This window comes from Rattus norvegicus, chromosome 14 (assembly GCF_036323735.1).
Source record: "Rattus norvegicus strain BN/NHsdMcwi chromosome 14, GRCr8, whole genome shotgun sequence".
NCBI classification, from domain to species: Eukaryota; Metazoa; Chordata; class Mammalia; order Rodentia; family Muridae; genus Rattus; species Rattus norvegicus.
Window position 1 is genome coordinate 20656808 of NC_086032.1, and position 133963 is coordinate 20790770.

The 133963-nt window shown below is 37.5% G+C and overlaps 4 protein-coding genes and 1 long non-coding RNA gene across 11 annotated transcripts; 3 read left to right on the forward strand and 2 right to left on the reverse strand.

Moving 5' to 3' along the window:
- Nucleotides 1-4266: 4266 nt before the first annotated feature.
- Nucleotides 4267-4608, reverse strand: Rpl30-ps7 (ribosomal protein L30, pseudogene 7). The gene has a single exon (XM_063273819.1). It carries the CDS (start codon nucleotides 4606-4608, stop codon nucleotides 4267-4269), a length of 342 nt encoding a protein of 113 aa, XP_063129889.1.
- An 11407-nt stretch (nucleotides 4609-16015) lies between these two features.
- Nucleotides 16016-39152, reverse strand: LOC120096585 (uncharacterized). 4 transcript variants are annotated; one of them, XR_010057683.1, is made up of 7 exons: nucleotides 36597-39152; nucleotides 32704-36252; nucleotides 28772-28988; nucleotides 28133-28255; nucleotides 26679-26826; nucleotides 24829-25013; nucleotides 16016-20460 (listed from the first exon to the last, which is right to left on the reverse strand). It is a non-coding gene; the product is annotated as an uncharacterized LOC120096585 (long non-coding RNA). The 4 variants fall into 4 exon arrangements; XR_010057681.1 differs by having other exon boundaries at nucleotides 24829-24973; nucleotides 32704-39152; XR_005493200.2 differs by having other exon boundaries at nucleotides 32704-39152.
- A 4484-nt stretch (nucleotides 39153-43636) lies between these two features.
- On the forward strand, nucleotides 43637-61912 carry Sult1e1 (sulfotransferase family 1E member 1). 2 transcript variants are annotated; one of them, XM_063273309.1, is made up of 9 exons: nucleotides 43637-43808; nucleotides 44701-44774; nucleotides 46024-46184; nucleotides 51054-51179; nucleotides 52556-52653; nucleotides 56204-56330; nucleotides 58102-58196; nucleotides 59950-60130; nucleotides 61514-61912. In XM_063273309.1, the coding sequence occupies exons 3-9, from the start codon at nucleotides 46037-46039 to the stop codon at nucleotides 61624-61626; spliced, it is 888 nt and encodes a 295-aa protein (XP_063129379.1). In that variant the 5' UTR covers nucleotides 43637-43808; nucleotides 44701-44774; nucleotides 46024-46036; the 3' UTR covers nucleotides 61627-61912. The 2 variants fall into 2 exon arrangements, with proteins under 2 accessions (XP_063129379.1, NP_037015.2); NM_012883.2 differs by lacking the exon at nucleotides 43637-43808 and having other exon boundaries at nucleotides 44673-44774.
- Nucleotides 61913-63622: 1710 nt separating this feature from the next.
- Sult1d1 (sulfotransferase family 1D, member 1) lies at nucleotides 63623-98688 on the forward strand. Of its 2 annotated transcripts, none has more exons than XM_039092368.2 (8): nucleotides 63623-64483; nucleotides 80062-80224; nucleotides 81446-81571; nucleotides 82344-82441; nucleotides 86313-86439; nucleotides 92688-92782; nucleotides 95105-95285; nucleotides 97286-98688. In XM_039092368.2, exons 2-8 carry the CDS (start codon nucleotides 80077-80079, stop codon nucleotides 97396-97398), a joined length of 888 nt encoding a protein of 295 aa, XP_038948296.1. In that variant the 5' UTR covers nucleotides 63623-64483; nucleotides 80062-80076; the 3' UTR covers nucleotides 97399-98688. The 2 variants fall into 2 exon arrangements, with proteins under 2 accessions (XP_038948296.1, NP_068537.2); NM_021769.2 differs by having other exon boundaries at nucleotides 64272-64735.
- Nucleotides 98689-115109: 16421 nt separating this feature from the next.
- Nucleotides 115110-127858, forward strand: Sult1b1 (sulfotransferase family 1B member 1). Of its 2 annotated transcripts, none has more exon segments than NM_022513.2 (7): nucleotides 115110-115344; nucleotides 115719-115847; nucleotides 119172-119269; nucleotides 120168-120294; nucleotides 120880-120974; nucleotides 124530-124710; nucleotides 127485-127858. In NM_022513.2, coding segments are annotated over 7 exon segments (900 nt in total). In that variant the 5' UTR covers nucleotides 115110-115196; the 3' UTR covers nucleotides 127607-127858.
- Nucleotides 127859-133963: the final 6105 nt, after the last annotated feature.

Genomic DNA, 133963 nt, shown 5'->3' on the forward strand with positions numbered 1-133963 from the left:
TTCTTTCTCCTTGTATTTCTTCCTGTGAGTATTTTGCTACCCCTTCTAAGAAGGACTGAAGCATCCCTATTTTAGTCTTGGCTCTTCTTGAGATTCATATGTCTGTGAATTGTATCTTGGGTATTCCAAACTTTTGGGCTAATATCCATTTATCAGTGAGTGCATATCGTATGTCTTCTTTTGTGACTGGGTTACCTCACTCAGGATGATATTTTCTAGTTCCATGTATTTGCCTAAGAATTCTATGAAATCATTGTTTTTAATTGCTAAGAAGTAAGTACTCCGTTGTGTAGATGTACCACATTTTCTGTATCCATTTCTCTCTTGAAGGACATCTGGGTTCTTTCCAGCTTCTGCTTATACTATATGAGGCTGCCATGAACATACTGAAGCATGTGTCCTTGTTATATGTTGGAACATTTTTGGATATACTCCCAGAAGTGGTATTGCTGAGTCCTTGGTAGCACTATTTCCACTTTTCTAGGAACCACGAGACTGGTTTTCAGAGTGGTTGTCCCAGCTTATAGTTCCACCAACAATGGAGGAGTGTTCCTGTTTCTTCACATCCTTGCCAGCATCTGCTGTCACCTGAGTTCTTGATCTTAGCCATTCTAACTGGTGTGCGGTAATCTCAGATGGTTCTGATTTGCATTTCCCTGATGACTAATCCTTTAGGTTTCAGCCATTCCATATTCCTCAGTCGAGAATTCTGTTTAGCGTTGTATCCCATTTTTAATAGGGTTATTTGGTTCTCTGGGGGTTAAATTCTTGAGTTCTTTATATATATTGGATATTAGCCATTTATTGGATATAAATTGGTAAAGATCTTTACCCAGTCTGTTGGTTCCCGCTACTGACAGTGTCCTTTGTCTTACAGAAGCTATGCAATTTTATGAGGTCCCATTTCTCAATTGTTGATGTTAGAGCCCAGTGCCCACATGTTTGAGGCTCTTCCCTACTTTCTCTTTTATTAGTTTCTGTGTATCTGGTTTTATGTGGAGATCATTGATCCACTTGGACCTGAGCTTCGAACAAGGAGATAAGAATGGTTCAATTTGCATTCTTCTACATGCTGACTTCCAGTTGAACCAGCACCATTTTTTGAAAATGCTATCTTTTTTTTCCACTGGATGTCTTTAGCACCTTTGTCAATGAACAAGTGATTATAGGAGTGTGGGTTTATTTCTGGGTCTTCAATTCTATTCCCCTGATCTACCTGCCTGTCTCTGTACCAATACCATATAGTTTTTATCACTATTGCTTTGTAATACAGCTTGATGTCAGGGATGGCAATTCCCCAAGAAGTTCTTTTATAGTTGAGGATAGTTATGGCTAACCTGGGTTTTTTGATATTCTAAATGAATTTGCAAATTGCTCTGTCTAACTCTATGAAGAATTGAGTTGGAATTTTGATGGGAATTGCATTGAATCCATGGATTGCTTTTGGTAAGATGGCCAATTTTACATATTAAACTTTCCAATCCATGAGCATGGAAGATCACTCCATCTTCTGAGGTCTTCTTCAATTTTTTTCTTCAGAGACTTAACCTTCTTGTTATACAGATCTTTTGCTTGGTTGGTTAGAGTCACACTGGGGTATTTTATGTTTATCTGGGACTATTGTGGAGGGTGTCATTTCCCTAATTTCTTTCTCAGCCTATTTATCTTTTTAGTAGAGAAAGGCTACTGATTTGTTTGAGTTAGTTTTATATCCAGTCACTATACCGAAGTTGTTTATAAGGCTTAGGAGTTCTCTGGTGGAATTTTGGCATCATTCAAGTATACTTTCATATCATCTTCAAATAGTGATATTTTGATTTCTTCCTTTCCAATTTGTATTGCATTGACTTCCTCTTGTTGTCTAATTGCTCTGGCTAAGATTTCAAGTAATATATTGAATAAGTGGGGAGAGAGGAGTCAGTCTTGTCTAGTCTCTGATTTTAGTGGAATTGCTTCAAGTTTCTCTCCATTTAGTTTGATGTTGGCTACTGGTTTGCTGTACATTGCTTTTAAAATGTTTAGGCATGGCCTTTGAATTTTGATCTTTCTAAGGCTTTTATCATGAATGGGTATTGTATTTTGTCAAGTGATTTCTCAGCATCTGATGAGATGATTATGTGTTTTTTTATGAGTATGTTTATATAGTGGATTATATTGAACCATCCCTGCATGTCTGGGATAATACCTACTTGATTAAGTTGAATAATCATTGTAATGTATTCTTAGATTAGGTTTGTGAGAATTTTATTAAGTATTTTTGCATCAACATTCATAAGTGAAATTGGTCTGAAGATCTCTTTCTTTGTTGTGTCTTTGTTTGGTTTTGGTATCATCATAACTATGACTACAAAGAATGAATTGGGTACTGTTATTCCTGTTTCTGCTTTGTGGAACAGTTTGAAGAGTATTAATGTTAGGTCTTCTTTCAAAGTCTGATAGAATTCTGTACTAAAGCCATCTGGTCCTGGGCTTTTTTGGTTGCGAGACTTTTAATGACTGCTTCTATTTCTTTAAGAGTTATGGGACTGTTTAAATGATTTATCTGATCCTTATTTAACTATGGTGTGAGGTATTTCTAGAAAATTGTATATTTCCTCCAGATTTTCCAGTTTTGTTGAGTATATGCTTTTGTAGTGGGATCTGATGATTTTTTTGAATTTTCTCATTTCCTGTTGTAATGTCCCACTTTTTTTTTTTGATTTTGTTAATTTGGATACTGTCTCTGTGCCCTCTGGTTAGTCTGGCTAAAGGTTTATCTGTCTTGTTGATTTTCTCCAAGAACCAGGTTCTGCTTTTCTTGATTCTTTATATACTTCTTTTTGTTTGTACTTGGTTAATTTCGGCTCTGAGTTTGATTTATTTCCTGCTGTCTATTCTTCTTAGGTGTATTTGCTTCTTTTCGTTCTAGAGCCTTCTGGTGTGCTGTCAAGCTGTTAGTGTATGCTCTCTCCAGTTTCTTCTTAAACACACTTAGAGCTATGAGTTTTCCTCTTAGCACTGCTTTCATTGTGTCCCATGGGTTTGGGTGTGTTGTGCCTTCATTTTCGTTAAATTCTAAAATGTCTTTAATTTCTTTCTTGACCAAGTTATCATTGAGTAGAGCATTGTTCTACTTCCTTGTGTATGTGAGCTTTCTTTTGTTTTTGTTGTTATTGAAGACCAGCCTTTTTCCTTGGTGATATGATAGGATGCATGGGATTATTTCAATCTTCTTGTATCTGTTGGGTGGGGCCTGTTTTGTGACTGATTATATATGGTCAGTTTTGGAGAAGGTAGTATGAGGTGCCAAGAAGAAGTTATATTCTTTTGTTTTAGGTTGAAATGTTCTATAGAAATCTGTTAAATCCATTTGGTTCAAAACTCCTGTTAATTTCAGTGTATCTCTGTTTAGTTTCTGTTTCCATGATCTGTCCATTGACAAGAGTGAGGAGGTGATGTCTCCCACTATTATTGCATGAGTTGCAATGTGTGCTTTGAGTTTTAGTAAAGTTTCTTTTATGAATGTGGGAGCATTGATGTTCAGACAGAATTGAGAGTTCATCCTGGTGGATTTTTCCTTTGATGAATGTAAAGTATCCTTCCTTAATCTTTTTTCATAACTTTTGGTTGAAGTTGATTTTATTCAATATTAGAATCACTACTCCAACTTTTTACTTGGGACTATTTGCTGGCATAAATTTTTCAGCCTTCTTCTCTGAGATAGTGTCTGGATTTGTCACTGAAGTGCATTTCATGTATGCAGCAAAATGCTGGGTCCTGTTTACATATCCAGTCTGTCAGTTTATGTCTTTTTATTGGGGAACTGAGTCCATTGATATCACGAAATTTTAAGGAATAGTGACTGTTGTTTCCTGTTATTTTGTTGTTAGAGGTGTTAGAGGTGGAATTTTGTGTGGCTATCTTCATTTGGGTTTGTTGCTAGAAGATTACTTTCTTCCTTTTCTAGTTTCCCTACTCATGTTGGAGTTTTCTATCTATTATCCTTTGCGGGGCTGGATTTGTGGAAAGATATTGTGTAAATTTGGTTTTATCATGGAATATCTTTGCTTCTCTATTTATGGTAATTGAGAATTTGCTGGAGCTGGCATTTGTGTTCTCTTTGTGCCTGAATGACATCTGCCCAGGATCTTCTAGCTTTCACAGTCTCTGGTGAGAAGTCTGGTGTAATTCTGATAGGCCTGCCTTTATATGTTACCTGAGCTTTTTCCCTTACTGCCTTTTTAAAAGGAGCTCTGGCAAAGTTTTATTAAAGGAAACCTTTCTTGTTTACTTCTCACCAGTCTGTTCTGGCATGCTTCTAATATCAGAATCACCTGGGTCAATGATAACAAGTGTGCATACTTTGCAGTATTTTCCACATGCTGTGCCCAATGCAATATTATTGCCACTGTAGTGATGGTCACTAGTTTTAGCCAACATGGAATAATATTCTATTTCAGATTTCCTCAAAGCTGGGCAGTTGTCGAGGATAACCAACTTTGCTTTGCCTTGTCTAATCATCTTCAGAGTCTGTTTGTTCCCCTTCATGTACTTTCCAGTTTTCATAACAAGTTGGAGCCTAAAGTTGATCAACTCCAGAGACTTTTTCATCTTCTTTGCAGCCACCATCTTCTTGCCTTAGGTGTGGGACAACTCCCAACCAAGATCAGGTACAAGATGGCCAGGGAGTGAAAAAGGAAGGAGCTCCCACAATGCAAAGTTCTTCTAGGTGGACAGAGGATTATCCCCCTTACTGCTTTTAATATTCTTTCTTTGTTTTGAGCATTTGGTATTTAGACTATTATGTGATGGGAGGAATTTTTCTTCTAGTCCAATCTATTTGGAGTTCTGTAGGCTTCTTGTATGTTTATGGGCATCTCTTTCTTCAGGTTAGGGATGCTTTTTTCTATAATTTTGTTGAAGATATTTACTGGCCCTTTAATTTGGGAATCTTTACTCTCTTCTATACCTACTATTCTTAGGTTTGATCTTCTCATTGTGTCCTGGATTTCCTGGATATTTTGGACTAGGAGCTTTTTGCATTTTACACTATCTTCAATGGTTGTGTTGATGTTTTCTATGGTATCTTCTGACCCTGAGATTCTCTCTTCTATGTCTTGTATTCCGTTGGTGATGCTTGCATCTATAACTCCTGATAGCTTCCCTAGGTTTTCTGTCTCCAGAGTTGTCTCCCTTTGTGCTTTCTTTATTGTTTCTCTTTCCATTTTTAGATCTTTGATGATTTTGTTCAACTCCTTCACCTGATTGTTTTTGTTTTCCTTTAATTCTTTCATGGATTTTTGTGCTTCCTCTTTAAGAGCTTTTCCTTGCTTACTTGTGTTGTCCGGTATTTCTTTAAGGGAGTTATTTGTCTCCTTCTTAAAGTCCTCCATCATTATCATAAAATGTGATTTTAAATCTAAATCTTGATTTTCGTGTGTGATGGGGTAGCCAGAACTTGCTGTGGTGATAGAACTGAGTCCTGATGATACCAAATAGCCTTGGTGTCTGTTGCTTAGGTTCTTGTGCTTGCCTCTTCCCATCTGATTATCTCTGGTGTTAGTTGGTCTTGTTGTCTCTGATTGGATCTTTTTCCTCATGTTGGTTTGTGAACCTGGGATCTTAGGAGTTAGAGCACTGCTGGGTGGTCAGCACTCTCTGGGATGGGGGGTTCGGATTTGGGTTTGGATGGCTGTGGAACAGTCATAGGTCTGGGCACAGATGGAGACCAGAAGGATCCTTTCCCAGGCTTCTTTGTGGTGGTACCTGTGCACAGTGTGCTCCTGGCAGGTCCCTCTTTGGACAGTTATTGGAGAGAAAGTGGGGTCTCATATGTGGGTTTAGGAGTGAGAGTATTCCAGGGAGAATTCCTCTCTCCAGGCAGAATTTGGGTACCCAGATACCATTTTCAACGTTATTCAAAACCAGAATTAAATGTTTTTCTTTTAAATACTTATTTTATTATTTCTTTATATTTCCATACAAGAATAGTCTATTTACATCATTCCAACCCCATTATTTCTCTCATCTCGTTCTTCCTATGTCTTCCCAACACCCCTCAAATTCATGTCTGTCTGTCTATCTGCCTATCTATCTATCTATCTATCTATCTATCTATCTATCTATCTATCTATCATCTACTGCTGAGCCTTTTACTGCTTGTCATATGCATATTTGTGTAGGACTGAGCACTGGAGACTAAATAGCTTTCCAAGGCCCCATTCCTGGTGAAGATTCTTCTCCTATCAGCCATTAAGGGCCCATAGACAGAATCTCATGAGACTTTCTCTGTCCATCTTGGCCTGCCAACTGGTGCTTGCTCAGGTGGTATTCACAAGACTTTCCTGGTGGGCAGAATTTTATGCCATGGATAGATCTGGGGACTGCAAGGGGGAATGACAACTAGATAGGTTTCAGGGTAGTCAGCAGACTAGGTTGGTTCATAGTTTGTGTGACTAGGGATTGACCTGGTAATTAGGGAGGGTGCCAGCTAGACAGGGTTCAGGATACACACCAAACCAGCCTGCACAGGAGTTCGGAGCTTTAATAGTTTTATCAATACTCAATAGTTATTTCCTTTTACAAACATTTTGATATAATGTTATTTTGTAAATAAATTGCTCATAATATTTCTTTTCAGGCCACAGTGCTTTATTAATTAAAAATAATAAATAATAAATTATTTAATAATTTATTAACACTTATAATAATAGTATTCATACCAGAGCCATATTTGCCATAATCATTTTGGTTAGCGTACCTTCTGCTTCACTCTCAGAATTTACCTAGAAGGAGATTCTGCACTTCCAGAGTCTTTTAAGGTTTGGGTAGCCACCTGGACCTACCTTCTGTTAACTAAGTATATCACAGCTGCCACGGGCACATCATTCTTCCACCTTTTGCTTCGTGTAAACTGGAGCTTCTTCTGGGTTCCTCTGTGATCAGTCATCACATGTGAAGACAGATGCATGTCTATGATTAAAATCCTCCTTCCCCAACACAATCCAGCAGCATCTGCTCTGTGCATCATCATTCGCCAAATTTGATTGATTTTGTGACCTTCAGATTGGTAGAAAGAAGGAGAATGAGTGAATGAGAAAAATGTTTATTTGGACTCCATTATTAATAGGGGTGCGAAAATAAGTAAAGACATGCACTAAGTTATCCTATTTACTACACATTTTTATATTTAACATTTACAATTCAGAACATTAAATGTATAAAATTGAAAGAATGATTTTTATTTTGCATAAATTATAGTCCAGATTATTATGTTCTTTACACATATCACTTATAAACTGGACCTATGTAAGACTGAGACAAAGTAATAATAATAATGTGTTATTAAAGTGTTTCTCTTTATTTATTTATTTATTTTTTATTTTTTATTTATTTATTTATTTTTTTATTAACTTGAGTATTTCTTATATACATTTCGAGTGTTATTCCCTTTCCCGGTTTCTGGGCAAACATCCCCCTAATCCCTCCCCCTCCCCTTCGTTATGGGTGTTCCCCTCCCCATCCTTCCCTCATTGCCGCCCTCCCCCCAACAATCTAGTTCACTGGGGGTTCAGTCTTAGCAGGACCCAGGGCTTCCCCTTCCACTGGTGCTCTTACTAGGATATTCATTGCTACCTATGAGGTCAGAGTCCAGGGTCAGTCCATGTATATTCTTTAGGTAGTGGCTTAGTCCCTGGAAGCTCTGGTTGCTTGGCATTGTTGAACATATGGGGTCTCGAGCCCCTTCAAGCTCTTCCAGTTCTTTCTCTGATTCCTTCAACGGGGGTCCTATTCTCAGTTCAGTGGTTTGCTGCTGGCATTTGCCTCTGTATTTGCTGTATTCTGGCGGTGTCTCTCAGGAGTGATCTACATCCTGCTCCTGTCGGTCTGCACTTCTTTGCTTCATCCATCTTGTCTAATTGGGTGGCTGTATATGTATGGGCCACATGTGGGGCAAGCTCTGAATGGGTGTTCCTTCTGTTTCTGTTTTAATCTTTGCCTCTCTATTCCCTGCCACGGGTATTCTTTTTCCCCCTTTAAAGAACGAGTGAAGCATTCACATTTTGATCATCCATCTTGAGTTTCATTTGTTCTAGGAATCTAGGGTAATTCAAGCATTTGGGCTAATAGCCACTTATCAATGAGTGCATACCATTTGTGTTTTTCTGTGATTGGGTTACCTCACTTAGGGTGATATTTTCCAGTTCTAACCATTTGCCTCTTTAGGTAATCTGTGGTGATACATCATTATGAACATAACTCTTACTTGCTATAAAAATATTTCTTATATTCAGAGAGATAGTTGGGGTTTTTGCTGAAACTGAAATTCCAGTTAATAACACACACATCTTAAGGTGACTTAAGTCCAACTTTCTATTGTAGACTGTGCAGCTCACCAGTGTGAAGCAAGGTTTGTGATCGAAGCACACAGTGCAATGGGCTGTGGAGTGTGGCAGTGAACATGGGTGGTACTTATATACACAGCAGACAAAGGTTTGAATGGGAAATCACCACACTGTAGAGTTTGTGTAGTCTGTTGGGGCACAGGTCGACAGTCTGGGAGGGCAGGGGATTCTGTGTTGACATTCTAGATCTTTTTTTCATTGAAGCAGCCAAGTAAGCCTCTAATCCCAAAGGACACAGAATTCGGGCACACATCAGCATCCTTTCCTGTTTTTCCAATGTTCAGCTCAGAACTCCGGTCCTGAATAAGAACCATGACAGAAGAACATTAGGAGTATAGAAACTGTTTGTGGTGATCAGTATTCATGTGCATGGCCGTTTGATCAGCACAGCACATTAAGCAGAGGAACAATCTTAAAACGAGAAAGCTAATAAATGACTATCTTTCCTTTCCACCAGATCTAACAGGTTTTAATGAAGGACTAGTATTGATAACATGGAGGATGAAACTCTTCTACCAAGAAGGAGACAATTGTTCTTCCTTTCTGTATTGTATTTGTAGTTTGCCTTGCGCTCTGTGGGGCATGCTGGAGTCCTGTTACTGCAGGCAGTTAATAAGTTGTAAATTCTTTTATTCAACAATGTATATCTTATAATGTGAAAACGTTTGGAACTTACTTGTGAAACCAATGTCCCTGAGTTGGTTTTGTTATGGTCATGCATCATTGAATTTAGACACTTATTTTAGTTGTATAAGACTGAAATAGAATAATTCCGTTTTATTGAATGCAACACTATGCAAATAAAAACCAATATAACAAAACTATAACTATTTCTGGTGTCTACTGTGTTTCAGTCTAGGTAAAGGAAAATAAAGTGACTGAACAACCCAGCTGAGAAGGCTAATCTTGACCAGCAGAGGGCAGCTGCATCTTACATGGCCAGTTCAGAGGATCATCATGTGGCATTCTCCACACTGCTTAACCATTTTACTTCTTTGCATTAAACACCGTTAACTTTTCTCAAACTCTTTCTACTTAGAGACTTAAATAAGATCCTTATTCAAAGTTTAAAAGCACTTTCGTTTACTAATTTGTACGTTTTCTTATTCTACAATATATTTAATATGATCCTTAAAAATACCTTGGCATTGAGGGAGAGAGGGAGAGAGAGAGACAGAGACAGAGACAGAGAGACAGAGACAGAGAGACAGAGACAGAGACAGAGGGGGGCTGGATACTTGATTCTACTTTGCATATTAACAGCAAATGAATTTTTTACATCATTATGTACATATCTAATAATTGAGGTGTAATATGGAAAAATATCTAAGAAGTTTGTTGTTACTGTTTCTGCATCCATTGAGAAGTGAAGAGGTGTTGAGAGAGAACTGGCCACTGAACTGGCTGTCTGGAGTTCCTGGTTGGACAGGATCTCTGTAGAATGCAACTCTCCACGCAATGGTTTCTACATAGAAATCTCATTACACTCTAAAGCAGACAAGGGGGCAAAACAAGTTGGTGGAAAAGCAATGCTGGTCAAATGATATGGACAGGACCAGAGGTCCAACACCGTTCCCTACACTGCTGAAATAATGCACACGAAGTCAAGAAACCCACAGCAAGTGAAATCAAGGGATAAGCAACTGCAGAAGTCTATGACTTTCCATGAGCATATACAAGCTGAGGGAGTTTAAGAGATGACTCTAAAATAAGTAGTTAAAAGCTGAAATCAATAACATAAAATTGTACTTTAGATTTAATGAGAGATGCCGGTTCTAAGAAGAAAGCTAAGAATAAGAATTACAGTACACACACTGGACAAAGTTGGTAGAGCCTTCAAAAGGCCCACCCCTATCAATAAACCTTCTCCACTCAGCCCTGGTCTTCTGTAGGCTGCTAAAACATACCGCCACACTCTAAGAAACAATTTTCCAAACTGCAGGGAACATTCAGGTAGAGATTTCTAAAATATTTGACAGAATACAAAGACGCTATAGCAGTGATTATTTGCCACTGATAATGTCTGACTGTAATATGTCCTCAGTTCATTTTATCTATGGTCACTGCTATTAACGTATGCTTATTTTGCATATGGGTCTGAAGAGAACATTCCAGACCCAAAATACAGTACAAATAATAACATTGGTTTGATGAGACCAAATACATCTATAAAACAGTAATGGATGCCCAATAAGTAGAATGATAAGTACTATAACAAAAGAAAGATTTCATTGCCTCATTTTGATACCCAAATACTGATTTTCTATGCTGTTGGAGATACACATAAATGACCTAAACACTTTCAATATGTGTGTAGTGAAACAACATATATTCCCCATAATATGTATGCATGTATGTATGTATGTATGTATGATTCATTGGTGCACAGAAATATTTACAGTATTTTTTATTCAGCGATATGGGTGATAGTATGTTAACATGTTAAAGGAAAATTCATTTGTGTCTCCTCCCCCCACATGTATGTATATACTCAGTATATTTAGGCTCCACAGAGCAATAGGAGTGCATTTTATTGATTTCATGAACATAATTAGCAACTTTCTACTTTAATATAGTTACATTAAATCAAATCAGTATAAAATGAATCACTATCATTAATAATGAGTAATATATATTATAAGTGATATAAATTGAAAGTTTAGTTCTTCACTTTGTGCCATAAATCCATGACAATTTTAGTTTTATTGAAAAATCCCTAATTTCAACATAATATCACATTCTATTTACATTGGATACACTGTGATACAGTTTTCAGTTTTCTACATTAAAATAATAGGAAAATAAAAATAATTTAATTTGGTGCAATAGAAACGCACAACTTTAGAACTAAGCATACATGTCTCCCATGACGAAACTCTTGTATGTGATAGTGCAGCTCTGGAAGGAACTGGAAGGTCAAGAAAAGCTGTGTGAGGCACATTCTCACCTGGATGCCTTTTTCTTCTGGTTCTGACTTCTTGGTTCAGTGACAGCACAGTTTGTCTACTGTGGTGCTCAGTTTTCTTCATGTTCAAGAAACAAATCTGAATGAACTACGACCATTCTACAGACTTTCCATTTAGCTGGCTAGGCCTGAATTGGGGAATATCGGCTTCTTCCTCGATTGTGTGTAGGCAAATGGAAATATCACTTTATAAACATATTGGGATCTTAATGCTGGAAAGTTCAAAGTGCACTTTTAGCTAAGAATTCTTAAAGAGCTTTGGTCCTTAAAGAGTTGTATTTCCCATTTTCAAATACACAATTTCATTCAATCTTCCAGAAATTCCATGAAAAAATTACAGTATAAAACCTATTTGTAGCTCAAAATGTTGTAGGCCACAGTGTTTAAATGTCAGGACCATAATTCAAATACAAGTTTGCCTGAAAACTTGAGTGTGATTCTGAGCCAGTCCACCATGTCCTTGGGAGATGATTCTGTGGATGTTACTTGACTAAAGATAAATTAGCTGAATCTACTTCAGCAGATCTCTCACTAGCCTAACAGTGTTGTGTTGCCTTAAGTATCTTAAAAATGCAAGTTGACCCCAGTTAAATTTACTCCCCTCAAAAGAGCTTCTGTCTATATTTTTTATTCCAAGTAGATTTTTCTAAAAAAAATTAGTACTGACAGAGGAGGATTAGAAGTATTTCTATGGGTTGTAAACCCATAAGAAGAGTAATATCAACTAACCACACACATACCCCCAATCCCCAGAGCTCCCAGGGAGTAAAAAGTAGACCTGGAGGGACCCACGGCTCCAGCCACAGAGGATATCAGTGGGAGGAGAAGCCCTTGGCCCTGGGAAGACTTGATGTCCCAGTGTAGGGGAATGCTAGATCCATGACGCAGGAGTGGTAGGGGAGCACCCTCATAGAAGCAGGGAGAGGGATGATGGGATAATGGGTTTCTGGAGGGGAAACCTGGAATCAGATAACATTTGAAATGTAAATAAATAAAAATATCCATTTTTTAAAAGGAAGGAAGGAAATGAAGGAAGAAAGAAAGAAAGAAAGAAAGAAAGAAAGAAAGAGAGGAAGGAAAGAAGGAAGGAAGGAAGGGTGAAAGAAAGAAAGAAAGAAAGAAAGAAAGAAAGAAAGAAAGAAAGAAAGGAAGGAAGGAAGAAAGAAAGAAAAAAGGTCTGGCAAGTTCCAACTTCTTGTCTGAGAATTTGCTCAAGTTCTTCCCTACTTGAGCCAGATTTGGGGTATGCACTGGGCATGGGAGGCAGTATGTTCTTCTTAGGCAACAGAGGGAGAGCACAGAGCACTTCCTGTCTCTTCAGACTTCAACACTTAATTGTTCAGCCAATGTTCCTCTTTCCCATATTGAAATATCATGTGTGGTTTCTCTTTTCCAAAGCAAACTTAAAATCATTTTAATATTTGAACTGTTTGATAAGTGAGATGAGGTAATTCTATTGCCTTTTATAAAAGACAAATTGGGACATTAAGATAAATATTATCTCAAATGATTACAGTTTATCACTCTGATCAGAATAAGCAGATAGTTAAGGCTGTCAGTTCAACAATTACTCATGTCTTGGGTTGTGTTGTACTCTCTGTAGGCCACAGAAAGTTCACAAGCAGCAGAAAACCCAAAGCTCATTCCTGGTCTCAATATGTTTCCAACTTTTTGACATTTATGATTAAACTTGAATGCTCTCTAACCCTTAGACTTCTGTTTCTCTCTATACATTAGCTTAAAATTTTCAGATGGCTTCTATTGACCTGTGATGTAAACTATGAGTTTACCTCAATGAAAATGCAGTGCTTCGCTAAATTTTTGTCAGATTCTGTCCTAACAGAGATTAGCATTCTCAGTTCTTCTAGCCCCATTGGCTGCCATTCCTCCTACTTATTCAGACACAGTTCCTTTGTGCACTCCCTTTCTGTCTTGTTAATCTTCTGTGAATGGGGTGGGAGGGGAGCCATAAAACATCTTTCTACTGAATACTTAACAAAGTTGTTCAACTTATGGTTATAGCACTCTGACCATTGAAATGTCTTCTCCCAACCTCCAGGTTATTCTGGTTGAAATAAACTTGCAAATAAATTCCTCAAGTCTACATTGTTTCTCAGGTTAACATAATATCATAACAATTTAGAACTTCTCTATATCTCTTCCAGAGAAATTCTTCTTATCTTTAAAACATAATATCATTTTTTAATTCTATTTGAAAGTCTGGATAGGCATGTCACAGTTTTTATAAATAAAACTAACCCTAAACTTTGCACATTTCTTCCATAATTATTGAAATAAGATAAATGTTTGCTATGTATGGAATCTTCACTTTTGGTAAATATGTTATAGGCACTAGAGTTACTTGAGAATCTCTTAAAGCCAACTTCCCTCACTTGTACTAATCCATAGAAAATATATCATGACCTCTGTTCATGGTATCATTTTATAAAACTGAAACCAAGGACTTCGGAAATTCTTTAAATCAAATGTTCTATACAAGAGATTTCAATGAGTTATGATTTTGATATTTGCATGCACACACACACACACACACACACACACACACACACACACACACAAACACATGTGCTACCTGGCAAAGAATAACCTCAAATCTGAGCTCAGTGCTTCATGAAACATTCATGGGACGTAGGCTGCGAGATTTGCATAGGGCAAAGTATAAATGTGTGTTCAAAATCAAGGCTACATTCAAAGTTACCAAGTGTCAAAAAATGGAGATGCGGTAAGTCAATAAGGCCCCATGGGTTGATGTTCATAGGATTAGGAGATATAGACAATTCTATTATTTTCTTAAAAAAAAAAAAAGAAAGCATTGGATAGGCAAAGTCTCCGGTGTAGGGCTGGGGTTCCTTCAAATTTTTTGACCCAGAATTGTTCCTGACTAAAAGAAACGCAGGGACAAAAAAGGAGCAGTTCTTGAAGAAAGGTCATCCAGTGACTGGCCCACCTTGGGAGCAATCCAAAGGGTGGGCACCAAACCCTGTTACTGATGCCTTGTTGTACACAGGGCCTGAGCGTAGCTGTCCTCTGGGACAGATATATATACATACAGCCAACAATTGAACTGAAGTCAGGAACCTTTGTGGAAGAGTTAGGGAAGAATTGAAGGTGCTGAAGGGGTTATCTCATAGAGAGACCAACATTATCAAGTACCCCAACACCTGGGAACTCACAGAGACTAAGTTGACTCACTCGACAACTAAGGAACATACATGGTCTGGTGCAAAGGCCCCTGAAACAAATGTCGCAGAGGACTGCTTTGTCTGACCTCCGTGGGAGAGGATGTTCCTAATTCTGTAGAGACTTGGTGATTCGAGATGTGTTGCCCCAGAGAAGGGGGATGCTGGGGTGGTGAGGTGGGAGTGTGGTAGGCAGGTGAGGGGTGGGTGGGGGTTGGGGGAACATCCTCAAAGGGAAAGAGAATGGGGGATGGTATGAAAAACTCTGGGTGTGGACTAGGAAGAATTTCTAAAAGGACTGTGTTTTATTTCTTGCAAACTATGGTATTTAAGGAAGAATACTGACTGTCACACAGAGGTGAGTTTGTAATAACTAGACTTTTTAAAATCTAGAAATAAAAATGCAGACACATTCTTCTTATCTGGATTGAACCTGCCAGAGCCAGAACTACCTGCCAGTGGCTGTGACATAGACTCTTAAACATATGGAAGCTGTTTCTTTTACAGCACAAACACCACCAAAAATATCAGTGTACATACTGCTTGAAGTATTAGACTGGCTTTTATCTTTTAAAAGGTTTAAATACCAAAAGCAAAAAGAAAAAAGGATAACACTGTATGAAGACAGATGAGGCAGCACACCTGTGACATTTGTGGGTCTTTTTAAATCTAAGTAAAGGTAAGCCTTAGGCAAGGAATCTTCACTCTGATCTTATTACCAAATTATGTGAAGAATGGGGAAGTCTTCACTTCAGAGTTCCAGATTTCCTGTCTGAAACAACTCTAAAAGCACCTATCCTAAAGGTCAAAGAACTCAGTCATGCTTTAGGGTTTCCTCTTAGTTGATGCAAAACTTAACACTTCAGAGTAGGAAGTTGTGGCGAGCGGGTGTGGCGGCAGTCCCAAGATGGCCCCAGCGAACTGCAGCTAAGTCTCATCACTAGCACCTGACTTCCTCACACACCAGAAACTAGCCACGTCCATTGTGAGAGCTGTGTAGGCACACAAGGACGCAAGATCAGGTTATGTGACATGGACCTATGAACTGAGATTACGCAGACTGGACTGAAGAGGCAGAGTTGAGGGAGGATATAAGGGAGTGTGCTTGGGGGCTAAAGGGGGAGAGAGAAGAAAAGAAAAGAAAGATTCCTGCTTGCATGCTGTAAGGTTCCTGAGTAAACTGCTTTGAGAAGAACTCTGTGTCATTGCTCTTTTCTGCGAGTTGGAGACAAAAGGAACAGAAGTGTAGAAGTGTACAAGTATTCCATTACTCATGGTGAACCAGACAGATGCATCACTGTGTAAAATCCCTTGCAGCTAAGACTGACAAACTAGGGAGCACCCTAGGCCCACATGATGAAAGGAGAGAATTAGCTAAGTTAGTACACACAGATAATTAAGTGTAATATAATTTATAAGTAAATAATTTGTGTTTTTCTTTCATGAGTATAGTACATGTTTCTCTCTTTTTTTTTTTTTTTTTGTAAGCTCAGTGAGACCAACTTGTGTTACTGAAATACATTTAGGTGTTGGCCAACTGAAAGAGTGTGATAACTCCTTAACTAGGGGGTTGGACTTCATGTCCACTTTCACCTAAATCTTTACATGTCTGGCTTGGACTTGCACAAGTTTTGTGCATATTGTCACAGCAGCTGCAATTTAACATATGCAATTTCTTGTTTAGTCAGAAAAACATTTGTATCCTTGGATTCATCCACTGCTTCTGGCTCTTATCATCTTATTGACTGCATTTCCTCAATAAACCCCAAGTCTTGGGGGCAGAGGTATGATCAAAATGTGCCACTCTCCAGCTTCTTGTTTTCTGCAGCTTAATCAGTTGTTGGCCTCTGGGTTAGTCATTATCTACTGCCAGAAGAAGCTTCTCTGAAGAGGGATGAGAGATTCACTAATACATGGACATAGCACTAACTCAGTAGGAATCTAGTTAATAAGCCATTGGTAGTAGGGTCTCCAATGACCTATCTAGTCTCAAGTTCTTGGGCCCACTGACAGTTAGGCTTGCATTTCATTTATAGAATAGAACTTAAATCTGATCAGCACATAGATGGTTGCTCCCCTAACATTTGTTCTATTACTGTGCCAATAGACATTTTTTTTCAAAGCCAGTTGTTATTGTAGTTTTCGGTCTTCTCTGCTAGGTAATATTGATGATCACCTTTCTCCTGTGGTTTTTTGCATGGCTTCTCCAGAGTTATGGAAGGTAACATGTAGGGAGGAAGTTTCCATGTCAATATCACCTTGATTCTTCCTGCTCTATGACTCAACTATGCAGGTTTACAGCAACAAGGTCTTACCATTGCTTTCCGGAGGACACTGAATGGCAATGTCAAAGCCTATAATGTTTGTCTATGAGACCCTTGTGATAATAGTTCTAGAGTGAATATCCCAGTCCTAATACAGTTTTCTTCCTTCTCTCTCTCTCTCTCTCTCTCTCTCTCTCTCTCTCTCTCTCTCCCTCTCTCTTTATTTATTTCTCATCCTTCCTTACTTACTTACTTTTTTCTTCCTTCCTTCCTTCCTTCCTTCCTTCCTTCCTTTCTTTCTTTCTTTCTTTCTTTCTTTCTTTCTTTCTTTCTTTCTTTCTTTCTTTCTTTCTGTCTTTCTTCTTGATGTGTATTACGCTGTGCAGGCATGGTACCGCCTTATAGTGTTACTACATTCAAGTTTTTGTACACACACACACACACACACACACACACACACACACGGCCTTTAGAATTTTTTATCCCTCCCCATTCTTCCTCCTTTGCCCTGCCTTTCTACCATCTAACTCCTCTAACAATTCCAGATCCATTATTTTTGTTTACTCTAATGTATCTAATATACCTCTGAATTCTATCTCCTTTTCCTTTAGCTCCTTCACTAATATGGGCCTTTATTGGCTTCTTTTTTCTTTTTGTCTTTTTTTTTACAAGTGTCTCTATGAGAGAAAACATGTGGCATTTTCTTTTTGGATCTGGTATATCTCATGTGGTATACCAGATATTTTTCAACTCAATTCATTTATCCTAATTTCATAATTACATACATAATTACATTCTTCTTGACAGAAATCACTTTTTTCCATTGTGAAAATATACCCCATTATTATTATCTATCCCTTAGTAAGTGGTCATTTAAGCTATGTCCATTCCTGGATATTGTGACTAGAACAGCGATAATATTGCTGAGCTTCTCTCTTTAGTAAGGTATAAGATTCTTGGAGTAGATATTCAGGAATTATATAGCTAGACCAAGTGGTATATATATTTTTTTACTTCTTTGAGGAATCCTCATACTGATTTCAATAGTGGTGGCTGCATGGGTCCTTTCCATCAGCACTGAATAATTATGCCTCTTTCCCCATATACACATATACCAACATGTTTCCCTTCCTCCTCTCTTATCCATTCTGGTTGAAGTAAGATTAAATTTTAAAGTGTTGATTTGTATTCCCATGATTGATAAGTGTTGAAAAAATTAAAAACTGTTAGCAATTTTAGTAAATATTTTGAAAACTCTCAATTTAGTCCCTTGCCACAATTTTTAAAGTAATATTTATTAATTATCTTTTAATTTTATACAATATATTCTGATCAATTTTAATTTAATTTTTTGAGATTATAATATATCATTTTCCTGTTTCCTTTCCTGCTTCCACACCCAACTGTATAATCTTCCTCCTTTTTCTACAAATATAGGCTCTTCTTCTGTCAATAATTACACACAAACACACACACACACACACACACATACACACACTTGCATGCACACATACAGACATACACACATACACAACACACAGAAAAACACGCCCAATGAGACAGAGAGAGATCATAAATACATAAATGCAACCAACCAAGTCTGTATGTGCTTGTATGAATGTGTTCATGTTTTCAGGGATGGCTCTATGTTATTGAATAACCAGTTTCTAACTGGGTTTTTTTAATGATTTTTTTGTATTCTTTCTATATTCCAGATGTCTACCCTCTGTCAGATGTACCGCTGGTAAAGATGTTGCCCATGCCTCTTCATTCTCACGATGGGGTCCTTTGCTATACAGCCTTTACTGTTTTATGCGGTCCCATTTTATGTGACCCCCACTCTGTTCTCAACTCTTCTGTGGCTCCCATTGGTGCCTGGATGTCCAAGAGTCTGAGAACTCCATGGCCCTGGCCTTGTGGCAGAGCCCTGAACAAGCTCTGGCTTCCCCAAATCTCGGACAGCACTTTTTTTACCCTGGAGCGGTCCAGCCCGGAGAGGGTGGGATAAAGTCAATAAAACTGCCCATGTTCCACCTCCCCAAGAGGCCATGCCCAGATTCTAATTGGATACAGACCCACAATATCTGTATCTCTTATAATATTTCTGATAACATGTTTTAAAAATTTCACTGAACCTTAGATGTGAGTTGTTTTGTACATGTATCTATTGTGCCTGTGGTCCATAATTCTGTACTTTGGTTGGTCGTGGTTTTTGGTAATGATTATCCATCTATGGCAAAGGGCAGTTTTCTTGATAAAGTATTGGGACTACATGTATCTGTTGATATAAGTTCAAGTGTTTAGAATACATTTAAGGATTATGCAGTTTTAGTATAGTGACTGTAGCTACTCCTCTGAGATCCATGAGTTTACTATCCCTGGTTAGTTGGTTGGCTAGGATTCCAATACCAGTTGCAGTTTCCCTCCTGTTGCGGAAGCCTTAAACCCAATTAAAGAGGTTTGGTGACCACCAAGACATACATATTAATGCTGCACCCTCAAGGTTATCATGTCTAGCTGTTGGTTGTGCTTCATAGTGTCCTAGCTTTGCAAGCTCATCTGGAAGCACCTTGAGGTATCATAAAATCCAGTCCTCAGAGAGGAGGCATTCTTGTCAGATCAAGCTAAAGAATGCTGAGAGAGGAGAAATATTCTTTCCCAGGGAAATATCCTATGGATTATACAACACAAAGAGATCACCCTGGAAAACACAAAGAAACATTGTGAATTAAACAGTTGTATTTAAACATTTAGGAATCCATCACACACACACACACACACACACACACACACACACACACATATGAAATTATAGAATGAATGACTGATTATTTCTAGAGTAGAACATATCTTTATTTTGAACATTATGTATTAAAAATAACATATGTGTTTTCCATGAATTTGTAAAATAACTATATATGTGTGTATATGTAGCATTACATGTACGTATTAGTCTTAAATTTTTAATATAGAGGTAATAATTTAGTTTGTTTTTACCATTACTTTACTATTTGAGATTGGACAAATCTGACAATAAGAAGATGAAGAGAGTTGAAAGTTTTGTGGGTGTTTGGTGCTTCCACTGTTTCAGTGGGTTCCTACAGGAGGTAGCCTCTTCAAGTTCCATATCCCCCAATGAAAGGAATTACAGGTAAGATATCCTCCTTTGATTCTTGGGTGCCTTTCTTATCCCAGGTCTCTGTCTCATCCTGGAGATGCCCCCACACACCACCTCACCTTCGTCAGTTGTAGATTTCCATTCATTTTCATGGCTATCTGGCCATCTGTCTTGTCCTTCCCCACACCTGATCCTGAACCCACCCATTCTCCTCTCCATTCTTTTCCCTCCCAGGTCCCTCCTTCCATCTGCCCCTTATGACTATTTATCCTCCCCAAATTTATCCTATTTATAAGAACTGTGGGCTTGGGGGATGGAGCAAAGACCGGAAGCTGTCAACTAAAATCCAGCCTATCTTGAGACCCATCCCATGGGCAGGCACCAATTCCCAACATTATTAAAAATAGTATGTTATATTTGCAGATAGAAGAAAATGTTGTCCTCAGAGAGGTTCAACCCATCTTAGGATGTGATGGAAAGGAGGATTTGTGTGGAGATTCAAGTTCAGGATAAGCCAGATCTCAGAGTCCTAGGAGAAGAAAGATGTAAAACAAAGTTCATTCTTGAACTGTATTCTTACTGACCGTTGGAAGAGACCATCAAGCCAATCATTTATTAGGCAAAGAAATGCAATTTGGCAGGGTAGAATGAGCTTGTCACAGGTATTAAGCACAGTACTACCCAAGCTTTACAAAGCAGTGTCCTTTTATTCTGTGCCATGTTCAGGAATACATAAAGGTGAAGAAATATTTTTTCATGTTTTTTGTTTGCACGATTACATGTATTAGGTCACATTCCACATACTCCATAGTGTAACAGAATTTTCAACATATTGATATGAGGAAGAAAATATTTGTTATCTTTATCAGTTGCTTTGGAAGTTTACAGTGTTCTTTGGTACGTATAAAACATTGTGCCTTTTCTATGCTGAGGCCAGAGACTGTCTTCCCTTCTACTCACTTAAAGGGAAATTTGGCTATTGTGATTCTGACTTACTTCAAATGTTCAAGAAAGTGAACAAAAATAATCTGTAATGACTGTACACAAATTCCTCCTTATAACTGGTTAAAGCTGCCTGATGGAATGTCTACTTCCTTAGTCATGTGTCAGTGGAAACAGTCACTTTTTGAGATGTGTTCCTAAGGCTAGAAATCCTCACCAACAGTGTTAGATAAAAAAAGATGAAATTTCTAAAAGGTGTTTGTTTATTTCTTAAACAACTGTGATAGCTTATTTGACTATGGGACATTGTGCAATGGTTGCTTTATACATTCAATAAACAACTTGAAACTTTTAAAGAGATTATTCCAAGTCTCCATGAATTAAAGTTCTCTTCCAGGTAGAGTTGAAAATCTAAACCATTCCATTATGCTTTGTGAGAAGATGCAGTGTTTCCACAGCTCTAACTTCATAGCTCAGTTCCATGGTAATCATATTAAATATTTAGAGAAAGAAGTCAAATGAACTCCCTAAATAACCCTGTATAAATATTTCCTTATCATGTATTTTGAAAAATATGTGTCTAAGGGAATTAATTCAAAGTTATATGCCTCTGTCATGTTCAAAGTTGTCCAAGAACTTGCTCAAGTTCTTCCATACTTGAGCCAAATTTGGGGGTTAGCACTGGGCAGGGGAGGCAGTATGTGCTCACTAGGGACTAGAGGGAACACGAAGCACTTCCCAGTTCCTCATACCTCAATGCTCACTTCTTCAGCCAATGTTTCTCTTACAAATGTTGAAATAGCATATGTGATTTCTCTATTGACAAGAAAACTTAGAAATATATAAATATTTGTAATATTCTGCTATATACAACATAAGGGTATTACTAATATAATTAGCTAATATAATTATACCATGTCACTCAGCTGAAGATATGCAGACTGACAAGATCATTAGTCAGCAATCAATAATTTTCCCTTTTTGTTTTGCACGTACCAAAGAACACTGTAAACTTCCAACGCAACGGATGAAGATAACGAATATTTTCTTCCTCATATCAATATGTTGAAAATTCTGTTACACTATGGACAATATTGAATGTGGCCTAATACATGTAATTCTGCAAACAAAACACAAAAAATATTTCTTCACCTTTGTGTATTCCCCGAACATGGCACAGAATAAAAGGACACTGCATTGTAAAGCTTGGGTAATACTGTGTTTAATACCTATGACAAGCTCATTCTACCCTGCCAAATTGCATTTCTTTGCCTAGTAAATGATTGGCTTGATGGTCTGTTCCAATGGTCAGTATGAATAGAGTTCAAGAATGAACTTTGTTTTACTTCTTTCTTCTCCCAGGACTCTGAGGTCTGGCTCATTCTCAACTTGAATCTCTGCACAAATCCTCCTTTGCATCATATTCTAAGAAGAAGCCTTATGGTGTACCATCCTAGGCCTATTAACCCAGTAGGCAACCTTCCCCATGATTTCCCCAGATATGCTTCCTTGTTTATGCCTCTGTACAATGGGAACAAGAAAGCTATACAGCACCTTTCTACACATCTCTTAAGGTACTTAACTTTCACTTAGAATATTTTTTGTTTTGAAAAGTTATACTTCCTTTTATTTAAATATTCTCAACTCAGGTTCTTTCAATGGGTATTTATTTACATACATACCCCTTCTTATGACATGCCTTCTTTATTCTAAAGATTTCACTCTACATATTACAACTAGTAGTAACATTCAACACATCATTCCCAGAAATGTTACCTATATCCTTTGATATAATATCCAGCCTTCCTATGCCCATTCCTGAAACTTCAAGGAAGTATTTACTAATTCCTATGTACAATACTTGTTTTAATTAATCTTCCCATTAATGCAATACCATACTCTGGAAAAAGAACCATAAGGAAGCAGTGGCTTTGATTTATAGTTTTAAAGGACACATGGGTCACATTATAACAGAAAAATACTTTTGTTATTCTTACTGTCCTATGGAATTATCTTTTTTCTTTATGGGTGCAAAGAGACATAGTTTATTGTTTGAACATGCCCTGGTTTTAATTTTTCTACTTTTATCAACCCATAGAACATATGTCACTACATGTGCTTTTAAATTGTCTAAAACTATATTTTATGTATAGCAATACACCATTCATATTAACTAAAACCATTGTTTGTTTTAAATGCAAGGAAATAGTGAAAACTTTAACTGTTTTAGCTCCTGAGCAACTGTCGCAGACACATGGTATTTTTTGTTAATAAGCTGCAAGCCTAAACTGGGCACGTTCTGAGCTATTCTAACTTTCTAAGCTATCTACATCCCAAACTATAGGTCCCCAAGTTTTTTTGCAGTTTGAGTCTCCCCGTGGCTTGCTCTGCTTCCTGTGTATCCTCATGTAAGTCACTTGGTGACCAGTTCCGCCTGAGTCCTCCTGGACCCTCTGCCTCATAGCCATTTCTTCTTTTCACTCCTCATAGTTGTCATCTTTATTTCATTGAAGATAATCCTGTTCCTGCTCCCTGCCCTCCTCCTCTTCTTCCTCCTCCTCTTCCTACTCCTCTTCCTCTTCTTCTTCCTCCTCCTCCTCCTTCTTCACCAACTCCCTCTCTCCTTTTTTCTCTCTTTCTCTCCCCCCTCATCTCCCCAGGATTCTCCAACTCCAACTAGAAAGACCCACCTATTTTCTTATGCTCAGTCAATTGGCTGATCAGATCTTTATTAACCAATTGGGAGGTGATGGTTGGTAATATGTACAAATGTTTACAAACCATTAGAAAAAATGTTACACCAATACAGTTGATGCTTCATAAAAATAACAATTTCTAAGTCTAGCCTGTCTTTGCCAGTCAACTCTTTGCTGGTATAGAAATCAGCATTTGATAAAGACAACCATCTTCACACAGGGCAAAAAAGATTATCCTTATACACTCCCTCCAAAAGAGCATTTTTTCATGTAAGTTACATCCCATATTTAAGTTTTCTACAGAAAAAAATACAAAAACACCACCATTAAATAATAGGAATGTCACTAGTACTCTGCCCCCAAGAGGCAATCCCTTGAAAACGTTTATGCAACTAGAATCATTTATTTTGCACTGTCCTGTTATCTGCAACAACACCCAGGATCCCCTGATGTCATACTACTGAGGACCTCTCCATTAACTGAATGCCATCTTTAATGTGCTGCTGTATCATTGGAGTAAGGAACATTTTATAGCTAAAATGGCTATCCAGTATAAAATACAGAACCTTCAAAGTCTCTACACTGTATAAATAATTAAAAAAAACAACAAAGATGTGTTTTCACAAAATGGTTTCAAGTTGGAAGCTGTTCACATCAAGAGAGTCCTCCATATAGCTGAACCCAAGAAAATCATTATCTACTGCCATATGATACAGCGCTTGGTGAAGGATCCTTCCTTTATCTCTATGCTTGAAGATTCTTCTTACAGTGCTTTTGCCTTCCCTCAGAAAGGCTTCATTCTCTCCACTCTTACTGAAGACATGGGGGACATTGTCCCTGAGATAGTACCGTGCTCCTCTGAAGGCACTGTATAGGTTTTGTCCCAAACACTCTCAGTTAAACTAAAGAAATTTTTAAACAAATCACCAGCTGAAATATACTGGATTACAATTTTGGAAAACTTTTCTCTGAGGATAAGCTTATACACCTCTCAAACCTAAAGATTTCTGGGTCACTTCTCTCCTCTCCTCTGCTATACAGTATCTCAGTTCCTTGATATTCTACTTTTTTGGTCCACACTTGGTGGCTGGTTGCTTTCCTCACATGCCTTTGTGTGATTTCATCAAATACCTGACCTCTCATCTTCCTGAGGATCAATAGTACCTTCAGGGTTATCAATCCCAACTGATCTGTGCAAGGATATCATTTTACAAAAAAAAAATTCTCATTAATTTCTTTTCGCTCTAAAGTATACTTACTTGTATGGGATTACAAATTTTCACAAAGATGCAAATACTCTGGATTTTTGTTATTGGTGGTGATGTTGTTCATGTACTTTTTTGTTTGGTTCCTTATTTTTGAGATTGTCTGTGCTTCTTAAGTTAACAGTGCAGTCATCTTTTTCTGGATATTCAAATAAAAAATTTCCAAGTCAGTATTTCTCCTGTAAGAGGTAGGAATGTACCTGGTAAGTTTCCTGGATGATCAGGATCAAAGAATGGTTTGTGAACTCTCTGTATCTTATGATTTGCAGTTCTAGAAACTTTATTTACTTAGTGAATTGAAAAACTAATATTTTTGCTTAAAACCTCCCTAGCCTGCAACATCACTTAAGCTATTCTGCATGTGTGGCTTACAAGGAAGACAATAAAGAGACAATGGACTATAAAGTCATCGTTTTGTTCTTTCTGTAGCATTGCTGAGTCTTGTCTATCAAGAAGGTGGGTTTTCTGCATTCCCAATTGGCACTATTAGTGAAACTCTGTATTAAATGGTAGAGATCATAGACCCCTTCCTTCTTTCATAGTCACTTGTCTGAAATTAATTTTGGACATTTGGTGGAGTAACAGATTCCTATGTGATCACTAATATCTAGAGTTGTTTCTTCAGATTTCCAAATTAAAAAGTCTGCCTTCCTTTGCCAGTAGCACTCTGTTAGGCACTAGTCCATTGGCAGCCCAGATACCTGTCTCTGCGTAACTCTTTGGACTTCAGATTACACATTGTTAAAATTTATGGAAACCAACAACCTACCAAAATGAAGAGTTGTGGAGCCGAGACCTAACCGATACATCTACAGCAGACCTCTACTACCCAAGGCTTAGGAAATATGCTTAAGAGGTTCAGAAGGATTGTTAAGAGCCAGAGGATCCGGAGATTGCTGTGAGAAAATGTCTCCTAGGGATGTTAGGCTACCCCATAAAGACTCATCAACAAAATTGTATAAACATAAACTTAATAATAAAGACATGGATAGACATGCAAATGCTGAACCTCAGAGGGTTTAACCCTTTTGTGAGGAACAATAGGCTTTCTTTCTTCTTGAGCTTCATGTAATCTGTGAGTTGTATCATGGGTATTCTGAGCTACCTGCCTAATAGCCACTTATAAGTGAGTGCATATCATGTGTATTCTTTGGGACTGAGTTACCTTGCTCAGGATGATATTTTCTAGTTCCTTCCATTTGCCTGGAAATTTCATGAAGTCTTTGTTTTTAATTGCTGAGTAGCATACCACTGTGTAGATGTACCACATTTTCTGTATCCATTCCTCTTTTGAGGGATATTTGGGTTGTTTTCAACTTCTGGCTATTATAAATAAGGCTGCTATGAACATAGTGGAGCATGTGCCCTTGTTATATGTTAGAGCATATTTTGTATTATATGCCAAGGAGTGGTATCACTAGGTGCTCAGGTAGTAAATACTATGTCCAATTTTCCAGGGAACCACCAGATTGATTAGAGTGGTTGTATATCAGCTTACAGGCCCATCAGCGATGGAGGAATGTTCCTCTTTCTCCCTATTCTCGCCAATATCTGCTGTAACCTGAGTTTTAATCTTAGCCATTCTGACTGGTATGAGGTGGAATCTCAGGGTCATTTCGATTTAATTTCCCTGATGACTAAGGATGTTGAACATTTCTTTAGGTACTTCTCAGCCATTACATATTCCTTAGTTGATAATTCTTTATTTAGATCTGTACCCCATTTTATAATAAGATTATTTAGAGTCTAGCTTCTCTAGTTCTTTGTATATGTTGGAAATTAGCCCTCTATTGGATGTAGGCTAAAGATCTTTTCCAAATCTTTTGACTGACAGTATTCTTTACCTTATATAAGCTTTGCAATTTTATGAAGTCCCATTTGTCCATGTTGATCTTTGAGCATAAACCATTGGTATTGATTTCAGGAAATTTTCTGCTGTGTCCATGTGTTTAAGGCTCTCCCTGACTTTCTGATCTCTTAGATTCAGTGTATCTGGAAATAATCAGAGGAGAGAAAAGATGGAAGGGTCTTGGGCGAAAGAGAGGGGAAGGATTAGTTATGGGAAGAATGGGTGTGATATCCCGAGGGTTAGGAAATTGAACAGAGATATGGAGCAATGGGAGATGGGGAACTGGGGATAGCCACCAGAAAGTCCCAGATGCCAGGAAAATAAGGAGCTTCCAGGACCCAACTGGGATGAGATTAGCTGAAATACCCAACAAAGGGGAGGCAGAACCTGGAGAGACCATATCCAGAGGTTAGGCAAAGCCCCCAATGGAAGGATGGGGCCACCCACTCATCTCCAAAGTTTTAACACAGACTTGTACCTGTCTAAAAGATATAAGGAGACAAACTGTGGAGCACAAACTAAAGGAAAGGCCATTCAGAGACTATTTCAGATGCCAAAAAGTGCTTGTTGATAGCAGCCTGATATAGCTGACACCTGAGAGGCTCTGCTAGAGCCTGACAAATACAAATGTAGATGCTCACAGCAAACAATTGGACTGAGCATGGGAACTCCAAAGGAAGAGTTAGGAAAAGGACTGAAGGAGCTGACCTTCAGACCTCCAGAGCTCCCAGGAAATAAACCACCATCCAAAGAAAACACATGGAGGGACCCATGGCTCCAGCTACAGATGTAGCAGACGATGGTCTTATCTGGAATCAATGGGAGGGGAGGCCCTTGGTCCCAGTGTAAGGGGATGTCACGGCAGGGAGTAAGGAGGGTGTGTGTGGATGGGTTGGGGAACACCATCATAGAAGAAAGGGAAAGGGTGACAGATAGGGGGTTTTGGGACATGAAACCAGGAAAGGGGACAACATTTGAAATATAAATAAATACAATATCCAATAAAAATTATTTAAAAATGAACTATAGGCAGCTAAGGAATGCTGAGACTGGGAGAAATAGGCTTCTCCAGAGAAGAGAGCAGTAATTAGTTATCTAATATAAAATAGTTGGCACTGAAAAATCACATATAGGTAGCATACAGACTGTGCAGGTTGTATTTGCATATTTAGGAACACAAACAGAAATAGGAATATATGCAAATATCTATTCAACAACAATTAATGATAAAGTGGCCATGAATTTGGAAAAATATGGGCCATACATTTTAGTGTTTGAAGGGAGGAAGGGGAAGGAAGAAATGATGCAATTTTATTAAAATGTTAAAGCAATTTTAAAAAGTGCTACAGAAGCCAGCTAGCCAGAAAAATGTGGTGATTCATGTCTGTGATCTCTGTACACACACAGGATGAGGTAGGAGTTTTGAAACTTAAGGTTCATCTGGTCTACCCAGTAAGATAGTTGCAGCTTATCTCCATCATGTCTCCCAGATGCCTGGCTGCTGTCTTACTGAGCTGCAGTGCCTTCGGGCTGTGAAGCCTTGGGGGCTGTCTGCACCCAAGGATGCAGACCCTGGAAAACAACAACATTCAGGGTACATCAGCTGTGGAGCCTTGCTAAACTAGGGAAGAGTTGAAAATTTAACAAAACAGTTTTACATTCTTTTCCATTATGATTTGTCACATTTGATATATTATGTGTTCTTCATCAGCTTTACCCAAGCTAATACTTTCATGATAGCATTCCTTATTCGGTGTCCATTATTAACAATGCAGTAACTGTCACTGCTTAAATGGTGTTTACATATTAACTCTTTTTTCATGGATGTAGCGAAAGTTATCAATGGTATTCAAGAGAGTAGGGCTCCCTAAGCACCCCCCCCCATTATTTTTAGGATCTAGGATGGAAACTGTGAGGGAGATGCTCAGTATTGGGGGCCAAATTGGGACAGGGACTCCTCAGCAGCTGAGGGCCTCTCTCTTGCTCGTGTCATTGATGGGTAGGTGGAACAAGGCTTCTTATTCCTTGGAGGCCATGTTTGCCATGAGGTCTACCACCTGGTTGCTGTAGCCATATTCATTGTCATACCTGGAAATGAGCTTTATAAAGTTGTCATTGAGAGAAATGCCAGTCATCAAAGGTGGAAGAGTAGGAGTCACTGTTGAAGTCACAGTAGACAATCTGGTCCTCAGTGTAGCACAGGATGCCCTTCAGTGAACCCCCAGATTCCTGTTTCACCACATTCTCGATGTCATCATACTTGGCAGGTTCCTCCAGGCGGCATGTCAGATCCACAGTGGATACACTGCGGTCAGGAACACAGAAATCAGTACCAGTGAACTTTTGTTCAGCTCCAGGATGACCTTGCCCACAGCCTTGGCAGCAGCAATGGATTCAGGGATAATGTTCCGGGCTGCCCCATGGCCATCATACACACCTTTCCAGAGGGGGCATCTATAGAAGATATTAACTCTTTTAGTCTATTTTTGGTTCACCACAGGTATATTAAAATATAAAATACATAACAAAGCAAAAGTTTAATATAGATTTACAACTAGAAATATAGATTTAAAGTTTATAATAGATTATAAAGAAATTTACCACAAAGCAATTTATTGCTATACACATAAATTTTCCATGTATTAGAAATGAAAGGAAATTTGTGAAGTAAGGAAAGCACTATGCCTGTTTGTTTTTAGAAGTAAATTAAATGTTGCTTGGATATTTGAAACATTTTTAGATTATAATTAATTTTTTCCCTACTCCCTCTGTCTCTCCAACATCTCCCATTTATTTCATTCCTATTTTATCTTAAGTTCATGGGTTCTTCAAAAATAATGTTACACATCTATGTATGTACAAATACAGAAGAACAGCCTACATAAGTCTCCATGATATTACTTGTGTGTAAATATTTTCAGAGCTGGTTGCTTGGTATTAGATAACCAGTTGTTGTGCTCTTCCCCAGAGAAGATGATTTCTCCCAATCTCAGCATTCCTTAGTTGTAGATCTTTGTATAAGTTTGAGGTCTCCTAACCTTCCCTACTCCACGATAACATGTCTATTGGTGCCTTTCTTTTTCAGGTCATATATAGATAGCTATATTGGTGAGACTTTATGAATAGTCTATCTGACATTTCTGGGAGACATGGTCATCCAGCAAACACCCTGTTCATTTGATGTTTCTAACCCTTCTTTCACAATGGCCCTTGATCCAAAGTTCAAAATTTGTGTTACTATTGTATTGGGGTCAATGGCCTCCACAACTCTGCACTTTGATCAAATTTGGCTTCCTTTAATGGTTCCAATCTGTTGCAAAGACAAGTTTACCCAATGAAGGGTGAGCACTACACTTACCTGTAGGTATAAGGGCAAATATTTAGAACATAGTTTAGGTGTTATACTGGTTTAGTAAGATGGCAGTTGTGGGTTCTCCACCAAGATCTGTAAGGTGGGTATCCAGCAACAAGCATATTCTTGTTGGTTGAGCCTTAACTTGAACTAAGAAGCTGTTTGTTGGTTAACCACAAAATATGTGTACCACTATTGTACTCTTATGGTTATTGCACCCTGCTGGTCATTGTTGCTATTTATAGGTATCATATCAGTGTGCGATTATTCTTGATTTTCTCCTTTGGAAAGAACCTTGTATGGTACCTTCTAGTACCATGAAAAAAATTGTCAGAGAATTCTATACTGCGTAAAGTAGAGCACATTTATCATTTTTCAGAACTGAAAGATTTTATTTTGTTCTCATAACTATTGTCATCATAGGTAGAAAAAAAGCAAGTGATTATGCAAGATGGCAAAGATGAATTCATTATGAAAAATACAGCAGTTAAATAACTTGTTAAGATGGTGACATATGCCTTCAGGTCTCCATCTGCACCCTGGAGTTAAAAATCTATGGTAAAATTCTCCATACCCAAAGCCTGCCTGGAGAGAGCTGGTCTCTAAGGAGTACTGTCACTCCTAAGTTTACAAGTGAGACCAACACTTTTGCTCCAATAACTGACCAAAGAGGCACCCATAGGAAGAACATCAATATCAACCAACCAGACCTCCCAAAGCTCCCAGGAACTAAACTACCATTAAAAAATACACATGGAGGTACCCATGGATCCAGTCACATATGCAGTAGCAGATGGCCTTTTAGACATCAATGGGAGGATAGGCCCTTTGTCCTGTGAAGGCTAGATTACCCAGTGTAGGGGAACTCCAGGGCGGAATTGTAGAAGTGAGTAGGTTGGTAGGGGAGCACTTCATAGATGCAGGTGTAGGAGGGATTGGATAGGGGCTTTCAGGAGAGGAAACTGGAGGGGAAACAGGGAAAAGGTATAGCATTTGAAATGTAAATAAATAAAATAGCCAATTAAATAAAAGATGGTAGCATAATAAAGTTCCTACATTTCGTGTTGTGGCTAAGTAATGAGGGAAGCCAGGACCCAAAACCTCTAATTTCATTGGAATTTATTCTCTCAACCTCATCTTTCTTTGCTTCCTTTATTCCTTCCTTCTTTCCCTTCCTTCATTTTTCTTTCTTTCTTTTCCTCCCTCCCTTCTCCTTCTGTCTTTCTTTCTTTCTTTCTTTCTTTCTTTCTTTCTTTCTTTCTTCCTTCCTTCTTTCCTTCCTTTCAACAGAGTGTATTTCCTGCCAAGATCACAGATATAGGACTGACTATACAGACCTTCAACACATTTGTTAGATATGCTGTTTACATTTCCTTCATACCTGAGACATTTATATACCTGAGATAATGTCTAGAAGAGACCTTTGCTAGAGGTTAGAAGAGAGGAATTTTAAGGTGAATTCTGACTTCATTCTTTACAGACCCTACTGTCTGCATTTTTGAATGCCTCTTTGCTTATATTATTTTGGCTACAGGGCCAATCCCTGTTGGGGAAAGATTTGAAAGTCTGGAGTTGCATTTTAAAGGTCAATGTTAAAGAGTAAGGACATTATAGAAGTATAGTTTGATAGAACAAAAGGCCAAAAATGAATTCTATTTTGTTTTTGAGTCTTAAGAATAAAAAGTCCTAGTATTTGACATGCCAAATATTTGAAAATCCTTTCTGTTTGTGCCAACAACACAAAACCAAGCACAAAACTTTGACTTTGGGGAGAAAAGAAAAGTGGAAAATAATGTAACTATATAAAAAATAAAAGACCTAGAAATAAATCAATATAGTTTCCAAAAATATACCTTTGCTAAGACCCTGCAGTGTTATTAAATTTAGGAAGGAAATGAGAGTATTTACAATTAATTATAATTAAGAATTCCAGGACAAAGTTCAGATCTCCTGACATGGCAATAGAATATGCAAGACATTTTTTATTTGCCTTTTCTAGGAGAGACCAAGAAAAAAATAATAGTAGATCATAAGTATTTCTTGGAAATACCTTACTAAATTCCTTCTTGTGAGTGTTGTTAATCTATAACACAGAGAGAAAGGAGAAATGAGAACTGTTTGGCAAGTATACCTCACTCCTGACCTTGCTATTTATTAATAAATTCCCTTGGAAAGACTTCAGTTCCTTGACAAGGTCTGTGGATGCTCTCATCCACAAGTGTCTAACATTACCCAACTCCAGCCTTACTCAGAGATATTGAGTCCTGATTTGATGTCTGACTAACCTAAGAGGGTGATTTCTGCCTTAGAATTAGAAAAAACAAAACAAACAAAAACAAAGACAAATCAAACAAACAAAACATCATTTTTTTTAAATACAGGAGCAAAATTCTATGGTTATATTGTCTCTTACCATTACTAAGAAAATGAAGTTTTGAACTCAGGAAACAAATCTGAAAATTTCTTATCTGTAATATATATAAAATTATGTCTTTCTTTTCTACAGATGACATTTTATGTTATAAATTTCAAACTAATAAGTTCATATGGTATGGATGGGAGGAGACTTCTTATCTTATAGGGATTAGATTGTATTAACTAGACTTTTATTTTACACAAAAACAAAATTTGGGATCAAGTTCCAAGGACTATGTAGTGAGGTTCTTACAATTAGAAACATCCGAACAATTCCCAGTGGTTGTGGAATAACAACGGAAAAGTCATTGTAGTAGTTTTCCTTGCCTGGATCTGGTGACAAAGTGAATTACAGATTTTTAAATAAGATTTATTCCGTTGCATGGCTCAGTAACATTGCATTTATTTAGCTCCTTTTCCTAATGTTTGAAATGGTGTTAACTGAATAACCAAGTTAAAACTTAAAGACTATAATTATACTATAATAATGAAAATATACTAAAACTTAAATAATGATTATATTATATTGTTTGGGTAAAAATGTCAAAAAAATAAATCTATTTCAGTATAGGTACTAGCCTTTCAGGCCTAATAAGGTTTTTCATAACAGTATATTCTCTAATAAGGAATGCTAGAGGGATCCTAGGTGTTACTGTGGTATGGGAGGCTAATATAACTTATACACACATTATTCCATTCATGTGCAATTCAGTTTAGTAGTCAGTACACAAAATATTTGCTTTTGTTTTTGTGAACTTCGTAAAGTTTTGAAAAGGTCTTGAGTCACTCTGAGAATGGTTGAGACAAATTTGTGTTTTGTTACTTTGCAGCTGCAGGACTTTAACAACTGACCTAAGGCAACCAGACTTTTCTGAAAATTGCTTTAATCTAACAACTGTATAGTGTGCCACTCAATAAACCAAGCTTGTGAGGAAGACAGCATTCTAGCATCACCTGTGTCGGGTTCATTAAAGGATATTTTGGAATTTTTTGAAGGATTCTCTAATAGTATATGGTGGTTTGAATGGACCCCATTACATTTATATATGTGAATTCTCGATCACGATAAAATAGACTACTTGAGAGGCATTCCAAGGTGTGACCTTTGGGGACTATATGTGGCCTTTTAGAAGGAAATGTCCTAGGGATGTAGTTTGGAGATTAAAAAACCAGAAACTAGGCCCAATGTCTTTTGTCTGAGGATCTGGAGGTAGAAGTTTCATCTACTTCTCCATCCCCATGTCTGTCTGCATGCTGGCATGCTTTCTTGCATAACAACAATGGATGTAACCTCTGAAACTCTAAGTCAGTCCCACTTAAATGCTTTCCTTTATAACAGTTGCCATGGTCATGGTCTCTTTCCAGCAATAGAACATAGGACATAGTTTGGGACATATGATTAGGACATAGTTTTAATGTGTAAATTAAAGCAAGATTGTAGAGGCATAGTCTAATTTTTATAAATCTTGTCTTTTTTTAACACTTAATAAAATAATAAGGAATTTTGCTGGCTGTGACTTACACTCTTTGTTCATACCATTATGTGTATAATTTCATAGGTTTTAGTGTCCAGTACCAGGCATGCCTGTATAGAACTCTTAAGGTTACCATACAATTAAAGACTTTAACAAGAGATATTCACTTACTAAATGATAGTAAAATATAATAGAAAATGGAGTTCCTCTAAAAAGTAGAAATCACTACATAGTTGTATAGTCATAGAGGACCAGAATTTAGATTAGCTACGTATAAGGTTTCTGATCTTCAGAGTTTACTTCTGAGCCCCAGAGCCTAGACACTGTAGGCTCTAAGATCTGGGGGAGTAATTAGATATGGGAATCATACCTGAGTCTCAGTACTTGGAGATAGAAACACTAAAAGGATTAGAATGATACTACAAATTTGTCTTATTGCCTTTGGTTTCCTTTTGGTTGCATGATCTCAGGACAGTCAGAATTGGTGGAAACCAAGGATTTCCCGAGGCCCTGATGTTTGGAGAAGGAACTAGTTCCTTGTTTAAAACCAGGATATGCTTAATGTGGCCAGCCATGGCCTGGGGCTCAGGCCTTGAGGGAGCTTCAGTTTGGAATCCTGAGATCTAGGCTCCCCACCCAAAGGGCTATGGTTAGCAGTTCGCAGGCTACCCAGTGTGAGCAGGCTATGACACATATGAAATGATGCAAATGAGATATCCTGTGTTCCCTTTCTGCAACATTTCTTAACTTGCTTCTTAGAACTATTTACAGGAAGCAAAGAGCAAAGTGATGTTTTATAGTACTTTGGGCATTTTTTCATGTTAGGAATACAACAAGATCAATTTCTTCTAACATCAGTGGACAAAGTTATAAGAGCAAAAAGCAGTTGGTAAAAGTTCAGGATCAAACATGACAACCAAGAGTTTCTCCTAGTACCAAAAAGTCTAAAGTTTTTTAGTTATAGGACAGTCATTGCTAAAGTTCAATCATAAGGCTAATTTGACTAGTGTCTGCACAATTTTTTTTGATAGCTCATGACTAGAAGCCTCACCATTTAATTAAATTGAAGAAATTAAATTAGAAAAAAAATTGTATTTTATTCAGATGAAGAAAGGAAATTGACCATTTTCAAATAAATACAGTGTTTTAAAACAAACAGCTGCCAAATAAAAGAAAATATGTTCTGGCATTTTATCTGACTTCAGAGAGTATAAATAATCTAATATTGGCCCTTTGTTCCTTGTGCTGAGGTGGGGCTGTGAATCACAAGTGAATGCCACATACTATTACAGAATTATATAAAGAAAGAACTGATCATAGGAACATTCATGTACTTTTTCCTCTTCATATATCCAGTTCACAGTAAAATATGTCTTGTCTGATTATTGAAATATATTATTATTTCATAATAATGAATCATCCAGTTTCCAAAAGGAAATGAACAATTAATTTGAGTTAGTTAACTAACTCCTCAATGGAGGAAAGTTACATATGATTTGACTCAAATTAAAGAACATTTTGAAAGAAGTAAATCTACAGAGAATCTAAGTATCATTGCCTCTAGGCATGCAGGAGAGGGTAGGCAGTCTTTGTGGGTTGAGGGAAAGGAATTTTTACAATGCTGAAACCATTGTGGTAACTTCTATAATAGTGGATTTGTGACATTGTGGATTTGTTATTATCCATAAAATTTAACATCAATTAGAAGTCTTTCAATTTTCAATTTTCCTTTCATTCCCCTCTTCTTCTACTAAGTAATTCTAATTTTAGAATTTTGATATCAAGTCTCCTATTTGGTCTCACCAGTTGTCCTAACTGACTGGTACTGTTGTATCAGAACCATCAACCACACAGCGCCCACTCAATTTTTAACAAAAGCAATTAACCTGTTTGTCACGCAGGGTCCAAAAACTAAAACCAAGAAAATTATTAGTAATGGCCCAGCCATATAGCAGAGAGTAGGGTAGTCATCCAGGGAGACCGAGTGAACCTAGACTCAAACCAACCTTGTTAAGTGTCTCTATCTTTTTGTGTGAGTCAAGCCTATTCCCACACCTATCCCGATTGGAACCCAGGGCAAACATGCTGAGTGTCCCTCTAGGTCCCAGCTCTCAGCCTCAACAGCTAGTTGAGGCTGGTGAGGCCTGAGAATTGACGGCTGTCAGGGTGGTCAGCAGCACCAGGTATGGTCCTTTCCAGTGAGGCTCGAGTATCTGGGTTCGGTGCCATCATATGTAGCCGAGTCTCCGACCTGGAACTGATGAGATGTCTCAGGGGTCCCCAGCTGTGAGCAGATTTCTTTCTGTATCACCTGTAGGTCTTTTAGCCTGGCATATAAATCATTATTACTATGACATGTTGGTTCAGTAACATCATCTAATACAGTCAGAGAGCTGAGGCCCCATGTAACACCTCAAAGGGGGTTAGGCTGAATCTGGAAGTGGTTTTTCTTGCTCTGAAGAGAGCAAGAGGGAAGGAGTACCACCCAGTCTTCGCCAGTCTCCATGGTCAATTTGGTCAGGGTCTCTTTTAGAGTTTTATCTATTTACTCTACCTGTCCTGAACTTTGAGGTCTGTAGATACAATGTAATTTCCAATCGACCTCTAAATACTTGGCCACACCCTGGCTTACCTTGGTAACGAAAGTAGGGCCATTTTCTGACCAGATTACCTTGGGAACTCCAGTCCTGGGGAAGATTTCTTCCAGTATCTTCTTGATGACTACTGAGGCCGTCTCTTGCTTGGTGAGGAAAGCTTCTATCTATTCCTGAAAAGGTATCTACAAGCACTAGGAGATACTTGTGATCATATTTTCCTGGCTTTATCTCAGTGAAGTTCACTTCGACTTTTCACTAAACTCTCTAGGTCTCTTTGCCCTGTTTGCTTGCTAAGCATTCACTTACTGACATACCTTATATTTTTTACTGCCTCTCTGGCTAGAATCTTAAAGTCTATTATATATACCTTAACTACTTGGACAAACTTTTTATGTCCTAAATGTGTCCCTTTCTGTATTTGGCAAAGTGAGTCTTTTCTTTGTTCTCTGGGGAGTATAGCTTTCCCCTCAAATGTGCCATTGTCTTTTTATCTTTTAAGCAATTTGGGCCTTTCCTTCTATTGTATTTTCTAAGTGGGGCCATCCCTTTAGTCCGATCCCAGTTCCCCATGGCTGTCTCTTGTAGGCCAGTAACCAGAATAGACTCCTGTATAGCCATTTTATAAGCCACTTAATCTGCTTTGTTACTGCCCCATGTCACTGAATCTCTTTCTTCCTGATATCCTGGGCAATGAATAGTACTCACAGTTGGTGGCTTCATCAGGGCATCCAAGAGATGGCAAAGACATCTGCGGCGCTGACATGCTGGGGGGTTAGGGTTTAGCCATTCCAGATGACATTGTGTTGTCCTCCACGGCAGCACCCACTTATCTCTGACCTTCATGAAGAGAACTGTTCCCGTCTGTGGACAAGGTCCTCGGCTTTCAGCAGGGGTCAATCAGCCATTCTCAGAGGTCTTTTCTCCACCCAATGGCTTCTGCCAGTGCTTGACACTCATGTTGCAGTGGCTCCAGGTCAGGATTGGGCAGCAAGGTGACCAGATTGTCCCCAACTAGTGGAGAATCTAGTCCATGGCAGCTGACCAGTGGTCCCATTTTTGGGACGTTCTATTCAAAGGCAAAACATCAGCCACTCTATCACAGTTTAAATCCTGGATTGGGTGATAATTGTCAGTGCCCGGCAGGCAGGAATGGTGTGTTCCAGGCAGATCGGCACTAAGCCACACATCTCCCAGCATCAGGTACTGGTGCACTGAGACAGGTCTTAAGCTCCACATACACAGTCTGCAGATATGCATACACATAGTAGCACCCAGCCATTTCAGTCCACACAAGCCATTTTGGAGAGCAAATTTCTCATGAGCAAGGGATAGGAGCAGTCAGGGATGACCATGAACTATTGGGTTACCTGGCCCACGCCAAGGTCCACTGTTCTTCGGGCAGTCCATAAGTATTGTTTGTTGCCAGTACCCCCCTGTACCCAAGGTCTTTGGATATTGGCCCACTGGGGCATAGGAGCACAGAGCAATGGGTCCCTGTATCCACAAAACAACTGAGCGGGCTTCCCTTCTATCTCTGCTCATAGCCAGCACTCTAGGACCAAGAAACTCTCCAGTGGCCACTCTTGTTCTTTCTGGGGCATTTTTTTTTTTTTTTTGCATTAGGCACACCAATCTTTAGCCAGGAATTCTCTCCTGTTGCCAGGTACTGTCTTCCTAGGTTCCCTAACTACTGTGGCCAGTATATGTTCCTCTTTTGTCTTTTATCTCTCTTTAGCTCTCTAACTTCCTCTTCTTTTTGTCTCTTCTTCCCTAGCTTCCTGCTCTTTTTACCTCTTTTTTTTTCTTTCAACCTTATTTTCTCTGTAACTTATACTAACTCTCAGCAACTTAGCTTAACCCTTTAAATTTCTGTAACTTTCTATTCATATCCTTTCCTTATCTTAACCAGATTGGTGGGGGATTTTCCAGCCCCTCGGAGACCCACCCTTGGAGCCTGGGGGCAGACCCGGAGCACTCCCTACCTTCAGGGGTATTGAAGTCAAACTTCAGGAGTGAGGGCCTTCCATCCATGTCTGGAACATTCTTTCTGGCCTCTAGTAGGATTCTGTCTTTCCTCAGTGGTAAAGAAGACCTGTAACAGTTACTAACAAGCATCTCATGTGGGATAGTGAGAAAACAAGAAGGGAATCTAGAGAATAGAGGTCCACTGAAGAGGACAAATAGCATTTCGTCACACAGCTAAACCAGGAGGCCTTTTTTGGACAAAAAGGCCATTGTAAAAATAAGCACAAGCTTTGTCTATGAAACAGCAAGGCGAGCGGAGGGGCAGCCTATCTGTTACGGGCTGTCTCTCTGGACTTAGATTTTCCCTTAAGGAGTACCTCTCTTCAGTGTCAGCTTGGTGGCTTTGCCTCTCAAGAGAACCAGCCTCCAAATGACACTAGGCTTCTAGTAACAACTAATAACAAAAGGATGGAGAGATGGTTAGAACCTGGGTGCTAGATACTAAGCAGCTGACAAAAGAATTGTAACCAGTTCACCTGGGGCTTCCTGTCTCTTACATCTAATAAAGAGATTGTTAATACTATAGTGCCAAACTTTAAAAAAAAAAAAAAAACTATAGCTCTCTCCGTGTCTCTGAATATCAGGACTGCAGTAGTAGTCCTTCACCAAGCTGTCTCACTGGGCTAAAGGCCCATGGAAAAGAAAACATTAATCCTGACCTTGGCCACAGCCAAAGCCTGAATTCTAAATTTTGGCTGGCAAAACAAAGTTCTTCACAGTTTGTTGTAGATTCTTTTTGAAACTATTTTAGGGGCTTCTCTGCCCCCCAACCTGGGGCATCTCTCCTTGGGGAGGAGGCTCTAGAGAGAAAGTTAAAACTCCCCGGCAGAAAACAATTTTTCTCAAGAAAATTATTTTTAAAATTATTTTTAACTTTTAACTTAAGCACCAAGGGATCCAAGTAAAACTCTTTGACGAACAAAGCAAACAGTTTCATGATTTCAAACACAGTCGTCAGTCCAAGATTTCAACCACAGTTGTCTGTCCAAAAATGAAACAAAAGCCAAAAAGACACTCGACAATACCACAGAAAACAAACCAGACAAACAAGATCAAGACAAAGTATCCTATAACCAATTTCCACAGATGCCTGGTGAAAGACCCCAGCTTAGCAGCAGTAACGCCATTTTGCAAGGCTGTACTTAAGATGACTGGTTCAGAAAGGTTAGAACACTGAGTACAAAGCGGCTGCCAAGCAGGATGTGTTTGGTTGAAGGCCTGGCAACAGGACGACTGCGGTTGAGCACCTGACAATGAGAAAAGCCCCGGGAGAGGTCCCACACCCTGGTGGGGGTCTGAGTCAGCTGTTATGTTCCAAGAAGGTAGCTAGGAAACTTGCCCCCGGGCTGAACCCTTGGGGGGCCGAGTCAGTCGTTATGTTTCAAGAAGGTAGCTAAGAAACTTGCCCCCGGGTTAAACCCTTGCCATATTAGAATCCACCAATTATATCCCTGTAACCATGCATCTGCTTCTGTATGCCCAAAATCCTATAAAAAGCCCATCCTTAGTTCCGTGGGGCGCGCCAGTCCCCCGAGTGACTGAAGCGCCCGCAGGTGCCTGTGCCTGTGTATCCCGACAATAAACCAAATCCTCTTGCTGATTGCATCCTGTGGTGTCTCGGTCTGGTCTTTGGAGTTGGAGGGTCTCCATCCCGAGGGAAAGTTCTCCCTGAGAGCTTTTCACTGGTACCTTCAGTACCTGGCCCAAACTGCAGCTTAACCTTAGCTGCCTCTGGGATGAGACGGACCATCTGATTCTACCTCCCAACAGGATTCCAGAGTGTCCTCTTGCTCTCACGTCTGTCCGATGGTCCACCGTCAAAGACAAAGGGGTTGTCACCGTCTGCCCCATGGCAAAGAAAAAGAACACCAAACACAGAAACAGAACACAGATAATAGACACTAACATGTTTAGATACTCTAGCCCACGTTTGGACTTATACAGCAAGCCAAACGCTACCTCAGATGGGGTGGGATTCAGCGTCCACTCCCTCCTGGGTAGAAGGAGCCCTCCGTATCCTTGGTTCCAGAAAACCACAGTTAGGTCCTCCTGACTGCCCACAGTCGGGCTCTCCCGACCGCTCTCCGCCCGTGGAACGTCTTCCACGGCCGCAACTTGCGGGACTGGGGCGTCCCCCCTTCCGCGGCCAGAGGATCCTCACGGACTGCAAAAGCAGCTGCACAAAGTGGGATTCCACTTCCACTGTCTAAGTACTGACCAGAGTGAGACTCCACGTCCACTCTCTAAGCACTGACCAGAGTGAGATTCCACTTCCACTCTCTAAGCACTGACCATAGTGAGATTCCACTTCCACTCTCTAAGCGCTGACCAGAGTGAGATTCCAGACCGGTACCAACACACATATACGCACACATACACAGGGCGGAACCAAAACAGAGACAGACACAGACTGACAAATGCGGCACCGCTCACACAGAAACACTCAGACAAACATCCAACTCATCTCCAAGGGGTCTTCGGAGTCTGGGGTGGTCGCGAAGATCCCGGGCGAGCCCCCAAATGAAAGAACCTAGCTCGAGTCTCAGGATGGTGCGCCCCAGGAAACTCCGATCCCGGACGAGCCCCCAAATGAAAGATCCCCGAAGAGAGACCCTTACTCAAGTCTTGGGAAATCGTGGACCCCAGACACAGAGAGACCATTTTGGATGTAATAAGCAAAGGCGAGGTTTATTACGGAGATCTATTACGGGGGATCTCCGGGTCAACAAGTATCCCACGCAGGAGACAGAGGTGTCGACCCCGAAGCTCAAAAGTCAGGGGTTTGTATAGGGAAGGCTAGGGGGTTTGGCACGGTTACACACAATTGGCTAATTTCTGGCGTGGCTATAAGTGATTGGCTCATTAAAACATGGCAGTGAGATTACAGCACAGCAGGAGAGTATGTGTTGACTGGAACATACAGGATTTTAGAAGCTAGGGGCGTATCAGGGTTTGAAGGACATCTGGTTAAGGTGTGACTCTGAGTAAGCTGGGGGAGGTGCCCTTCTGCCAGATGGTTTGAGTCAGTCCTGATAACTTGGGTTGGTTCCTGAATTCCTTTTCTTTATCTTTATGGTCTGTTAGTCCTAGTGGCAGGGCGGGGCTGCCTGGACTTGCTTTTCACAGTGTTTAGCCCTGAGTCTGTGAATTTTGAAACTTATTCTTTTAATTTTATATTTTTAAACCTTAAATCTGTATAATTTTCCTTTCAACTCCTCCTTCCCAACCAGAATCTTCCCATTGTCAAAGTCACAAGTAACACAAAACAAAGACCTAAGACACACAGACAAAGACCACTCTGGAAATACAGTCAGCTGGAAAGGCTGGTCTTTTCTCCAATCCATGAGAATCAATGAATCCTCACCAGCACATAGACGGGAATCTCCCACTTGTCCCTGGGGTCCCTTCTCACCTCCTGGGATGTCTCCCAGGGCAGCACAATCGGTGAGCCCCTGGTACATCTACCCTCACATTCGCGTCTCCCATGAGACATGAGCCTCCCTCTCAGCCCGAAATGGGAGCAACTGCAAAACCAGAACTCCAGAACTCACGAGCAAATAGAGACCCAGAGTAGCAAATACAGACCCAGAGTTTAGCCGGCACAAAACACAAAGACACAAAGACACAGACACTATTTCCTGAATTGGAACCACCTCGGATCCTTTTTCTTACAATAAGTCATTTCAACACTTTCCAACCTTGTCCCAAGTATAGGAGCTAAGTTCTGGTCCTTCAATAATAATCCCAGGACAAGTTTCTGACACAAAGACAAAAAAATTTTAACGAGATCCTTTTTCTTAACTCTTACTCCCCTTTCCCTGAGAGAAGCCTTAAGGTCTTTGATTAAGACTGCTTCCTTAGACATTTTTTGCCCATTCTCAATTAGACAGAAACCTCTTACCTGCTACGTCTTTCTCTCATGAGCGGTGAGAGCACACAGCCAATGAACACCAGATCGATGCAGCTACATTCACGTTATCTGCATCGGTTACTGGACAAATACCCCGGGTCCTCAACTTCTTTTTTTGTCCGGTGAGAGTCCATACCTCAGGCCCCAGGTTGGGCGCCACTTGCCCCCACCAGTGGGGACCCAGTTATTTGTGAGGGTCGAGGGGGACCCATACCTGCGGGAGAACGGGCAAGAAAGAGGAGCGAGACCAAGCAGTGTCCTTATCAAGTTCTCTTTATTGAGAGGAATGTATACCATTTAAAGCTCTGAAGCAGGAATTGAAGCAGGAACTGAAACTTAGGGCCTGGAGAATACTGGGAAGTGCCCAAGGACATAAGGTGAATCTCTAAACCACAATATTCTCCTTAGACAAGGAGGCAACAGTCATCTTGGGACAAGTTCTTTGAAAAGGTAAAGCCCTTCTCAGGAATCTGCTCAGGGCAGGGTTCTAGCTTTGCTTAGTTCAGACGTCCGGTCCTTGACAATTTTAAATGTAAGTAAAGAATTATATCTAATAATGTTTTTTTTTTGGTTCTTTTTTTCGGAGCTGGAGACTGAACCCAGGGCCTTGCGCTTCCTAGGCAAGCGCTCTACCACTGAGCTAAATCCCCAACACCATAAAGTTTTTTTTTAAAAAAAAAAAACTAAAAAAAAATTAAAATGCAACTTCAAGGCAACCTTTCCTACTGCTTTATTGATTTTATTGCAGGGAATCAAGTTTTTCAGAAATCACTCTATTTACTGTGTCGATGTTATTTACTTGCAGGTAGATTTTTTTCCAGCGACCTTTTAAAAGTAAACCAGGCACTTTCTAGGTAGAATTACTTACCCAGTGCTTAGCCTACTGGATGCCATGTAGTGTCTAACCTCAGACTATGACCCTGCTGTTGAGTTAGGTGTGGTTTAATAATTAAGCTTAATGTGACATAGTAGAAAAAATTTCTAGCTCAAAGTAAATATAAAATATAAAGCCACTTGAGAGATACTTAAGCTTTCAAGATCCAGTGTCTCTCAGAAGAAGGCCACTTAATTTAACATTAGAAACAGATGAGGTAACAAAAATGAAAATGCATTTATTATGAGGTGCTGATAGACCTGGAGACCTTTCAATGACCTGCAGTCTTGTTCCCTGTAGTCAAAGCAGATGCTTACAAGGCTGGAGCACTATTTCATCCACAGGCCCTGGGTACATTTCCCACCCTGTTTAATGACAGCAATGGGAATGATTTCTATCTGACAACTTACTGCTATAAAACTTGCATACTTGTATTTGGAAGAGAGTGGAGCAAGTTTTCTCAAGAGTTATCCCAATGTGAGTACTGTGTATCAGATCTACTTTTGACATGCATTCTTTTATATTCATGGCTGTTTTGGAATTATAGGCAACCCTTTGTAGGGATTATAATCTAATTATAACTTTCTCCCTTCCCTTTGCTCCCAACAAACACTACCATATATAACCACCCCTCTCAAATTCATAGCTTCTTAGTTCACTAACACACACACACATATATATATATATATATATATATATATATATATATATATATATATATATATATATACATATATATACATATGTGTGTGTGTGTGTGTGTGTGTGTGTGTGTGTATAAATGGATATATATTCTTTTTCATCTATATAGTGCTTCTTATATGTACATTATCAGGGATGATTGGCCCAGAACAACCACAGTTTTAAATAGATACAGTTAAGTGCTGGGAAGCCTTCTTTTGCTGTGCCCTTGGTCTATGTTCCTAACTACATTAGGTTTTTCCTATCACTTCTTTAAGCTATTGTTTGCAACATCATTCTTATCCTCATCATTATTTATCAGGGAATGAGAGGTTTTCTCAATACACGTTGGGTCCTGTTTTCTTCCTGGCCTCCTCTTATCTCCTTGTCCATTTCTTCTTACTCTGTTATGAATGGGCAATTTAATGAATGATATAATGAATGGGCTGTTTAAGGCTGACATATTACCTAAAGGGGAGAAACAGGAGTAGAGACCATCTATATCTCTGACTGAGTGTACTTGACCTTATGACTAAATACAACTGCAGGTATCTGGTCTCATCCATTACATCATAGCCCATCCCTACAAGTTAGTCCCTGCCTCCTTCTCCAGCTGTGAGAATAAAAGCTCACAAGAAACTTTCCAATGTACAACCAGTTCTCTAGCTCTCTCTCTTTTTTTTTACAGCTTAACATTTGTGGTGCAATTTGAAGTGAACTGAACCGGGTGATTTCACTTCTCTCACAGGAGCATCTGGACAGGTTGTAATTTTCAAATGTTCATAATATTAGATTTTAAACATAGATTTTTAAATAAAAATTTATGTCAGTAAATTATTGAAAATAAAAGGAAAATAAACTGTGTGTTGATAGTATGCCTAATTGATAATGTATATCATTTAAAAAACTTCCTAAATCTCTTGTCACAAAAATTATTTTTAGATATGCATTAATGCTTAAAAATCTTGAAGGTAGGATTTAAGTGATACAGAAAACTATTGAATGCAATTGCTATAAAATATATTTGAAAATACTGTTACTATCTTTTTATGTAAATAACTTAATATGTAACAATTTAGATTAACTGAGAAATCATTCATGTGTATTTCAGTTACCGAAAACACATTTTTTAATGGAAACACAGTGGAAGCTAGTCAACTAAAAATATAGCTTGATACTGAGAGTAGCAAATGTTTCACAGAATCTCCTTTGTGTCACAGTGATGTGGACTGGCAGAAACGTGTATAAGAAGACAACTTATGCTTTCAGCCATTTTGCTCTAATCCAGACTAAAACTGGAAACCTAAGGACCCAATAAAACTTTTTGGTATTTGTCTTAGAATGGAGGAAAGGCAACTGAATGTGAAGGGAGCTGGCCAAAGTTCAGATAAGGAGCTAGGAGAGGAATTGATTTAAAGAATGGAAAAACATCATTTCTGAATGCACTAACTGTATGGCTTGCATTTTAAGCAGTTTGTGCTGTTCTTTCTATACATCTGACACCTCATCACCTCCTTATGAAATAGTATTAGCAATATCTCACTGAAATATACATTTTAGGGAAACCACCCAAGTTTGAGGAAATATAGAAAAAAATTGTGGGAGGAAAGAGGCTGTTTGATGTCAGCACTTTTACTCTGAGACAGCTTGACTGTGAAGTGACAGCTTGGTGTCAGGCTACTACTTAATCCGTAGGTTAACCCAGTTGATTGAAAGCCAATTCTTAGAATTGTGGCTCAATTCATACAATATAATTGACCTGAAAAAGTAATTTAATAAGGCAAATGGTGACTATTGTGGTTGTCAATAGAATGGACACTTATTTCTTGTAAATTTTCACATACAATATATCCTGACTATAGTTTCCCCCCCTCTGATAATATTAAGGATGCTTTTACCCTGTGTAGCAGGTCAGCAGCAGCATCTAACCAGTCTTTATATACATAGTTATTGCTCTTATGAAAATATTGCAAAGTGAATACAAAATTTAAAACATGTTTTCTTTTCCCAGTACACCACTTGAAATGGAGACTTCTATGCCTGAATACTATGAAGTTTTTGGTGATTTCCATGGAGTTTTAATGGATAAACTGTTCACCAAATATTGGGAAGATGTTGAAACATTCTCAGCAAGGCCAGATGACCTTCTCGTTGTTACTTATCCTAAATCTGGTAATTGTCTTTGCTCTGACAGGATGTTGCTTTTAGACAACTAGGAAGTATAAATCTATGCTAGACAATCAGCAGTAATCTGTTTACCTGATTCATTCTCATTTCCCATTAAAAAGACAGTTGAATCAATTTTAATGTCAAAATATTGGTAAACTGCACATTATCAACTCTGTTCCACAATCTCAAACTTCCAGAACACGATTAGCAACCTCATTAAGTCATGGATAAACTGAAAGTGTTGATCACACAATTATATTATTCAATACAGATGAGTCACTATTATGCATTATATAATCAGTGTTTAAAACTACTGTATTTTACATATTTGTTGAGTACTTGCAGAAAGATATCAGGAAATTGAAATACAGCAATGAAATGAATTCTTGCAATTCATTTTAGGGAAAAAATAGAATATTTGTCACTTAAATATATCAAATGTATTTTTCTCCCTATGATACAAGCTCATTTTGTTCTTTTAGAAAACTTTTCAAAGATAATCAATAACTCTTTTTCAGAAAATTACTTTCTCTTCCTCAGATGTACTCACAAACATTAATTCCATTACACATATTCATATATTGCAATTCTTTATCGAGATTGAATCCACAATTATAAATGGCTTCAGAGTCTGAAAACTCTTCTCTTAGGTTCTTTTTTTTTTAAATTTTCATTTGTTTGTTTATGATTACACTGTAGCTGTCTTCAGACACACCAGAAGAAGGCATCGGATCCCAGTACAGATGGTTGTGAGCCACCATGTGGTTGCTGGGATTTGAACTCATGACCTCTGGAAGAGCAGTCAGTGCTCTTAACTGCTAAGTCATCTTTTCCGCCACCAAAACTATATTCTGTCGAAACTGGAGAAGTGTAATCTTATATTCTCTGTCAGTTTATTAAGAGTTGACGCTTAAAATATATCAGTTATCTACTTCTAAAAGTGTGATCGTATGATTCTAAGTCTTAGGAGAAAAGACAATCATGACTTTGAGACAAACCCCCTATCCCCCAAACCACACCACACACACACACACACACACACACACACACACACACACACCACACACACACACACCACACACACACACACACACACACACACACACACACACACACACACAAACACACGCGCGAACATTAGAGAGAACTACAATGTCTTTGGCAAGTCTTCCCTAAAACCATTCCACTGTTTCTCTTCTTGGCTCAGTTCCATGGCTACACGAGTCTGTCATCTGAAGAGAGCACAGATTGATAATATAACTATTAGCATTTCAACCTCTGTTCATATTTATCCACAGCTGTCGATATGGATGCTTAACTTACTTGTTCTGATAACTAGGTCTCATGGTTGCCATCTTACTTGTTAACTCATCTTCTTTAAACCAGTACATTTATTTTCCGGTAGCATATTTATTTAGAAACACATCTTCGTGATCTTTCTGAGTAATTTTGGTACTCCCTAATTAGAATATCAAGAGTTTCTAGCCTACCATCAACTTACTTCTTTAATTTTACCCAATTTATCTCTTCAAGCAAGTTCTCTGTTTTTTTGTTTGTTTGTTTTTTGTTTTTGTTTTTTCTTTTTCTTTTTTTTTTTATTAAATTGAGTATTTCTTATATACATTTCCAGTGTTATTCCCTTTCCCGGTTTCCGGGCAAAAATCCCCCTCCCTCCTCCCCCCTCCCCTTCCTGATGGGTATTCCCCTCCCAACCCTCCCCCCATTGCCGCCCTCCCCCCAACAGTCTAGTTCACTGGGGGTTCAGTCTTAGCAGGACCCAGGGCTTCCCCTTCCACTGGTGCTCTTACTAAGATGTTCATTGCTACCTATGTGGTCAGAGTCCAGGGTCAGTCCATGTATAGTCTTTAGGTATTGGCTTAGTCCCTGGAAGCTCTGGTTGCTTGGCATTTTTGTACATATGGGGTATCGAGCCCCTTCAAGCTCTTCCAGTTCTTTCTCTGATCCCTTCAACGGGGGTTCTATTCTCAGTTCAGGGGTTTGCTGCTGGCATTCGCCTCTGTATTTGCTGTATTCTGGCTGTGTTCTCAGGAGCGATCTACATCCGGCTCCTGTCAGTCTGCACTTCTTTGCTTCATCCATCTTGTCTAATTGGGTGGCTGTATATGTATGGGCCACATGTGGGGCAGGCTCTGAATGGGTGTTCCTTCAATCTCTGTTTTAATCTTTGCCTCTCTCTTCCCTGCCAAGGGTATTCTTGTTCCCCTTTTAAAGAAGGCGTGAAACATTCACATTTTGATCATCCATCTTGAGTTTCATTTGTTCTAGGCATCTAGGGTAATTCAAGCATTTGGGCTAATAGCCACTTATCAATGAATGCATACCATGTTTGTCTTTCTGGGATTGGGTTAGCTCACTCAGAATGATATTTTCCAGTTCCAACCGTTTGCCTACGAATTTCATAAAGCCGTTGTTTTTGATAGCTGAGTAATATTCCATTGTGTAGATGTACCACATTTTCTGTATCCATTCCTCTGTTGAAGGGCCTCTGGGTTCTTTCCAGCTTCTGGCTATTATAAATAAGGCTGTGATGAACATAGTGGAGCACGTGTCTTTTTTATATGTTGGGGCATCTTTTGGGTATATGCCCAAAAGAGGTATAGCTGGATCCTCAGGCAGTTCAATGTCCAATTTTCTGAGGAACCTCCAGACTGATTTCCAGAATGGTTGTACCAGTCTGCAATCCCACCAACAATGGAGGAGTGTTCCTCTTTCTCCGCATCCTCGCCAGCATCTGCTGTCACCTGAGTTTTTGATCTTAGCCATTCTCACTGGTGTGAGGTGAAATCTCAGGGTTGTTTTGACTTGCATTTCCTTTATGACTAAAGATGTTGAACATTTCTTTAGGTGTTTCTCAGCCATTCGGCATTCCTCAGCTGTGAATTGTTTGTTTAGCTCTGAACCCCATTTTTTAATAGGGTTATTTGTCTCCCTGCGGTCTAACTTCTTGAGTTCTTTGTATATTTTGGATATAAGGCCTCTATCTGTTATAGGATTGGTAAAGATCTTTTCCCAATCTGTTGGTTGCCGTTTTGTCCTAACCTCAGTGTCCTTTGCCTTACAGAAGCTTTGCAGTTTTATGAGATCCCATTTGTTGATTCTTGATCTTAGAGCATAAGACATTGGTGTTTTGTTCAGGAAATTTTTTCCAGTGCCCATGTTTTTTCTTTTTTTTTCGGAGCTGGGGACCGAACCCAGGGCCTTGCGCTTCCTAGGCAAGCGCTCTACCACTGAGCTAAATCCCCAACCCCAAGTTCTCTGTTTTAACCTGTGTAGCCCTTGCCTAATATTTTTTTCTCAGCACTACACGATTCTTAGATGTCCCCTGCTGAAAATAACATCTCATGCTGCTGCCTCTTAGGGCTCTTCCCTATCCCATATGAGTGGTTACATCACACTGGCAATTTATTACAGCTAGGCTCAAACTGTTGTCTCCTCATAAGAGAACTTCATTGTTCATAAGACTCATTATTTTTATTTTATACAGATGCATTGTTTTTCTGCCTGTGCGTGTGCGCACTGCATGCATGCTTAGCGGCCACAGAGAAAGCACTTTGTGTAGAACTAAAGTAATAGATTCTTTGAGCTGCTATTTTGGCGATGGCACCCCAAAATCAGGTCCTCTGGTTGGGCAACAAGCCATCTTAGGTGGCAGGCTGCATGTTCTCCTCACCACCAGGCCTGGAGCACAGCAGGCCACAGCTCAGGAGTCTGTGTTTTCCCAGGTGGGAAAGTCTGGGAAGACTGTTCTAGTTCCCAGTCTGGTATGTACCCAGCCAAGGCTGGTTTACTGCAAGGATTTGAGGGGGAAAAAAGGATTCCCCTCAGGGATTTGGTGGAGCTGGGAGAGAAAAAGCCTTCTGGAGATTAAGGCTCTTTAGGTCAAAGGCTGCCACAGTGATCATTGATGAAGAGACAGTCATTGCTTGTTCAAACTGTTTTATTTGACGGTAGGTGTGAATATACATACAACTTATTTGGGGTGACCCAGAGATTAAATATATTTGCAGGAAGGAATGCATAGGAAGGGAAGCTCATTGGCGAAAGTCTAAATACCTATCTAGATACCTAATTAGCATAGCTAACTCCATGTTTTTATGTGACTTTCCTCAGGCAAAGGCTAGTGATGGGGCTTAGAATGCTTGGACAAGATCAGAGAAGGAGAAAACCTGTTAACAAGGGAGTCTCTCCCATTTTGCACCATGCCCAGAGGCTAACTAGCCATGGCAGACTACACCTCAATTAGCAGTGTGGTGTAGCAAAGCCACACTTAGGTGCTGAGTCATTGTTTCAGCTTCCTGGGGAACTTTTTAACATCATTGGTGCAGTAGCAGAGTCAGCAGCAGCCCATGGTATATAAGCTTTCTTTGTACACCTTCAAGCTTTGTATTCTTATCTGTGTAACAACATCTTGGGAAAGAAAAGTATATTTTGTCATTACTGATCTTCTTTTTAATTTTTTTGATTATCATTAAAGGTCAGATACTCAATTCATACTTTTCTATCTCCTGTGATCTAGGCATTGGTTTAGGCACAAAAACTACTACCACTAAAGTCTATAGCTGGGAAATATGTTTGTATGTGTCACCCAAGCGTCCCATTTCATTCAGATTTCCTCACTTCTTTTCATAAGAGTGTTATTCTTATAATGTCACAATTTATCATAGGAGGCCCAGACACGTGGGCCAGTTGTTATTCATGACACAATGCATTCATATATGTTGAAGTTATTTTGGGTGTATTTAAGTATTCAAGAAAATATTATTTGAGTTTGGATGATATTAAACATGATAGAAATAGACTGTTGTCAGCCATACGAGTTCATTGGAGATCAAGTATATTTAATTTTTACAGGCAGCACATGGATTGGTGAAATTGTGGATATGATCTATAAAGAAGGTGATGTGGAAAAATGCAAGGAGGATGCAATTTTTAACAGAATACCTTACCTGGAGTGCAGAAATGAAGATCTAATAAATGGTAATTTTTAAATCAATTTTAAAAGATGTATATGTATGTTTTCCGATATACCTATGTTTATGATAGATGTTTATGATAGATAAGGTTATGTTGTAATAAGAGCAAAGAGATTTTATGTAAAACAAGCATTTAATATTCAGTCACCTCTATATGAGAGTCTAAAACTAAATCCAGAGTAGTCTCATAGCATGGCATATACCTGGAACAGTGAATGGTCCTAACCAATTTTTCAGGAAGAGTCTTATAATATGTCAGCATTTATTTCTCAGTTTCTAGGAGTTGAAAGTATTATAAGTACTAGAAAAGTATTCATTGAATAGTAAGGATAGTTAAAACTGTATTCATGAGTTTGCTTACCAACATGTAAAAAATTACGTTCATTGATGAAAAATTATTTGACCTCATCCTGAATGAGGTAACCCAATCACAGAAAAACACATGGTTTGCACTTACTGATAAGTGGGCACGAGCCCCAAAGCTCGAATTACCCAAGATGCAGTCCACAGACCACATGAAGCTCAAGAAGAAGGGCAACCAATGTGCGGATGCATCACTCCTCCTTAAAAGAGGGAACAAAAATATTCATAGGAGGGGCTATGGAGACAAAGTTTGTAATAGAGACTGAAGGAATGGCCATTTAGAGCCTTCCTTACCTGGGTATACAGCCCATATATGTCACCAAAACTAGACAATATTGATGAAGCCAAGAAGTGCATGCTGACAGGAGCCTGATCTCGCTGCCTCCTGAGATTCAGCCAGAGAGTGACAAAAACAAAGGCAAATTCTAGCAGCAAACCATGTAACTGAGAATTGGAAGAGTTAGAGAAAGAATTGAAGGATCTAAAGGTGTTTGCAACCCCATAAGAACAATAATACCAACCAACCAGAACTCCCAGGGACTAAACCACTGCCCAAGGAGTTCACATGGACAGACCCATGACTTCAGCTGCATATGTAGCAGAAGATGGCCATGTTGGACACCAATGGGAGGAGAAACCCTTGATCCTGTCAAGGGTGGACCCCCCAGTGTAGGGGAATATCAGAGTGGGGAGGCAGGAAGAGGGGAGGTTGGGGAGGGGGAAACACCCTTATAGAAGGTGAGGGGAATGGGATCGGGAGTTATGGACAGGAAACTCGGAAAGGGAATAACATTGGAGATGTAAATAAAAAAATCCAATTAAAAAATGCCAAAATTACCAAAAAAAAAAGAAAAATATTTGACCTTTACAATTTAATAATTAGTAATTAATATTTTTTACAGTGAGATTGTATTATTATTTTAAGGTCAAATCTAGAATCTTAAATAATCTCTTTTAAAATACTCATTCAAATTCATATGAACATTTTTCACATTATCTGTTTATTTTTAAAACCAGGAATAAAACAACTAAAGGAAAAGGAATCGCCTAGAATAGTGAAAACTCACCTGCCAGCTAAGCTCCTTCCAGCATCATTTTGGGAAAAGAATTGCAAGGTAACCAGAATTAGATTTGCTTAGATTTGCATGAAATCTTGGCACTTTGTAGGTCACAAAGCACCTAAAAGACATCTTATACTCTTATACATACTTTATCACTCCTTTCTTTTAATATATAGACATTTCCACAAAGGTGAATTATTTTTAGTATGACTCAAGTCTAGATTATATTCACAAATTTTATTTTCTTAAGATGATCTGAATACTAGTTAAACTTTAAGCCTTTGTTTGTTTGTGCATAAAAGAAGGGTAATACTTGTCACTTAATGAACCAAGTACAATTTTCTTTGAAACATCAAGGCTAGTGCCTAACACATTGTAAGCACTGGATGAATCACAGTGGATTGAATGTCGTTATTTTACAAAATATTATGTGTGACATTGAGAGATTCAAATGAATCACAATAGGATATCCAGACAAGTGTCCTCTAATAAGTATTTACCCAGTGAATGAAAATGACTGTTACCATCTAGTCCACTGGCTAATAATATACCACACATTTGAAAAACCATACAGTAGGAGATTATATTTTGGTTTGTGCTTCTGAATCAGGGTCAAGATGTAGTACTCACTGACGGCCTTCTTGCTGACCAAGTTTCAAGGTAACCTATGAGTCAGTGGACACACACATATTTATATCTCTAATTCTCTTGAATGTTTCTTTAATGCCACCAGTACTCAAAAATTAACTACTATGATGACATTTTCTAACCCTTGACACCTCCAAAAGGCCCAAACTCTAAATTCAAAAGTAAGATTGTATCATTCTACAGGCACAGAAACTTCATCGTGAACATTGAAATTGAATGTAAATTTTTCAGGGTACAAACCATATTCAAAGTTACATTTTCATAAGGCTAATATCTTACATAAAACCACAACTTATAGTAAAGAAATAACTAAGCAGACTCTACTGGTAGTACTTGGGTAATGGAAGAGAAGACTTTAATTCAAGACTCATGGTTTAAAAAGATGAGGAGTCTATTTACATCCAGAGACAGCTCCAGGAGATATCTAAAAGCACTTTAACTTGCCTGGAAAGTTAAGTGTCTGTGCTAGGTAGGAGACTGAAAGAAGACTTATCACAGGAAAGTTGGGTGCCTTGTTAGGAAACTTAGATTTTGCTTGCATTATACTAAGATTGGGCTACTTTGGAAAGAAAGGGTCATACAAGCAAAGGTTGGGCACAAGTGAATGTCCTACATTCCACTACTTGTGTTTCCTGAAATACTTGACACTTTCAAAGTATCTAAGCCTCTAAACCTCAAAGGTTCAAATGCTTTTTTTATTTTCAACTGAAGAATCATTAAATATGCGTCTTCCCGTATGATTTCCTGCAGAGAAGCTCTGTCATGGTTATGTAGATATTTTAGATGTCCCATCACCATCATTGGTAAGAGTTCTGATAGATCCATTTCTTTCCCCATGAGAAGTGCTGTAGGATGTTACTGCTCCACTGTAATTCATAGACAGCTTTCATTACATAATTTTTATGCTTAGAGGTCATCAAAGAAACCAACATAAGTGAATGGATTTGCCTTTGGATTATTTCCAGATTGATTTATTGATCTTTCAGAGGAGAGGTAGTAAAGACTACTTTGTAAAAGTATTTTTGGAGTAGTGGATTAGAAAGAATAATTTTCAAGGTTAAGAAAGTGATTTTTTTAAAAGAGCATGATAATGGATAAGAAATTATTCAAGGACAATGAGTTTGCATTTATGGCGTGGTTTGTAGGGAGGCCTATGGAGTAATGAGGAACAAGGAGGAGCAGATCTTTAATGGAGAAAAACACTGTGACACAGAATAGGCTTCCAGAGTGAAACATTTAGTGAGATGGCAAAATGCAAGACTTGGTGAGAGAAGTTGTAGGCTGAATTAAAAAAAGAACTAATCATGAATGAGTGCAATAATTTTGTAAATTAGATGAATAGCGAATGTAGATAATAAAAATGCATAGCGGATGAAAAGAGTTAGCAATGGAAGGGTTAGCAATGGAGGGCTGGTGCTCCAATTTCTAGTTGAACCAAGTGAATGAGTAAACTCTCAAAAATAAAGCCATCAGAAGGAGAAGCATGGGCTAGGGAGTAGCCTACTCTCAAGGGTAGAAAGTGGTAACTGTATTTAATTGCTCATGTACTAGGAAATCTAGTGACAGTTTCATTAAAAGTAGGAACACCAAAAGACATAGATGATCTTTGAAGGCATAGAAAAGTATGTTCAGTGAAACATATGGATATTTAATAATATCTACCAAAGTGAGCTCATAGAAATTAGAAGTTAAAAATAAGAGCTCACACTGTCTCCATGAGAGGGAAGAGAACTAGTCTCAATCTGAAATAAAGACAACATTTTAGATTCAAGGAACGCTCCTGAAACACAATAATGGTGTGGGTCAAGGATGAAAAGTGAGAAGTAAATTTATGGTAACAATGGTGTGTCTGTTTCCATTCAATTAGCAATAAGAAGTTTTAAAAGTGCACTGTGTTTAATAACAACTTTGGTGCAAAATAACACCTTTTGAAAGTTTTTTTTTTTTTAAAGTCCTTAAGCATGAGAATGACTCTTCAACAAATAAGCAGAAATATTTTTCAAAAAACCTGTTTGTAAGTGGATAAACCTGCTGGTGAGTTTAACCTTAGCCTCTTAGTTGTAGAGTGAGAAGGGCAGAGCTCCTTGATATCACCGATTAAGGGCTTGAAAGCTGAAGGAAAGAATACAAACAGACTGTCAGACTTCTGGAAATCTCACCCGTGACCTTGACTATCAGACCTGCAGGAGGCTACATGCTTTTTCTCACTTCTTAAGAGCAGAGAAAAATCTGAGTAGAAAAAGACTGGGCTTTTGCAGGATGGAACTCTACAGTGCTAATTCTAGACATAGCAGCTTTGTGATTTGCTGATCCACTGATGCTTATCTACCGCATAGAAGCACAGGAAACTTCCTTGGGGGAAGGAGTAGTCATTTTATTATCAAACAACGTAAGGGGGTCCTTAGGAGGACCTAGATAAAAAATAGAAAACTTTGAGACATGGATTTTAAGACAACTATGCAAATATGATGTTTTTCTAACTGTAAGCTAGGATACTACAGGGCATTTTTGCCTTAGTGTCCAATTTGTAATACAGTCCAAAGAACAGAAAAGCGTACTCTGGACTGAGTGATCTGTCAACTTGGTGTTTGCATTGATTTACTCTAGGTTCTGCTATATACTTGAATCAACTTCAATTTCACTATTCTACTCCTAAAATTGGGGAAGATCTGGTTAACTCAATTTTTGTTGTCAGTAAAAATGTCATGATGCTGTCATCTCAGGCTATTTAATAGGTTTCCTAGAAGGATCAGACTAAAGGCCAGCAGGACCCTGAGCAAATGCTGTTTCAACTTAAGATATTAAAGTACTGTTTTTCTCTATAATGTTTATAATTTTATATTTTTCCATAGTGCATTTATATTATGTTAGTTGTTGGAAACATGAATATTTGAAACCTGATGACAGCATGGTAGTTCATCCAGTCAATGATTTAACAACTTATTTCATCTTCTAGATAATCTATCTTTGCCGAAATGCCAAAGATGTCGTCGTTTCTTATTACTACTTTTTCCTGATCATAAAAAGTTATCCAAATCCTAAATCTTTTTCTGAATTTGTGGAGAAATTTATGGAAGGGCAAGGTGAGAACACCTTAAATTCTTTGGATCTTTTTTTCATTGAAGAAGAAAAATACAAATCCTACTTCATGCAAACAAAAATAAATGAGTCGATAAAAACAGAGATAATATAAAATAAGTACAATATATATAAACAGAAATATATAATAAAATATAATATAAACTTATACAGACAGAGAGATAAAATAAATCTATAAATATGTACAACAGATTAATATATGTAAACAGAAATATATAATTAAAAGATGGTATAAATATATATATGTATATATATAAACAAGTGTAAACAGATGTAGAATATAAGGTTTCTAAGGAATATAATATTATACAAACCTAAAACAGTGACACTTAGGTTGATAGTAGGGCTTCTGTATGTGAGGATGATGGAAAATTAAGACTCTAGGCATTACATTATAATGCCAAGAAGTGAAAGCATTGACTTACACGTGACATCAGGGGTGGCAATTTCTGCTCCATAAGTCTGAGACATAGTATCTCCCTTCTCGAACATACATTTTCATATGTTAAAAAAATGTTTTAGAACATGCTGTTGCAACAGGATTGAACCAAAAATTAGATGAGGTATAAAATCATCGTTCATTCATTTCCAAGTAAAACACCAAGGCATTAAATGAAGTCACATGTAGGGATTTACAATCATTCTGAATACCTGCAGAACTCCTGCTTATTCTTCTAGGCATGTAGACTGAGCATTTTAATTTTGATTTCACTGAACAGTAAAGGGTTTCTTGAGCAATTATTATAAAAACTCTACCATTTCATTAAAATTGTGACTAAAACAACTGAGTCTTTATGTTTTAATTGAAATGGGCAAAGAATATTTTGAGTTTCATTCAATTTGTCACGTGAATTGTATAAATAAGGATAGTTGAAGAAAGAAAAAATTATAACCATAGAAGATAATATTACTCATTATCCCTTGTGGCTTGTTGCATCATGAAGAAAGTATATGCCTCAATATCATCAGATTATCTTAAAATTACAGAAAAAAATAACTTGTATGCTTTAAAAGGCCAATGGAACCTTTTCGAAAGTATCTTCGTTTCTAGTATCAAGGCACAGAGAAAGGTCAATGTCAAGTCTACTGGTGACACACCATGCTTGTACTGTTCTGTTGGCCTTAGATTTGATAAAGCTGTTGTGTAAGGCTAAAAGAAGAAACAGTAACAGCATTTGTTACATCACCTTTTGTCCAAAATAAATTGTCCATATGAGAACACCTTTCACATTCTAAATTGCTAGTGCTTTAGTAAATGTTCCATCAATTACTAATCTCTCCCTCTCTCTCACTCTCCCTCTCCCCCCCTCTCCTTTTCTCCCTCTTTCCCTCTGTCTCCCTCTGACTCCTTGTCTCTGTCTCACACAAACAGAAACACAGAGATACATACAAACAGAGACTCACACAGACATAAATGCACAGACACAGAGCTACACACACACACACACACACACACACACACACACACTCACATGTGTGCATGCTCTCATTATTCTAAACTGAGTTGGTTTCTTATCTTTTCTTAGTATTCTATCTACTACAGGTCATGATGATAAAACTAAAAATAATGTTTCTGAGGAGGAAATTATGCAACAATTTTTATGTAATTGCTACACAGAACTCTTAAATAAGTGCAACTGACCTATAAATTCTAATTCTATGACCATTTCAGACTTTTATTAACAATTTGAATACTTACGTTAAGCTTGCAAAATGATAACATGATATGTTTACACTTATGCCTTCTAATTTCAGTTCCGTATGGTTCCTGGTATGATCATGTAAAATCTTGGTGGGAAAAGAGTAAGAATTCACGTGTTTTGTTTATGTTCTATGAGGATATGAAAGAGGTAAGAAATGGAATGCATAATGAACATTCTAGTAATTCTTAAGACGATCTTAGCATCTGACAACTCACTGAATACAAAATTATCACTGGAAACCAGTTGCTGACCAGAAAAAGGAAAGACACAATAACCCAGTTTGATTAAGTCAGACTTGAGTTTAGTAAATAAAAGTGTTTGAGGAACAAATCCATGCTAAATCCTAGTGTTAAAACTTCTCTAAAGATAAAATTGCAAAAAGAACCTTGAATTCATGAAAAGTAAGAAACAAAATAATAACATCACATATGCTCACCACACTTGATCTTTCCCTGCGCACTGCCTTCTGGAAACACAGAAACGAAACAATTAGAAAGAACAATTTTACTAGGATCAAACTTAACAATTTTATATGTTTTATACATGAAATTCATTCTGCACATATCATGTTTGCACAACACTAGGCAGGGTAGCCTATTCCTCTAATTTTTAGCACTTATGAGACAGGTAATTGGGAGTGCAAGCTATATTTGAGCAGAATAGCAAGTCACGCCTCAAAATGAATGAAAAATAAATAAGAACAGGCCAAGGAGATATGTTCGTGGATAAAGTCAAGCTATGCTAACTTGAGGATGCAGATTGGATCCCCAGCATTCAAGTTAAACCAGGAAAGGATGGGAACCTGCCTTTAATTCTGTGCTCTGGAGGCAGGGAATGCCAGGGGCAAACTCACATGGTAACCTAGTACAACTGTTAGCTCTGGGTTGAGTGAGACACCTGCCTCAGTAGTGGAGAGTGATAGTCCAAGTTACACTGGTACACATTTCTGGCTTTCACACACTTGAATACAAGGGCATACACACTTACCTGCATGTATGTTCATATACATGCAAGCTTGAACACACACACACACACACACACACACACACACACACACACACACACACACATACCCAAATGTCTGGAAAAATAAAGACACGAAACAATTAGAAAGAACCATTTTACTAGGTATAAAATTTAACAACTCATTTCATTTAAGCCTCAGAGCTTCTGAAGTGTCCCCTGCATCAATTGGTGGATGAGGAAGGATTGAAAATGGTTTGTTTTCTTCATGTTATATTTAATTCTAATATGATCAAATACAGAATAATGTTCTCTACTTGTAGCCTAATAACTACTCACTAACATTTGTCACTTTGGTTTTTGTTTTATTTTATTTTTTCATCTTTATTAACTTGGGTATTTCTTATTTACATTTCAACTGTTATTCTCTTTAGCCCCTCCCCTTCCCCTTCTCTATCGGTGTTCCCCTCCCCATCCTTCCCCCATTACGGCCCTCCCCCCAACAATCATGTTAACTGGGGATTCAGTCTTGGCAGGACCAAGGGCTTCCCCTTCCACTGGTGCTCTTACTAGGCTATTCATTGCTACCTATGAGATTGGAGCCCATGTATAGTCTTTGGGTAGTGGCTTAGTCCCTGGGAGCTCTGGTTGGTTGGCATTGTTGTTCATATGGGGCCTCAAGCCCCTTCAAGCTCTTTTAGTCCTTTGTAAGATTCCTTCAATGGGGTTCTCATTCTCAGTTCAGTTGTTTAATGATGGCATTCGCCTATATATTTGCTGTATTCTGGCTGTGTCTCTCAGGAGAGATCTACATCTGGTTCCTGTCTGCCTGCACTTCTTAGCTTCATCCATCTTGTCTAGTTTGGTGGCTGTATATATATGGGCCATATGTGGGGCAGGCTCACTTTGGTTTTTAAATCTCTTTGTTTCTCCACAGGATATCCGAAGAGAAGTTGTGAAGCTGATAGAGTTCCTGGAGAGAGACCCATTAGCAGAGCTAGTAGACAAAATCATTCAACATACGTCATTCCAGGAGATGAAGAACAATCCATGCACCAATTATTCAATGCTGCCAGAGACCATGATAGATCTAAAAGTATCGCCTTTCATGAGAAAGGGTGAGAAGACAGAGTCATGTGACTTTCCATTTAAAGGTCTAAGCTGCCATGACTTAGGCAAAAATCTACCCAAGATTATTCACCCTGCACAAACAGCATGTGTTTTCTTTACAGCTGTTTTTTCCTTGAATACTCATTGAATTATCAATTATGCAGAGGCATTAAACACTATTTATTAATACACTCAGGACCATATATACTAATAATAACCTTCTGTTTCTTGTTTATTCAGTTTGAGAAGCATATCATGTAAAGCATAATGTTTGACACTTTAGTCTAAGCTTCAGCAATGTTCCCATAGTACACTGTTACCCAGTAGGTCTTTGTGTCCTGGGCGTGTACCATATGACTCATACATACTATCTCCATATTATGATTTCTGCCTTAGTCAGGGTTCTATTCCTGCACAAACATCATGACAAGGAAGCAAGTTGGGAGGAGAAGGGCTTATTCAGCTTACACATTCACATTGCTGTTCATCACCAAAGAAGTCAGGCCTAGAACTCACACAGGGCAGGAAGCAGGAGCTGAGAGGTCATGAAGAGATGTTACTGGCTTGCTTCCTCTGGCTTGCTCAGCTTGCTTTCTTCAGCTTGAGGACCCACAATGGGCTGGGTTCTTGCCACTTGATCATTAGTTGAGAAAATGCCTTACAGCTGGCATTGGAGCATTTCCTCAAGTAAGGCTCTTTTCTCTGTGGTAACTTCAGCTTGTGTCAAGTTGACACACAAAACCAACCAATACAATTTCTGACTAGGAAGATAGATTTACTATCTCATTCTGAGGTGAAGAAACAAAACCTAAAAAGTCAGTCATATTTTCTCTATACGAATGAATGAAAGTTTTGAATACTAAGTGACTAAAGTAAGAATTCAAACATAATTATAATCACTAATAATATCAAGACATAATGAAAACAAATTTTATTTACATAGAAGCAGTTCTTGATCAGCAATAGTAAATTTGTATACCTGACATTTGGGGAATATATATATATCATCCACGTAGCAATGCTAGGTAAGTAATTGGATATAAAGGCATAAGCCTGGATTTGAAAATTTATCAGCAAAAATATGATATTAAGTAATTTGACAGTCATTGCCCCATGAGTCTCATCAGAGAAGGCCTGATTTATGAGAGAAAATAAAAGAAGAAAGGTCACATGAAGTAGTGTAGGAAGAAAAGGATGAGTCAATAGAAGTTTCTTCAAGAAAAAAATTATCTTTGTAAAAATCAAACAACATGATACTTAAATATTTTATTCAGGTATTAAATATTAGGAGAATTTTTCACATTATTAATGAAAGAGATGCAGGATAGAGGGATCTTACAATTTCTGGCTTTAGGAGTTAACACTTCTGATTACTGCCTGTTTCGTTGCAGGAATTGTAGGAGACTGGAGGAACCACTTCCCTGAAGCCCTGAGGGAGAGATTTGAGGAGCACTACCAGCGGCATATGAAGGACTGCCCTGTGAAGTTTAGAGCAGAGCTCTGAGACACTTCCTTGTGTCTGAAATTGGAGTAGTCTCCAATTTATCCTTCAGTTTTTCTTGTTTTGAATTCAGTAGAAGTAGAAGTCTTTTGAAGACTGATGGTTTAAATTCATTCTGTTTTTTTAATCTAACTTTTATATCAATCTAGTTTCTGAATGTTTTGTTGGCAAAATAACATTTTTCATATATATATATATATATATATATATATATATATATATATATCACAAGCATTGTCCTCTAATAGTGTTCAAAGATTTCTAATAAAAATAATTTGATGTCTGCATACTACATTTGTTCATTTTCATTCATTACTACATATGTATATATATTATATATATAAAATATATATTGTTATACACAAATCAACAAACAAGGTGCTTTGGAACTGGCAAGTAGGTAACCTTGTGATTGTATTTGAAGCCAAATATATGCAAAATTATATGAAAAAACTAAAACAGCATCAAGAATTATGAGGTCAGGTGGCTCTGTGGCGCAATGGATAGCGCATTGGACTTCTAGTGATGAAGAAAGAATTATGAGGTCACTTCAAGATAATATCTAAAGATGCATCTGCAAAAACATGGCTTTTTAATAAATATAACAATTTATATATTTATTTTATATATTATATATAAAAACATTATAATATAAATCAGCATATTCATAATATATTATAAGATGTTATATTAATATATTAATATATTAGTGTATTAATATAAGTTAACATAATTATACATTTGTGTATTATATATTTATATGATAATGTATGAGTATGTATATATTCATATATAATACATTATATTTATGGTTAAGAATATGTATTTATCTATAAATGAATATATAAATATTCACATATAAATAACATCTGGTTATTCCATGTGAATGGTACTTTGTGAAGTCACTTGATTCCAGGCTTGTTGTGACAGAAATATTCAGTAACATTTACAATCTCAACTCCTGTGTCTGTTCCTACTGCTCTGTAGGCATTCGTATATGAAGCATTGGCTTTGTTTGATGCCCTGCAAGGATAACTAGGCTCTCAAAGGTTCTAGTGCTTCTCAATGCCCCTCTTAACCTTCTGCTATACCTAATCCCCTGTCTTTTTCTTCTTTCGTTCACTTCCTATAGAAATACTGAATTTATCTTGTGAGTGTTCACAGAAAAGTCTTTAACCTTTATTAGGTTTGACTTACTTATGATGCCTGTGCAAGGCAAAAACAAAATTCACCCCTTAATATTGCAAATATATACAATGTGTAAGAGAAGAAATGGGGGAATTTATTCTTTCTCTTTAGGTCTAGTATTGCCAGAGCACGTGTAAGACTGATAAACTCCTGCCCCAAACACATAGGTTTTTTTGTGCCATGTATAATAAATATCATGTGTTTTTTTCTGCTTTTGTCTGAATAGTGATGTTGTTCATGTGTTACAAATGTGTTTACATATGCACAACCTAGATATAGATTCTTGTCCCTGGGAGCTATTAACTGTACATTTATGTCCATAAAACATTTTATATGATTTTTAATCCGTCAAATTGGCAATAGCTTAAAACAAGAATGTGATTAGTCAAAGAAAGTAGCAGCTCTGAAAATCCTCTAAATGTGCTGCGTTCCCCCCCACCCCACCCCACAATCCCCATCCCCCACCCTACAACCCCCACCCTCCCACCCCCCACCCCCCACCCCCCACCCCCCAACCCCAACCCCAACCCCGCCGTGTATTCATGTAAGACTCCTTTTCTCCACGTTGCAGCTTTGTCTGGGAAGATGTTTATGGTTTGCATCCCAGTATCCTGGTGCCTTCAGTTTCTACTAGGCAGGGCAGCGGAGGTGTCAGAGGGAGGAATGAAAGTGAAGTCAAAGTGATGGTTGTTGACTTTCCTGATTCATTCTGAGACCAAACTAATTGGGGTTTGCACCTCGGTGAAATGAACCGGATAGGACTTATTTGTGAATTTCCTTGGCTCTCTAATGATAGATTTGTTTCAGCTTTATCCTATGACTATAAGCAGTAGGTTCATAATCCAATTTTACTGGAAGGTAAATCTTCAGGATCCTGCAGGAGGGAAACATGGGAGCCTGCTAAAAGGAGGCACTCTAGGAATATATTTTTCTTGTTTTTTTCTTTTTCATCGATTTTAAAAAATATTTAACTGCCTTCAGGTGCTTTGCTCTGCTGTGGCCTTGTAGAAATACGCTGTTTGGGCTGTACTAGGCTTCTTGCCTGAAGCAGACTGAAAAGAACAAGAAAAAGAAAAAGAAAAAGAAAAGGAAAAAGAAAAAGAAAAAGAAATAGAAAAAGAAAAAGAAAGAGAAAGAAAAAGAGAAAGAGAAAGAGAAAAAGAAAAAGAAAACTGCTTTCACCTGTAACAAATAGTATGAATGCTTGTGATATTTATAAAGGAGAATAGCAAAAATTAGTCATAATCTCATATATAACAAAAATGGGAGGCTTTAATTTCAACTTATTTAGTTTCAGCAGTAATCAGACATGAAACCTGGGTACAGAAATCAGGAAGCACATGACCAGTCGTATTTTGGTCATGCGGAAAATTAAAAGACTCTCTGGCTACAATTATTTGGTAATAGATGTAATTACACTTGCGGGGAATTCGGTGGTAGTAGATATGCCAACTTGTCTTGCGATGATATAGCACCAAATAAGGAGTAGAATTTGTTCCGTGTTTTCCTGGCTGCCCTTCCTTTCCCCTGTCTTCTTCACAGCAAGTTCGCTCTTGCCTTTGCAGTGAGTGGTGAAACAGCACCGTCTTCTGCTTTTCTTTTCTAGTTGAAGCCAGGAGCTCCCAGAGGGAAGACAAAGGGCTTCCTTGTCGATCACAACTATTTCAGAGCAGTAAGTTCAGAACAGATGTACTCTTTTATTCATTTTGTTCTACCTACTATTAGAGCAAACATCCACTGCACCCTCTCCTGAGTCTTTCAAACTTAAAACAGCAACCGGCTTTGTACAGCTCAGTAAACAACTGTAAGCCAGTCATTAGTGTTCAGGCTTCACTGCTCAAAACAACTCAGAGAACCGGGCTTCCATTAATTAGCTGCTGTAGAAACACAGTTTAACCCTCCAGCTCTTATTAAGAAGTGCTCGGTAAGTAATTTACGATGTCTGTTGTTTAAATGGCACAACATTCAACTGAGAAACAAGAGACTAAAACCTGAAATGTTCTTGTACTGTTTTTTACTACAAGATAAGTAAACATTTGGAATCCTAACTCTAGATTTTCTCTCTGTAAAGACGAAAGATTAATTTTAATATTTAAAGGTCTGTTGAAGTAGTCTTGTCTACTAAACTTTAGGTTTATAGAATAAAGTTATATTGAAGTGTATTAGTTTTCATCTTTTCAGTATTTCTGTTCATCCCAGGGGAATATTCATATGTAGGATACTACTACGCTGAATCCTATGAGCTGTGGTTAGAAACAGGAAAAGAAGGGCTAGGCCGGAGTAATCAAAACAAGCTGCCTTCTGTATTGTTCTCAGAACTCTCTACCATGGAAAAACGGTGCCAATAGTAGTCAAGTGCATTTGCCACTGAGAGCTAGTCCATGTTACTTTCTAGAATATTTTGGCTATTTGATATATTTTACATACATGGGTTTTTTTTTCCTGTCACAGAGTAAAAAAAAGATTACTATGGTAATTATCCTTGACTTTCAGGAGATTTCTTATTTTCTAAAAGATACTCATACAGGAATTTTTTAAGTGCCCCTCCCTGTCACTGTCTCTGTAAGGATTCTTTATTCACTATTCTTTCTATTCATTTCTTTCTCCTTGGATTCACTTTAATACCAAAGCACCATGGTACCAAGGTTACACAGAGCACAGCTCTCTGGCAGCTCAAGGGATGTGTGCTGCCCTACTAACTGCAGCCATGGGAATGTTTTAAATGCAAGAGTTTAGATGTATTCTCAAGCAAAAATTTGACAGAGTAAAACACGTGGACACTTTTGGTTAAGAATCATGAATTTTGTCTGTGGGTAAATGCTGCAAAATTACTATTTTTCAGATAAGGGTACAACTGTTTTTCTCAGCCATATGAAAGTTTGTATAGTTAAAAATTTGAAGCCAGTCTTCTAATAATGGTCTGAAATTACAATTTTATCATTAACGAAATGTAATATGTCAGCGATCAGGATTTATCAACTATCATGAAGTTAAAAATCACTGCATCTCCAATGTAACATCAAGCTGGGATACTCTTTAACGTCACTTAGTACTGTCATGTAATATCTACATTCCTAATACCAAAGAGGTTTCATGTAATTTAAAAGGCTCAGTTCTGTTTTGATTTTCATAAGGCTTTTCCCACTTTATGAGAGCGCACGGTAAGTGAAGGGGTCTGAAGGTACCTGGAAGAGAATGGGGGACAAGAGACACAAAGAAGGGCGTCAAAACAAGAGTCTGATCAAGGCGACAACTTTATTTTTCCCCAAGGCTGAATTTATACCATAACATGGGTAACAGAGGGAGGGGGGAAGTAAGAAACATTTACACAGGCCAAGGATACAATATTTGTGTGGTCAGGGAGTAGGCTGATGTTGACAGGTTGTCAGAAAAATCACAGGTTTGTCATATCTACTAGTCAGCAGGATGTTGGTCTTTCAGAAAGGTTACAGATCATCACATTCTTGACGTCAGATGTATTTCTCAGCAAGGTCACAGCTTTATCACATTTTTATTTATTTTGACCACCAGATTTGTATTAGTCTTCTGCAGCTGGCTGGGGATTTTCTAAGAACCCAGTCATACTTAGTTCTAACCATAATTATAACATTAATAATGGAGGGCTTCAAGGGCATCAATCCCAACAGCCTACTATATGTGAATTATACATGTCATTCACTTATTTAATGTATATAGTGATATTTTGTGTGTGTATATCTGATACCAAGTGTGTACCTGATGCCAGAGAAGTCAGAAGAGAGCACTGGGTCCCTAAGAATAGTAGTTACAGAATTTTGTGAGCTGTGACATGGGTACTGGGTGGTGACCGTGAGTCCTGTGCAAAAGCAACAGGTTTCTGTTTGGTTGGTTTTTGTTTGATTTGTTTGGTTTTTAGACCACTAAGCCACCTCCCTAGACCCATTATTCCAGGGATGTTAGTAAATTTGTGTATTTATTCTTTGAAACTAAGAGCAATTTAGTCTTGTTTTCTGAAAAATGACATCCATGATTCTGAATGAGCTTTTGCAACTAACTTCAAATGCTACTTCTAAGTTGCTTTCAAAAGCCTTTAGCAAGATGTCAAGGTCTTGTTACCCTTCAAAATCTTCGTATTTCAGACTGTCAAACACATGTTTCCACAAGGCAATTCTCTGTTTCTCTGAGAAATCTAATACTAGGCTTCTTCTTCTTTTTTTTTTTTCCATCTTTATTAACTTGAGTATTTCTTATTTACATTTCGATTGTTATTCCCATTCCCGGTGGTTTCTGGGCCAACATACCCCAATCCCTCCCCATCCCCTTTTCTATGGGTGTTCTCTTCCCCATCCTCCCCCCATTACCGCCCTCCCCCCCAACAATCCTTTTCACTGGGGGTTCAGTCTTGGCAGGACCAAGGGCTTTCCCTTCCACTGGTGCACTTACTAGGCTATTCATTGATACCTATGAGGTTGGAGCCCATGTATAGTCTTTGGGTAGTGCTTTAGTCGCTGGAAGCTCTGGTTGGTTGGCATTGTTGTTCATATGGGGTCTCAAGCCCCTTCAAGCTCTTTCAGTCTTTTCTAAGATTCCTTCAAAGGAGATCCCATTCTCAGTTCATTGGTTTAATGATGGCATTCGCCTATGTATTTGCTGTATTCTGGCTGTGTCTCTCAGGAGAGATCTACATCAGGTTCCTGTTGGCCTGCACTTCTTTGCTTCATCCATCTTATCTAGATTGGTGGCTGTATAAATATGGGCCACATGTGGCACAGGCTCTGAATGGGTGTTCCTTCTGCCTCTGTTCTAAACTTTGTCTCCCTATTCCCTCCCAAAGGTATTCTTGTTCCCCTTTTAAAGAAGGAGTGAAGCTTTCGCATTTTGGTCATTCTTGAATTTCATGTGTTCTGTGCATCTAGGGCAATTCAAGCATTTGCGCTAATAGCCACTTATCAATGAGTGCATACCATGTGTGTTTTTCTGTGATTGGGTAACCTCACTCAGGATAATATTTTCCAGTTCCATCCATTTGCCTATGAATTTCATAAAGCCATTGTTTTTGATAGCTGAGTAATATTCCATTGTGTAGATGTTCCACATTTTCTGTATCCATTCCTCTGTTGAAGGGCATCTGGGTTCTTTCTACCTTCTGGCTATTATAAATAAGGCTGCTATGAACACAGTGGAACATGTGTCTTTGTTATATGTTGGGGCGTCTTTTGGGTATATGCCCAAGAGAGGTATAGCTGGATCCTCAGGTAGTTCAATGTCCAATTTTCTGAGGAACCTCTAAACTGATTTCCAGAATGGTTGTACCAGTCTGCAATCCCACCAACAATAGAGGAGTGTTCCTCTTTCTACACATCCTTGCCAGCATTTGCTGTCACCTGAGTTTTTGATCTTAACCATTCTCAGTGGTGTGAGGTGAAATCTCAGGGTTGTTTTGATTTGCTTTCCCCTTATGACTAAAGATGTTGAACATTTCTTTAGGTGTTTCTCAGCCATATGGCATTCCTCAGCTGTGAATTCTTTGTTTAGCTCTGAACTCCATTTTTTGATAGGATTATTTGTCTCTCTGCAGTCTAACTTCTTCAGTTCCTTTGTAGAGTGCATGCATTTTATCTTAAGTGGATTCTGAGCCAAGAGTTAAATGCACAACAATTAGACTGATATAGATACCAGACAGAGGAGGCTGGGTCATTTGGCATTTCCAGAATTTTCAATCTGGATAATTCTCAAGTGAGAATAAATAAATAAATAAATAAATAAATAAATAAATAACTGACATCCTAACTTTTATGAATATATACCATGGAAATACCAATTACATTTACTTAGTAATCACTTAGTTATTAAACATCAGTTAAAGGACTATAAGATTTTACCTAGATATGAAAACCTAAACTGTGTTTCCCTGATATAGCTAAGAAAGAAAATTGAAATGAGATTGAAAGTAACTCTGTTTATGTTTCATATTTTGGGCATAGTTTTTGCTCGCAAGTGTGGTAAGATGTTTACCATGCCCTTGAAAGTAGGCATGAACAAGTGGACCACTTGAAACTGTCCATACAAAGAAGACACCACTCTACTGGTTGTTTTTGTTTGTTTGTTTGTTTGTTGTTTTTTTTGCTATTGTTCTTGTCATTCTGTCATCACAACAAAGCAGCTTTACCTGTGAAGAGGAACCCCTCTTAGGAAAACAGCCCCCACTGTCTAGTGGCGCAACCTGGGGTGCCCTTTGCTTGATGACAACTACTTGTAGGTTGGGCACCTTTGGGCTGATGGTCCATAGTGCTTTAAGGAAGCAGCCTGTCCAAGGCAGAGGAAGTCAATAAGTAGTACTTTTTCAGATGCTCGGCATCAGTTGCTGTCTCTAGGTTCCTGCCTTGAGTTCCTGTCCTGACTTTGTTGGGTGATACACTACAAGTTCTAAGAAAAAAATAAATCCTTTTCTCCCTAAGATGCCTTTGGTCCTTGTGCCTTATCACAGCAATATCAACTCTGAGAAATTCACTGAGAGGCTCCTTAAAGTATAGACACATAAATGAAAGTATCTGTCAACATGCCATAAACTGGAAAGGCAAACTACAAATATGGGAATTATCTCAAATGTTAGCATTTGGCAGAAAAAAAGTAAATGGAAAAAAGATATATTCAGACTGTGTGGTTACATTAAAAAAAAGAATAATACTTCCTATCTAGTGCTTGCCTTGATATATATTGGTGTTTTATACTAATCACCTCTGAGAACATTTTTTAATTATTGGTTCATTATTAATGAAATATGTACTGATTATAGTAATAAAGTGAAGTGGGCTATTTAGATATCTGCATGGTTTGTGCCCTGGTTCAATGCAGAGACAACATGTTCTCTCTTATTATTCTTTGGGGATTTTAGGTCTTTATTTTTAATAAATTATTCAACAATACTCTGGAGTAGAGGTTCATTGGGGTGCGGAACAACTGGACTTAGTTCTGTGTGTCAATACCTGTTATGTAAATGTTTACTGCTTAATAACTATGAGCCTTCTAATCTCCATGTACACTCATTTTATATTCAAGTCACTTCAGTTTTATTCATTTTCTACAACTGATAGAATTTTATTATTTTGTAAAGTTGAATAATATTTCACTGTACATATGCATGCATATATACACAATTTGTTTTGTTAAATTCTGTTGAACATCTAGGTTGATTTTGTATTTCATCTCTACTACCAATAAACCTCTATCAAACACATCTAGCTTTTATTTTAAGAATGTACTTTATACAAAATAACCAGTACATATGTAAATAAATCTACCAATCTCCAAAGATTAAAAAAGCTTTTTAAGAAGTTCTTTCAAAAAACTATCGAACAAACAGTATTCAAACTACTATTGAAGTAATTGTCGCCCTCTGTGAAACAGCAGAGACCCAGCAGACCATGACAAATATATTCAATATAAAAATAAATACCATCCCCTCTTTTCTAACACTGGCCAGAACGGTTCATAGGGCATTCTCTTCCATAGCAAGAGACCAACATCCAATGGCATATACTGTGTATAGATTGATAATTCTGGGCTCAGGCCCTGAAAAACTGCCCACAAGCAAATGAGATAAGTCTCCTCTGCCTAGATAAATAAAGGGGCCACAGAGGCTACAGAATGAGGTGGATGGAGGCAGCATCTCAATAAATTATTCACTATCCATACAGCTATCCTCAATGACCCCCAAGGTGAACAATGGAGTGGGAGCAGTTAACCTAGACCAAGCTAGTAGAAAGCTTGTCCCACCTTACCTAGAGAGTATGTTTAACCCAACACTGACAGAGAGCAATCCAGAGCTTAGCACCAAGACTAAGCTTGTATCAGCCTACAGTGACTGGGCATGCAACCCATCTATTTAAAGGGAAGGTCTATGTCAGGTCCTAAGACTCTACGGAGTTCAGTGTCCTCAAACAGGAAAAGGTAGTCAGTGCCTTTCACCAGCATGTATCAATCATATTTGTCCCATACATTCTTCGGGGTTTGTTTGCTATTTTAATGGGAGGTCTCACTATTTAAGCTTTGGCCTGAAGCTAGACCAAGCAGGCCTTTAACATGCTACTCTTCCTCCTTGGAATACATATTTATGTATATCCTGGACATGTATCTGTTGTTTTCCATACTGACTATATTATTTATATTCCCCATATACTACAATTATATGAATGCAGTTTTTTCTCTATATCATCTCTTGCATTATTTTTTAAGTTTGTGAAAATAGGCAAAATAAGCAGGAGGTTGGTATCCCACAGTATTTCATAACTACACTTTTCTGATGAAAATTTAGTGTAGTAGTAGGAAACATGGCTCTTTTCCTACATATAAAAACAATTATCAAAGCAGTGTAATTGAAGCATTTTGTTACAGAGATGAAGTGCTAAAGGTTACATAAGTCAAGGTAATGACTGTCTTACTTTAAATTTACATGAACTAACGTTCACAAATGCTATCTCAAACTTTTATAACTTAGCTAACATTTTAATTAATTACATTCTGACAAAATGTTCTAGAAATATAAGAATATCCTGATCAAGTGTTCATTATTTTCTTGTTTCTAACTCTGTGGTTTATTAAAGTATGTAATCTGTTCTTCAAAGCACATTAGCTTTACTAAAAGCATAACATTAGAAACAAAACAAACTCAAGTGATCATTTTTAATATTTCCTTTTTGACAAATAATATAGATCAAAAATATGAAAAATAAAACTCTGGATAATACAATTGGTTTATGGAAGAACCTAACACATCTGCCTCCTCAGGACTTCCAATGTCACTCTCAGAAAGATTTAGACATCCTATCTCATCATTATTTTAGGTTAAATATTAGTAACATGCAAAAGATTTATGTAGTACCAAGATAGTACTGTATAGAGAATAATGTATTGATTGTCATGAGTTTGATATTCACTTTGATGTCTATGGCACAAAATATCTTTAGTTTTAGCATAGTCCAACAGTAGATAAGAAAAACCATAAGCCACTGGTCAGTTAATAATTGACTAAGAGTAACTGTTAACAATGCGCAAAACCTGGAGATGTTTCTAAGGTCTTATGATTATCCCCCTGAGGAGTTTATACTCATAGGACATCTTTCAAATAGGTAAACAGGGGAGTGACCTTTGGGAAATGAACACTGCTCAACATTTCCTGAGCTTACAACAACTTAATCTCTTTCTCACATTAAGTTGTGGACTACCCCGGGGCATCATTCTTTTAAGGATTTTCTTTTTTAGCCCTTATTCTTCATTTGAGCAAATTCATTTAAAGCTCCTAGGATTTAAAGGTAAGATAAACTTGATTGTATTTCTTCCATAAATATTTTGGCTGAGAGTTTTTAAGGTGTAGATACTGTAAATATGGAATTTAAATTTATATATAATATTTGAAAGTTCCAAGAATTATAAAACACACTCCTGTGATCTAAGTACCTTATTCTGTGTTCTGTGATCCTCAGATACTGAATCAAAGCACAGATATTCTACAAGGTCTATAGAATAATACCGAAACTATCTTATGGTATTTCAATATTTACTCAGAAATGACTCTAGATTAAATCTTACTTTTAATATAATTTAGTAGACTCTATGGGTATTAACAGAACAAAGATCATACTTTAAGAAATCATTAGTAAGGTAGCCTTATACTTTCTAAATCATTCCATAGACTCTTTAATATACTGTATTCAATACAAATATGTGAAGCTCATTATTATGGAATGGAATGAGGAAAACCAACCTCTTTGAGATAGCATATTCTTCCCCAGATTCTTATCAGAAAACCATGCCACTTCACCTTTATTATTCGTTTGCCAAGAACCTTGGCATAACTTGGAGTTTCTCTTGTAACACTTTGTAATATTTGGTGGTCCAAGTCTTAAACTACAAATTTAAAATAGTTAACACTACAGGACCTACACTGTCTTGTTCTAAGTCAAGTTCTGCCATTTGTTGATAGCAAGTTCTTGGGGGAGGTTTTTCAAAGGGTACTTAATTTTCTCACCTTTCCCCTCCTTACGTAAAATGGGATAGTTGGAATTGACACATAAGAACCTTGTATGAGGGGGTTGGGGATTTAGCTCAGTGGTAGAGCGCTTGCCTAGCAAGCGCGAGGCCCTGGGTTCGGTCCCCAGCTCCTAAAAAAAAAAAAAAGAAAAAAAAAAGAAAAAAGAAAAAAGAACCTTATAAGAACTGAATAATATACTTATTGTGCATGTTTATGACCTAAGTCCTCTGCATGTTCTGTCACGGTTATATAGCTTGGTATTCTTATTGGACTCCTAACAGTTGGAGTAGGATTGTCTCTTAATTTTTTGTCTGCTTTTGGGTCCTCTTTTCTCCTACTGGATCGTTTTCTCCAGCCTGAATTTTCAGGGAGGTTGCTAGTCTTATTGCAATGTGATGTGCCATGGTTAGTAGATATCCCAGGGAGGCCTATCCTTTTCAGAAGTGAAATGGAGAGGATCTGGGATGAGAACTAGGACTAGGGTGGGACTGGGAGGGGAGGAGGAAGGAGAAACTGCAGTTGGGATGCTATGTATGATCGAAGAGTACAAGCTAAAAAACCAAAAACCCTATCAGGAGCTACTACTGAGACTATTGGCGTAATTCTGTGTTGTATGGAGATAGCTGAATCCTATATGGCCAAAAAATCATAGGTAGGTACATCATGTCTTCTGCTGCAAAACTGCAATATTTCATACAATTCCTTGTTTCCTAAGAGTTACATTGTCCCCCATGCAGAGGAAATCTTTTCAAACTCCTTCCTGCCCTGGTATTCCCCTATCCTGGGGTATCAAACCTTCACAGGACCAAGGGCCTCTCCTCCCACTGATACCCGACAAAGTCATCCTCTACTACATATGCAGATGGAGACATGGGTCGCTCCATGTGTACTCTTTGGTTGGTGGTTTATTCCCTGAGAGCTCTGGAGGGGAGGGGTCTTGTTGTTTGATATTGTTTTTCTACCGATGGAGTTGCAGACTCTCTCAGCTACCTCAGTCCTTTTTTTCTAACTCCTCCAGGGGACCCCATTCTCAGTCCAATGGTTGGCTGCAAGCATATGTCTCTCTATTACTCAGGTTCTGATAGAACCTCTCAGGAGACAGCTATATTAGGTTCCTGTCAGCATGCACCTCTTGGCATCCCCATAGTGTTGGGTTTGGTGACTGCATCTGAGATGGATCCCCTCTCAATGTCCTTTCCTTCAGTCTCTGCTCCACATTTTGTCTCCATATTTCCTCCTGTTAGTATTTTTCTCCCCCTTTTAAGAGGTACTGCAACATCCACACTTTGGTCTTTCTTCTTCTTGAGCTTTGTAAATTATATCTTGGGTATTCTGAACTTATCGGCTAATACCACTTACCAGTGAGGGTATATCATGTGTTTTTTTTGGTGATTGGGTTACCTCACTCAGGATGATATTTCCTAGTTCCATCCATTTGCCTAAGAATTTCATGAAGTCATTGTTTTTAATAGCTGAGTACTACTCCATTGTGTAATTGTACCACATTTTCAGTATCCATTCCTCTGTTGAAGGACATCTGGGTTCTTTCCAGCTTCTGGCTATTATAAATAAGGCTGCTATGAACATAGTGGAGCATGTGTCTTTGTTATATGTTGGGGCATCTTTTGGGTATATGCCCAGGAGTGGTAGAGCTGAGTCCTCAGGTAGGTCAATGTCCAATTTCCTGAGAAACTGCCAGACTGATTTCCAGAGGGAGTTGTACCAGTTGGCAATCCTACCAATAATGGAGGAGTGTTCCTCTTTCTCCACATCCTCGCCAGCATCTGTTATCACCCGAGTTTTTGATCTTAGTCATTCTGACTAGTCTAAGGTGGAATTTCAGGGCTGATTTCATTTGCATTTCCCTGATGATTAAAGATGTTGAACTTCTGTAGGTGCTTTACAGCCATTCGATATTCCTCATTTGAGAATTCTTTGTTTAACTCTGTAACCCATTTTTAATAAGGTTATTTGATTTTCTGGAGTCTAACTTCTTAAGTTCTTTGTATATATTGGCTATTATCTCTCTATCAGATGCAGGATTGTTAAAGATCTTGTTGCAATCTGTTGGACGCTGTTTTGTTCTACTGACAGTGTTCTTTACCTTACAGAAGTTTTGCAATTTTATGAGGTTTCCTTTGTCTATTGTTGATCTTAGAACATAAGCCATTGATGTTCTGGTCAGGAAGTTTTCCCCTGTGCTCATGTGTTCAATGCACTTCCCCATTTTCTCTTCTATTAGTTTCAGTGTATCTGGTTTTATGTGGATTTCCTTGATCCACTTGGACTTGAGCTTTGTACAAGGAGATAATAATGGAATGATCAATTTGCATTCTTCTACATGCTGGCTTTCAGTTGTACCAGCCCTATTTGTTTAAAAATGCTGTCTTTTTTTCCTACTGGATGATGTTTTGCTCCTTTGTCAAAGATCAAGTGACTATAGGTGTGTCAGTTCATTGTCTATCATGATCAAGTAGGCTTCATCCCAGGGATGCAGGGGTGGTTCAATATACTGAAATCCATGAATGTAATCCACTATATAAACAAACTCAAAAAACCACACGATCATCTCATTAGATGCTGAATAAGCATTTGACAAATTTCAACACCTCTTCATATTAAAAGTCTTTGAAATATCAGGAATTCAAGGCTCATACCTAAACACAGTAAAAGCAATATACAGTAAACCAGTAGCCAACATCAAACTAAATGGAGAAAAACTTGAAACAATCCCACTAAAATCAGGGACTAGACAAGCCTGACATTCTGTCCTTACCTATTCAGTGTAGTACTCCAAGTCCTAGCTTGAACAATCAGACCACAAAAGGAGATCAAAGGGATACAAATTGCAAATGAAGACGTCAGCATATCACTATTTGTAGATGATATAATAGTATACTTAAGTGACCCTAAAAATTCCACCAGAGAACTCCTAAACCTAATAAACAACTTCAGCAAAGTGGCTGGACACAAAATTATCTCAAACAAACCAATAGTCTTCCTCTACTCAAAGGATAAACAGGTTAAGAAAGAAATGACACCCTCCACAAGAGTCACAAATAATATGGAATGCCTTGGTGTGACTCTAACCAAGCAATTGAAAGATCTGTATGACAAGAACTTCAAGTCTCTGAAGAAAGAAATCAAAGATCTTAGAAAATAGAAAACTTCCCATGCTCATGGATTGGCGGGATTAATATAGTAAATTCCTGAAAGCAATCTAATGCAATGCAATCCTCATCAAAATTCAAACTCAATTCTTCATAGAGTTAGAAAGAGCAATTTACAAATTCATTTGGAATAATAAAAAACTCAGGATAGCTAAAACTATTCTCAACAATAAAAGAACTTCCTGCAATAAAATCACCATCCCTAACCTCCAGCTGTATTACAGAGCAATAGTGATAAAAACTATATGGTACTGGTACAGAGAGAGGCAAAAAGAATTAACTTTTCAAAACAGTATTGCTATGTTTTCCTGTGTGATTGCAATTCCAAATCAATTCTTATTTGTTGGTGGGGAGAGAAGATATTGTTGCTTGGGAAACACAAAAGTCTCCAGATGCCAACACATAAATTTATATTTTTGTGTTAATACTTTGAGTTCTTTTATGTAACTTTGAATCTTTTATAAAATATCATAGTATACATATTTAATTTGCAATTAATTATTCAAAAACTTTGTACCACACATTTTGAAAAATGTATCCTACTTATGTCTGTTAAGGATGGTTTGAAGGGAATTTGAAGGCTTAAGGGGATAAAATAATGGTAGTGAAACACAATTTCAGTTAAAGTCTCTTAATATCGAAAATGAATTGGTTCCAAGACCTCAAGACTCAAAATCGTCAGGTGTTTTGGTTCTTTGTATAATGTCTAATAGTTGCATATATCTTAGTGCATCCTTTTGAAAGGTTGAATCATGTCTACTACTGACAATGCCTACCATGTATATATTATGCAGATAGTTGCTATATCATATTGGTGATGAATTAATGGAAGGAAAATATCTGTAAACAATCTAATGCATAGGTGACTGAATGTGTTTAATAGAATCCACAGGTGAAGATGGCTAGCTATTTTATCTACAGACTTCAGAATTCTGACTTTGAATTCTTCTGCTAAGTACTTCTCTTCAGGTTTCCATTGCCGAGAAGAGATACCATGACCAAGTCAATTTTTATAAGAGACAACATTTAACTGAGGCTGGCTTATAAGTTCGGAGGTTCAGTCCATTATCATTTTGGCAGGAATCATGGCATCCATCATCCAGACAGACACAATGCTGGAGAAGATGAGAGTTCTACATTTGGTTGTGATGTCAAACAGGAGAAAACTGGCTTCCAGAAAGCTATCAGGACGGAGAGTCTCAAAAGTCTACCCCTATCGTGACACACTCCCTTCAATAAGGTCACACCTACTCAAACAAGGCCGCATTATTCCTAATAGGGCCACTTACTTCATGGGTCAAGCATATTCAAACTGCCACATTCCACTCCCTGACAACTATAAATTTGCTCAAACACATGAATCTGTGGAGGCCACACCTAGTCATAGTATAACAAAAACATGTTTAGTCCAACTTCAAAAGTTCCCATAGTCTATAGCAGTCTCAACAGCGTTAAGTGTCAAAAGTTCAAAATCTCTTCTGAGATTCATCCAAACACTTAACTGTAGTCCTCTATAAAATCAAAACAAAAAGCTGATCACATACTCTCAATAGCACAGGATATATATTAACATTCCAAAACTTTATAGTGAGGAATCACTGGACTAAAGTAAAGACCATGAACCAGCTAGGCAAAGTCCAAATTCTGCATCTCCATGTCTTATGTAAAAGTGATCTTTGTGTCTCCGGCTGCATCCATCTTTGCTGACTGCAATAAACTTCATTCCCTTCGGCAGGTTCCACTTCCTGTTAGCAGCTTTCCTAGGCTGGTTTCCCATGGCGCTGACATCTCTAACATCACTGTAACTTCAATGTTACAGCTTCTTGTTCCAATGTCTGGGATCCACACATAGTCCTCTGGGCTCCTCCAAAGGGCTTGGGTCACTTCTCCATCTCTGCCCTCTGTAGCACTCTAGATTCTGCTTGACTCTACTCCATTACTGTTATTGGGGATCATCCCATAGTACTGGCATCTTTAATTTGCTGCAGCTAGGATTCACCAATAGCCTCAAAAGGCTCTCTTCATGGTGTCAAGCCTCAACTTCTTTGCATGACCCCTTCTGTCCTGGGCCATCAATGGCAACTGAGGTTTTTGCCCGTTCACCAATGGCCTTCCTTGTCCTCTCAAAGCCTACACCCATAGTTACACATTTCCTCCAATAAATTCATATCTACTCCAATAAGGCCATACCTCCTAATATTGCTACTTACTCCTTGGGCCAAGCATATTCAATCCGCCGCAGCACTAATTGTTGGGGATCTTTTCTAAAACATAATATTGGCACTGCTTGTTAGGCATACTTTTAAAAGAGTAATACAAAGTCTCAGTTTAGATAAAATTTTAAAGGTAGATTTTTTTAAAGGAAAAAACAGGGTGCCTTAGCTCATGTTAAATTGGAGGCAGGTATATTTTAGAGAAGGAGTATTGGTAGATTTCAAGTTCTTCTCTTACCTAAAACAGGTAAGAGAAACAAGAGAAGTATCTTCATCTAGAGTCCTGTTAAAAAAAATGGTGGAGAGGCCCTTAGTCCTGTGAAGGCTTGACGCTCCAGTGTAGGGGAAGGCCAGCGGCATGAGGCAGGAGTAGGTGGGTGGGGGAGCACCCTCAGAGAAGCAGGAGGAAGGGGCATAGGAAAGGGGACTTTTGAGGGGGAAACTGGGAAAGGGATTAGCATTTGAAATGTAAATAAATAAAATAACCAAAAAGAAAAGAAAAGAAAAAAGAAAACAGGGTCATAGTAATGAGTGCTTCAATGTTTAATGGACGACGTGCAATGTATCTTCAATCACCTAACTTTAAGCTTATTTTTTCTTTTATCCTTTGGCTGTTGTTAGTTCTTGGTATTTTATTTTAATCTGCCTTTCCCTTGCTTCTCTCCAAACCCTCTTATAGGTCCCTGCTGTCCTTCAAATTCATGGCCACTCATTTTGCCAATGGTTATTGCATGTATATAAATATTTATGTATGTAAATATGACTAGATAAGTCAAAATAATGTTACCTGCATGTGTAACCAGTGGACAGTGGACAATCACTGTGATCTTCTCAGGGAGAGCCACCTCTCTTACTTCTAGTTTTATTCAGTTGCCTATAGTTCTTTGTGTAGGAATGTGTCCTGTGATCCTTTCCCCATGCATTTGACATCTTCATTGGTGTCTTATTATAATTGCTGCTTTGTGTAGGAATGGGTCCTGTGAGTCTTTCCCCATGCATTTGACATCTTCATTGGTGTCTTATTATAATCGCTGTTTTCTCTGCTAAATCTTGCCTACACCCCATGTATACATTTTCTCGTATTTGTAGCCTGTCATGTATAATTTAAACAATTTACCAGTTTACCTTGATATTTAAAGGAAGGTCATTTTAATTCTAATTTATGCCCCCCCCGTTTTTGAATGTAACTGAGTCAAATAGTTCAATTTTTCTTGTTTGAGGAAACTCCAGTTACTTCATGATTCCATAAATCGCATCACTTTACTTTCCTGCCAACAGTGTATAAGGATCTCCTATCTCTACAACTTTGTTAGAATTTATCCAGTATGCGTATCTTTAAACAAATTTCAACCTTATTGGAATATTGCAGGAGACCCCTGCACATCGTTTTCCCAGATTCACAAGTTGCTTACATTTTGTTCCATTTGCCTCATGGTGACATATAATTATATTGGAGTAGGAGACATTATTTTCCTCATGCCTAAATAAATCAGTGTCTGCTTCCTAAGGGAAAAGAAGTTACCGTATATAGCAAAATCAAGGAGAACTATGTCACTATGGGACTTGGAATGAACTGATAGCCCCATTTTTTAGAGTCTTCTCCTAACTTCAATTGCAGTACTTTTACTATACACCTTGAAAGTATTTACCATAGCATATGCTACTGATATGCAGATGAAGTGTGGTAATATGTTATTTATGAATGGTATGAATGAAAATAAATGTTTCTCTGTTCATTTTATTTTCTTCTCTTGATGATAACACACCTAATCTGAGCTCGTTGCTCTGAAGTTTGAGAAATGACATTGCTGTTGAATTAGTAACGTTTTAAAGTTGATTGATGATGCCATTTGTTAAGATCTAGTCTTACCAAATGGATAACAAGCTGGATGTCTTCAGGAGGGAGTTAGTGGATGTTCAAGGGATCCCCCTCTTTTGGAGCATCGCTGAGCAATGGTCGCAAGTAGAGTCATTTGAAGCCCGACCTGATGACATTTTGATCTCCACCTATCCCAAATCTGGTAAGAACTTTTGATTTATTCACTATAGACAGTTAGTTAGTCAGTAACCCATACTCACGAACCTGTTTGCTTACAGATCTTTGCCTAGCCTGAGCTGAATTTTCTGTTAAAGAAGCATTGTGGCTTGCTGGGGCAATGTTGCCACAGATTATATAACTTCACATTCACTTCTGAAATGCCAACAAGTAGCCTATGAATTTACTTGAACCCACAATCAATCAAACTTCCTAACTAATAAATACTCTAATAGCAACTTTTCTCTATATTTCTACTTAATTCCCCAAGGGGGGGCAACTAAACTATAATTTAGGATATTCTGTTCTGCCATGATTAATCAAACCCCATATGATTACAGCATCTTAGGAATTAAATAAATGTACTATATGACACTTTGGTATAGAAAAACAAGGTAGTTTTGGCCATTTTTCTTCTCTGTCTCTCTCATTTACTTTCATCATAATTAAATTTCCAAGTTAGCAAACAAATTATTGAGTTTAGTTCTAACACTGTACACATGTATCATTCATTTCTAGTATCTGGAAACCATTGACACCATGAAAAGTATGGACAAATACATTTCATTCATTAAAAAGTTATAACATAGACTTAGTATATTTCAGTGTTTCTGTTATCTTTACAAGAACAACTAAGTTATTTTTCTGATTTCTTTCGATATTCTTTCAATAGAAATGCATTATTGACCTGATAATCAAACAAGACATATGATGTTGAGTATACAATGTTCGCACATTTTTTTATGTACTTGTTCAAAGGACTGGTGAGACATAATATCATACTTGTCAGAGTGAATCATGGTACTGAGGTCAAACAGACTCTATTCTATGTAGCATCCTGATTATTACAGGCTAAAGTTCTTTGTGGCCTCTTTTCACACTTCCAATATATGTTGATCATCTTTACCTGATAATCCCTTCAAGTCTGAGTTCTAATGATTTTTTAATATATATTTATAGAAAATATATGAACATATAATTTCATCAAAGTGGGCTATTCCCTCTGCCCATCCTCCTTGGAGTACAGCTCAAATGCATTTCGGAATATTTTGATTTAAATCAAACCATTTTTGGAGTAGGATAAAGGATGTAGAAATTATACCCTTCTTGTTTGTTTGTTTCAGACACTACAAAACAGCTCTGCCTCTTTTGACTTTCTCGTGTTATTTTCTACAGAAATATTTAATTTCTTCCATTTTCCTCTTAGGAACAACTTGGATCAGTGAAATACTGGACTTGATCTATAACAATGGGGATGCAGAGAAGTGTAAGCGGGATGCAATATACAGACGAGTACCCTTCATGGAGCTCATCATTCCTGGAATAACAAATGGTATTTTCTCAGAGTTTTCACTTTTACTATCACAATAAATACACCTGTGCTCTTAATATGTGTGAAGGAACCAGGAACAATGATAATACAGAAAGAAGAAGCACTATGAAATCCTTAAGTGTCTAGAGGAGAAGTTAGAATTTGGTTAGGTCCCATTTACATAATGTTAACATCTACCTCTTAATCTATCTTGAATCCCTTAATGTATGGAAGTCTATTTTTAATTAGTGCATCATATTACGTGTGACACACAGACATATTCAATGATAAATATTGTGGGAGTACATTTCTTTGCATTTTTTAAAATCTTGAAAAGATAGAAATGGATATTGTGTCGTGTAATTCCGTCATAGAGTTTGAACATGAGAAAGGTAGAAGAGCAATTTGAAATATTTTCATCCAATCTTTTCATATTATAAATGAGATAAAAAGATGAAGAGAAAACCTGGAGACTGGTTCAAAGCTGCTCTTTCTGCCCCATCTTGTATTATAAACAAGGAATGTTTTTACAGACAGATGTGGAGATCGTTATGCCCTCATACTTACAAAGAATAAGTGAGCCCATTTAACCATGACTTTTTACAATCCATATTCTCAGAGATTTTAGGAAGATAGGAAGCTGTTGGTCCACTTAGCCAACAAACTGCAACTAAGAAAAAGAAAAAAAAGAACTTTATTAAGCCATTAATGATTAGAAGATCTTAGGTTGAATTGGAAATAAGCTCTGTGAATGTAAGCGTATTATTCAATCTGTTAATGTATATGTTTGTAGGTGTTGAAATGCTGAATAACATGCAGTCTCCTCGACTGGTGAAGACACATCTGCCTGTTCAGCTGCTTCCTTCCTCATTTTGGAAAAACGACTGCAAGGTAGCAAGTGAAAATATTCTTTTTTGTCTTTTCATTTCTTTCATCCATTTTGAATTTTTTGATATTTGTATATAATTACAACCTTTCTACCTTCCATTTCCTCCCTCTAATGCCACCCATACACTCTTCATTCTTTTTGTGCATTGAATTCTTGGCTTTACTCCTTTAATTGTTGTTTTACACACACACACACACACACACACACACACACACACACACACCATACACACAATACACAAACACCCCCACACACACTATATACAGACACTCACACACATACAAATAGAAACACACATACACACAGATATGTAAGATCAAAGAGGAATGTGAAATATTTTCATTCAGTCTTTCATATTGTAAGTGAAATAAAAAGATGAAGAAAAAGCCTGGAGATTATGTGTCCAAGGCCAAGGTAACCTGATATGGTCACAAGGAATTAAGTCAGGTCAGATTGGAGAAGCCACAACACAACTGAGACTGTGGCAATTTCTTTGAGAACAATCAGATTTTGTATACCTTTATCAGAAACATAATACAAAGAAAAATTCCAGGATCAATACAGTTATAGTTGCTAGAATACAATGATGTCTGCAAGCTACACAGGGCACAGAGGATTGATGCCAAAGACCAATATTTCTGCCAAGTTTTCATGCTTCCTTGACTACTAAGGGAATATACAGAGAAACAAAGTGGCCTGAGAAAGAACAACTCAAGAACTTGAAAGAACAGTGTGCCTCAGGAGCCATGGTCTCTAACCTGAAAAACCTATGACGCATGCCTCTCAAGGCAGCTCAGCCAAGCACAAAGCCGTGGCTTCCCACAATCCCTGCTATTTAATGTTCTAATTTCAGGATATGCAAGCCAATCTTTAAAGAAGATACGGAGTACCAAATCAGTCTCAAGGTTTCCCAATATGCGGTTAAAAACCTCCCAGCTACATTTCTCTGAAACAATGTTTAGAAGTCCAATCAGAGACAGAAAAAGAATGACCAATAACCATTGCCAGGTTTTGTGTAACAATGGATGAAGGGGATTCAATTAACTTTGAGTGCTTGAAAGATCACGTGACCATAATTGCTCGGGGAACAATTGAATGATCAGTGTAGCCACCAAGATCTGAGTCATTTACCGTAGCAGAAATGTTATTTTTTTCTGGTCGTCAGAGTGGAACACGAGTTAAAAAGGTACATAAGCCTCAAGTGTTTCATCATGGACGGATGCATTCAACAAACCCAACGTAGCAAAAACCCAGCAAAGCTGCAGTTCCAGCCTTCCCCTGAGATTTCACCAAGTACGCTCAGTCACTAGTTTCTTCCTCGGAATCAGGGCTGCTAGGCAGATTCTGTTCTTCATGGCTCAACAACTTTGTTGCCCCACTTTGTTTTCACCGGGTGGAGCTTTTGTGGACATTAGGATACATCTTTTGAAGGAACAAGTCACTGTCAGATTGTCTCCCATTCTTAATCTTCTCACCGGCCCTTCAACTACTTTTAAAGAATTGGTGTTTGTACAATACCAGAACAGATTGATTAAAATTTAGAGGAATTGACAATTTTATATAATTCTACAAATTAATCAATGAATATTTATATTTATATATATTTGTAGATTAGAAGTCTATAAGCAATCCAGCAAAATATGTAAATAATATTTTATTTACTATGAATGATTTAAAATTATGTAGATTCATACTTTTTATGATTTTAACTTACTAATTTTTTAATGCACAGAATTTGGAATTGAGTTTCATGAATATTTAGGAAATGACCATATGTATGAAATCCTACATACTTCATTGCCAGCACTCCAAAAGTTCAGTTCCAACAAATTTCTAGTCAGTAACCTTTTTGTTCTCACATTAAGTTACGTTGCCTGTTTTCCTGTTTTCATTTTTCTCAATTCACATGTGAAAGCTGTTCCTTTATATGAATTTATTTGTTCTGCTGCACTATAAGAAACAGACCAACTACCTTTCTAGATATGCAATTCTCAAATTCTATTCTAATATAAACTGTGGAAACGAAGCCCAAAAGTCTAAAATGCTTAATTCAGGTTAAAGTTGAGGACTAATAACATACTGCACCAAAAATATGTGACCACTTAAGAGTCTACTTATAAGGAGTACTGTTGATATATGGCTGAGTTTCTGCTAGTTGTCAGCAATGGAAATAGTGTTGCTTTGCTTATTACATGTCTTTTAGTGATTGTCTACATATTTAGAGATGGAATTATCGTAACCTAAGGTACTCACTGGCTTGTGTAGTAGATATTTTAAAATAGTATTTGAAGTATATAAAGTGTGGATGAGCAATGGTGACTAGGGAACTCCATACCTTCATTAATGTGAAACAGGTCAATCATTTTGAATCACACTGTGCAGGAGGCAATGTTGTACTTCCTTACTAATTAGATTAGTGCCTTTACTATGGCTTACTGAATACCTAGATATCTTCACTGAATTATCTATTCTTTCCCCCCATTTACATAAGGACTTCCTTCTTTTTCACTCAGAGAGAGAGAGAGAGAGAGAGAGAGAGAGAGAGAGAGAGAGAGAGAGAATCTTACAGTAATGAATATCAACTAGAGCCTAGAAGGGAGAATGGTTTATTTTTTAGGTGTTTGTAGAGACATCCTCAAAGCATCCCTCTATATTAAAGCAAGACAAACGCATTTTGCAAAAGGTTGCAGATGATGTTGCTAGATGCTTTTGGGATTATTGCCCCAGTCTATTGAAATTGAAATAAGAAATAATTAGTGATGCTTACAGGGTTTAATGTTTATACCGAAATTTATAAGCTACAGCATTCATCCTATAGGGTCCTATGACTATGTCCCTTCCAAACCTATTTCAGTCCACTCTCTTCCTACACTTGTCCATTTCCAAGCTCAAACAGGCTACTGTCTGTGACTTGAGAATATGAAAGTTCTCACTTTGTTTATCAGTTGGAAGAGCAGGAAAATCTAATCATAGCTGTCTGAATGTTTCTTTCTTCACTTGATTTCCTAGGAACCATGTTCACTCCATGCATGGCTAATCTTCAAGTGTTAAACTTGCTTTGAAGAAGGGCAGGAACAAGGAATTTCAGTAAATGAGTGCTACAAAACAGTTTCCCTAGGGATATCCTGACAGATTCTCTCCTTCCCTCCCTTCCCCCTCCCTTCCCCCTCCCTCCCTCCCTCCCTCCCTCCCTCCCTCTCTTCCTCCTTCCTTCTCTCCCTCTCTCTCAATATCTCTCTGTCAATCTCTCTCTCCTCTCTCTCTCTCTCTCTCTCTCTCTCTCTCTCTCTCTCTCTCTCTCTCTCTCCCTCTCTCTCTTCTTTCTTTCTTTCTCTCTCTCTCCATAATGTTTGGATGTGGGTTTCTGTAACTGCTCCCATCTGCTGCCAGATGAAACCCTCTGATCATGACTGGACAAGGTACCAATCTATAACTATAGCAGACTATCATTTCATTGATTATTATTTTCTTTTTGTCAGTAGTGTTTTGTTCTATCCTAGGTCTCTGAGCTACTCAATCTCAGAATCCTGGACATCCACACATTGTAGAGCATGGGCGCCCTCCTCTTCTCATAGCCTGCAGAATACCTTCTCATACCAAAGACCCTAGAACATAGGGGTAAAGGTTCTAGTTCTTATTATAATCATACTTCATATTTTAAGAAATAGTCTTTTCAATGGTTAAACAGAGATGTGCCAGAAATGAGAGATGAACTTTTGTGTATTTAAACAATATACTATGTTGGGCACATGTGCACAAATACCATACCATTATTGGAATTGTAAAGAATGAGTAAAAGGTAAGCTATGTTAGCAATACTTTAAAACTACTAAATTACAAAAGTAAACGTCAACATTTCCTTTGCCCATATAGATGATTTATGTGGCACGGAATGCCAAAGATGTGGCTGTTTCTTACTATTATTTCCACCAAATGGCAAAAATGCACCCAGAGCCTGGCACCTGGGAAGAGTTCCTCGAGAAATTCATGGCTGGGCAAGGTGAGTACAAGTGTTCCTTCAATTATGATTTCAATATCAATAGTTTTTTCCAAGGCAACATTCAGTTTAAAATATAAATCTTACATCTAAACATTTTTTAATTGAGATTTTTTTCTATTATTGGTTATTTCTTTATATTACATTCCAAATGTTATTCCCTTTCCCGGTTTCCCGGAAATAAACCCCCTATCCTGTCCCCCTCCCCTTCTTCTATAAGGGTGCTCTCTTCCCCATCCACCCTCCTACTACTGCCCCCCCCCAAGTTCCCCTACACTGGGGGTCCAAACTTGACAGGAAGAAGGGCTTCTCCTTCCATTGGTGCCCAACAAGGGCACATAGAACGCTGGAGCCATGGGCCAGTCCATGTATAGTCTGTGAGTAGTGGTTTAGTCCCCAGAAGCTCTGGTTGGTTGGCATTGTTGTTATAGGGTTGCAAGCCCCTTCAGCTCCTTCAATCCTTTCTCTAATTCCTCCAAAAGGAGTTCTGTTCTCAGTTCAATGGTTTGCCTGTAGCAGTTGCCTCTGTATTTGACATGCTCTGGCTATGCCTTTCAGGATAAAGCTATATCCAGCTCCTGTCAGCATGCACTTCTTAGTTTTATCAATCTTACCTAGTTTTGGTGGCTGTATATATATATGGGCCACATGTGTAGGCACTGAATGGATGTTCCTTCAGTCTCTGCTCCAAACTTTGCTTCCATATTCTGTCCTATGAATATACTTGTCACCCTTTTAAGAAGGAGTGAAATATCCGCACTTTGGTCATCCCTCTTCTTGAGCTTCGTTTGGTCTATGGATTGTATCTTGGGTAATTCAAGCTTTTGTGCTAATATCCACTTTTCAGTGAGCGCATACCATGTGTGACTTTCTGTGATTGGGTTACCTCACTCGGAATAATATTTTCTACTTCAATCCATTTGCCTATGAATTTCATGAAGTAATTGTTTTTGATAGCTGAGTAATATTCCATTGTATAGATGTACCACATTTTTTGTATCCATTCCTCTGTTGAGGGGCATCTGGATTCATTCCAGCTTCTGGCTATTATAAATAAGGCTGCTATGAACATAGTGGAGCATGTATCCTTGTTCTATGTCAGAGCATCTTTTGGGTATATGCCCAAGAGAGGTATAGCCAGGTCCTCAGGTAGTCAAGTCCAATTTTCTGAGGAACCTCAAAACTGATGTCCAGAGTGGTTGTAACAGTTTGCGATCCCACCAACACTGGAGGAGTGTTCCTCTTTTTCCACATCCTTGCCAGCATCTGTTGTCATCTGAGTTTTTGATCTTAGTCATTCTGACTGGTGTGAGGTAGAATCTCAGGGTTGTTTTTATTTGCATTTCCCTGATGACAACATCCCTAAGGATGTTGTGCATTTCTTTAGGTACTTCTCAGTCATTCGATATTCCTCAGCTGAGAATTCTTTGTTTAGCTTTGTACCCCATTTTTAATATGATTATTTGATTCTCTGGAGTTGAACTTCTTGAATTCTTTGTATATATTAGATACTAGCCCTCTATCAGATGTAGGATTGGTAAATATCTTTTCCTACTCTATTGGTTGCTGTTTGGTCCTAATGACAGTGTCCTTTGTCTTACAGAAGTTTTGTAATTTTTTGAGGTCCCAAATGTCCATTTTTGATATTAGAGCATAAGTGTTTTGTTCAGGAAATTTTCCCCACTGCACATGTGATCAAGATGCTTCCCCCACTATTTCTTCTATTAGTTTGAGTGTATATGGTTTGATGTAGAGGTTCTTGACCCACTTGGATTTGAGCTTTATACAGGGAGATAAGAATGGATCAATGTGCATTCTACTACATGCTGAACTCCAGTTGAACCAGCACCATTTGTTGAAAATGCTCTTTTTTCCATTGGATGATTTTAGCTCCTTTGTCAAAGATCAAGTGACCATAGGTGTGTGAGTTTATTTCTGGGTCTTCAATTCTATTCCACTGATCAACTTGCCTGTCTTTGTACCAACACCATACAGCTTTTATCACTATTGCTCTGCAATACTGCTTGAGGTCAGGAATGGTGATTCCCTCAGAATTTCTTTTATTGTTGAGGATAGTTTTAACTATCCTGGGTTTTTGTTATTTCAAATGAATGTGCAAATTGCTCTTTCTATCTCTATGAAAAATTACTTGGAATTTTGATGGGGATTGTACTGAATCTGTAGATTGCTTTTGGCAAAATGGCCATTTTTACTATATTAATCCTGCCAATCCATGAGCATGGGAGGTTTTTCCATCTTCTGAGATCTTCTTTAATTTATTTCTTCAGAGACTTGAAGTTCTTGTCATACAGATCTTTCTCTTGCTTGGTTAGTTACACCGAGGTATTTTATGTTATTTGTGATGATGATGAAGGGTGTCACTTGCCTAATTTCTTTCTCAGCCTGCTTATCCTTTGAGCCGAGGAAGTCTACTGATTTGTTTGAGTTAATTTTATACCCAGCCACTTTGCTGAAGTTGTTTATCAGGCTTAGTAGTTCTCTGGTGAAACTTTTGGGGTCATTTAAGTACACTGTCATATCATCTGCAAATAGTGATATTTTTACTTCTTCCTTTCCAATTTGTATTCTTTTGACCTCCTTTCATTATCTGATTGCTCTGGCTATGATTTGAATACTATATTGAATAAGTAGGGAGAGAGTGGGCAACCTTGTCTAGTTCCTGATTTTAGTAGGATTGCTTCAAGTTTCTCTCCATTTAGTTTAATGTTAACTACTGATGTGCTCTATATGGCTTTTACTTTGTTTAGGTATGGGCCTTGAATTCCTGATCTTTCCAAGACTTTTATCATGACAGGGTATTGAATTTTGTCAAATGCTTTCTCAGCATCTAATGAAATGTTCATGTGGTTTTTGTCTTGGAGTTTGTTTATATAGTGTGTTACATTGATGGTTTTCCACATACTGAACCATACCTGCATACCTGGGATGAAGCCTACTTGATCATGGTGGATGATCTTTTCTTTCCACATGGAAAGTTTTATTGAGAGAAGAGTAGAAGATGAGAGGATCAGAGACTGGCCATGAGCATGTGGAGAGAAGGGACAGAGGGAAAGAGGAGAAGAGGACAAGAGCAAGAGAAGAGAGAAGAGTAGATGATGGTTTTGATGTGTTCTTGGTTTCTATTTGCGAGAATTTTATTGAGTATGTTCATAAATATCCATAAGGGAAATTGGTCTGAAGTTCTCTTTTTTGTTGGGTCTTTTTGTTGATTTGGTATAACCATAATTGTGGCTTCACAGAAGGAATTTGGTACTGCTCCGTCTGTTTCTATTTTGTGGAATAGTTTGGACAGTATTGATATGGGGTCTTCTATGAAGGTCTGATAGAATTCTGCACTAAATCCATCTGGTCCTGGGCTTTTTTTGGTTGGGAGACTTTTAATAACTGCTTCTATTTCTTTAGGAGTTGTGGGGTTGTTTGGATGGTTTATCTGATCCTTATTTAACTTTGGTACCTGGTATTTGTCTAGAAAATTGTCCATTTCTTCCAGATTTTCCAGTTTTGTTGAATATAGGCCTTTGTAGTGGGATCTGAGGATTTTTTGAACTTGAGACATTTTGCTATCTCTCCCTTTTTCATTTCTGATTTTGTTAATTTGGATACACTCTTTATGCCCTCTGATTAGTCTGGCTAAGAGTTTATCTATCTTGTTGATTTTCTCAAAGAACCAGCTCCTGGTTTTGTTGATTCTTGGTATAGTCTTTTTTTTGTTTCTATTTGGTTGATTTCAGCCCTGAGTTTGATTATTTCCTGTCTTTTAATCCTCTTGCGTGTGTTTTCTTCTTTTTGTTCTTGAGCTTCTAGGTATGCTGTCATGCTGCTGATGTATACTCTCTCCTGTTTCTTTTTTTCGGACACTCAGAACTATGAATTTTCCTCTCAGCACTGCTTTCATTGTGCCCCATAAGTTTGGTTTTGTTGTGCCTTCATTTTCATTAAATTCTAAAAAGTCTTTAATTTCTTTATTTTTTCCTTGACCAAGTTATCATTGAGTAGAGCGTTATTCAACTTCCATGTATATGTGGGCATTCTGTTGCTTTTTTGTTATTGAAGACCAGCCTTAGTCTGTGGTGATCTGATGGGATGCATGGGATATATTCTATCTTCCTGTATGTGTTGAGCACTGATTTGTGACTGATTTTTTTTTTTTTTTTTTTTAGTTTTGGAGAATGTGCCATGAGGTGATGTGAAGAAGGTATATCCTTTTGTTTTAGGATGAAATGTTCTATAATTATTTGTTAAATCTACTTGGTTCATTACTTCTGTTTCCTTCTCTTTGTCTCTGTTTTATTTCTGATTACATCATCTGTTCATTGATGTGGGTGGGATATTGAAATATCCTACTATTTATTATTGTGTAAAGTACAGTGTGTCATTTGAAGTTTAGTAAGGTTTCTTTTATGAATGTAGGTGCCCTTGCATTTGGAGCATAGATATTTAGGATTAAGAATTTATATTGGTGGATTTTTCCTTTGATGAATATGAAGTGTCGTTCTTTATCTTTTTTGATGACTTTTGGTTGAAAGTCAATTTTATTCGATATTAGAATGACTCTTCCGACTTATTTCTTTGGACCATTTGGTTAGAAAGTTGTTTTCTACCCTTTTACTTTGAGGTAGTGTCCATCTTTGTCTCTGAGGTATGTTTCCTATAAGTAGCAAAATGCTGGATCCTCTTGACAAATCCAGTCCATTAGTCTATGTCTTTTTATTGGGTAATTGAATCCATTGATATTAAAAGATATTAAGGAATACAGATTGTTGCTTCCTGTAATTTTCATTGTTAGAGGTGGAATTATGATTTTGTGTCTCTCTTCTTTTGGTTTTGTTGCAAGGAGATTATTTTCTTGCTTTTTGTAGGGTGTAGTTCCCTCCTTGTGTTAGAGTTTCCCATCTATTATTCTTTGCAAGGCTGGATTTGTGGAAAGATATTGTGTAAATTTGGTTTTGTCATGGAATATCTTGGTTTCTCCATCTATGTTAATTGAGAGTTTTGCTGGATATTGTAGCCTGGGCTGGTATTTGTGTTCTTTTAGGGTATGTATGACATCTGCCCATTATCTTTTGGCTTTCATAGTTTCTGGTGAGATGTCTGGTGTGATTCTTTTGTCTTTCAGTGTACTTTGGGGTAATTTGTGGCTCATATAGTCTCTAATTCTAGGTTTCAACACTTCTAAGTTATGAATGGCTGCTGGCAACTTATTTAACTGTTTTCCATCTCAATGCCTATGTTGGACTATTTTAATTGTATGCCTATTCCTTGGATTCTATTCTATAGCATTCAAAACTCTTAAGTGACTGTTTGTTCTCTTAACAAACATACAGTTTCTTTTTCTATCTAATGATAGCAAAAGTAGGGGAAAAATCTCAATAAACATATAAATCCCCATATAAACCTCCTTTTGTAAACCATTTTGTTTAAGTGACATGTAGCATATACGTAACATCTGTCATTGCTTGAACTATTATGTGCTTGTGTTATCGATGTCATTGTCATTCTGAAAGCTTCTCAGAAACAAAATATGTATATTACTCTTCCCAGTCATTTTGTGACTTTCCATTTATGTCATCTTATTTATTCATGACTCCCTCTCCTCTGAACTTACCTCTTATTGTTTAAAACAGTCTGACTCTGCAGACTTACTCTTGTGGTCTTAGTTATTGTTGTCAAATGTTACATTAGTTTTCAAAAGTTCTAATAACAAATTATCATATTGTGTGGCTTTGATGACAGAGATGTATGTTTTTGCTTTTTTGGAATCTACTAATCCAAGGAGAAAGTGCTGTATTTTTTGTACAGTCTTTTTCCTTAAACTTTGTATGGCTAACTATGCATGATTGTTCTTGCCATAGCCTTCCATCTCAGTGTGTCTATCTTAACTCCTTTTCTGTACAGCAATTTGTCATAATCAGGAACTAATTTTTCTTTCAATGGTGACCTTTCCTTTAAGTATAGTTTCATTATCAGGTATGAAATGTAGTCATTGCTATATGTAGATTTTGGGAAGACATAGTTCACCTTGTAACAAAATAACTTTTATTTTTTAAAGTAGACTTCAAGTGCCATGAAAAAAATGGTTATCCCATATATGCTCACTCCTTTAGTCCCCCCTTTTTTCTGAACTACAGAAATTTCTGTACATGGACAGATAGTCATAATGTAAAGAGACATTTAGTTATTTCTACTTCATGTAAATAGGTTTTAATTTTACATTTTGTCTTTAACTTTAGTGAGCTTTGGTCCCTGGTATGATCATGTGAAGGGCTGGTGGGAGAAAAGAAAAGAATACCGGATTCTTTACTTGTTTTATGAAGATATGAAAGAAGTAAGAGGACACTTCAATTAATGTTTTTAGATTTTTTATTGGATATATTTCTTTATTTATATTTCAAATGTTATCCCTTTCCTAGTTTCCTGTCCATAAGCCTCCTATCCCCTTCCCCTCTCCAAAAAATGGTGTTTCCCCCCATTCACCCCCCTTATTACCTCCCTCTGACATTCCCCTGCTCTGGGGGCCCAACCAAGCAAACCACTGAACTGAAAATGGGACCCCCTTTGGGGGAATTAGAGGAAGGATTGAAAGAGCTGAAGGGGCTTGCAACCCCATTAGAACAACAATGCCAACCAACCAGAGCTTCCAGGAACTTAACAACTACCCAAAGACTATACATGGACTGACCCTGGGCTCCAACTGCATATGTAGCAGAGAATAGCCTTGTTGAGGCACCAGTGGAAGGGGTTGTACATTTCTTTCTTTTCTTCTAAATCTATAAACTTAGCTAATTTACTTTTAACATTAGTTCTGTCATACAATATGAATTAATTCAAATCCACCTTATTGCTATTGATTATTAAATAATAATAATAATATCATTGGAAAATCTGTTATTACTTTTATGTGTTCAAATAGTTTATTAGCTTCTAAAATACAAAATCATTAAGATAATCTCTAGAGTCTGGCCTTATTTAATCCCTTTATTTTCATCCAGGTTCTTTTTCTTTTTTATTGGATAATTTCCTTATTTACATTTCAAATGCTATTCTCTTTTCCAGTTTCCTGTCTATAAGCCTCTCCCTCCCTCACAAGTATGTTCCCCCTCATCCACCCTCACTTACCACACTCCCAACAATATTTCCCTGCACTGGGGGTCCAACCTTGCCAGGACCAAGGGCTTCCCCTTCCATTGGTTGCAAGCCCCTTCAGCTCTTTCAATCGTTCATCTAATTCCCCCAAATGGTGTCCAGTTTTCAGTTCAGTAGTTTGCTGCTAGCATTCGCCTCCGTATTTGACATGCTCTGATTGTGTCTCTCAGGAGAGATCTATATCCAGCTCCTGTCAGCATGCACTTCTTAGCTTCATCAATCTTATTTAGATTTTGTGGCTGTATATATATATATGGGCCACATGTGAGGCAGGCTCTGAATGGCTGTTCTTTCAGTCTCTGATCTAAGTTTTGCCTCCATATTCCCTCCTATCCATCCAGGTTCTTTTTGTACCATTTTTCTTTTCTCACTGAGTCTACATTAAAAGAACATAACTTTTCATTTCTTTCTATATTAACATTACTTCACTATTGAAGTATATACCAACTAAATTCCATGAGGCATGTTGTCTCTCAGAACTGAAATCTAGCAACGAAAATTGCAATTATGTTAATCAACTCTGAGTTTTGGTAGTCCTGACTCAATTGATGTTGTTTCTTAGACTTCTATCAAATCCATTATGGTGGATAAACCATCTCTGGTTTCAGAGTCCAGTTCAATGTTTCTGTGGAAATCACCTCATTCTTCTGCATGTTCCTATTTATGCACAGTCAAATTCACAGCTGCTGCCATACAGGAAGTCGAGTTTATACTAGTCACAGTGATTACACAGTGCACAAGTTATGGGCTTTCAGGAAATGAGGAGTCCTACATATTGATCTTTATGTGTCCATATATTACGTTGTATGGGAATTCTCTTATGTAGGTTGCCAAGATATTGTCAAGGCAATAAGGTTTAGTCCCCTCAGATATGGAGGACAATTTGCATATTTGGCAGAGAAGGTGCAGAATTCCACTAGAATTAAAGACTCTCTGTACCATTAGATCAACCTCAGATATTTTCATTCTAAATTTAATAATTTCATCCTTATTTATAATGATGTCCTCTTCATTTGCATATGAATTACTTGGCATATGAATGACTTTGAATGACTCTCATACTTTGCTTTCATTTTCACATTTTCATGTGTAGATAGATGTTCTAGATCATAGAATCTGTTTTTCACTCCTAGAAAATTCTTCATATATATAATCTAATCTATAGATGATAAAGACAAGATGAATGCAGATATTCATTAGGAAAAAATAGCAACTTACCTTATTACTATCTGTTATTCTGCAGATTCATTATATCTTTAAATATTAATATTGTAAATTAACCCAGTTTTTTTTTTTAATTTTGTGAAATAAATTCTACCCTTACTCTTAGCTCATGTTTGGTGCACTGAATGACCAAGGATATCACTCTGGGTTTCCTAAAATGTAGCATAAAACCCCATATTCCTCTCCTATGAGTTAAGCTTAGAGAGAATCTTAGTAAGTGCATTTCTTTCTTTGTGACCAAATCTAACTGAAATAATCCTTTTCTCCTTTTCTGTTTTAGGATCCAAAGTGTGAAATTCAAAAAGTATTAAAGTTTCTAGAAAAAGACATACCAGAAGAAGTTGTAAATAAAATCCTCTACCATAGCTCCTTCAGTGTAATGAAGGCGAACCCTAGTGCAAATTACACCACTATGATGAAAGAGGAGATGGACCAGTCTGTGTCTCCTTTCATGAGGAAGGGTGAGAACAGTACAAATTCACATCTGTATAGATTCTGGTCACATTACAGAAGGTATAAGTAATCACAGGAATGTGCAATTGTAAGAAAATAGAAACAACTAAGTATGCTTAAGAGAGAGAAATTGAAAAGTAGAAAAAACAAAAGCCTTAGAAGAAATACTGTATTTTATCTTACATCATTTCTATGAGATGTAATGAGATATTTAGGATGAGAAAAGTTTGTTCAACACTTGTGCAATAGTAAGTATGAGTTTTGACAGCATTGCATCTCAAGAATGCTTTTCATTTGTCTGAGTTATCTAAATGTGTTTCATTGTCCTTAAAGTAAAATGACTGTACAGGTGATCTAGTTTAAATGATGTAGGATGAAGTTAGCTGATGAGTGAAATTATTAACTCTGAAATTTTGTTATTATCAATGTGTCTTCCATATTGAATTTAACATTACCATTTTGTATAAAGTAGGTATATAAAATAAATATTGGATTTTGTGTATGTGTTCACATGCATATGTATGAATAGAAAGCAGAAATAGATGACATATAGATGATAGATACATACATAGATAATAGATACATACATGACATAGAGATTATATATAGAAAGGTGATTGATACATAGATAATAGATAAATGACAGACAAATATATAGTTAGATGATGATAGATAGATGATAGTAAGCAGATAGATATAACCTCTGAGCTAACCAACTTTTCTATAAAACTCCACCACTCTGAGAAGTCAATAACTTAATCAAAAGAATTTTTAAGTCGATAATTTAAAATCAAAAGATATTTTCCTTTAAGTGATATGCAGATAGGTGATGGTCACTGTGACTCCTGCAGTTTTTCTTTTACTTTTCTCAGCTCCTTGTCTATGCTTTTTTAAAAGCCAAAGCCTAAAGCAGGGCCCACACCTGTGACATGCATGAGGTCATGTTAAAGATGATAGAAATTTGGCTTTCTCTTTGGATATTATAAATCAAACATACCACACTTTCACTGTGCAAAGCCTAAGTGCAACATTACTGAGGGAGGAAACAATCACATAACTCTAGATGAGTAGAAATGGGGCATATTCTTATTGTACAGAAAAATGTATTAACGGTGGTAACGTTTAGGAAAGGTCTTAAGATAAATTTTCATGAGGATCTATAAAAACAAACAAATATGACTCATTATAATTAGAATTTCTAGGTTTGAAACAAATTCTCTCAGGTAAGGAATTATGCTATGAGTAAGTTTCACTGCAATATCTCCAAGTACAGTTCTTTTGTTTCTCAGGGAGCAAGCATGTCAAAACACTTTGATTGTTACAGTTAGGAAACATCTATTGGTGTTTAGATGACATTCAGTTTAGGTGGAAGCACCTCCCTTCAAATCCAAGGAATATTCTGAAACAAATGTCTCCAGTTGACACGAAAAACTAGGTTTTCCATTGTGATTTCTATACTACTGTGGAATATTCTGTGAGAACTATAATTTAAGCAAATATTCTTTCTGTGTGGTAGGTCATATCCTCCTATAAGAATATTAGATGTTTTAAATATATGTAAGGCTCAGTAAATTAGTAAATAAATATGCTTAATTACATCCACTCCAGTAATTTCCAATCTTGTGTTATAATAAATTTTTTCTCCTAAGCCATCATTTGACTCTGTAAACTAAAGCTATCAATCGTCCCTTTAGTCCCCTTTATCCTTTGTTACCAAGGGTCTCACAGCCCAAGCATGAGTATTGAGATGATCAGGCAGTGTTTCATCCAGTGGCATTTATTTAAGAGACTTAGGAATTATTTTTTAACATAAGATACTCATAAAATCTACAGAAATCGGAAGGCGACAAAGTAGGTCTAGCAATTAGATGTGGTTGGAATTGAAGATTTTAGTAATGATGCATACCAGAAGTTAAAGACCAAATACACACTTGATTTGTTAAATTCCTATTAGACAGATATTTAATAGTAATCTCAAATGCTTTTGCATTATGGTTTTTTTTTTCAGGCATTTCAGGCGATTGGAAGAATCAGTTCACTGTAGCCCAGTATGAGAAATTTGAAGAAGATTATGTCAAGAAAATGGAAGAGTCAACACTCAAGTTTAGATCAGAGATCTAGGGAGTGTTTGCTCCTCAGTCTCCTTTGGCAGGCACTAAATTTAGAGGAAAAGCACAATCATGGTTCAGTGAAAGAAAATGTTGTATATTATTTTTCTGTATTTACTAAAATTCATGGTCTTCAAATATACAAAAATAAAGTAAGAATGTTCTCCTAATTATCTTCCTTACAAAAGGTTCATATTCTAGTTTCCTTTTTACTTTCTATTATCAAAATAATACAATTTTAAGAGGCTTTTAAACACAGTGCGTTTTTAGTTTCAGTCACTAATAGCTTCCTGTCTAAATATGGTCTAGGTTACCCCTAGAGGAAGATTACATTTCATTAACTCTAATTCAATGTCATCTGTGGTTATTTTACATTTTAAAATATTACGTCTTTAATGTTGCCAAATTATTTAAATTTTTTATGCCAGAATCTCCCACTCCCCCTTCAGCCTAATTTAGAAATATTAATTTTTAACAAAAGAATGAATAGTACTCATTTTATACGATTTAAATCAAGGAAATTAAATACCTAATTATTTTGTCCTTCATTTCATATACTGAAGCTACTGTAAAACTTATTACAGAAAATGTTGAGGTTTGTTCAAAATATTCTAAATTACTATTCTATTGTCCATTTTATGTCCATTGACCATCACTTCTGAGAGGAAAACTCCATACAATAAATAAATTTCTGTAATCTCTCTTCTTGGTTGGCTTAAGATCATCACATCAGGCTCATTTGGCCCCTTCTGGAATTAACCATTCCTGAGTAAGACAAATACTTGACAGGTTTTTGAACCAGCAGGAGACATGAATTCAAAACACTTTAGATCTATTTTCAGGAACGAATGCTTAGTGAAAAGTGAAAACTTAAAGGTAAATGAGTAAAGTACTGTAAGATTTAATTTGATATATAACATTCGTGACATGAGAAAACTGATGAAGCAGACCGCCAGTTAATGCTAACATAATTTAATGAAGAACCTGAAGGGACATGAGAGAAGTCATAAAACAGCAGTGCAACTCAGACTATATTACTATAGAACAACTAGTCTTTAATGTATCAATATCATGGTGTTGATAGAATGTTATTGGTTTACCAGAGGTTACTACTGGAGAAAATGTGTTAAAGTTACAATTTCTTACCATTTCATGCTGATTATCTCAAGTTTTAGAATTATGTTAAAAGAATGTCTTACTAATTTTACATTTTCTAAAGTCAAAGTAATTTTAACTAAACAACAGTAATGACTGTCTAAAATAAACCTTCCTTAAATAAAGTCAACAATGAATTAATTTAAAATGTTTCTAAGGTTATTTATACAGGTAAGTGCTAAAGACATCAGTTAATTAGCAGGTACTTAAATATGTTCAAGGCTTGATGGAGTACAGGAATAAAATGGTGGTGAATATACACTTCTGTCCCTTAGCATTTCCATAAACTCCTTATTACTCAGGAACTCACGTTACTGAATGCCACAGTAATGGGCTCATGCTCATAAAATTCATTCGTTTTATCATATTTTCTACTGGCTGAAGTAATTAATTTGCTTTAATAGTGGGTTGTTCTTTCAAAGACTCAGTTGTCTATCATTTAAGAAGCGATGATATTTAGAATTAATGCAAGTTCCCATAGAAGGATGTATCTTTGCTTCGAACCAGCATCTGGATACTTATTGAAGTTTATTATCCCGTAGTCAAGATTCATAGATACTGGAATCATGAAGTGGAAGAGAAGTACTTCTCATTGTTTTTGCCAACGTCCCCCAAGCAAAAGCTGGCGGCAGCCATGATAGCTGCCCACTGCCTGCTGCCATCGCCTCTTGTGGACTTACATGACAGACGCAGCTGTTCTCGCTCTACCTCTCCACCACTACGCCCGCCATGACTTGTGGATTTGGATCACAGCTACCACTCTGTCTTCCTGGCCAAGCTCCAGGTGACTACAGATGCAGCAGCTCCCCCTGCCACTGGGTGCTGGGAGGGGACCAGCCCATCATTGCCCCACCGCTGCTCAACCACCACCACATACTGGTTGCTTAGGGACTCACAGACTTACACCACATGAGTTGCAGTTTAGTCAGACAGGTCCACACCAACCATACAGTTTCACGTTTCCTGATACCAGATCGCTAAAATTCAACAACAAACACTGGCAGATTGGTAAGGTTTTTCCTCCAGTCAGTGGGGAGGACCCCAATTTCCCAAATAAGATCTGGCCACCCTTTAGGGGCTAAGGAGTTGGTATTTCACAGTTACTCCTTATTACCAGCCTCCTAGCTGATATACAAGGTAAGATTTCAAGCCTTGGGTGACTACTTGCTTGGAAGTGGCTCTCACACCCCTCTACTGTCTGGGCTTTTGCAGCCATTCAGGAAACCTTAGGCCTAGGTAGGGATGCTTTCTGGTGAGTCTTGGATTCACCGTGGAGCCTCTAGAGGATCCATTTAGCCTGACTGAAATTTTGTTATTGAAATTATTCTTGGGATGCCGGTATGAAATACTTCAATAACTGTCCAATAGGTGTCTCACTGTCTTCGATCATACCTCCAGGCTCCCTACTGGGATGTCTCCTGGAAATTTTCAAATCTCTGAAGTTAATGCCTGACTTGTGGGCATCAAAATTAGTACAACTCTTCAATAAGGTCTGGATTCAGTACCCATTAGACAATGACTCCAAGGGCCACTTAATGGCACACTAGATCCAATTATTTTTCTGGGTCTTCATACATACTGCCAGCTGTCTGGTATATCGAAAAAGGTTCCCTATGTCAAAGCATTTACCTATCTTCGCTCCAAGATATCACTTGAATGATATCTTTTCCTACCACTTTTCCTACCTATCAGGCTCAAGGTTCCCTCCCTAGAACTGACTGACAGCTTGATTTTTACCCAAAGAAACAGGATGCCTCTATTCCGCTTTCACCATCAGTTTCCCCCTCCCCCTTTTCTTCTTCTCTTTATGATAAGAAAAAAAGGGAGTTATGTTGGTATCAGGAAGCAGCTTTCATCTCAAATCCAGCAATGACGTCACCCATAGTCAACTGGGCCAGCACATCTGTTGCCATGGCAATGGCCAAAGATTTCCAGCATCCATTTGGTTTACCTGCCACCTTTACCTGTGAGCGGTTATGTTACAGTCTAAATAAAAGGCAGACCCTTCCTGCCCTCTTCCCTTCTCCCTTCCCTTTTGTCTTTGTCACCTTGATAAACCTCTCCCATGGGGAACTGCATTGGCCTGGTGTGGTCTGTCCACACAAGAGCTGTGATTGTATTGCAACAAACATATGTGTGCATACCTCCATGTAGGTGCATGAACCATCTGTTAGCCTGAGGTCTAGGAAGGCATCAGACCCCCTAACACTGGAGTTATAGGGACCTGTTAGTCACATTGTGGAAGCTGGGAACCAAACACAGGTCTTCTGGAAAAGCAGCAATTGTCCTTAATCTGCATTCATCAGCTCCAAACATATACTTAATAGACACCGGATTTTTAAGGTTAAAATATTTTATGTAGAATGTCTAGTTTAAGTACAGAGTTGGTTCTGTGTTCTTCTGCTTCCAACACAGGTTCACAGGGCTAACTACATTCTCTACAGCTGTGTTTTATCCACCTACATTCTCTACAGCTGTGTTTGATCCACCTCACTGTGCTACAGAATTCCTGGAGGGTTTTTTCAAAGGCCTTTTAATACAAGTAAATAATGAAGTGTCTAATGCAGCTGAAATTTAAACTTTATGCACAAACATGTACTTACTGATATTTTGAAAAATGAAAATTGTTGTCTTGCTATTTTTCATGCAGGAGAATAAGAACTATGCTACAAATTATGTTTGTATCATAAAGTAGACATAGTGTCATATAGAGCTGAGAATTACCCAGTCATGAAATCAAGTTTTCTGATACTTCATTGAGATAGCTATATGGCATTCTTTTCCATTTCTCTTATTCTGCTTAAGAAAACCAGCTAAGTTCTAAGCAGCCATTTAAAGAAGTGTGAACAGGAGATAGTATCTGAAATTTGTTCTTAAATGTTACTATTCATTTTATATATACTCCTTGCAAAGTGAGTATAAGCCTGCAACAGACAACACCAATATTCAGGAATGCTCAGAATTCTATAAACAGTGCACATATGGTGTGGGCATTGGAACACAGGCAGGAGACTTATTGCCATGGTCCTTTACCTACTGGACACAGTGATTCAGTAGCATATTCTCTAGAATGAAGAGATTAGCTGTTCATGAGTCAAAGAAGTGTAGATTACCACATTATGTTCTATTAAAAATATCAGGGACTGGAGAGTTGGCTTAGTGATGAAGAGTACTGACTGCTCTTCCAGACGACCTAGATTCAATTCCCAGCATCCACATGGTAGCTCACACTGGTCTGTAACTACAGTACCAGGGCCCCAACACCTTCATAAAAACACACAGGTAAAACATGAAGGCACATAAAATTAAAATAAATTATTAAAAATACCAGCCCTCCCTTAAAAACTCATTGATGAATACAACAGAAACCACATTAACATTTTACATTTTTCAGTCTCCCTGATAACCTAGTGGGTCTATGAGTTCTTCAAGATGTCTGTCATCCTGCTTAACTTTGATAACCCTAAGGAAGTTATAATAACCCTTGCATCGCAGTATCAGAAGGAGATGCTTACTATCAGGATTAAACATGGGTTTCTACATTCAGGTACCATGTTTGTGTGAAAATACACTTGCTCACCAATTTCACTAGGGGGCAAACTTTCACTATATCATGATGTTAAGTGGCAGATAGAGTCAGAATGTTGACTTTGAGAGACATGCCTGTCTAGAATATGCTGACAGTTTGTGGACTTTGGTTGGAACAAAGTGGAAAGATGTAGACAGGTATATTTGTTGTGTTACTAAACATATACAAGGTCCACATGCCACATGACTCTAGCTTTGATTTTTCTAAAGTTCATTATTGCAAGATGTGCCATGAAGCGAAACTAGGTCAGTCTGTCTCAAAATGGGAATCAACATCTCTCCCTCTTCCTCTTCTCTCTCTCTCCCCACCCACCGCTCTTGTCTCTCTGTCATTCCCTCCTTCCTCCTCCTTTTCTCCCCTCCTCTTTTTCCTCCTCCTCTCCTCGTCTTTCTCCCCCTACTCGTCCTCCTCTCCTTTTTCCTTCTGTCTCTTCCTTCTCCTCTTTCTTGCCATCTTTCTTTTATTCTGTCACAGATTTTACATATTAAAATATATATTACATATGGTATATATTATATATTATATATACCACTCTCATTAATAATAATTTGTGGATATAAGCATAAATATCTAGAAGCCAATTTGATGAGCATCTTGTGTCCATTTACCAAATATTACATCATACATCAAACATCTTTCATATCGACGTTTTAACCTGATTTTTAGTACCAGGTATAAATATTCTTTAAGTGATCAGGACTTAATCCAAACAGAAAGTGTTTAGTGCCTCTCTATGTAGTCATTCTACTACTGCACCAGTGAGTAAGTTTTGCCTGGCCTGTCTTCACAGAAGTATCTGGAATCCATGGGTAACTAAAACATTTGACAATTTTTCTCTAGCAGTAGACACTAGGAGAGCTAGCCAGGGATATTCATCAAATTTACAGCTTGTTTTCTCTGTGTCTGTAGGCAATATATGCAATGTCTTCGGGCATAGCGTCTTGCCATCTAGTTATGGCAAGGAACCATAACCAACAGGAATGGGAAATTGCTTGAAGGAACATCAAGTTTCTCCCTAACCAATAATTTTTAGGGGTGGTAGCCCACTTTGGCACTGCGATCTTTCTTAATAATTGATGTCTTCTAAGAGCAGCTTTGCTCACCTCTACAGGTAGTTGAAAGAACATTTTCCAAGCAACATTTCTCATTCCTTGAAGCAGCTTTAAAGTAATGGTGGCAGTACGCAATGACTTATACACTGAAGTGCGTTAGAATGAAGGACATAATTCATGGACTCTCTCATTTGCTTTATAAACCTTTCAAACAACATCATGACTCTTTGTGAGCATTGGCTCAACAGGGATATAAACTTCTGGAAGCCTTTCTCCACTCAAGACACAGAATTCCCATATTATGGAAAATTCAGCCCATTCACACACACACAGTCTCTTCAAGAATAAGATACATGGGACTTAGAAGTAGTAAAGAATTGTCATCTTACTACAGAATTCATAAGGCTGTCAGCAGATTCTCAGCCTGTCTCATGGATGCCTCTCCCTTTAGCTTGGGGATAAGTCAATGACTGAGTGTTTAAATGTAATCATTGTTGAATAAAATAACATATCCCTTTAAAATAAAAAAAAATCTAATTTCAATGTCAAGACTAGTAGCTGTCAAGCCTGGGCCCACCTAAGTTTTCACAGGATGGCACTTGCAGAGTTTTCCCCATGATTATTCTGGGTTTGGGGCATAATTTTTGTGTAGAGTGGATCTTTGTGCCTGGACATTTGCTTTTGTTTATATCATAAGGAAGGTTAGGTCAAACATTTTTCTCAGTAGTGTAAGCCTGGAGTTACTGTTGGTAGAAGAGGAAATACAGGAAGATAATACATTCTACCATTCTGGTAATGTCACAGTGAGTCCAAAATAAGATTCATTTCGACTTACCTATTGATATAAGAAAAGAGATTTAGTGTAAGCTGATTAAAGCGATTGAGTTCTAAGTGAACACACAAGACAACTATGTACAACCTGTTCTGGTGGGAACAGCAAAATGCCCAGGCTAGGGAACGGAGACTTAGTCTTTTAAAGCCACAGGGGGAGGGGGAGTAAATCTTTTCCTTCTTCCATGGGACAAGGGCTGTTTACTTGTTCTCAGTTACTCCATTTCTTTTCATCCATAGACAACTATTTTTCAGAAAACAAGACATTCTCTGCTGTGGAACAGAAGTCTTATCCATTATAACACTGTTGTTTTGTATCCGATTCCAATATTTTAGGATATTGGATTTGAAATGTGAGACTCCAAATGATGCTTTAGACTTTCATGTTTGTAACTTAGGATGTTAACAGGTGTTAAAGGGAATTACGAATTTATCTACCATGATTTTCATTATCTTAGATTTACACATGAGATACCAAAAGAAAATAAAAATTAAAATCAAAAGTTGATCATGCGAGAAATGTATTTTGTGACTTAGGGAATAAAAAAAAATTCTGTAGTCAAAAACAAATTAAAATGCGTAACCAAAAATGATTTATTATAGCAAATGCTGAGTTTACATCATGGACTAATGAAATGATCATGTAAAACAGAAAATGTCTGCCTTTTTTTGTGGCTGGGAGGACCGGATAGATTATTTCTTTGACATTGAGCCATTTCAGCCCTGACATTTTTTTACATTGTATTTGACATAACTTTATTGGAAATTTTTCCTCATCTTTATTAAATTGGGAATTTCTTATTTACATTTCAAATATTCCCTTTCCTGGTTTCCAGGCCAACATCCACCAATCCTCTCCCCCTTCCCTTCTATATGGGTGTTTCCCTCCCCATCCTCCCCCCATTACTGCCCTCCCCCCAACAATCCCATTCACTGGGGGTTCAGTCTTGGCAGGACCAAGGGCTTCCCCCTCCACTGGTGCCCTTACTTGGCTATTCATTGTTACCTATGCAGTTGGAGCCAAGGGTCAGTCCATGTATAGTCTTTGGGTAGTGGCTTAGTCCCTGGAAGCTCTGGTTGGTTGGCATTGTTGTTCATATGGGGTCTCAAGCCCCTTCAAGCTCTTTCAGTCCTTTCTCTGATTCCTTCAATGGGGATCCCATTCTCAGTCCAGTGGTTTAATGATGGCATTCGCCTATGTATTTGCTGTATTCTGGCTGTGTCTCTCAGGAGAGATCTACAAGATCTACATCTGGCTCCTGTCAGCCTGCACTTCTTGGCTTCATCCATCTTATCTAATTGGGTGGCTATACATGTATGGGCCACATGTGGGGCAGGTTCTGAATGAGTGTTACTTCTGCCTCTGTTTTAAATTTTGCCTCCCTATTCCCTCCCAAGGGTATTCTTGTTCCCCTTTTAAAGAAGGAGTGAAGCATTCGCATTTTGGTCATCCCTCTTGAGTTTCATGTGTTCTGTGCATCTAAGGTAATTTGAGCATTTGGGATAATAGACACTTATAAATGAGCGCATACCATGTGTGTTTTTCTGTGATTGGGTTACCTCACTCAGGATATTTTCCAGTTCCATCCATTTACCTATGAATTTCATAAAGTCAGTGTTTTTGATAGCTGAGTAATATTCCATTGTGTAGATGTACCACATTTTCTGTATCCATTCCTCTGTTGAAGGGCATCTGGGTTCTTTCCAGCTTCTGGCTATTATAAATAAGGCTGCTATGAACATAGTGGAGCATGTGTCTTTGTTATATGTTGGGGCATCTTTTGGGTATATGCCCAAGAGAGGTATAGCTGGGTCTTCAGGTAGTTCAATGTCCAAATTTCTGAGGAACCTCCAGACTGATTTCCAGAATGGTTGTACCAGTCTGCAATCCCACCAACAATGGCAGAATGTTCCTCTTTCTCCACATCCTTGCCAGCATCTGCTGTCACCTGAGTTTTTGATCTTAGCCATTCTTAGTGGTGTGAGGTGGAATCTCAGGGTTGTTTTGATTTGCATTTCCCTTATGACTAAAGATGTTGAACATTTCTTTAGGTGTTTCTCGGCCATTCGGTATTCCTCAGTTGTGAATTCTTTGTTTGAGTCTGAACCCCATTTTTTTAATAGGGTTATTTGTCGCCATGCAGTCTAACTTCATGAGTTCTTTACATATTTTGAATGTAAGCCCTCTATCAGTTGTAGGATTGGTAAAGATCTTTTCCCAATCTGTTGGTTGCTGTTTTTTTTTTCTAACAACAGTGCCCTTTGCCTTACAGAAGCTTTGTAGTTTTATGAGATCCCATTTATCGATTTTTGAGCTTCTAGCATAAGCCATTGGTGTTTTGTTCAGGAAATTTTCTCCAGTGCCCATTTATTCGAGATTCTTCCCCACTTTTTCTTCTATTAGTTTGAGTGTATCTGTTTTGATGTGGAGGTCCTTGATCCACTTGGACTTAAGCTTTGTACAGGGTGATAAGAGTGGATCGATCTGAATTCTTCTAAATGTTGACCTCTAGTTGAACCAGCACCATTTGCTGAAAATGCTATCTTTTTTCCATTGAATGGTTTTGGCACCTTTGTCAAAAATCAAGTGACCGTAGGTGTGGGTTCATGTCTGGGTCTTCAATTCTGTTCCACTGGTCTATCTGTCTGTCTCTGTACCAATACCATGCAGTTCTTGTCACTATGGCTCTTTCTGTAGTATAGCAGGCAAGAAGTATTATCATGTCAGCTATAGAATTACTTCTAAGAAAGTGAAGCTTATATATCTATATTTAAATAACAGTAAAATTTATGTTTTAAAACATTCAAATAAATTCCATCACTGTTCTTTCAACTCATATTTGTTTCTGGTAACTCCATGCAATTAACTACTAACAATAAAGGGACTTGCTTCAGATTGTGTGGACCGAATTTCCAAATTTCTTTTATCTACATTTAGTTTCTCATTTGATTTACTTTGGTCTGAGGGACTTCTTTTCCTTCATTTTTTAGTTACCAGCATTCTAATGATAGAGACCATATGTCATGAGTAATTTAAGTGTTGTGTCCCTGTTGTAAACTTATAAAGTAATAAAGTTTGTTCTGTAATATGAAGGACTGGCACATGTTTCTCTAGTACAAAGTATTGAATCACAACATTTGTCATCTCAGAATATTAATCCAAATTTTCTACAACATATGTATACATACACATTTATGCTGTGATATAAAGTATTTAATTTCATTTTGAATACATCAACATATTTGTTTAGCTTAAAAATATCAAACCAGGTTTTATTATTTTTTAATACAATAGGAGTTGACTATGAGAGAGTTTGAACATTGTATAGAAATGCTAACATTGTTGGCAATGTAGACAAACCATAAATCTCATCCAAATATTAGAGCTGTCATGTTCATGTACAACTTCCAATTAGAAAAACAAGGCTATCAACATCATTTACTGCACTTTCCACATTGTCTCACATATTTTCTCCATATTTGTGTACATAATTTTCAGACTAGGATTATTTATATCACAAAAGGGAACAGATTGTTTGTTCTATTATCAGAATATTACATTGAGTAGTACTTCATGTGTAAATGTACCACATTTTCTGTATTCATTCCTCTGTCGAAGGAATTTTGTGTTCTTTCCAGCTTCTGGCTATTATAAATAAGGCTGCTATGAACATATTGGAGCATTTAGCTATATGGCCAGCAGTGGTATAGCTGGGTCCTCAGGTAGTACTATGTCCAATTTTCTGAGGAAACTTCAGACTGATTTCCAGAGTAGCTGTACCAGTTTCTAATCCCACTAACAATGGAGGAGTGTTCCTCTTTCTCCACATCTTCACCAGCATCTGTTGTCACCTGAGTTTTTGATCTTAGTCATTCTGACTGATGTGAGGTAGAATCTCAGGTTTGGTTTGATTTGCATTTCCCTGATGACTAAGGATGTTGAGCATTTCTTTAGGTGCTTCCCAACATTCCATATTCCTCAGTTGAGAATTATTTATTTAGCTCTGTATCCCATTTTTAAGAGGGTTATTTGGTTCTCTGGAGTCTAACTTCTTAGTTCTTTGAATATATTGTATATTAGTCCTCTATCTTGGATGTAGGATTGGTAAAGATCTTGTCGCAATCTGTTGGTTGCCATTTTGTTCTAATGACAGTGTCCTTTTCTTTACAGAAGCTTTGTAATTTTATGAAGTCCATTTGTAGATTCTTGATCTTAGAGCACAAGGCATTGATGTTCTGTTCAGGAAATTTTCCCCAGTGACCACATGTTCAAGGCTTTTCCTCACTTTTTTTATTAGTTTGAGCATATCCGGTTTTATGTATAGGTCATTGATCCACTTGAACTTGAGCTTTGTACAGGGCGATAAGAATGAATCAATTTTCATTCTTCTACATGCTGACCTCCAGTTGAACCAGCACCATTTGCTGAAAATGCTCTTTTTTCCATTGGATGGTTTTACCTCCTTTGTCAAAGATCAAGTGACCATAGGTGTGTGGATTCATTTCTGTGTCTTCAATTCTATTCCATTGATCTACCTGTATCAATATCATACAATTTTTATGAACATTGCTCTGTAATACAGCTTGAGGTCAGTGATGGTGATTCCCCCAGAAGTTCTTTTATTGTTGAAGATAGTTTTCTCTATCCTGTGTTTTTGTTATTGCAAATGAATTTTCAAATTGCTCTTTCTAACTCTGTGAAGAATTGAGTTGGAATTTTGCTGGGGATTGCATTGAATCTGTTGGGGGAACACCCTCATAAAAGAAGGGGCAGAGGGGATAGAATAGGAGGTCTATGAACAGGAAACCGAGAAATGGGATAACATTTGAAATGTAAATAAAATATCCAATAAAAATATATAGTTTTAAAAAGAAAAAATATAAAGTAGTCAATATATCTATTAAAGTATTCATGTTTATAAACAAAAAAGAATATTACATGGAACGTATTAGAAAAAGCTGTTTTCTTCTAGGTTTTCACAGATCTGTAAGAAGGGTAATTAGAAAAGGTACCACAAATACAGAAGCTTTTGATGTTTCAAAAAGAGAATTGCAGGACTTACATACCGGGAGAGTGAAATGCTGACACATAGATCAGAAAAACAAGCTGATACAGTCTAATAGATTTTGGCTCCAGTACTACTCACAAAACAGCAGTTACAACTTGGAGGTTACTACCTAATTGTCATTCATTGAAATGTTAGAAGTTGTCATCATTCCCCTCTGATTATTCTATTTAGGGTATTTTTATTAACAATTTGTGAGAAGCTTAGCTTGAAAACATTATAAACTGTGATAATTAAAATCATGAGTGGTTAAAATTTAGAAACTTGTTCCTCATTAATATATACATGACAGGAAAATATGCACTTGGAATTTTTTCAATGTTCCTTTGAAATGCAACTTTGTAACAGTGTGAAATAGTCTCTCTCTAGAAAGAATTCATTTTCTTACATAATTTATATAAATTCTAAGCATAGGCAAGGCATCAAGTGGAAGGATGGGGTTAATATCCTACAGTCTAAAACTCTGACCCAGAATTGTTCCTGTCTAAAAGAATGGTAGAGACAAAAATGGAGAAGAGACTGAGGTAAAGGAGGTTCAGTGAGGGGCCTGAATTGGAATCTAACTCAAGGGGAGGATCCAAGGCCTGACATTATTACTGAGGCTATGGTGTGCTTACAGACAGGAGCCTAGCATGGCTGCCCTCTGCGAGGCCCAACAGCTGAAAAGGTCAGATGCAGATACTTAAACCCAACAAATGGACAGAAGCTGGGGACCCATTTGGTTGAATTAGGGAAAGGCTGGAGGAAGCTGAGGAGGAAGGCAACCCCAAAAGGAGACCAGCAACTTCAATTAATCTGGACCCCCTCAAGAGCTCTCAGACACCAACCAGGCAGCATACACAGCTGATATACAGCTGATATGAGGCCCCTGACACATATACAGCAGAAGACTGCTTGGTCTGGCCTCAGTGAAGAATATGTGCCTAACACTCAAGTGACTTGAGGCCCCAGGGAGTGGGGAGTTCTGGTGGGGTGTGGTGGGGATAACTTCTTCGAGATGGGTTGGGGAGGAATGGGATGAGGAACTGTTGGAGGGCAGACTGGGATGGGGATAATGACTGGACTGTAAAAAAGATTAAATACTGGTACAACCATTCTGGAAATCAGTCTGGAGGATCCTCAGAAAATTGGACATTGAACTGCCTGATGATCCAGCTATACCTCTCTTGGGCATATACCCAAAAGATGCCCCAACATATAAAAAAGACACGTGCTCCACTATGTTCATTGCAGCCTTATTTATAATAGCCAGAAGCTGGAAAGAACCCAGATGCCCTTCAACAGAGGAATGGATACAGAAAATGTGGTACATCTACACAATGGAATATTACTCAGCTATCAAAAACAACGACTTTATGAAATTCGTAGGCAAATGGTTGGAACTGGAAAATATTATCCTGAGTGAGCTAACCCAATCACAGAAAGACATACATGGTATGCACTCATTGATAAGTGGCTATTAGCCCAAATGCTTGAATTACCCTAGATGCCTAGAACAAATGAAACTCAAGACGGATGATCAAAATGTGAATGCTTCACTCCTTCTTTAAAAGGGGAACAAGAATACCCTTGGCAGGGAAGAGAGAGGCAAAGATTAAAACAGAGACTGAAAGAACACCCATTCAGAGCCTGCCCCACATGTGGCCCATACATATACAGCCACCCAATTAGACAAGATGGATGAAGCAAAGAAGTGCAGACCGACAGGAGCCGGATGTAGATCGCTCCTGAGAGACACAGCCAGAATACAGCAAATACAGAGGCGAATGTCAGCAGCAAACCACTGAACTGAGAATAGGACCCCCGTTGAAGGAATCAGAGAAAGAACTCGAAGAGCTTGAAGAGGCTCGAGACCCCATATGTACAACAATGCCAAGCAACCAGAGCTTCCAGGGACTAAGCCACTACCTAAAGACTATACATGGACTGACCCTGGACTCTGACCTCATAGGTAGCAATGAATATCCTAGTAAGAGCACCAGTGGAAGGGGAAGCCCTGGGTCCTGCTAAGACTGAACCCCCAGTGAACTAGACTGGTGGGGAGAGGGTGGCAATGGGGGGAGGGTTGGGAGGGGAACACCCATAAGGAAGGGGAGGGGGGAGGGGGATGTTTGCCCGGAAACCGGGAAAGGGAATAACACCCGAAATGTATATAAGAAATACTCAAGTTAAGAAAAAAAAACACTCAAAAAAAAAGATTAAATATCATTTAACATTTAATTAAATGACATATACTGTAACAAAATTTTAAAAAGTGACCACTTGAAAAATTTCTTCTATTTATAGAATAAAAATGATTTTTAATTACAGATTCATAGAATCTGTTAAGATAATAGTAACATAAATATTTCAATAAAATAGTACTAATAGCGTACTAACAGTTTATTGGATAAAACAACTTACACTAAGGTGTGATGTCAAAACCGATGAATCTTAATAACTGGCATCTAAAAAATATAATGAGAATATCTTTTAAGATAATATATTACTATACCCAAAGTTTTCTATCATCAATTTTAGACAGCAGGATTAAAAAAGTGTTTATATTTTGTAAGATAGAATTTTAAATTTCTACGAATTTTATGTTTAACAATTTAGTTTAACTATTGCTTCCAAAAAACTTTTCCAAGGACAAAAATGTACATTTTTAATAGTAAATTGTGGTTTAAAATTAATAATTGTAATGCAATATCATTGTTTCTGTTGGGAAAAGCAAAGGTAGGAAAATAAATGCTAAGCCACAAACATTGGGGATCTGTTAGAAACACACTTTAAAGGCAAAACTTGATTTTAAAAATTCCCTAAGAAATGCTATATAAATTGTTTTGTCCGAACTAAAGTTTTAGTTTCTTTGCATACTTTATGATGCTTGTAAGCCAGGTCATATGTAAGTATGACCACCTGGACCAGAGATTTTCTGGGGTCATTGCGTCTAAACTGGACACCAATGTTCGTAACCAAAACTTTCCTTTCGGCAATTGGATTAGAGGGAATTTACAGGGTGGTTGAGGGATTGGAGAAGGAAGACAAGAGAGTTTTTCTGTGGGAAAGAGTTCCCATCCACACATAATATCTTGTTTATCCCTAGATGTGTGCGTATGTAGGAGAGAGACAGGGGGAGAGATGGAACTCACTAGAAAATAAGAGATGATTAGAGTCGCAGAATCATTTGGGAGCTGTCCTTTCTGCCCTGTAGGTGTCTACTCTTTCAGTTAACTACTGCATTTTAGTTCATGTTAGGAATAGCCAGCTCAGAGTTCTTTTAGATGAAAAGGAACACGTATAATGCAATCACATTTCACCATGGTCAAACTTAACAAAAGGGCTTCTCAATCAAGAGGCGACCAGAAGATTTGAGACATTTCTTAATGTGCTCTTTTCTCTTGCGGTTTTTTGTCAGACTTTGTGAAATTCATAGGGAAGTAACACCCCAGTGATCTATGACTTCCTGGCTTCCAGTCATCACTCTGAGCTATTTCTTCCTCTTGGATGACTATGTCTTACAGCCCTTGAAACGGCAGGCCTTTGAATGTGTGTTTGCATGCACTTCAAACCCTTCAAATCTTTGCTGCTTATGAAGTCAGAGACTGCTATGCTTAGATCACTGTTGAACTTTTGGTCTTTCTGGAGCACAGTATGAAGTGTCCCATCCTTCTCAGGTGACCACCAACTCTGAAGGTTCACAGAAGCATCCTCTCTGACTAAAGGTAAAATCTGAGCAATGAGATCCCTATGTGAAGTGAAATTTATTTTTAAATTGTTTTCCTTCAAGCTTTTGTCTTCTATCCACAGAGCACTGTAGACCTACAAAGTCTTTTTTGAGCACCTTTGCAATTTGAGTATCTTTTGCATAATTTCTAATTCTCCACAAATGTCTTACTGTGCTGAGACCATCTAACTTCCAGTATCCACTTTTCACTCTGAGGATTCAATAAAATGCATTTGAAGAGGCTGGTATTTGGGGGTGATATGGAGTGGACTCTTGTGAACTTTAAGCCCATTCAGGAACAAAGCAATCCTTCTGGAATGTTCTCTTTTCTGTCCAATCTTATACCCACTGTTACATACAGTTGTGCACACTGTGGATAGCAAAGAACGTGGTGATTAGAGTAGTGATTCAAGAGCTAGGTCCATGTGTAGCAGACAGAAATAAACTTATTCACTGTAAACAGACTTGGCTGAAAAAAAAAAACAGTCAACATCAGAAACAGAGTTCTCTTTTCCTTTCTTCCCTCCTTCCCTTCTTTTTTTCTTTCTTTTATGTTTTCAGTACCATGCCTCACAAATAATTCTGATCAGAGAGACAGGTCTTTTCATTCCGAGAATCACTCAATCGTAATGTCAGATGACTTAGTTACTGTCTCCTAAGATACTTTTTTTTAAAATCCTGTTTTAATCTGTTGGTTGTTCCTAGAATGAATTTTGATACTTTAATTTTAGGTTATGTCTCTATCTGAAGGAAGATTTTTTATGTTGTGTAATTTATAACAGAAAAACTAAACTTCCTGTCTCTTTTCCGGCATGACTTGAAAGCTTTTTGCTAGTATGTTTCATGTTTTACAGGGAACACGATGTTTCAGCCTATCTGACTCAACAATACCAACCATCTGGTACCTTTCCTGTCCTCTGTCCTCTGTTTCTCCTATAATACTGAACTCAGAGGTAACCATTATCTTTGTTCTCTCAGCCTTGTAACCAGCAGGCTGCAGAACTGCTCATGCATGGCTTCCCCAGTGCAATGGCTCGGTTCAGAACCGGAGGGATTGCTCTCATGGTGCACTCTCTGTTCACTTCAACCAGCACTGTCCTGTGTGAAGAACCCGAGGTTCATGTGGAGAAGAATTAATTCCTTGACTGAAAAGAAATCCCCTTACAAATTGCAAAAACTTTTATATGGTTGAGTTATGTCACAGGTCTTTTAAAACATAGGGCTGGGCCCAGAGTAAATATGAAATATGACTCAGAGAGCAGGCCGAAATCCATTCCTGGTGGCCACTCCTTCTTTGTGAGCCTTGGAACAGACAGGCTACAGCTGCTTCCTCATTCCAAATGCAAAATGAAAAGCATGTCTTAAGACTGCATAAAGAGGTGACTGGGTGAAGAACTCTTGGAGGAAGGGTCTGGGAAGGGGGGCAACATTTGGAATGTAAATAAATAGAACAACTTTTAAAACAACCGGGTAAGGAATGGCAATAATGGGTAATGAACATAATTAAAGACACTGAGTCCATTTTAATCAATTACATATCTATGACCTACATTGTTAGGGACTGATTGAAGTGACTTAGAATCATCCTTCTCGAAATTTAATGCACTGCTTATTGCAGAGAATGTCAGGATCTGGTTAAAAGGTAGACCCTAAATCTACAATGGGACCTGGGTGTACTGAACTTCTAATGAGATCTCAGAAGAGATCAATAGCACAGGTATTTGTGCACAGACCAGAACATGTATCCAACATGCTAGTTTACGTTATAAGTATAAAACCATACTAGAATCTAAATTTAAAATTAATACTTTATGGGTAACTTAATTAAATTTAATAGAAATCAAAATACCCAGAGTTCCAAAATGCTTAATAGAGCTGAAGTCTACATCTGCATGTGCTGGCATGCTCACAGATTTATAGCACCCTGAATCATTTCCTTAAGACGAGTGACAAAGAAACAGCTCTTAGAAGAGGACAAAATGTACGCAGAGTTTGCAGTTTAAAACTCAGAATGACAATAAACTAACCCTAAAGAAAACCGAGGGCAGCTGAAGTGCTGATATTTTACTGTAAATGGAGAATTTTTTGTATTTATCCATGAAAAAAAATGACTTAATTCACAGACACATAGTCCTCTTTCTTTAAAAGCTTCTATTGAAGACCTTTGTCCTGTTTTCAGGGAGCCAATTGCTGCCCTTGCTATCTGAAGCGTTACTCCCACAAGATGCCCTTTGTGTTTCTGTGTGCACAGTGATAAAGTCAAAGTTCACTTTGTATTATGCTGTGGTGTTTTAGGCTTAACACTTGTTATACAGATTCTGGTTTCTGCTCCTTCTGCTCCTTCTCTTTCCCCATAGTTTTAACTGGCAACCGGTAGCTTCTTCAGCATCCGTACAGCCTGCTACAAAAATGGGTACTGCAGAAGATGTTTTTAGAAAAGATCTGAAGATCATTCATGGCTACCCCATGGTCTATGCTTTTGCACTGGGTTGGGAAAAAATCGAAGAGTTCCAGAGCAGACCATGTGACATTGTAATACCCACTTACCCTAAATCAGGTGAGTCCTGTGTCCTGAATAATCCAGGTCTAATTTGCCCTTCTTTTTCTTTTTTCTGTCTTACATCTTTCTTTTATTCATGTGTATGTGTAGTTGTTTGTATGTGGGAAACGTGTACGTGTATGAGTGGCCACAGAAGTGAAATGAATCCTATCTTCAGAGCAGGTATGGGAACTGGTGTGGGGACATGTTAGAATTTAGAGGAAGGAAGGGGAGGGGCAAGCGATGCTATGATATTGTAATCTCAAAAAGTATCTATTTTTTTAAAAATCACAAAAATATTTCATGTTTACATGTGTGAGTTTCTCAAAGAGTACATTATTAAATAATTATCAAATCATTAAGACAAAAACTGATCATGCCTTCTGTTACAGGTACTACTTGGCTTAGTGAAATTGTGGACATGGTTCTAAATGATGGAAATGTTGAAAAATGTAAGCGAGATGTTATTACCTCTAAAGTTCCAATGTTGGAACAAAATGTTCCTGGAGCAAGAAGATCAGGTAAGATTAGATCCCCTGGTGATTGGAATTCTTACAAGAGTATTCTCACCTAATGCTGTCCTATTGTAATTTCAGCTCAGAAAAAATAAAAGAATAAAGGAAGAAAAAAGAAACAAAGCACAGATGTTTGCATAATTATAAAGAATTATTCATTGTAGTTATAAAATTATTAGTAAAATATGCATCTTCTTATCAAGGAATGTACAGAAATATTGTAACGTTAGAAAGTAAATTAACTTAAATTAATTCTACTACTCTCACACTGTCAAAGAATAAAACTGTATGAGATATAATCTTAAGAAAGATTGTCTTAAATGGCAGGTTCAATTCTAGCTACACATAATTTAAGGCCCAAAGTTATACAGGTATTTTGGGCAAATATAATGTAGAAACATGAAGCATCTTAGTGTTAATGGATTGATGCAGAATAATCCTTAAGGCAGCACATGGACTAAAGCATCAGTGGAGATAAAGGAAGGAGCAGGGTGTGAAGCAGAGTAAAATCATACAGTGCAGGATTAAATACATAAATGTGAAATGCTTAAAAGTTTCTTTCATTTTATTCTAAAAGTGGTAGGGAAGTTGTTGAATGGTTTTAGGCATGTAGGAGTCATTGAGTGCCATTTTTGTTGTGTAAAATATAAATTCTGCTCTACTGGCAATGTGAGATTAAATTTGTAATTCTAGAGATATACTTTAAATTAGTTGACTGACAGATCACCTAAGAAGTATGAGGAAAATGAAGAATGAAGGGTGTCAGAAATTTTATTTAGTTCAACCAAGTATTCTATGAAGCCAGGAGTTTATTTGGAAACTTGGGAAGGATGTATCTGGGTAAGGTTATTAATAATTCTGTATAAAATGTTAGATTTTAGGTATTGGGTATTTTAAATAATCAGCTGAAAGATATTCATTTGGTGACTTTGAGCATAATCAGCCCTTGGAAGCAAGGCTGTTGACCAACAAAAGTGTAATCAAAATATAATGGTTATCCATAAAACTACCATCATGAAGATGTTTAGATAGTGGAGATAACAAAAATCTTAAAGCTAGGAGGGACTGGAAAAGACTGGTCTTACAGGCAACTGTGAAAGAGAGATCATTTTAAGTAAACCTTCTGGGAACCTAGAGAAGAACACAGAAGAATGGGAGCAACCCTCCTCATACTTCAATTTAAATAGCAGAGTATAAATACCATAGTGCCCTGGAGATGGCTCAGAGCAAGAAGGTTTGTAACTTCCAGAGGAAGGGATCTCTTGGTCCTTAGTTGCTGTCAAAAGTGGAAGGGGCAAGAAAAGCTTGAAATTATAATAACTTTAATACCACAGGAAAATGTAAAACTGAATATTGTAGGCACAGGAGTCTGGTATTACTGCTGAAGGCAGGATTAAGGGTGGAGTCAATTGTCATAGATAGGTCTGCTGAAGTTTAGCTGAGAGGTGAAGATGTACTGGGATTTATTTACTCTACAGCCAATTGTGGGTGCCTGTGATACCTTGATAAACTCCTAGGAGTCATACTCATGATAAAAAAGGCTCATTTAAACCACATCACTTGGAAAAATGACTCTGAGACAGAGGAAAATGAGAAATCTTTCATGAAGTTTGAGTCAGGGACAAAGAAAAATGTGCATGGGAAAAACATCCTAAGAATAACACAGGAAGTTCTTGGTCCTGAGAAGGCTGGAAGCCCCAGTAGAGGGAAATGCCAGGGCAGGGAGGTGGGAGTATGTGGGTGGGTTGGGGAACACTCTCATAGAAGCAGGGGGAGAGAGGATGGGATAGTGGGTTTCTAGAGGGGAAACTGGGAAAGGGAATAACATTTGATATGCAAATACATGAAATATCCAATAAGCAAAATGAAGAATCACACTCAAACTAATGCACATGAAAACTGTAATATAAATTATCTAAAGTTAACCTTTTAACTTACTTTTCAAAATCCTAAATTTTAGATCATATTTTATCATGTCTGCACTGGTGTTGTCTAATAGGGAATAGTGCAAACTTTTTCTGATTTTATGTTATAACATTACCTATATTGTAAATTTATATAATGTAAAATTATAGTGCAGTCACTACAAAAATAATAGAATAACGGAGGAAAACATCTGCCTATAGAAGATTACAACTTTAATTTCTCTGTACTGGTAAATATGGCTGTTGTTATCAATTTGGAGACTTGAGATCAGATGAGGAATTTTCTAAGTTTTTAGTTAGTATCTTCAGATAAGCCCAGGATATCCAACCTCTAATTACATTTAAAATTCAGATCATAAAACATTTAATTTAGGATAAGTTTATCCCAAAGATTTAAAAAGAGACACAAATGAAAAAAAAAATCTGTTATTTATCTAAAACTCAAATTTAACTGGCCATCTTAGATTTTTATTTGATTTTCATGACCTTATTCCTATTGTTCTAAAAAGAGTTGTGTTTTGTATTTGTTGTGACCAAACTGTGAGTTCAGTCAACAAGATATTCATTGGTAAATAACATAAATCATATTTCTGTTCTGAGAGAGTTTCCATTCTATTATGTATTATATGTTGTATGTTATATTATCATTTATATAATAGAGTGGGCATAGGTAATAGGCATGGGAATATACAAATGAGACTCACAAATATTAAAAATATCTCACAAGGAGTAAAATGATAGTAGACATTTTAACTCAGTGAGGTAAATGTCAAGCCATTACCTCTGTTTCCTGTTGACTGATGCTACCTCCTGGAATTCTGAAAAATGACTATAGTTCATTTCAATTTCACCTGCATTTCATATTGCTCAAAAATGGAAAAATTCATTGGAGGACACTGAGATAACTCAGCAGGAGAAAGTGATTGTTGCATATATACAAAGATCTGGAACCAAGGGCTGGAGAGATGGCTCAGTGGTTAAGAGCACTGACTGCTCTTCCAGAGGTCCTGAGTTCAATTCCCCGCAAACATGTGGTAACTCACAACCATCTGTAATGAGATATGATGCCCTCTTTTCATGTGTCTGAAGACAGCTACAGTGTACTTATATATAATGAATAAATAAATCTTTAAGAAAAAAAGCATCTGGAACTCACAGTGCAAGAAAAGGTTGGACTCTTGAAAGTTGTCCTTAGACTTCCACAAGAGGGCTGTGACAGATATACATCTACAACACATACACGCACATGCACACACACGCATGCACTCGCACGTGCATGTACACCCACAGGAGCACACCTGCACATACACACAGTAAAATAGCATTTACAAATATTTGTGGGAATGATGAAGAAACCTGAGCCTCTTTGATACTCTCTTTCTATGCTCTAAAATGAAATTCCCAGGTGTTGAACTCTTGAAGAAAACTCCATCACCTCGAATTATAAAGACACATCTTCCAATTGATCTACTCCCAAAATCCTTCTGGGATAACAAGTGCAAGGTACACTGTGGACTATAGGCCAAGCTTCCAGTTGAATCCTGTCCAGTTATCTATTGTTACTGTGAGAAGCATGTTTTGTGAAACAGAAAACTAAACTACACTATAAAGTGCTGGATTTTTTTCTCTCTCTCACCTGCCATTTATCACCACCATCACCATGACCATCATCACCACTACCACCACCACCACCACGACCACCACCATCACCACGACCACCACCATGACTACCACCACAACCACCACCACCACCACCACCACCACCACGACCACCACCATGACCACCACCACCACCACCACCACCACCACCACCACCACCACCACCATGACCACCACCATCACCACGACCACCCTCTTCATTTTCCCTCTCCTTACTTCTGGTCCCTTTCCTCTTTTCTCCTCTCTTCTGGTTCTGTTTTGTTTGAGACAAGGTATCATTATATATTCAGGGTTGTCCTTGATATTGATATTACCCTCCTAATCTTCCTACTCCAGCCCCCCCAAATTCTACAGTAATAGGTGTTTCCCACTATCAACAGTTAAGATTTTTAAAATTAATTTCAATTTATGTTCATGAAGTTTCCAAACTTAAATATAACAGCACAATATTGCTACTTTTATCTCCTGCCCCATGATAATGAGGCATTCTACAAAGAATATTAAGGAAAGAATATGTATGGGGAGGGGAAATAAAGGGGATGTATAGGGGAACTACCCATATGGGGGAAGGGGATGGGAAGGAATGGGGGCTTATGGACAGGAAACCAGGAAGGGGAATAACATTTGAAATGTAAGTAAAGAAATATATCTAATAAAAAATTGACAAAAAGAATTATATAAAATTGTATTTCTTTATTACTAATGCAGCACCCTTTGCTTTTCCTCTTCCTTTCTGATACAGATGATTTACCTTGCTAGAAATGGCAAGGATGTTGCTGTGTCCTATTATCATTTTGATCTAATGAATAATATTCAGCCTCTTCCTGGCACCTGGGAAGAATATCTGGAGAAATTCCTCGCTGGAAATGGTAGGTGGGCGTAAGCCTTAGCTTTAAAATGTTAAGTAACTTTTATTTAAAATATTGCTAAGTTTAAATAATTGAGTTTTCTTTCATGATTTTTAAAGTCAGAACGTCCAGGCTTTATACAATTTAATATATTAAATTCCACTGTAGGAAAGTAACTACATTTAAATTTTTACCATAAAATTCAACTTGCAAGTATGCTAATAATCACTGGTATATGAACACATTCCGAGGGTTAGAACTCCGTGTTCATGTTTTGCTCATCACTACACAGATCTGTTATACATGCTACATCTGTGAAATTTAGACTCTAACTCTGCTATGTAATGAATCTTCCATGGACATCACCATGACTCAGTGGCAACCAATCTATTCTTACTTGAAATACTCTTTATAGTTTATGTTTTAAAAGTTGAGTGTATGTCCATTATTGACTAATTTTCCCTTCTCGAAAACTTATCCTATAGTCTCAGCTTCTTTGATTACCAAAATCCACAAAATGTCTTTGCAATTGACTTATCATACAACACACACAAAGATTTGATCTGATGAACACTTCTGAAGGTATTATTATTTTTTCTCTTTTAGTGGCCTATGGCTCATGGTTCGATCATGTTAAGAGTTGGTGGGAAAAGAGGGAAGGGCATCCCATACTTTTCTTATACTATGAAGACTTGAAAAAGGTAACATGTTAGATATTTATTCTGAATAATGTATACACTCTGTTATAGGAAAATCATTAAGTTTTATTTTTCAAGTTAAATTTGGAATCCAAAATGAAACAGCTGTTTTCCTATTACCCTTGTCTCTTTATTTTATTGGATAGTTTATGTATTTACATCTCAAATGTTATCCCTTATCCCTTTTACCCTCTCTCCCACCTCCCTCCCCCTGCTTCTATGAGGATACTCCCTCTCCCACCCACCCACTCCCACCTCAACACCCTGGCATTCCCTTACACTGGGGAAAAGACCCTTCATAGGACATAGGATTTTTCTTCCCATTGATGCAGACAAGGCCATTTTCTGCTACATAAGTGGCTGGAGCCATGGCTTCACCTTTTGTATACTCTTTGGTTGTTCCAAGTGGTTGGTTGATATTATTCTTCCTATGGAGTTGTAAATCCCTTTAGCTCTTTCAGTCCTTTCTCTAACTTTACCACTGGGGTTCCCATGCTCAGTCTGATGGTTAGCTGGAAGCATCTCAATCTGTATCATTAAGGTTGTGGCGGATCCTCTCAGGAGACACCCATATTAGGGTCCAGTCAGCAAGCACTTCTTGGTATCAACAATAGTGACTGGGTTTGGTGGCTGCATATGGGATGGATCCCTAGGTGTGGTAGTCTCTGGATGACCTTTTCTTCAGTCTCTGCTCCACTTATTGTTCCTATATTTCCCCAGTGCTACCTGAGGACCCAGCTATACCACTCCTGGGCATATATCCAAACAATGCTCCAACATATAACAAGAACATATACTCTACTATGTTGATAGCAGCTTTATGTATAATAGCCAGAGACTGGAAAGAACCCAGATGTCCTTCAACAGAGGAATTGATACAGAAAATGTGATACATTTACAACTGAGTGGAATACTACTCAGCTATAAAAATGACTTTATGAAATTCTTAGGCACATGGATGGAACTAGAAAATATCATGCTGATTGAGGTAACCCAGTCACAGAGGAGCGTACAAGGTATGCAGTCACTGATAAGTGCTTATTAGCCCAAAAGCTTGGCATACTCAAGATACATTCACAGATCATATGAAGGTCAAGGAAGACCAAATCTGTAGATTCGTCAGACCTTTTTAGAAGGGGGAACAAAATACCCTTGCCTCTTATCTGCAAGTCTTTCAGATCAGTAACCACTTTACAATTGTGAAATAATTTATCAATAATTGTTCATTTCTTCTTAGTTTATATGTGATTTTTTTCAACTTTCTTTTCATCCATAAATTGTGCCTCTGATTTCCTAGGACATCTCATTCATGATCATACGCTTGGTATCTGTATGTCTCCCAGTTGTTTCTCTTTGCACTTGCTTGCTGTAGTGAGAACTTCATGCCTTTGTTCAGCATTTCCACCAATGTTTACTTGTGAGTCATCCCCGGATCTGTCTACTCATCACTTTGTAAATCAAATTAATTCAACTTTTTTAAAAGCAAACTCTAATTGTTTTGTTCTCCAACATATCATTATTTTTACAACTCTTATTTTCTTCTTTCAATGTTAACTTTATTTTTCCCTTTTGTTTTTCAAAGTTTCAGTTAGGTTGTGAGTATAGTATACTTAACATTTACTCTTCCTATGTTCTGGACTTGTATTGGGTCACATGATTTCTGTTTTATCTCTTATGTTTCTTATGAACTTTTTCACTCTATCATTTTAGTTCATGAATTCATCTACTCTGTGGGATATAACTCTGCTCAATATTACTGCAATATTCTTTGCCATCATTTTTGGCTTTTCTACCAAATTTGGACAATCATGCCTACCCTCACACAGCATTGAAAAATGTATGGAAATGTTTCTTTGAAAAAAGTCCAGATATATAATTTATAACACCTTTCAAATCTCAAATCCATCATGGAAACTAAAAATTTGTCAATTATGAAACTATGCATACAGTAATTAATATGTACCCACCTTAAATATTGTGCCTCAGTAGTCATGTGTGGAAAGAAGTTTTGATAATATGATTGCTTTTATGACTGTTTGAATGTAGTAATCACAATATTAGTGACACATGCCCTTCTCTATAGTGATACTCTCTGAATGTACTGGGAGACCTCAGAGCATGTCTCACATTTTATCTCAAGTGATTTGAAAATTTCCACTATATCCAAGTAGTAGTTAATTTGCAGCAACAAAGAGAATCTAAATTACCCCAATTCTGGGTGAGGTCCTATGTTATCCTTGGAAGAATTAAGCTGGTTAATTTCCTCATTAAGGTGATGTGATTTATTTAAAGGTTCACATTCAGATTGATGCATGGATCAGCCCAAGGAGTTCTTGAGGAATAGCCAAACATGTTTTAATCCCCCAAAACCTGTTACATACATTACTCTAAGTAGGCAGAAGTTTGCTTTCTGTCATATAGTCACTTTTAGACAATTTCATTCATACACACACACACACACACACACACACACAGAGAGAGAGAGAGAGAGAGAGAGAGAGAGAGAGAGAGAGAGAGAGAGAGAAAGAGATATTCAGTGAGCTCTTCTTCCTTTGTAATCTTGCAGACACTGAATTCTTCTCCACTTCTGGAAAATGTTACCAAAACTTCCCTCACTGCAAGATACATACATGTGTGTATATATGCACACACATAGTTAATAATGTTTAAAAATGTCATTGTTTCCTTATTTAATATAAATACAGTCCAAATTCTTCATGACTGTATCCTGGAGTGTTATCTTCCCCAAAGCATTTTTATCTTTCCAGGTTTTAAAATTTTTTCTCATTTATATGAACTCCTCAAACCTAATTCTACCCATTTCTCTCTTTTAAAAAAAATTGGAAAACATTTCAAAATTCTATACTAAGAATATAAGCTGATTCTTCTCCTGGGAATTGACATCAGCATCTCAATAAATGGTACAGTTTGTTAAATTCTAAATAATGTCTCTTAATTTTATTTTCAATACTGTTTTCTTTCCAAAATCTTTTTGATATATCAATGAAGATTTATTTGTCTACCTTAAATTTACAAAATTTAGTCATGTTATGCTATAAACTGAAATGAGAAGATGAATTTTGGTTAATTTTTATAGTTATGCTTGTGTGTTTCTGTCTGTTTTTCCTGAGTGCACAGGCTCTCAGAGGCCAGTGGAGCCTGTTCTGGAGTAGTGAGCTACCCCATGCAGAGCTGGGGAACTGAACTTGAGTCACCCAGAAGAGTAGTGTGTATTTTCAACCCCTAAGAGCTGTCTTCCCAGCTCATTATTATGTGTGTGTGTGTGTGTGTGTGTGTGTGTGTGTGTGTGTGTGTGTGTGTAATTAGTGTCTTTCTGTGTGGCATGAAAGACCTTAAATTTGTCATATCTCTCTCTCTCTCTCTCTCTCTCTCTCTCTCTCTCTCTCTCTCTCTCTCTCTCTCTCTCTCTCTCTCCCTTCTACATGCCATAAGACTCAACCATAAGAATGAAACTACAAAAGTTGCTTATTTTATAAATTAGGTGAGTGGTTTGCATGTTTTCTATTCCATTGCATTTATCGATTAACTCACTGACAGAACCCGAAGAAAGAAATCAAGAAGATTGCCAACTTTCTAGACAAGACCTTGGATGAACATACCTTGGAAAGGATCGTCCATCACACCTCCTTTGAAGTGATGAAGGATAACCCCCTGGTCAATTACACCCATCTGCCCACAGAAATAATGGATCACAGCAAGTCCCCATTCATGAGAAAAGGTAAACCTTAGCTGGCTATAACTCCCACCTTTACTTCCTCGTGGACAAACAGTTCTCTGATTTCTACTGTTTCATTTAACTTTGTAAAGCTTCTGCTCTTCGTAGGAACCCAATGAATACTAAAAATACAGTCAAAAGCTGCCTTAACAATATTCAATCTCACAACAAAGAAGAATGCCCATAGTTACTAAGGGTTCCATGAAAGCCATTTTCATTTACTACTCTAAATACAACTGACTTTCACAATTGCCAGGCAGTTTCACGTTCATCATTCTACTCCATTCCACAAATTGTCCTAGATGCTCTTCTTTCCTTCATGGTAGCTTAACTAATGCAACTTCTTTAAAGCCTGATATCATTTAAAAATAATTTTTATAACGACATCTCAGCAAAGATAAGTTTCTTTTCCTTACAGGAAAATTTTCCTACTTACTACTATCTGAATTACTGTAAACAGAGTCAAAATTTAACTTGAAAGACTATGGGATTTACTGTGGAAGTTATTGTTTACATTGAAGTAAATCATATCTATTATGGCTTCTTATTCATAGTCCATTTCAGTAATAATAAATCAACACTTTTTATAGACCAATAACTTAAACCGTTAAAAGTTTCCTTCTTACTAATGTCACCTTGTATTTTGATTTTTATTTCTTGGAATAGAAACAGATGAATAGGATCCCATCTAGTGCTGGACAAAAACAAATCCAAGTATCTGTGTAGACACAGACATACTATCAAAACAATTTGGAAATGCATTATTTTATGATATTTTAATAATAATATTAATCTTATTAATCTAGCAAGCATTGAATTTATTTGAAAAACACTGCATTCGTCATTAAAGATAATTCACAATATAACAGAATAAGAAGGCTGTAAGTAGTATTATTCTATTTTGGAACAACTGGTGTATATGCATACATATTTATTTACATATAAATTTTATCCAATAGAGATTTAAAAAGTAATTCTTTTGTTAAAGTAGTTCAAATCAACCGTGTCGCTAAGTGTAATTTCCCGAAGAGTCTAGTTATATGACGACGGATATATCTCCTGATAGCTCAGGAGTCCTGATAGACTGATGAGCTCCTTGTTTATATTTGATGTTATGTGCTGTGAAGGTTCATCACTGAAGAAAACATGGTGACCTAAATGTTATTAAATCTATACATCTCCTGTAGAGGTAGAAAATGGCATGATCCAAACTTTATCTAGGCTATAGTTATTTCTAAATCAATAACATCAAACAGATCAATTATCCAGCCAATGTTCTACTTGCAACATTGACAAAATATGTAAAACATAACACCTATGGTATAAAATCTGGAAAAAATACTATATGAAATTATACATAAGAATGTATAATATTTTACCAGAAATTATGCATAACTTAAAATATTTGTGGCAATTGTCTAGATTCATTTGTTCATCCACTTATTCAATAGGATGGGTGTCTATTCAATAGTTCATGTGTAGTACAGGCTCCTCTTAAATACCTGCATGAAGCACTTGTTTCTTGAAACATTCAAAATCGTATGTTTTTCTCAAGAAGGCTCAGAAGTCTTATTTGTATGTTTGGTTTTAATGCTAGTCTCATATAAATTACAATTGATGTAGAAAACTTGTGAATTAGAGGACAAGTATCTTCCAATGGGAAAGGAATCCAGGAAATTAAACTTATCTGTTTCCCATTTGATAGCTTTACTAGACAATGAACAGTTGACTTTTTGAAGACTTTATAACTGAGAAAATAAAATGTCTTTTTACATTACATTGAGCTCTAACTCCATAATCCAAGTCAGTGAGAGAAAATAGAACATCTCTCCTACGAAATAGTATAACGCCTAAGAACCTACATAACAAAATCATCTCTCCCCAAATAACTCTTGAAATATGAACTCTGTGCTTAGTTATGAGCCTCTTTTTTCAATGATAATATTTATTTTAAATGATGCTTTAAGACATTCATATTTATTCAACATGAGATTTTTTAAAGGTCCATCAGACATCATTATATCAATATAAATTTAAGTGCATATATTATATCACCTTAGTTCCAAATTAGAATAAATTGAATAACACTTTTCTTTGTTCTTGCATAGTAGAAATTATCTTTGAAGCCAAATTGTTGTGGTAATAATGAAAAAGATGCTTGGCACATTCCCGAGCATACTGCTCTCCTCCCTTTCCCCCAGGCTGCCTCAGACCAGGGTGGTCTGCAAGCCATTCCAGCGTGGCCCTGTCCCACCCTCACAGCTCCCTTGGTGGTTGCCAACATACCAGGCACACACATCCCAACTCCGTGGCAGCCCAGTGTGTCCTGCCAACACACACTCTCATGAATTCAATTAAGTCACCACATGAAAACACACCATACAATAACCTCTGATCCAATTGATAAGATATAATTTGCCCATCTACACAGCACAGCATCCTGTATATACCCATCCCTTAAAAATAGTCATGACAACCTGTATCTATGTGCAGAGAAGAACCTTAACGTCTGCTGACATATCCCCCCAACTCCTCCTTCTTGCTGCATTCCTTTCCTCTCCTCCCTCCCTTTGAAAACCTCTGTTCCTGCCTCCCTTCCTTCTCATCCAATGACAGGCCTCATTATATCTTATCTGCCTTCAGCTGCATAATGACATCAACCTATACCAAGTGCGGGATTTTTCAACTTCATTCCTTAAGTATCCAGTCTTTTCCTTGATATATATAAGTTTTTCTTTGTAATTCATATTTCATTCCTGTATTCTTTTTATTTTTAGGTGTTGTTGGTGACTGGAAAAATTACTTCACAATGACCCAAAGTGAGAAATTTGATGCCATATATAAGAAGAAATTGTCTGGAACAACACTTGAGTTCTGCACAGATATTCAGAGTGCCTAAACTTCAACTTGAATATATGATTTCTTGAAATAGTAGTTTGACAGGGAAATCAGATGGATTTGTGAGGGAGAAATAAATGTGCTTTTAAAACACTGATTAAATATGCCCTGCACATCCCTCAGCAGGAATTATTAATAATTCCGAATTATCTAGGGACAAGGTCTTTTGTGATCTTAGTTTTCAAAGGGTATGTCTTCAGATTCCAAAGTGACTACTGAATTAAATAAATAAGTTTTGTGAGTTTTGAAAAAATAGATGTTGGTCTGAGTTCATCGTAACACGCACTATAACTTGTTTCAGGGTATGAAACTTGCATTTGTATGCTTGAGAAAAATATTTCAAAGGAGACTGTACTTTCCCAATCCATCTTCCATGTAGTAGTACTTAGAGAAAGTACTTAGAAAATACTAAGTACTTCTTAAAGTTATGTTCCCTTTGCTGTTGGAACAGTCTGCAAGGTTACACATGGTCTGCATTTTCTATGCTTGCCCTGGTTTGTCCCTCCTGAGTATCTGACCCAGGACCCTGGCTGTCTATGGGTTTTCACACTCGTCTGTGAGTCATCAATCATCCTTCTGCATGGTTCCTCGATAATGTATTTCATGTTCCAGATTGAGTAGCTGAGACATAGAAATATTTTCTATATTTTATCTCATTTCTACGTCTCCTAAGATTGAACAATTGACAATTTTGTTTAAAACTCTTCCCTTGGGATAGCAGCTTATCTCTGAGAGACTACTCTGAGCTGTAATCAATCCCTGCCCCACCTGCCTCCATGCAGAATCCCCTCAACTGATCCTTTTTGAATTTCAGGGAATAAATTGTTGTGTGATGCTCAGCTTAGCTGTGCTTAAGTGTGTTTGGATCCAGCAATAGTGCTTTCATTTAACAAGGTGAAATTAACCTCATGGAGATGAGGGGAGGACATATGGGATGTGGAACAGACAGAGGGGGATAAAATCCGGGCTGTAAAAAGAAATAATTAAATAAAATGAAAGAATAGTCAGGACAAAAGAAAAGAAAAGAAACAGTCATATCTCTTGTGAAACTCAACCTTTCCTCATAAGTTTACAAAAGAAAATAATTTGCCTAATTACTATGGAATGAGATAATAAAATAGAAAATATTTTCATTTGAAATGAATCAAAATGTTATAATTAAATTTTTAATGATTTATTTTATTCATGTTTCTGTGTGCATTCCACTATTTGTGGATACACACAGAGAAATAGGAGGACTTTAGATTCCGTGGAATTGGAACTACTGGTAGTTGTGATTCATCCTACAAGAGTGGTGGTACAACTATTATTAATGACCTCTGGAAAAGCAGAAGGCTGTGTTGCTTGCCAAGCCATCGTGCACCCCCAAAATAATATGTAATTTTCATGTTTTATTGCCATTTCATTTATATCACAGATCATCTTAGACTGTATAGAGAAAAACAGCACATCTAATCTGTCTTCAGAAAACACTCTTAACCATTTCAGTATAGTACCTAAAGTTATATATAAATACAATAAAAAAGTCATCCCCGAAATAAGTAATGGGGCACAAATGACAATGTAAAAGTTCAAAGCTGAAGTCAGCATGAAATCTCTGAAATATCAAGGAAATTGCCTGAGAAGCTATTATTAAATTTAAGAATGTCAGTTTTTATCAATGGTAAAATGTATCAACAGTTGGTGCTTTTTTTTTTAAGAATTTGAAACAGCAGTGACAATAGCATTGTTCAAACTTGTGTAGGCTAGTTCAAGTGTATAGTGTTGATCTGAAAGCTTATTTATTAGAAAGGAATGTATCTGATAAAATTAACACTATCCCAACATATGATTAAGAAGGTAATTTTGCAACGAAGCATATTTATTAGTAACTGACTGTCCTGGGTTCCTGTTCTCCCTTATTCATGCAGAAAAGAACAAACTGTCATAAATTTTATGGAGAAACTTCTTTTGTAAGTTGCAATACAGAAAACATAAAAAAGGTGTAAAGTAGTTCCTCACATTTTACATTCTGATACTCATTTCTTCAGACCACAACTGCTCTGCATACTAGGAGCTCTGTAAAGCAAGTGAAATTCTCGTGCTTCTCCTTGGAGGTTCTGATTCAGAAACTCTAGAGGAGGCCACACATTCGGTTTTATATAATCACTTTAAGCGGCTCAGTGGCAGGATTACCTAATGATATTTCCAGGAGATAAATGTAAACTACTATTTCCCACATGACCGCTGGGAGGATGAAAACAGCTGCCAAGACACCAGGCTATGTTGATTTTATTCATATCTATAAACACAAAAGGGTGAAATGAGAAATGCAGGCAAAACGTGAAACCAATTATTTACTACAATTTAAAAGATAAAAGATCTTGGTGACTCAAAGCTCAACACTGGGTCTTTTGCCAAGTGTGCAGTGAGTTTCAAAATACCACAAACAGTGAGTTTCTCAGTCCAGCCTGCTTGTTGTGTGACCCATTCATAAGCTTAGATAATAACCATAGATTGGGTTTCTTTGAAAGTTTCTCTTATTATTTTCCTAGAAATGAATCCTTCCAATGTACAAAAACTAGGTTTCTGATGAGATTAGTGTACAGGGAAGCTATACTTTTGAGATGTTTACAGTGAATTGTTTTTGCAATCCTATTTTAGAGTGTAAATTTGAATTGCAGGGTGTTCTCCGCCATGTAAGTAAGGCAAATGGGAAAAGCATAAGTAGGTATATTAGTAGACACACAAAGCATATTCAAAACATTATGATTTACAGTTCCTATAACTTGAAGGGCATCAAAATTCTTTGCTAGTATCTTCATTCACATGCCCTAATATGCAACACACAGATCAAAGCGGCATCAGTGATAGTCTGATAAATCTCCCGAAATACATACCTTTGAGTGATCACATTCAAGTCTCAAGAGAAGACATGGAATGCTACCAGAATTTCAGTTGCCCTTCCTGTTATTTCAGTCAATAGTCCCTAGAATACAAACCACAATTTTGGTTTCCACCAACGTAGGTTACTTCATCTTTTAAGTATCAGTTTATGTCTGTGAAGTACCTTGTAATGTAGTTTACAGGAGGAAATAAAGAATACAAAAATATATTCCAAGAGCAAGTCTGTATTTTGACGAAACTGAAGTCATAAGACTTCTCTCATCTTTTCTTTGTGCTTTCTCACAAGCACTCAGCATTCTCCCTGGCACAACTCCATTCCTGGACCATGCTCTAACAGAGACTAGCTTCACCTGGCCAAAAGTCCATGACTGAACAGATCATAGAATAATAGTTTTTTTTTCTGAATGAATGTAGTGTTAAACTGCCTTCTACATATTTCTAAAATGGATACCCACAGTTTAATGCTGTTGTCAGCCATGGTCAGAGAGAAGTTTCTTTGCACAGTGGGTTGCATTTAGCACAGATATTCATAATGATTTGAAGTGCTGAGAAGCAACAGTTGAATCTCAGCCCTAAGTGAGACAATTATCAACCCCTACAAAATTGGGGAGCATTTGAGAAGAGACGGAACGGAGAAGCTAATACCCAAAAGATGAACCAGTTGTTATAATCCATATGCACCCTCCTGAAGATCAAGAGAGTGAAAAAATTCCAGCATAGGGGAATTCCTTAATGAAGAATACTTCTTGAGTCATTAAAATCTTACAAGATTTTAGTAGACAGACACATTCTTTTCAACTCTTAAAGTCGGTGTACAAAAGAGAATTTCAAAGGCCTTCCCAGGAAAAAAATGTCCAGATGTTTTATTTTAAAACATAATTATGAAAATCTGAGTATTGTTGAATAAATACACAGACTACTGGCTTGTGTTTGTTTTGTTCAAAGCCATCTGTGTTGTGTATACCCTGGAATGTGAAATTAAATAAGATTTACCTAGTATAAAGTTACATTCAAAAACCAGGAAGGGGAATAACAATCGAAATGTAAATAAGAAATACTCAAGTTAATAAAGATGAAAAAAAGAAAACAAACAAACAAAAAAGAAACCTTCAATAAAATCTTTCTATGTTTGTTTAAAAAAATACAACAGAAAGGAAAACACTAAAGAAAAAAAAACACTTGGTAAAAACGGGACAAAGTCAGGCATGCCTCAGTCACACAGGTAATTACCAACATCTTAGGCAACACTTTGTTGATTCTGTCCCATTCAAATTCCACAGGTGTGCTTAGCTCAAAGCTTTTGTGCCCTGAAATCCCCAGATTGTAAGAACATTCTGACATGAGTAATAGTGAGAGACTCTGTGACGTCAGTGCCAAAACAACAAACTATACAAACCAGCTTTAAAGGCTTCTGCAGATCACATACAAAGTAAGCGAAACGAGATGAGGCAATTTTGAAGACCAATGGGATATATTTCTTTTCCTGAACTATTTAAAAAAAAAGTCATCAAAGAAGTATAAAAAGTTTTGAAACTGGATTCATGATTTTCATTTTGCCTTGATATACAATTTGTAGAAATAGATTATTAGAATATAATTCAAAAACCATTTTTGTTCCTTCTTCTACAATGTAAAGAATATTGTTGACATTTCATTCCATTATGATTTCCATTATGATTATGCCTCAAAAATCCCCAAAATGTCACCATACTTTACAAGTAATTTTGAATTAAGGCTAACAAATGACAACACCATAGGCAATGTGTCAGAAAAAATAACTATTTTTAAAACCTTTTGAAAATTGAACATGATTTTTATGAATTAACTTCTGAGAATTTAAACTTAATGTAACAGATTGAATTAAATTATCAATGAAGGTTTTAAACACCTAAGTGAGCAGAACCAAGTGCACAAAACTAGAGTCTACTTCTAATTGTGTCACTGTGGGAGGATAGGAAAGACTTCTTTCTTCTGAGCCTAGTTTCTTCTTCCTCACATGTGGTTATTGGCATCTAGACTTCCTTCTACCATTTGGAAGGATACTAAAATTCACCTAATATGCTTCCCCTATGGATAGAGTTGCTTCTAGGAAGAAAATATTTTAGAGAAGATTCTTTTTGTACCAATATAAGGAAACATTTATAACTTTTTGGGTGTTGTCTCATGTGATTTATGGAAAAGAAAATTTAACTTTAAAAACAAGCACAAAATAAACAGGGCTGCCTCAGACGGTTGCATTTTCCTGCAAGGGACAAAAACTGTCACTGCCACAAGCCAATGAGAAGTGAAGGAAAACAGAAATGGAGATCAGAAGCAAAAGAAAAGTGTCCTTCCACAGTAGATCATGATGACAGTCCTCAAGCAGAAAGGATTAGGCAGAAGGATCATGAGTTTCAAACTAGCACAGATTGGTTTTTAACAAAATTAAGGCATTTGTGAAATGAAGGTCACTGAGAAGAATGTAAACCAAATACTCGTGGTTTAAAGACATAATACGTGAAATGCCACCAAAAGATTAGGTTTGTTTAAGTAATTTCTCTATATAGTCATAGTGCGGGGAATGCCAGGGTGGGGAGGCAGGAGGGAGTTGGGGGGGCACCCTCATAGAAGCAGGGAGAGGGGGTGGGATAGGGGGTTTTCAGAGGGGAAGCCAAGAAAGAGGATAACATTTGAGATCTAGATAAAGAATATACTGAATAAAAGAAAAGAAAAAAAAAAAGAATTCCTAAAGGGCTAGTTGTTAAAAATCTCCTAGAAGTTGCCTTTACCAAAGTGTGGTGCTTGGTCTGTTGTGACATGAACGCCGTCAGTAGCTGATAAAGGAGACAAGAGTTCTATTTTATTATTGCCTTAACCAGCACTAACTTCTACCACCAAAAAAAATGCTAAGGATGCAATGTGACAGCTTCTAAGATAATAGAGGAGACATCCCTGCTTTACTTTAATCTTTCTAATATTCCCACCGATATATTTTTAAAGACTTATGTTATTTATGATGGTGTGTGGGGCCACAGTGAATGGAAGTGCAGATACCCAGGAGGCTGGAGGCAGTATATCTGTCCCGCTGACTCTAAAATTAAGTGGTTCTAAGCCACCCAGCACGAATGCTGGGCACTGAACTCAGATCTTCTGTAAGAGCAGTAAGTGCACTTAATGACCGAGTTGGTTTTCCAAACCCTCCTCCACTATATTTTAAAAATGTATTGATTTGTGACTTTCTTTGTTTTGTTAATATAAAACTTAATCTGTTATCTTGTTAGAACAGAGTTTCACAAGGTTAAATGACCCTCACTGCTATGCTGACTCACTGTACTTGGTGACCTATTGGGCATTGTGACCTACAGCTCTTTCCATGTTATCTTCTACTCTTCAGAATTTATATTCTCTGGGTTAGCCTTTCTTTTCTTTTCTTCTTTTCTTTTTTTAATTGAAGGGATTGTATTCTCGGCCACTCCCATACTGAGAGCCATAG

What these genes read in the sequence shown, in the direction of transcription:
- Sult1e1 (XM_063273309.1), top strand. Translation starts at nt 46,037, where the DNA reads ATGGAGACTTCTATGCCTGAATACTATGAAGTTTTTGGTGATTTCCAT. An exon ending in TGTTACTTATCCTAAATCTG is followed by an intron (nt 46,185 to 51,053) that starts GTAATTGTCTTT and finishes TAATTTTTACAG; the next exon opens with GCAGCACATGGATTGGTGAA. An exon ending in ATCGCCTTTCATGAGAAAGG is followed by an intron (nt 60,131 to 61,513) that starts GTGAGAAGACAG and finishes GTTTCGTTGCAG; the next exon opens with GAATTGTAGGAGACTGGAGG.
- Sult1b1 (XM_008770056.4), top strand. Translation starts at nt 115,446, where the DNA reads ATGTGGGAAACGTGTACGTGTATGAGTGGCCACAGAAGTGAAATGAAT. An exon ending in TCCTGGAGCAAGAAGATCAG is followed by an intron (nt 115,848 to 119,171) that starts GTAAGATTAGAT and finishes TGAAATTCCCAG; the next exon opens with GTGTTGAACTCTTGAAGAAA. An exon ending in ACTATGAAGACTTGAAAAAG is followed by an intron (nt 120,975 to 124,529) that starts GTAACATGTTAG and finishes ACTCACTGACAG; the next exon opens with AACCCGAAGAAAGAAATCAA.
- Rpl30-ps7 (XM_063273819.1), bottom strand. Translation starts at nt 4,608, where the DNA reads ATGGTGGCTGCAAAGAAGATGAAAAAGTCTCTGGAGTTGATCAACTTT.
- Sult1d1 (XM_039092368.2), top strand. Translation starts at nt 80,077, where the DNA reads ATGGATAACAAGCTGGATGTCTTCAGGAGGGAGTTAGTGGATGTTCAA. An exon ending in TTTATGAAGATATGAAAGAA is followed by an intron (nt 92,783 to 95,104) that starts GTAAGAGGACAC and finishes TTTCTGTTTTAG; the next exon opens with GATCCAAAGTGTGAAATTCA. An exon ending in GTCTCCTTTCATGAGGAAGG is followed by an intron (nt 95,286 to 97,285) that starts GTGAGAACAGTA and finishes TTTTTTTTTCAG; the next exon opens with GCATTTCAGGCGATTGGAAG.